General features: G+C 36.9%; 1 protein-coding gene and 1 pseudogene across 1 annotated transcript; one reads left to right on the top strand and one right to left on the bottom strand.

Moving 5' to 3' along the window:
- Nucleotides 1-65,045: 65,045 nt before the first annotated feature.
- On the top strand, nt 65,046-67,907 carry LOC26525966 (annotated as a pseudogene).
- Nucleotides 67,908-68,451: 544 nt separating this feature from the next.
- Nucleotides 68,452-118,029, bottom strand: LOC26526775 (dynein regulatory complex subunit 3; the record flags this gene model as incomplete). The annotated part of the gene is made up of 2 exons (XM_026983573.1): nt 68,452-68,511; nt 117,453-118,029. Coding segments are annotated over 2 exons (637 nt in total), but the record flags the coding sequence as incomplete, so codon positions are not given.
- Nucleotides 118,030-144,179: the final 26,150 nt, after the last annotated feature.

The raw sequence follows: 144,179 nt of genomic DNA, 5'->3' as shown, positions 1-144,179 counted from the left end.
AATTCTGCGAATTACTTTACATTTCATCATTTACATTATGACAAAGGTCCTTAGTAGTAAAGTGTAATGTTTTCTAAAATCATTTTAACAATGTCGATATGTTTTACAATTTTTATTATTGTTATATTAAGTGGGGAGTATAGTGGTGTCAAATCTATTTTTGGTTTTAAAAGATTTTCACTTAAAATAATGTCATCGATTTCTATTTTGCATTGGGTTACTCTTATCGTTTTGTTTCCTTGTATTTTTATATTATTAATTGGATTATGCAATTTTGAGTAAGAATGGTTTGGGTTAAGTTCCTGGTTACAATTGTGTTATGTTCTATGTATTATTTCTTTCGTGTGCACTATCTTAAAATTACAAATTTAAGTGTTTAATAATATTAGTGACACATTCATTGTATATTTTTTTATTTTCGGTATTGTAAACATTATTTGCTCTTTCAAAATATGATTGTGTGTCTGTGTAATCTAGCTGATAGCCGTTGGAGTCTGGATAAGGGATTTTAATTGTGTTTATTAGTGAAAAGTTTATGGGTATGGGTGATATGATTAGTAATTGGTTATCGTATTAGTTAATACAAGTGTATGTTTTAATGTTTAAAATATTCTTGCTGTTCACATTCTCAAGTTTGTCATTGTTTAGTAATTTGGGGTTAAACAGTACGAGTCCGAGCCCTCAATGATAATAAGTGTAATGCGAAAAAAAAAAAGATTTTGTTGAAAGACGTTTAACTATAAAATAAACGATGAATTTGAATTTGAATTTTCGAGAAAAGATAACACAATTTGTAAACGGTTACTATCTCGGTATTCGGAGTTATTATCAGCTGATCAATTCTCAGCAGTGGAGTCTGCGAGAAAAATTATCTTCAAGAAAAACGTGGGTTCTTAAAAATAAAAAAAAAGTCAAGTTAAAGTTCGAATAGTGATGTGTAACATTTTTTAAATATAGGAGACAAATCTAGCTTCCATATTGCCACAGGCAGCGGAGCACCCCGGCTGTTACAGTGCACGTCTCTGCGGATAGAGCTCCACAGTGACTTAGATCGGGGTTCTATGCAGAAAAATAACTGCACAGTGGGCAGATCTGCACACCTTTCCTGTGGAAAATGCAACATCCATAAATCGTATTGCCCCACTTACATATTACAATACACAGTTCCACATTATAAATTAATTAGCATTTAACAAGATGAAAAAAAATCTAATGCAGAAAAAGAAAGGAAAAAAAATCACAGAAGTAGCTTTAACATGAGCAAATAAAAACAACATGTAAGCAAACAAATAATTTATTTAACCAGCCTTTAATTTAAATTTTTAATACTTTTGATTTTCATTTATATTCATTTTTTTTTTTGTTAATTATTTTTATTTTTAGTTCTGAAACTGCTAATTTTAGTGGGGGACTGCCACTCATTATTTTTATTAGTTATTATTTTATTTGGTAATATACCTTACATGGGTATATATAATATTATATGTGCACAAGTGTAAATTTTTTAATCAATTAAATCAGGATAATTAAATCCCAACGACAATTCCTCTGGACCCATAGGATGGATTTGGGTAAGTGAATTTATTATTTTCTTTTTATTTGCACTTGCTTATGTGAACATATATCAACAAATACATACATACTTAATACCCTATAAATTGCACAATCTCTACATAAATAAAATTAAAGAATTGACAGGAGAAAATTAAAAGTGAAAGACAAGAAAATGAATGTTACATTAAATAAAAGTTTAGTGAAATTAAAATAGTGAAACAGAATTAAAAGATAAAATTAAACAAAATTACCGAAATTTAGTAAATAAATAAGAAAATAAAACCATGAATTAAGAAAGAAATCAAATTAAATAAAGTATTAAATAAATGCAATTAAAGTTAGCAACCGAAACCGGAAATATAAATAAAATATTGAATAGTTTAAAAATTAAAGAAACAAATAAAAAAAAAATAAATAACGATAAAAAGAATTTATTGAAATTAGGTTGACTAAAATTATTTTGTTTTGCTCTTTTCAGCTATAAAACATGGCCTTATATACTATATTTTATCTTATTATTAAATGAATAAAATTATTATAATGTTTGAATAAATAAATATAGTTTTCCTTATGTGAAAAGGCGAAAAGTAGGATGAAAGGGTAACACATAACTTAGGGATTTACCATATAGTGCCAATGGTAAATCATGGAGGGTGGGTACAGAGGCGGGTTACTATAGCATCAGTGTAACCTCATTTCCATTAGATATACTGACATAGCGGCAGCATACACCCATGAGCTTTCAGAATTTCGTTCATTCTATTAATTTTTTTTTGTGCATTAATTATAAATCTTAATCATCTACGTAATAGACACGGGACTATAAGTTAAATTCAATGTGGCTTTCTGATCGAGTGAGGGTGCTGCAACCAGGCCAACAATTTAGCGAAGATCTTACCACTCAATATACTATGAAAGTTTATGATTACAGAATATGGCGCCCAACGTGTGGGACCACGCAGAAACTATAAGGTACATTTAACTAGAACGCGAATTCCATCAAGCCTTTATTTATACCGAGTTTGTTAAATCGAAAGTTAACGTCGGATAATAGACTGTTAACAATAACTTGAAAAATTAGACGTTCGCGGCTTCACTTATCCCAAATGCATATGCTGTAGTATCAAACTGATTTAGATTTCGAAGCTGAAGAATAGGAAAAACGGGTTTTGGCATGGACCGGAAAAATTCGTCCACTCTTTAGTTCCGAGATGCTTAAATTAGTTGTCGGGAAATTCCTAAGAACCGTGTCTCAGAAAATATCCGACGGATCTGCAATTGCACAGTGATCGGAAATAATTATTTATTTTAAAGTAAGTTCTAGAAATTATTTCACTAGACCTTCCACAGTGGGATTATAAAATAGAGCAGGAAGCATATTTCTTCTACAATAAATATGGCCCTCTCTTTCACAAAATTTCTAATTAAGGCACTAAACTTACCAATAGACTAACGCATTCACAATAATAAAGAGAAAACTCAATACTGAATCGAACTTTCTAATGAGGATACCGAAGTCACTAGAATGTGATGAGTCGTTGTCTATTGACCATCAAATAAGTTTTCATTGTTAAAGTATTCAGCAGAGAAAATCGGCCTAATATGGAATGTGGTAAGTTCAGCTCGGCTGAACATCACCCTATTTTTTTGCTGAAAAGCTACAGCGTGAAAAGCTTATAAATTAAAGGGTCATCGCGAGTGTATGACCCAAGCGGAGTGCTGTTATTTTAGTAAAAGAAAATTGAAACTACCCTTTCATCAACTTCCCTGAGAAGCTTAACAAATAACTTATGAATTATTAAACATAAATAAAAAAAAAAAAACATCTTATGATAAGCTAACAAAAAAAAAAAATGTAATAATACAATTTTTCTGAACATTAAAGAACAAATATGCCCTTAGCACTTGCAGGTACATGCATCTGCAGGAGAGCCTGAAGGTACTTGCAATCTTTGTTTAGAACATCTGCTGGCAACAGAAAACATAGATAATACTGCATGTGGACATAAATTTCATAATCAGTGTATCGTGACACATCTAGAAAAATATCAAGAGTGTCCTGAGTGCAAAGCACCTGGTGTAATACAGGACTTGCATTACTCAGCACAACTATAGCAAGCACTTGTAAAGGTGCTATTCCAAAAGAATATAACACACGAATTAAAGAAACCCCGATACTGGGGTAACCCTAAATTATCAAGTAGATGAGGAGAGGGGGAACTGACTTAAATGAGTCACAATGCCAAAAAATTCAGGCAACAATTAATTCTCGATCCACCCAAGGCCGCCAGCCTCTAATTCAGCAGTATTACTATACATCTCCATTCATTCGGTAGGTCATCTGCGACAACCGGTCCAGAAACGTGAAATGCTGCTAGAAGATGCGGATTTTAAGCAATCCAGGAAGGTCAATATTCCACCGAGGGTTATTAAAAGAGCCGTTGCTGCTGTGGAGACTGAAGAGTCCTTACAGTCGGCCTCAGAGACGGAGTCTGTATCTGTAGAGGCTTTGCAACTTTCCAAACGACCTATGGTCTGCTGGAACTGTGATCAGCCAGGACACGCATGGGACATGTGCCTCGCAGAACGAAGAATCTTTTGCTATGGCTGCGGAGCAAAATATTTTTATGAACCGCAATGCCCAACATGCCTTAAGAGAGCGGAAAACTCCAAGAAGGGCTCATTCGTAGACTGCAGGCAAATGGCCCAAAACTAGAATCTGCAAATGAATATCAATGTGAAGAATCAGATTGCCCACGGCAGATACCTGTACTTTTAAAACAGGCATCTCCACATCCACGCTTGGACATTCATTTACTACGTCAAATAAAACCATAAGAGATTAGCTCATTATAACCAGATCAGAGCAAATATATTTTCAGAAGTAACTACCCTTGATTGTGTTACACTCTTCGTATGCGAAATTTCTAGCATAGGATTAAATGCGCGCGTAAACTGATTGTATCTTCGGTTGTAGACACCCAGACAGATGGTCGTCTTTATGCTTCTATTTCCTTTTTAGGTCTAAAAGACATTGGCTTTTTAGACACAGGAGCCAATATAAGTTTTTTGGGAGCAGACTTGGCTGCCCAAGATTGGTGATCCTGTCCAAGTTTTAAAAGAATATCATCACGTGTAAAAACAGCTGATGGAAGCAGCCACAAAATAACTAGTTTTTATGTTATTGCATCAATAAACAAGCGTATCATCTTAGGGATAGATTTTTGGAGAATTTTTCAGTTAGCACCAGGTAAATGATACTAAATGATACATGATACTAATCTAAAAAATTTCCACTTTCTTCATCTCAAGAAAAGCTATTAGAGAGCATAATTAATTTATTTCCTAACTATAAACAACAGGGATTGGGAAAAACATCCCTATTAAACCATGATATTGACGTCGGTGACGCCAAGCCAATAAAACAGCGTTTTTATCCCGTTTCTCCCGCTGTAGAGAAACTTACCAACGTAGAGGTGGATTGAATGTTGTCAGAAGGCATCATTGAGCCATCGAAGAGTTCTTGGAGCTCTCCGATGAGGCTCGTAATTAAGCCAGGCAAGGTACGCCTTTGTTTAGATGCACGACGCATAAACGAGTGCACTAAAAAAGACGCTGCCAAATATAGATGGCATTTTTTCTCGGCTTCCCAAAGCCAATATCATAACCAAATTGGATCTGAAGGATGCATTCTGGCAAATACCCCTCACAGATGAGGCTAAAGCCATTACAGCTTTTACAGTCCCAGGGCGGCCACTAAATTAATTTACAGTGATGCCGTTTGGTCTCTGTAATGCTCCACAGACCATGTGCCGGTTAGTCTATGAATTGATCCCTGCAGACTTGAAAACATGTGTGTTTGGTTACCTTGATGATGTGTGTATAGTGTCAGAAGACTTTGACACACACATGACCATTCTTATCAGATTAGCAGAACAATTTCGTAGGGCTAATTTGACTTTGAATGTGGCTAAAAGTCGTTTTTGCGTTACAGAAGTTGAATATCTGGGACACATTAAAGGAAATGGAAATCCTAACAAAGTCGCGGCTATAAAAACATGGCCATCCCCTAGGACAATCAAACAAGTGAGAAGCTTTTTAGGCCTGGTTGGATGGTATCGAAGATTCATCAGTAACATCTCTGAACTACTCTTCCCGATTACCGAAGTCTTATCAACTAAAAAGAAATTTTTATGGACAAACGCAGCGGAGACTGCTTTCCAAATAATGCCCGGATTTCTCTAAGAAATTCTTCGTACATTGCGACGCAAGCGATTGTGGGGTGGGTGCTGTGTTAGTGCAGCCTTCACATGACAATGTTGAATGCCCAGTGGCATTTATGTCCAAAAAATTAAACACGGCACAACGCAGTTATAGCGTTACCGAACGTGAGTGCTTGGCGGCTGTGTTGGCAATTGAAAAGTTTAGGTGTTATTTGGAGCTCCAAGAATTTAAGCATATTATAGAAATAAAGAACTTAAAGAAATCAAGTCAAGTTGCCAAGACGCATATGATATTGTCCCTATCATATTATAGAAATAAATAACTTACAGAAATCAAGTCAAGTTGCCAAGACGCATATGATATTGTCCCTATCATATTAAAGAAATAAAGAACTTAAAGAAATCAAGTCAAGTTTTCAAGACGCATATGATATTATCCCTATCATAATAGGTTGGCAAATATCCCCCTTCCGCTTTTTTGCTCTTTATTCAATGCTTTATAAAAAGTGTTACAGTGATCGGATTTAGTTCAAATATGCGTCGTTTTGTTCGATAATCTGTTTGCATCTAGACGGCAACTTCATAATACCTCCCTCGTAGAAGCCCCCCTCCTTATTTGCGAAGAGCTCGGACAGCCACTTTTCACAAGCCTGGTGGAACACTACACCCTTCCTGTTGGCCATTCCGGTCCAGTTGTTCGCAGTAGCTCATAGTGGATGATTCCCTTCCAATCCCACCAAACGAGCAGCTCATAGTGGATGATTCCCTTCCAATCCCACCAAACACACAGGGCTTCTTTTTTTCAAGCCATTTCCCGGCCTGAACGGCTTGCAAATAGCTTGTGGTGCTATTGTATATGTACAGCCCTTTCAATTGTATTACGACAAAAAAAAAAAATAACGATTTTGTTGAAAGACGTTTTACTCCAAAATAAACGATGAATTTGAATTTGAATTTTCGAGAAAAGATAACACAATTTGAAAACGGTTACTATCTCGGTAATTCGGAGTCATTATCAGCTGATCTAATGCAACTCTAATCACGGCAAAGCTACAATTAGAGCTTTAAGTGCATGGTAGCTTTGCACTGCACTTTCTCTCTCATATAGTTCTTTTCTCTTTTGGCCGTCGCAATGATCAGCAGTGGAGTCTGCGAGAAAAATTATCTTCTATTATCATCCTGAAAAACGTGGGTTTGTAAAAATAAAAAAAAAAAGTAAAGTTAAAGTTCGAATAGTGCTGTGTAACATTTTTTAAATATAGGTAAAAACCAATCTTCCACATTGCCACGGGCAGCGGAGCACCCCGGCTGTTACAGTGCACGTCTCTGCGGATAGGGCTCCACAGTGACCACGCAGGGGTTCTATGGGAGAAAAAAGAGGGAGAAGGAAAAAAGAAATATAACCTCTGCATCTATACTCGACATCTACATCTTACACTTACATCGATACTCTACATAAATATACACCCACGCATATACAACTATATACCAGTAGAACTGCAGAGCAACTATAATTAAAGAATTTATCAAAAATGCAACATCCATAAATCGTATTACCCCACTTACATATTACAATACACAGTTCCATATTATAAATTAATTAGCATTTAACAAGATAAAAAATAATCTAATTCAGAAAAAAAGGAAAAATCGAAACCCAGAAGTAGCTTTAACATGAGCAAATGAAAACAAGAAGGAAGAAAACAAATAATTAATTTAACCGGCCGTTAATTTAAATTTTCATACTTTTGATTTTCATTTCTATTCATTTTTTTTTGTTTATTATTTTTATTTTTAGTTCTGAAACTGCTAATTTTTGTGGTCGACTGCCACTCATTATTTTTATTAGTTATTATTTTTTGGGAGGCCTTAATAATATACCTTACATGGGTATATATAATGTGCACAAGTATAAATTTTTAAATTAATTAAATCAGGATAATTAAATCCCAACGACAATTCCTCTGGACCCATAGGATGGATTTTGGTAAGGGAATTTATTATTTTATTTTTATTTACACTTGCTTATGTGAACATATATCAACAAATACATACATACTTAATACCCTATAAATTGCACAATCCCTACATAAATAAAATTAAAGAATTGACAGGAGAAAATTAAAAGTGAAAGACAAGAAAATGAATGTTACATTAAACAAATGCTTTAGTGAAACAGAATTAAAAGATAAAAATAAGCAAAATTACCGAAATTTAGTAAAGAAATAATAAAATAAAACCATGAATTAGGAGAGAAAACAAATTAAATAAAGTATTAAATAAATGCAATTAAAGTTAGCAACCGAAACCGGAAATAAAATATTGAATTGTTTAAAAATTAAAGAAACAAAAAAAAAATAAAACAAATAACCTATAGTTAACGTAATTACTTAACGATGAAAAGAATTAAATGAAATTAGGTTGACTAAAATTATTTTGTTTTGCTCTTATCAACTATAAAACATGGCCTTATATACTATATTTTATCTTATTATTAAATGAATAAAATTGTTATAATGTTTAAATAAATAAATATAGTTTTCCTTATGTGAAAAGGCGAAAAGTAGGATGAAAGGGTAACACATAACTTAGGGATTTACCATATAGTGCCAATGGAGGGTGGGTACAGGCGGGTTACTATACCATCAGTGTAACCTCATTTCCATCAGATATGCCGCTATGCCACGGCAGCATACATCCATGAGCTTTCAGAATTTCGTTCTTTCTATTAATTTTTATTGTGCATTAATTATAAATCTTACTCATCTACGTATTAGGCACGGGACTATAAGTTAAATTCAATGTGGCTTTCTGATCGAGTGAGGGTTTTATTATTTGGCCAACGAACCCCCCAATGCCGACTGTAAGCTATCTGCAACCAGGGTCCCAATGGTCAACAATTTAGCAAAGATCTTACCACTCAATCTACTATGAAAGTTTATGATTACATAAGTCCCTGTTTGTTTCTATGTTGCAGGGTTATTCCGGCTAGTTCTCTTTTCATTTTATTGCATAGAAATATGACCTGGTATTCGGTTCGTAGCCTTTGATCAAAATAGTCAGCTACGATGTTTATTTCAGTTAAATAGATTCTCAAGCAATGATGTTCAAAGGGGGATGGTATCTGGACTGGCCTATCGGAAAAAAAGCAGATACCCGTGACTGGTGTCAAAATTTTTAATCTGAATTGGCTGTACATGAACCGCAGCACAAGCAATAATGTTATCAGGGGCCAGGTGCCAGTGAAATTGAAAGCTAATTTTTCTTTAGTTTTTGAATTGTATTTTGTAGTAGAGAGTAACTCTATTTCCGTTAGTGATTTTGTAATGATAGGAGTCCGTTTGCTCCACATTTTTGGTTGGTTGGTTTAAATTGGTTTTCTAATTTGCCTTTTCTGTATTTAGTGTCAACTTCATTTTCTACTCTGTTTTTGTTTTGTTTTCTTTTTTTTTGTTGGGTGTCTAATATTGTATATGCCTGTCTTGTGATTGTATATGCTAAGTATTGTTTCTATTTTGCCTAATTTGGTTTCGTCGTCGTCGGATGTTTTGATTATGCAAAAAATCTTTTCATTAATTGTTTTATGTATTCTCTCTATGTCCGCCAAACCAGTTTTTTTTTTGAGTTAAGCTGCAAACTGGAAAATGCGCCATCTCTGTCTGCCTTTAGTAATGTTTGCCTTCAGATGAGTAAATGTCTATCATGAATTCTGGCAATGGTCTGGTTTGGGTATGGTTTTCATTGGCATGTATGTGTTGCGGTGGTCTGTTTTTGCTAGATTCCAAATATTGCATTCATTTATTATATTTTTGATAAGAAGCTGGCTATTAGAGAAATAGTAAGGGCTCCCGAAAAGTTTATTGGTTTTCTGTATGCCTGGGTGTTTTTCATTAGTAGTCAAGATCAATACTTTAAATTCTGCGTAAGTCGTTATGTTTTACAATAAAATCGATCTGCGTAAGGTTTTTATATATTTGGAGTAAATGGTTTTTTTTTTTGGGGCCTGAATGACTTCAAAATCTGCGTCTTTCTTAATATACGACGCACTTTTCTTACCGCAAAAATGGCCTATTAAATATTGTTCAGCTCTTTCTCCAGTCATAGGGTCATAAAATATTTGAGTGATGTGTTTTCTTAAATATTTCCTAACCATAATATTACTTGTCTCTAAATGTATTTATTGGCCTTTTTAATAAAGATTAAGTCACTATTGTCTTCTTCTGGATTATGTTGGGTTTGAGTCTTTCATGTGATACAAGCTGCTAAGTGGCTGGTGGCCACAGGATATTTCAAAAAGTCTTCCAAGTAGGTAGTGTCGAAAAGTTTTTGTCGCCCGCACAATTTCTAAAAGTTTTTTTGCAATTGTGTCGTGTCCCTAACTAAATTAAAATTCTTTATAATACTAGATCATTCTTAATATTTCTGATATTAGATATTTTAAGATTTTCTTAATGTAGTTTTGAACTTTCACAAGGGTTGCACTATAGCTTTTTCGTGATGTTTTGAGGTAACAAATTGGATTTACAACCTCTCACAAATTCAATAGCGTCTTCCTGATATTAGTTTCATTTTTGTTGTCGACACAGCGTTACACGGTTTCCCGTTATTGTCGAGGTTTTTTATTAAAACTTAACACGATATTGACCGTCGCATGGGTGTCTAAAATCCTTGTATTTCTTTCCTTGAAATAATTAAATTAGCCGGTTTGGGTAGCGCAAATACGTAACTATATTTATGACCAAAATTAAAATAAATGCTTGTTTGTTAATGCTAAATATAATGCTTCAGTCGAGTTCCCCGACTATCAAATACCCGTTACTCAGCTAGTAGAAGTGCAAACGAGTAATTTCAAAATGGAATATCGTTAAAAAGTGGGAAAAAAAATAATAAAATGAGAAAAAAAAACAATTTTTTAAAAGTTAAATTTAGAAGATATAGAAATAAGTGAAAAAACATTTTTCAAAAGTGTGTATTCCATGATTTGATCGGTATTTGTCGTCACAGGTCTTCCGCCGGCTGGCTTATCCATGGTATCGTTTTCACCGGCTGAATCGTCGAAACCATTCCTCTGCGGTTCGAAGTGATAGAGTACCATCCCCATACATAGCCGCGAAATTCAAAAGACAAAAAGGCGGAAAGGAGATATTTGCCAAACTAATATTATAGAAATAAAGAACTTAAAGGAATCAAGTCAAGTTGCCGAATGCTTGTCATCATTTTAGTGACGCATATGATATTGTCCCTATCATATAAATATAGGATAAATGTATATAATTATATATTATAATAGGTTGGCAAATATCTCCCTTACGCTTTTTTGTTCTTTATTCAATGCTTTATAAAAAGTGTTACAGTGATCGGATTTAGTTCAAATATGCGTCGTTTTGTTCGATAATCTGTTTCCATCTAGACGGCAACTTCATAATACATCCCTCGTAGAAGCCCCCTTCTCTATTTGCAAAGAACTCGGACAGCCACTTTTCACAAGCCTCTTTTGAGTTCAACTTTACACCACCAAGGGCATTCGCCATGGACAGGAACAGGTGGTAATCACTTGGCGCTATGTCCGGGCTATATGGTGGATGCGATAAAACCTCCCATCCGAGCTCCCGTAGCTTCTGACGTGTCATCAACGAAGTGTGTGGTCTGGCGTTGTCCTGGTGGAACACTACACCCTTCCTGTTGGCCATTCCGGTCCAGTTGTTCGCAGTAGCTCATAGTGGATGATTCCCTTCCAATCCCACCAAACGAGCAGCTCATAGTGGATGATTCCCTTCCAATCCCACCAAACACACAGGGCTTCTTTTTTTCAAGCCATTTCCCGGCCTGAACGGCTTGCAAATAGCTTGTGGTGCTATTGTATATGTACAGCCCTTTCAATTGTATTACGACAAAAAAAAAAAATAACGATTTTGTTGAAAGACGTTTTACTCCAAAATAAACGATGAATTTGAATTTGAATTTTCGAGAAAAGATAACACAATTTGAAAACGGTTACTATCTCGGTAATTCGGAGTCATTATCAGCTGATCTAATGCAACTCTAATCACGGCAAAGCTACAATTAGAGCTTTAAGTGCATGGTAGCTTTGCACTGCACTTTCTCTCTCATATAGTTCTTTTCTCTTTTGGCCGTCGCAATGATCAGCAGTGGAGTCTGCGAGAAAAATTATCTTCTATTATCTTCAAGAAAAACGTGGGTTTGTAAAAATAAAAAAAAAGTCAAGTTAAAGTTCCAATAGTGATGTGTAATATTTTTTAAATATAGGAGACAAATCTAGCTTCCACATTGCCACGGGCAGCGGAGCACCCCGCTGTTACAGTGCACGTCTCTGCGGATAGGGCTCCACAGTGACTACGCAGGGGTTCTATGGGAGAAAAAAGGGGGAGAAGGAAAAAAGAAATATAACCTCTGCATCTATACTCGACATCTACATCTTACACTTACATCGATACTCTACATAAATATACATCCACGCATATACAACTATATACCGGTAGAACTGCAGAGCAACTATAATTAAAGAATTTATCAAAAATGCAACATCCATAAATCGTATTACCCCACTTACATATTACAATACACAGTTCCATATTATAAATTAATTAGCATTTAACAAGATAAAAAATAATCTAATTCAGAAAAAAAGGAAAAATCGAAACCCAGAAGTAGCTTTAACATGAGCAAATGAAAACAAGAAGGAAGAAAACAAATAATTAATTTAACCGGCCGTTAATTTAAATTTTCATACTTTTGATTTTCATTTCTATTCATTTTTTTTTGTTTATTATTTTTATTTTTAGTTCTGAAACTGCTAATTTTTGTGGTCGACTGCCACTCATTATTTTTATTAGTTATTATTTTTTGGGAGGCCTTAATAATATACCTTACATGGGTATATATAATGTGCACAAGTATAAATTTTTAAATTAATTAAATCAGGATAATTAAATCCCAACGACAATTCCTCTGGACCCATAGGATGGATTTTGGTAAGGGAATTTATTATTTTATTTTTATTTACACTTGCTTATGTGAACATATATCAACAAATACATACATACTTAATACCCTATAAATTGCACAATCCCTACATAAATAAAATTAAAGAATTGACAGGAGAAAATTAAAAGTGAAAGACAAGAAAATGAATGTTACATTAAACAAATGCTTTAGTGAAACAGAATTAAAAGATAAAAATAAGCAAAATTACCGAAATTTAGTAAAGAAATAATAAAATAAAACCATGAATTAGGAGAGAAAACAAATTAAATAAAGTATTAAATAAATGCAATTAAAGTTAGCAACCGAAACCGGAAATAAAATATTGAATTGTTTAAAAATTAAAGAAACAAAAAAAAAATAAAACAAATAACCTATAGTTAACGTAATTACTTAACGATGAAAAGAATTAAATGAAATTAGGTTGACTAAAATTATTTTGTTTTGCTCTTATCAACTATAAAACATGGCCTTATATACTATATTTTATCTTATTATTAAATGAATAAAATTGTTATAATGTTTAAATAAATGCCGCTATGCCACGGCAGCATACATCCATGAGCTTTCAGAATTTCGTTCTTTCTATTAATTTTTATTGTGCATTAATTATAAATCTTACTCATCTACGTATTAGGCACGGGACTATAAGTTAAATTCAATGTGGCTTTCTGATCGAGTGAGGGTTTTATTATTTGGCCAACGAACCCCCCAATGCCGACTGTAAGCTATCTGCAACCAGGGTCCCAACGGTCAACAATTTAGCAAAGATCTTACCACTCAATCTACTATGAAAGTTTATAATTACATAAGTCCCTGTTTGTTTCCATGTTGCAGGGTTATTCCGGCTACTTCTCTTTTCATTTTATTGCATAGAAATATGACCTGGTATTCGGTTCGTAGCCTTTGATCAAAATAGTCAGCTACGATGTTTATTTCAGTTAAATAGATTCTCAAGCAATGATGTTCAAAGGGGGATGGTATCTGGACTGGCCTATCGGAAAAAAAGCAGATACCCGTGACTGGTGTCAAAATTTTTAATCTGAATTGGCTGTACATGAACCGCAGCACAAGCAATAATGTTATCAGGGGCCAGGTGCCAGTGAAATTGAAAGTTGCTAATTTTTCTTTAGTTTTTGAATTGTATTTTGTAGTAGAGAGTAACTCTATTTCCGTTAGTGATTTTGTAATGATAGGAGTCCGTTTGCTCCACATTTTTGGTTGGTTTAAATTGGTTTTCTAATTTGCCTTTTCTGTATTTAGTGTCAACTTCATTTTCTACTCTGTTTTTGTTTTGTTTTCTTTTTTTTTTGTTGGGTGTCTAATATTGTATATGCCTGTCTTGTGATTGTATATGCTAAGTATTGTTTCTATTTTGCCTAATTTGGTTTCGTCGTCGTCGGATGTTTTGATTATGCAAAAAATCTTTTCATTAATTGTTTTATGTATTCTCTCTATGTCCGCCAAACCAGTTTTTTTTTGAGTTAAGCTGCAAACTGGAAAATGCGCCATCTCTGTCTGCCTTTAGTAATGTTTGCCTTCAGATGAGTAAATGTCTATCATGAATTCTGGCAATGGTCTGGTTTGGGTGTGGTTTTCATTGGCATGTATGTGTTGCGGTGGTCTGTTTTTGCTAGATTCCAAATATAGCATTCATTTATTATATTTTTGATAAGAAGCTGGCTATTAGAGAAATAGTAAGGGCTCCCGAAAAGTTTATTGGTTTTCTGTATGCCTGGGTGTTTTTCATTAGTAGTCAAGATCAATACTTTAAATTCTGCGTAAGTGGTTATGTTTTACAATAAAATCGATCTGCGTAAGGTTTTTATATATTTGGAGTAATTGGTTTTTTTTTTTGGGGCCTGAATGACTTCAAAATCTGCGTCTTTCTTAATATACGACGCACTTTTCTTACCGTAAAAATGGCCTATTAAATATTGTTCAGCTCTTTCTCCAGTCATAGGGTCATAAAATATTTGAGTGATGTGTTTTCTTAAATATTTCCTAACCATAATATTACTTGTCTCTAAATGTATTTATTGGCCTTTTTAATAAAGATTAAGTCACTATTGTCTTCTTCTGGATTATGTTGGGTTTGAGTCTTTCATGTGATACAAGCTGCTAAGTGGCTGGTGGCCACAGGATATTTCAAAAAGTCTTCCAAGTAGGTAGTGTCGAAAAGTTTTTGTCGCCCGCACAATTTCTAAAAGTTTTTTTGCAATTGTGTCGTGTCCCTCACTAAATTAAAATTCTTTATAATACTAGATCTTTCTTAATATTTCTGATATTAGATATTTTAAGATTTTCTTAATGTAGTTTTGAACTTTCACAAGGGTTGCACTATAGCTTTTTCGTGATGTTTTGAGGTAACAAATTGGATTTACAACCTCTCACAAATTCAATAGCGTCTTCCTGATATTAATTTCATTTTTGTTGTCGACACAGCGTTACACGGTTTCCCGTTATTGTCGAGGTTTTTTATTAAAACTTAACACGATATTGACCGTCGCATGGGTGTCTAAAATCCTTGTATTTCTTTCCTTGAAATAATTAAATTAGCCGGTTTGGGTAGCGCAAATACGTAACTATATTTATGACCAAAATTAAAATAAATGCTTGTTTGTTAATGCTAAATATAATGCTTCAGTCGAGTTCCCCGACTATCAAATACCCGTTACTCAGCTAGTAGAAGTGCAAACGAGTAATTTCAAAATGGAATATCGTTAAAAAGTGGGAAAAAATATAATAAAATGAGAAAAAAGAACAATTTTTTAAAAGTTAAATTTAGAAGATATATAAATAAGTGAAAAAACATTTTTCAAAAGTGTGGGCGTAGCATAAAGTTTTTTGAAAAGTGAACAGAAATTTTCAGGTTATATATATCACAATATTTTTTAACAGTGTGGGCGTAAGAGTTTTGTGCGGTTTGTGTGCGTTGAATTGGGCGTGGCAAAAAGAAATACATTTTTAAAAAGTTTGGGCGTGACAGTTTCGGCCCATATGTGGGCGTTGGAGTGAGCGTAGCAAAACGATTTTCGGCAAATCGATAGAAATTTTCAAGACTAATAAAAAACTGGAAAAATAACAAAACATTTTTCAAAAGTATGACTGTCGCAGCTTTCTGCGGTCGGACGGACTGACGGACGGACAGACTGACATGGCCAGTTCGACTCGGTTATTGAATTTAATAGAATTTATATTAAATTAAAAATTAAAATTTTAATTATTTAAAAAAAAAAAATTAAAAATTTTAAATTTTATTAAAATTTTAAATTAAAATTTATATTAATTTATAGAATTTTAATAAATATATAAGAAAAGAAAACTAAATAAGTAAAGTACACTTAGGAAGAGCACAATTACAAGAGTATGAAATGATTAGATTATAATGCCTATTATAACTATTTAGAACACCTTTAGATGTACAGCGCAATAAATGAAAACACAGAGAAAAAAAGGATTATATATTGATAATTAAAATGGTTTTTAATAAGATGAAAAACCATGGGTTGGGAGCATAATTTAATGATGCATATTTAATTACATTTCGGGTCTTAAGCTCTTTGGGTTACATAAGCTAGAATGTTGAGATTAAGCAAGCAGCTTCCAGAAACATAAACGCAGGACAAGTTTGTTTCCAAATGTTGCCACGCCCACAAACCACCCAAACTGTTACGCCCACACTTTTGAAAAATATTTTGATATTTTTTCACTTCTTTAAATTTTACGCTGTAAATTTTAGAGATTTGCTTGCACTGTGGCATCATACGCGGATGATACAGCTATATTAGCTATCAGCTCATCTAAAGAGGAAGCCTCGCAACTCCTGCAAGCAGAGCTACGCATTATTGAAAGCTGGTTCCTTCAAAGGCAACGGCCTGAAATCTACGCAAATAACTTTTGCATTAGGAGGAGGTGACTGCCCAGAAGTGTCATTTAATGGATCAGCAATCCCACAAAGTAATTGCATAAAGTACCTTGGCTTGCACCTCGATCGCAGACTAACGTGCAAAAACCACATAAAAGCAAAGCGCCAGAAACTAAACTTAAAAAGTTTGAAGATGACTTGGTTACGCCTGCAACCACTCTGGAAAATAAAGTTCGTTTATACAAAGCTATACTAAAGCCCGTGTGAACTTATTGCATACAGCTCTGGGGTACTGTCAGCAACTCAAATATTGAGATTCTACAACGCTACCAATCAAAAATATAATATATTATTAAGACAAATTGTTAATGCTCCATTTTATATCTCAAATGCAAGTATCCATAAAGACTTATGAATCCCTTATGTTTAAGAAGAAATAGCAAAACATAATACAAAATATATAGACAGACTAAGAACCCATGAAAATAACTTAGCCTTAAGTTTGGCAAATAATAACCATAACGACTGAAGACTTAAAAGATTTCGCGTGCTAGATCTGCCTGACAAACATGATATGCATAGAGAACGTAGTAGGGCTTAACGAATAACGAATAACCGCCTCTGTTAATTTAAAATTAATTTTAAAATTTATTTTTTGTCATACTTGCTTAAAAAAAAAAAACAAAAAAAAAAAATTGTATATGTACATTGTTTGAGTATAATCTAAAAACAATTAGGTATTATTATGTTATCTCCTTCTGTTATAATTTCTTAAATACTCATGCGATTTTTATTTAAAACTATTTTAAATAATTTCCAAGTTAACATAATATTTGGCTCTATATAAATTACTTTAAGAATATTATGGATTTTAGAATATCTACATATCTGGATTTAGTACCCTTTTTTAATATTGGATCTCTATAACTTGAATGTAAAATTTATCATGATCATCTTAACATCTGAACATCTCAGAATTTTTTTTCTTTGTCTTGGTATGGTATGAAAATCATTAAAAGTGCTGTTTTAATGATATCTTTAGGAATATGGAATATGGAAATAATAATAATAATAAGTATTAAATGTTTTAAAAATTTTTTTTATTAAAGTTTTAATGTTCAACAATTTTTAAATTTTTTTAATTTGGTGATACAAGTGAATAGTCTTTTAAGTTGCAAACCGAGTACTATCTCATCAATGTATTCCGTAAAATGTTGCAAGTTGCATGTTAAAATTTTTAGCCTTTGATCACCTTCATAAATTGCGCTTAAATGATTCATTTCTTCAATACCTCTATTGACTGCTTTTATTACTTCATTTACGGTAAAATAGTGATATTCATATTTAATGGGTATATTAATTGAACCTGTGTTAAATATTAGATATCCATTCCTAGCTTGTATTGTGCTCACTTCTAGGTTTTGACCACGGAATATTTTGGACAAAAGGTATTATGAATGTTATAGTGAGGTTATTGTTTAATTAGGTTCCATTTGTGATTCGGGTGTATATTGTACTTACTTTTAATAATATTCTTTTGTTTCTTGAATTTAGATTTGCAATGTTCAATTTTCCTCTATTTGTTTTTTGGTAATGTTTGTCATCTGTTTGTTTTATTTGTGTTGTTTTTTTAAAAGGGTTAGATATTTTACTCTTAACTAACGGAGCTTCTCTATATTTTCATTCAGGTTATCTATTCTATTGATTTTTCACATTTTCGGACTTTAGGCATAAATGTAATGCGGCACATATGAATGCTGAATCTTTATCGGCTTTTATTTCGGACGGTTTTTCCATGTCATTAAGATTTTTAGTAAAGCTCGTTTTGCTTCAAGCCAGGTTACAGCTGACTTCAATTAATGTTCTGTATTAACTTTTGGTAATCTGGGTAGTAATATTTATACCCGTTACTTGTCTTTTGAATTTGATTATAATTTTCTTAGGTATATATTTGTAGATATAATAGAATATTATCATGACAACTAAAACTATTAAAATAGTAAATGTAATTATTTGAAATTTATTATTTGCTTTGTTATGGATTTCAAAAATATCTTTAGCTTGTATATAAGAAAGGGCTTTTAATTTAGTGATATTGTTGTTAACATAAATCGTTTGTGTGTAATCTAACATAGTGTTTGATATTGAAATGTCTTCGATTTGTATGGAACAGTTAAAAGCTTTTATTATGTTGTCTCCCTCTATTATTATATCTCTATTTATGCAATTTTGGTTAAGTATGGTTTTTGGTAAGTTCCAAGTTAATATTATATTAGGTTCGACATAATTGATTTCAAATTCTTTATGAGTTTTTACATATCTGCATCCCGTTAAGCATTTGTTTATTATTAAAGTTTTTGAAGATGCCAAATAAGTTTGATTATTTTGAACATAAAATTTATTTTGTACATTTTCTATTAAAATGTTTTGATTACTATCTGGATATGGAATTATTGTTATATTTAGTTTCATTAATTTTCTTTTTCTTTTTATATTTTGATTTATAGTGGGTTTTTTTCCTGCCTCTGTTTTTCTCTTCATAATGTTTTTCGTCAAACTGTGTAATTTCTCCTGTCTTTTTATATGGGTTTGTTGTCTTTGATTTTACTAATGGTGCTTGTCTATATCCCGTATCTACTTCATAACTATGTCTATTTTCGTTTAATTTATTAATTTTATTAATTTTCTCTTGCTGGGTGTCATGTGCAATATATGTAAAAATATCTGCTGGTGTTTTACCTGTTGTATTATGTTTAATTTTATGGTTATAAACATAGAGTAGGGTTTCAAATTTTATTCTCTGGGTCGGACTCAGTGCTTATAATTCTTAACTTTTCGTTGACAGTTTTATGAAATCTCTCAATGTCAGAAATTCCATTTTTACTTGTTGTGACGTTAATGTGAACATTTTCGGACTTTAGCCATAAATGTAATGCAGCACACATAAATGCTGAGTCTTTATCGGCTTTTATTTCGGACGGTTTTCCCATTTCATTAAAAATTTTAAGTAGAGCTCTTTTTGCTTCGAGCCAATCCCTAGATTCAATATCTATTAATTTACTGGTTGCTCTCATAACTTTAGTTATGTTGTTCGGACTGACAATTTCTAAGAAGGCGTTTTGAAATGTAAGGAAATCTATTTCATTATGAAAATAAATTACGCTATTATTTGTACACAAATATTCTTTTATTAATTCTTTTGCATATGCGCTTGTCATTGCTTTATAATGGATTTTTAGTTTTGTTTTATGAAAATATTTTCTTATTTCTGTATTGTTATTGTCGTCTTCGACAAATTCTATTTGTCTATTATAGTAGTAATGTAATTTACTATGTATGGTAGCAGCTGAAGTGGGAGATTCGCCGTAGAAGTTTTCTATTTTTACACGTGAAAGTGTGTCGGAGACATGGTTTTCTTTTCCTGGTACATCAAACTCATTTAGTTTGATTTTCCATCTTTGGAGTTTCATGTTTGGTTCCTTGATATTATCGAGCCAAACTAAAGGTTGATGATCACTAAGGATCTGAAATTTACGACCAAAAAGATAGGACCTGAAGTATTTAGTGGCCCAGACAATAGCTAAAAGTTCTTTTTCTATTGCTGAATAATTAAGTTCATGTTCATTGAGAGTGCGGCTAGCGTAACAAACGGGTTTACGATCCTGTGATAATACTGCACCTAGAGCGGCATTGCTTGCATCTGTGGTTAATGAGAATGTTTTTTCGAAATTTGGGTAAATTAATATTGGTTCGGACATAATTAAAAATTTTAATTTTTCGAAGGCTGATATATACTCGCTATCTTTAGAATTTATAACGGAATCTTTTTTTAGTTTTTGTGTTATGGGTTTAGCAATTTTTGCAAAGTTAGGGATAAATTTACGGTAGAAACCGCAAAGTCCTAAAAATGATTTTATTTCTTTATTAGTTTTAGGTAATGGGGATTTCTGTATGGCTTCTATTTTATTTGGGTTGGGCTTTATGCCTTCAGTAGTTACAATGTGTCCTAAGAACTGTTTCTCTTTTCATAAATTCACATTTGTCAAGTTGTAACTTTAGATGAGCTTCTTGTAATTTAGCAAATACTTTACGTAGAGATAACAAGTGTTCTTCCAATGAAGTGGAAAAAACTATTATATCGTCCATGTAAACTAAACAATCTTTGTAAATTAGGTCTTCTAATAGATTGTTAATACAACGTTGAAATGTTGCAGGTGCGTTCTTCAGTCCAAACGGCATTCGAGTGTACTCGTAATGTCCATTTTTTGTGGAAAAAGCTGTTTTTTGAATCGAGCTTTCATCCATTTGGATCTGATGAAAACCTTTTGCTAAATCTATGGTAGTGAAATATTGAGACCTACCTAGCTTATCTAGTATTTCATCCATGACAGGAATTGGGTATTTATCATCAATAGTAATTTCGTTTAGTTTGCGATAGTCGATTACTATCCTGAACTTTGTTTTACCAGAAGCATCCCTTTTTTTCGGTATTATCCAGATAGGAGAACAGTAGGGTGAGTTCGATTTTCGAACAATGCCTTGTTGAATAATTTCTTTGATTTGTACCTCGACTTCTTTGTCGTAGGCCTCGGGGTATTTGTAAGGTTTCCTATAGATTGGGTCTTCATGTTTAGTTTTGATGACATGCATTACAGTACTTGTGAAGGTCAAATTTTCACCTTCTCTTGTATGTTTCTAAATTCGTGAAAAATTTTAGTAAGGGCATTTGACTCTTCTTTATTTAGATGGTAAAGCCTGAATTCATTTGATTCCCTTATTTCGTTTCCTATTGCATCATTTATGGCTTCAACATCAGTGGATAATGATGGCTGTAAAACATTCAAATAGTCGGGGTTGTCTTCTAGGCTACCTTCTCGTTCTGGTAGGTAGTCCATTAAGAAACTGTTGTTGTTTAAAACTACACTTCTTTTGCCAAGGTTTATTTGGGCGTTGGCGTCTTCTAGGAACCCTGTACCTAATATCATATCGTAATTTTCGGAAAAATTATGAATATAAAAAACTTGTTTAGTAGGGCAAAGCTTACTTGGTTTTAGAATTATGATTTTCTTTAGGGTTATTGTACCGTTAATGGTGTGTGTTTGTAAATTAGTAGTTTTAACTGGGAAATTAAAAATGTTTGCTCTTATGATGTTTATTGTAGACCCAGTGTCTATAACACATCGGAGCGGTATATTGTTTAAAACAATATTTATGAAGGAATTGTGTCTTCTTCTTCGCCCGAGGCATGTAGATGAAAATTTTCGGACGTATCCATTTATGAATTGCCGCTGGTACTAGGTCTTTGCCTTTTTGTTGCCGGATTCGGAGCGGGTGAAGAAACTGGATTTTGTTGATAGTTGTTGGAATAATTTAAAGGATTTTGTGTCTGTGCTTGGTTGAGTTTTTGCTTAAATTCTTGGAATAGGTGTTCAAAAGGCTGGTCATGGCTGTTATTGTTTTTGTTCATATATTGATTTTTATTTTGGCTAATTGATGTTTGATTATAATTTTGATTTCTATTTTGGTTATTTGAAGTGTTGTTATAGTTTGGGCTGTCCTAATTTTATTTTGGGTATTTTGGGATTTTGGGTGATCGGACCATGTACTGTCATAACAACCCTCCTGCTGTACAATTTGCTTTAATTTACTGACTGTTGTTATATCAAATCTGGCTAATTGCATGTAGAGTCTATCTGGGAGTTTTTTAATAATTACACTTTTTACTGTATTGTTCATTGCGTTTGTATAAATGTGATTATGTAGTTCATTATTTTCTAAAGCTAGCGTATTTGTTATTACGAAGCATTTTGCTTCAAGCTCTTCTATGAACTTACGAACTGATCCATTGAATTGGGTGTTATATAGTCGTCTCAAAAGCTCTTCAAATGGTGTCTGGGTCTTGAACTCGGCGATTAGTGCTTCCTTCAATTCCGGCCATGTATTAGCTGCACTGAGCTGGGATACTCGTTGGGCGTCGCCTCCAATTTGCATTTCGATTGCACTGAAGAGGACGTGTAACTGACGGATGTCAGTTGATGGATATAGTTGAAGTATGAACTCTATTCTTCTTATGAACGAGCTCAGTTCCAGTGTCGTACCGGTAAATGTTGGTACCTGTCGAATCTGACCAAGAGCCTGGTTCAGATGATTCTCGGAGAGTAGTTGCACTTGTTGTTGTGGTAGTGCCATTGTTGCTTCACTTGTTTTTGTTGTTGTTGATTTTATTTTATTTATCACTCCTCGTAGCGGTCACGCTTTTTGTTTTGCGGGCTACACACTGTCTTTGTCACTGGCAAAACCTGGGGCTTCAGTTACCCTTTAGTGGTCTTGTCTTTGCAGCACTTATGTAATAATTTTTTTTTTCATCTGGTAGCGGTCACACTATTATAGTGGTCTACCAAGTTGAAGCGGTTTTAATTATTAAGCACATTATTAGCCTCAAAGTTGAAGTTAAATCACACACGAAGGTTCTTTGTTGGTCACTATAAGCTTAGGAACACCGACTGCGCCAATAACGAGTTCGCGGTTGCAAGTTTTGAAAAAAATATAAGTTTTTATTTCAAGATAAAAATACAACTTTGAATCGGAGTCAGTTCACGTCTTAATGGTATAGCGGATGAATTAGAACTAAATCTGGAGTGTGAGTTGAACGCTTAGCAAACCCTTGGTCGACTTTGTTTATATGAGCTTGAAGGCTCTCCTCTTTATTCAAATGGGTTGCGCTCTTTAAGAGAGTTGCGCATGGAAAATTACCAGGACTTGTGCTGCGTAAGCTATTTGGATGCTTGGTGGGAAGAACGAATTTCGGCATCGGCGGATGTTTATGTCTATGAATCAATTGTTTATGTTAACGCAGCCGAAATTGTTATTGTCGCCAAGAGCTTGGGATCTGACTTATGTGTTGGGGTAAATGGATTGGGTGGGTGTGATCAAATGGTACATATGTACTGTGTGTGTGTGGTGTGTGTGTGTGACAAAGTGTTATACTATGGTACATATGCTACTATATATACTTACATATACATTCACACAGTTACACATTATCAATTAATTATAATTTATCAAGATTAAAAATAATGCAGAATGAGAAAGAAACCACAGAAGTAGAATTAACATGAGCAAATGAGAAAAAGAAGGAACCAAACAAAGTATTAGTTCAACCGGCCTTTAATTTAAATTTTCATACTTTTGATTTTTATTTCTATTTATTTTTTTATTTTCTTATTTGTTGATTATTTTTAGTTGTTTTGGCATTGCTATTTTTTTTGGGCGACTGCCAATCATTATTTTTATAGATTATTATTTTTGTGGGAGGCAAGGCATTTTATTTCGGTAAATATAATAATAGGTTGGCAAATATCTCCCTTCCGCTTTTTGCTCTTTATTCAATGCTTTATAATAAGTGTTACAGTGATCGGATTTAGTTCAAATATACGCCGTTTTGTTCGATAATCTAGACGGCAACTTCATAATACCTCCCTCGTAGAAGCCCCCCTCCTTATTTGCGAAGAACTCAAACAGCCACTTTTCACAAGCCTCTTTTGAGTTCAACTTTACACCACCAAGGCCATTCGCCATGGACAGGAACAGGTGGTAATCACTTGCCGCTATGTCCGGGCTATATGGTGGATGCGATAAAACCTCCCATCCGAGCTCCCGTAGCTTCTGACGAGTCATCAACGAAGTGTGTGGTCTGGCGTTGTCCTGGTGGAACACTACACCCTTCCTGTTGGCCAATTCTGGACGCTTCTGGACGATCGCCTGCTTCAAGCGGTCCAGTTGTTCGCAGTAGATGGTAGAATTAAGCGTCTTGCCATATGGGAGCAGCTCATAGTGGATGATTCCCTTCCAATCCCACCAAACACACAGCAAAACCTTCCTGGCCGTCAATCCCGGCTTGGCCACTGTTTGGGACGATTCACCGTCCTTCGACCACTACCGTTTTCGCTTGATATTGTCGCATGTGATCCATTTTTCGTCGCCAGTCACACTCCGATTCAAGAATGGGTCGAGTTCGTTCCGTTTCAGAATTACTGTGTGGGTCAATGCTATATGCTTTTTGAAAAACTTTAAAAGTCTTTATCGTTTTCCAGGTAAATAACACTGTTATTATTTAAGAAGTATTTAATGAGTATATCTGTTGCCTTTGTCATGTCAGGGTATTTGATGGTCAGCTTTGTTTTGGAAAAGTATTTTGTTGTCTGTAGTTGATCTACGATATCGTTAATAAATTAAATTTATCTTGCAAAATAGTTTATTGGTTTTTCTGTAATTTTAATGTAGGTTTTTTTGCTTTCTGATGACCTGTGTATTGTTGCTGCTGTTGAAATATTTTCTCTTCGCCTACCATGCTTTCTTCAATTTTGACGCGAGATAAAGCGTTTGCTACATAGTTACGTTTACCTTCTAAATATTTGATTTTGAAATTATATTCACTAAGTCTAATTCGCCAACGTTGTAGTTTCATGTTAGGTTCTTTAATATTATTTAGCCAAGCAAGTGGTTTGTGATCGCTAAAAAAAATCACATGGGACTCCACATATATATGGGCGGAAATATTTGGTTGCCCAAACGATTGCTAGTAGTCCTTTTTCAATAGTGCTATAATTTTGTTCATGATCATTTAATGTTCTGCATGCAAAGCGCACTGGTTCATTCTCTTGCGATAACACGGTTCCTATGGCGAAATTGCTAGCGTCAATCGTGACTTGAAATGTTTTTGTGAAATCAGGGCAGATCAAAATTGGGTCGTTCATTATGGGTGTTTTCAATTTTTAAAATGGTTTATTGTATTCTTCGTTTCTTATGTCTATTTTAGCTCCCTTTTTTTAGAAATATTGTAAGAGGTTTTGCAATCTTTGCAAAATCTGGAATGAACTTAAGGTAATATCCGCATAAGCCTAAGAAAGATTTAATTTCTTTTGGTGTCTTTGGGAGAGGAAATTTTTCGATTGCTTTAACTTTCTCTTTATTAGGTCGTATACCTTCTGGACTTATAATATGACCTAAGAAATTGGTTTGCTATTTTAAAAATTCGCATTTGACCAATTGGAGTTTAAGATTGGCCTCTTTAAGTTTCTCAAAAACCTTTCTCAGTGAGTCTTGGTGTTCGTTCAGAGATGTTGAATAGATGTTCACATCATCTAAATATTGCATTGCATATTCTAATATTGCATTAATAAGCAACCCATTGCCTTGCTTGTTAATGAGGTCTTTTAGGACGTAATTCATGCACCGTTGGAAGGTTGCAGTAACATTTTTAAGCCAAATGGCATGCGAGTGTACTCATAGTGACCATGTTTGGTCGAAAACGCTGTTTTTCTATTTCTATTCTGTGAAAGCCTTTTGCTAAGTCAACCGTAGTAAAGTACTGGCATTTTCCTAATTTGCCTAGTATTTCGTTCATATTGGGAATCGGAAATTTATCATTAATTGTTCATTTAGATTTCGATAGTAAACGACCAACCTGAATTTCGGTTTGCCAGAGGCATCTATCTTTTTGGGTACAATACATAATGGACTGCAGTAAGGGGAGTCCCTTTCGCGTATAATACCTTGTTTTCTCAATTTGCTTATTTACTATAGTAGCGGTCGCACTATTGATTTTAGTGGGCTACTGTTTTTGTTCACAGACTGCTACAGAATGTCGAGGCTTATGTCTTAGTACTCTGCACTGTGCACATGTAAACAAACTGTTTTTCTTTAGTTTTGAACGCTACGAATTGGAATGGCTAGATCAGAGAGTTTGTGTGTTCGTCCCACCAAATTTATGGTTTGTGTGATTGCCCGACCAAAGAGAAGACAGAGTTTAGATTATAACAGCTTAATTGCAGACTTATTTAATGACAGCTTCCTGGTTATCGCCGTCTCTCTCTCGTTGTCCTTCCCTTTGCTCCACGACCGTGACGGCTCGACTGGAGCTTAGGATGATATGGTGGGAAGGTATAACGCCCGTGAGTCCGGTCCACCTTGACCGACCAATGACTCCACTGACCCTTCTGACCGTGCCCGGTTCCTTTGCGCTGCCGATGCCCTTCATCGTCCTGCGGCGTCCTCGACCGTGGTCCCGTGTTTAGGCTTGGGGCTTAGGATGTTATGGTGGGGAGGTGTATCGGCCGTGAGTCCGAACCACCTTGACCGACCAATGACTCCACTGACCCTTCTGGTCGCGCCTTGTTTCCACTCTAAGGGACCGTCCTCCAGCGCCGCTCGCGTTCTCACTGAAAATTCACTTGACCCGGGGCACAGCTCCTTGCGAACTCTCGCGTATTCTCCGCGACTGATTGGTTATCATATCGTGTAAGCTGACTGTAGGTCCGATTATGCTCTATTATAGCTGACTCGGGGGTACGGCTCCTCGCGTGTTTAGCTGACAGTCTGTCTCACACAACTTTTAATTGTATTACACCTTAGTGGCGGTCTCACTTCACGAAGCAGGCCACAAAATTAGGTCTTTAAATTAACTCCGATCGCACAAGTTCTTGTGCGGAAACCGATTTTAGTCACTTTAAACGAACCGAAATCACTTTGTTGCGGCCAATTCTCGGGTACAATCAGAAAAGGTTATTTGGTCGTACCAGTTTCCTCTTTTCACTAGATTGTCAAAGGATAACGAGCTTACTTGGACTTTTCAGTATCCTACCGTTTGGGCCCATTACCTTTTTTGGTGATTGATATATTTAAAAATATATATTTTTCTTTTTATTTGATAAGTTTTCACCAGAGGTCAGTTATGAACTTTTTTACAAATGTATTCTTTCGGCCCAGAAAACCTTTTACAGAGGATTGACATAAGCCTTTTAAGTTCTGCTTAGCTTTATATGTTAAGCTTACCAGATCATTGTTACTGTTAAGCGGTTGGTGTCTTGGGAGAATGTTATCTATGAGGCTTTTGAAGAGTGAAGCTTTCCAAAAGATCGGCATTAGCTTTTTATATGAAGAGTGAATAGTGTGAATTCTGAATATTATTAATATATTATGATATTCTGGATATAACTGTGACAGTGGATTTTCAATTTCTATTTCTGTTTTTGATTCTGTTTCTTTTTCAAAATTTTTGTTAGCGGTTTTACTTGTTTTTAGGTAAAATATTATAATTTTGTGTGGCGCTGCTTTACATTTCATATAAAAGTAAAATATGAAAGTAAATATTACATTTGTGTATTGTTGAATACTATTAGATATTGTAATTTGTTTTAATTCTGCTGTGCATTTGGATATTTTTATAATTTTATTATTTTCAATATAAATCTCTTGACCGTTACAATTGTGCTAAAGTTTTTCTCTTGTCATATTCCAGATTATAAGTATATTTGGTTTAATGTATGGAATATAGGATTGCTTACGATATTTTGAAAAGTACAAGTTGTTTTATTATGTTAGCTATGCAATGGTCTTTGACAATATTCGTTGTTAGTGTATTTAAAACATACTTTTTATGTGAGTAGAATTTGCCTTCAATATTTTCCTTAATAATTTGGCTATTATTGTCGGGGTAAGGTGCAATTATGAAAGTTGGTTGTTCAATTGTATTCATAGGAATGTGGGACATTAGGAATAGTTCATTAGAAGGTACGTTATACCAAACGGAAGTTTTTAGGTTTATCAGATTTTTGCAATTAACGTTGCTGATATGGTCATGTTTTAGTAGTTTAGGATTAAATATTCCTATTCGTTTTAGTTGTGAACCGATTTCAATGTCCTCGATATATTCGCTAAATGTTCAATGTTAAATATTTAAATATTATTTTGTTTCTTTTTTCAAAGAATTTGACTGTGTGTTAATTATTTCTATGCCATTATAACGTGGTTTAGAGTGCTGACCTGTACTGTGTCCTGTGATAGAGTCGAAATTTGTTGTTCAATATGTTGTCTGTCGTTTTCGTCTAGTGTGCCAAAAAGATATCTTAATGTGGAACCTACAAAGTTAACAAGTCCTCCTTTGTTTCGTTTTGAGATGCGTATGCCATTCATTTCTCTTTCCATTTTATCGGTTAAATATTTAATTTGTGTAAAATTTTGAAATGCTTGACATTGTTTAATTGCACCATTTAATGTTTCGTCAACTTCTGTAATATTTATTGTGAGACAGTGATGCATAAAGGTGATGGGGATTTGTATTTGCAAGTACTTGCTGTCATTAACTTTCTTCTTAAATTTGATTTTATAATGAATAACATTTTGACCTCTATTATTTTCGTTATAATGTTTTTAGTCTAATTGTTTAATTCTGCCTGTTTTTCTAAAGGGATACTTTGATTTTGCGCGCGTTAAGGGTGCTTGTCTAAATGTTGGGTCGATTTCGAAATCCGGTCGTTTTTTGTTAAGTTTTTTCATTTAATCATCTGGGTATCATAAGTAGGTGTGCCTGCGTAAAGGAGGATGTTAGCCGGATTTTTTCATTTATGGTGTTATGAAGGCGTTCTATGTCTGCTATTCCTGTTTTACTTGTGGTAATATCTATTTGTATGTCTTCGTTGTTTAGCCAAATTTTTAAAGAAGTGCTTATAAACGCAGAGTCTTTGTATGCTTTAATTTTCTGTGGTTTTCCCACGTCATTAAAAATTTAGTAAGGTTTTGCCTTTAACCAATCTCGACTGTTTGTTTTAATAAAAATTTAATCTATATTTATAATGATCTATATTTAACCTATATAATCTATATTTAATAATAATTTATCTATACAAGATAAATACTGTTCGTTGTCAATTGCATAAAAGTCAATAACATAAATTTCTCGTGGGTTATTTGTCTCAGGAGTTATTTCGAAAACTAGTTTTGTTGTTCTATGTTCTGTCTTTGCAAACATACAGATTTCGCAATCATTGATAATGTTTTGAATTAGTTTATTATAATCGGAAAAATAGTGAGTTTCTTTAAATAATCGTATCATTTTTTCAATACCAGGGTGTAACAATATAGAATGTTGAGTAATAATGAAATCTTAAAATGTCTTTTAACTTTGTGATATTTTTCAGAATTTTCACGATACTATGTAACTCTTCTCGATATGCTTTTTGAAAAACTAAAAAGTCTTTAAATATAAAAATAAATAACACTGTTATTATTTAAGAAGTATTTAATGAGCATATCTGTTGCCTTTGTCAGGGTCATGTCAGTGTATTTGATGGTCAGTTTTGTTTTGGAAAAGTATTTCTTTGCCTCTACCTGCTCTACGGTACCTGTAATAAATTCAATTTGTCTTGCAAAATAGTTTATTGGTTTTTCTATACTTTCAATGTAGGTTTCGTTGCTTTCTGATGACCTGTGTATTGTTGCTGCTGTTGAAATATATTCTCTTCGCCTACCATGTTTTCTTCAATTTTGACGCGAGATAAAGCGTCTGCTACATGGTTAAGTTTATCTTCTAAATATTTGATTTTGAAATTATATTCACTAAGTCTAATTCGCCAACGTTGTAGTTTCATGTTAGGTTCTTTCATATTAAAGAACCTGAAAGGGGACTCCATATAGCTATGGGCGGAAATATTTGGTTGACCAAATCTTTTCAAAATCTGGAATGAACTTACGGTAATAACCGAATAAGCCTAATAAAGATTTGATTTCTTTTGGGAGAGGAAATTGGCCTTAACTTTCTCTTTATTAGGTCGTATGCCTTCTGGACTTATAATAAGACCTAAAAAATTTGTTTGCTTTTTTAAAAATTCGCATTTGTCCAATTGGATATTAAGAATGGCCTCTTTAAGTTTCTCAAAAACCTTTCTCAGTGAGTCTAGAAGAGAGAGAGTCTCTCTAGGAGAGATGTTGATCACATCATCTAAATAAACAAGGCAATGCTTGTTAAAAGGGTCTTTTAGGACGTAATTCAAGCACCGTTTTAAGGTTGCAGGAGAATTTGTTAAGCCAAATGGCATGCGAGTGTACTCATAGTGACCATGTTTGGTCGAAAACGCCATTTTTGGTATAGACTTAGGGTCCATTTCGATTTGGTGAAAGCCTTTTGCTAAGTCGATCGTAGTAAAATACTGGCATTTTCCTAATTTGCCTAGTATTTCGTCCATATTGGGAATCGGAAGTTTATCATTGATTGTTATTTCATTTAGATTTCGATAGAATTTCGGTTTGCCAGAGGCATCTATCTTTTTGGGTACAATACATAATGGACTGCAGTAAGGGGAGTCACTTTCGCGTATAATACCTTGTTTTCAATTTGCTTATTTAGTTCTGCTTCGTAGGCAAATGGATACGAGTATGGTTTTTTGTAAACTGTAAACTGTGTTTTCGTGAACGGTTTTTATATCATGACGTATGTGAATGTAAGGTTTTCATTTTTGCAATATTGAATGTCACTGAACTCTTTTAATAAATTTGTAAAAAAGGTTTGGTTTTTTTTCTCACTATTTAAATGTTATAGTCTGTATGACTCTGTTGAGTCTACGTTGTTGTTCATGGCATAGTTTATTTCTGATGAAACGGTGTTTTCTTGTAAGAGAGCATTAAAATTTTTTTGAAGAGTCCCCATCACATGGATCTAGTTCTTTGTAAATGATCTTTTTTCGTTAGTTATTGTTTCCTTCCTAAAGTAGTCTATTAAACCGTTATTTTCCATTAGTATTTTTCTTCGTAATAGAATGTCATAATAAGGTGAAAATGAATGAATATAGAATTTTTGTATTTGTTGAAAAAGACCGTTGGCTGGAAGGTTTACATATTTATTTAATTTAAAATATCCTGTCATACCTCGGACAGTTATTTGCTTATCCTTAACTTAAAGGTTGAAAAAGTTTGAGCTCATCATGTTTATTGAAGGCCAGTATTAACTATGCATCTATATCTGTGGTTTTTAAACATGATCTCTATGTATTTTCAGCTTGTTCATATTGCTGATCTGTAAACATTTCTGTCTGAGTATTCTGTATTTGATCTTCGTGGAACCGTTCGTCGTTATTAATGTAGTGTTCAGATTCGTTATCGTAATCTAATCGTAGTGGTGATGACTTTCATCTGTTTGCATACGTGATTGTCAGCTGCCTTCTTTAAATTGCTGTTGTCTGGTCGGAGGAGTTTGTTTAAATGGGTTTAGATTATTTACGTAAGTGTTTTGGGTCTGTGTGGGATTTGTTAATGGAATAAAGTGGCGAATGAATCCTTGGTTGGGGTGATTGTTTTTGATTTGATTAATGTTTGTATATTTAGTTATAGGTGTATGGTGTATAGGGGTTAAGTGAATTTGATTTAAGTCTTCACTGACTATCGGATTGTTTTGAAATTGGGTCTTCGTATAAACCTTCTTGTTGGGCGGTTTGTCTTAATATATGAACGGTTGAAATGTCATGCCTCGCTAAGGTAATGAACAACCTATTGAGGAGTGAGCGTTGAATTGTATTGTGTACAGTGAACTGCACTGTTTATTGTTTTATACAATACTAGGGCTACTGTCTTTATTCACAGACTGCTACAGATTGTCGAGGCTTATGTCTTAGTAAACTGCACTGTGCACCTGTAACGAACTGTTTTTCTACGTTTTGCAGCGGCTAGCTCAGAGAGTTAATGTGTTCCTCCCACCAAATTTATGGTTTGTGTGATTGCCCGACCAAAGAGAAGACAGAGTTTAGGTTATAACAGCTTAATTGCAGACTTCTTTAATGACAGCTTCCTGGTTATCGCCGTCGGCTGCGCGGTGTCGCTCTCTCGTTGTGCTTCATTTGCTCCACGACCGTGACGGCTCGACTGGGGCTTTGGAATTATGGTGGGGAGGTGTATCGTCCGTGAGTCCGGACCACCTTGACCGATCATTGACTCCACTGACCCTTCTGATCGCGCCTTGTTTCCACTCTAAGGGACCGCGGGTATCCCGTTATTTCCCCCTTTTGCGCACGGCCCGCTTGGGTAAAAGGTCCAACCCAGGTCCCGTTAGCTCACGACGCGCCCTCTTTGTGCTTGTCCAAAGTCACCAAAAACCAAAAAAAACCAAAAAACTCTAAAGAAACAAAACCAACTATGGCAAACGAACAAATCCAACTGTACCCAACAACCGAACACAGACAAAAACATGTATTCTTCAGCGCAATTGAGATGCAACTCGCAGGAGATGCTCAACGAGCATCTTAATTATCCGGAGAAACAAGCTGGCCAAGTCTAATGAAAGCACTCATCAGCGAATATAAAACGCAAATACCATGTGAGGAATTATTCCGTCGCTTCTACAATACACCGTTCAACGGAAGAATCCGTAAGTTCGTCGAAGAATTAGAAACTAAATCATTCACAATATCAAATAAGCTTTTGCTAGAAAATAACATTAACAACACCTTATTATACACAAATGCATTAAACAACACAGTTAAATATGTGATCATGAGAAAATTGCCCGACATGACATAACGACAGTATATAATCTCAAACAAATATCACAACAAGAAGGTGTATACGAAATAGCCTTTAATGACCGAACGAAACACCAAAATAACTCAAATTCTAACACAAATCCACCGCAAACTTCTAAGAATAAAGGAAATTATCAAAATTTCGCCAATAATGTATACACAACACAAATAAATCAAATTTCAACAATAATTCAAAACCTATTGTATCAAACCATACGGTTATGCATGAATTTAAGAAAAAACTAAATCAGGGTAGAGCCCAGAATATTTTAAATTACCAACAACATAGTAGTAATGCACCAAACCCTCCCGTCAAACGGAAGAGAGAATGTGCTAGTGACCAATACAATATGGACACAAGCGAAAATTATCTTCAACCAGCATTGGAATCAGAAAGCGATCCATTCTTAAAAATTAAATTAAATAACATTTCTCTCAAATCATCCATCATCTCAGTATCATCCTCTAACTACGCCTTAATCGTATCTAACGTATTCAGATAAGAACATACAGAAGAAAGGGAACCACTTTCACACGTTTTGCTTGAATATAGTGATATTCAGTACACAGAAGGTGAAAATTTGACCTTCACAAGTACGATTAAACACTCTATTCATACAAAAAACGAAGACCCTATCTATAAAAATCCATATAAATACCCCCAAGCATTTGACCAAGAAGTTAATAAACAAATTGATATTATCGTTTACTTCATTGGAGGAACACATAATATCATTGAAAAGGGTATTTGATAAGCTACGATCAGCGAATGTAAAATTGCAGCTTGATAAATTTAAATTTCTGAAGAAAGAAACGCAATATCTCGGTCATATTATCACGACAGACGGTATAAAACCAAACCATAACAAAATAAATGAAATTGTTAATTTTCCTATCCCAAAAACTACAAAAGGAATAAAATCTTTCCTTGGACTCTCCGGATTCAACCGTAAGTTCATTGTCAATTTTGCAAAAATAGCAAACCCATGACACTTAAATTGAAAAAAAGAGCAGTAATTAACACAAAAGATAATGACTACATGTCCGCCTTCGAGAAACTAAAAGTATTCATCACGTCTGATCCAAACCTAATATACCCAAACTTCGAAAAGAAATTCTCGTTAACAACAGACGCCTGTAATATAGCTATAGGCGCTGTATTCTCCCAAGAACATAATCCTATTAGTTATGCAAGCAAAAATTTAAACGAACACGGACTTAACTATTCAGCAATTGAAAAAGGACTATTAGCTATAGTATGGGCAACAAAATATTTTAGATCTTACCTATTCGGTATAAAAGACCCTATCCAGAATTCAAATTCAACAAATCTTCCTATGAGAAGATGATCCAATTTCCCTTCCCACAACAGCTACAATACATAGTACATCAGAAGACAACCAAAATCACATTCCAATAACAGAAAGGCCCCTTAATTATTATAATTCGAATTCGATTAGATTAGATTATATTAGACAATTTGAATTCATAAATATTCCAGATAACAAAATATTTCCATAAAACTAGATAATAATCAGTTATAAAGAAATTACCGACACCCTTGTTAAAGATTTAATTAAAAAATACCTCTGTACTTCCCTAATGAAATTGACTTTCAGATATCTCCAAATGCTTATATTCAAATCATAAGTCCCGACAATTTCTCTAAAAAACCATTAAAACCAGTAACAAACTAACAGACATTCAAACATATGCCCAATTCAAAGAAATCATTCTTAAAATACATAAGGAATATTTACACCCTGGCATAGAAAAACTCACACTTTATGAAATCTGTAATATCGCTAAAACCGAACATAGAAACACAAGATTAACTTTTGAAACAACTCCAGAAACCGTCAATGAAAAATAAATAATAATATCAAGCGAGAACGAACCCGAAAACTAATTCACAAAATTCGAGAAAATACTTTACGTATACAATCACAAAACAAAACACAACACAACTGGTCGAACACCAGCAAATATTTTTTTTTTTTGCAGGAACCCCTTCCTATAACACACAATAAAATAAAGTAAACAAAATTAACAAATTCAATGAAACTAGACAAGACTTCAGTAGAGAATCCCCTCTAGTTAGATCAACACTCTACCACAAATTCAGTATCTAACAGAAAAACTTAACAGAGAAATAAACGGTATAAGAATTGCAAAACGTAGTAAGCGCGGTCTCGCTAATGTTATAGAAACAATGTACTTATTCGGCACTTTTAATCAAGAAGAATTACAACAACAAAAAGGTGACATCTGTAAAAATAATGCACAAGTAAGCGAACTCAATCACGTAATACGAGTCACTAATAAAGGAATCGAATTGACCAATCAATTCACTGAATACATAGAAGACATTGAACTTGGTTTGCAACTGACACGCTTAGGTATCTTTAACCCAAAACTTTTAAAACACGATTCATTAATTCACGTCAATTCTGAAAAAATTCTTAATATCAAAACTTCTGCTTGGCTAATACGAACGAAATTCTGATAGTATCCCACATTCCGAGAGAAATAATTTAAACACCAGTTTTTGAAATAATACCATACCCAGACGAAAATAGTAACATACCAACTGAAACAATACATAGCAAATATTTTTTACACAATAATCAAACTTACACAACTAGTTCCCAAAGCTTGGTTATAAATAAATGGATAACAGACATACTAAACCAGGTCTCAACCCAATGTGGATACAGTAAAACACATCAGACTAATATAATTACAACTTGGAACCTTCCCAAGACTATCTTAAACCAAAATTTTATCAATAGAGAAATTATAATAAATGGTAACAACATTATAAAAACATTTAATTGTTCCGTTCGTTTAGAAGATATATTAATTACCAACACAATGTTAGATTACACTCAAACTATCTATGTAAACAATAACGTAACAAAAGTTGAACCACGCAAATATAATCACACAAAAGAAATAATCGAACAACACAATCAGACGAATAATGCCTTTTAAATAATAACACTTATAGCATTAATCATATTAGTTATAAAAATAGACTCTAGTCGCCTAACCATTTGCAGTTTACAACCTAACTCTCTTAAACTTCGCTCCCTGGCTACTCCAAATTGCCTATAAAACAGCAAGCATGTCTCCAGCAGCAGTTCAGTACTGACTACGTTATCAACCGCGATAACTCCGCTAAGTCAACTTCAATTTCGAAGTCCATTGTCCAACTTAGTGATAATCCTAAGGCTCTGGTTATTCCCTTATTGAAATTAAAAATAAAAATTTTAATAATACATAAAAATTCAATTCTGTTTTTTTATTAAACCCTCAGTCTGAATTCGTAAATTTATATATCTTGTAAATTTGTATAGATTTGCACAAATCTTTTTGCCACGCCCAACCGATCAAAACGCTCACACCCACACTTTTAAAAAATGTGTAAGATTTTTTTTAATTTTATTATTTTTTTCCCAATTTTTAACGATATTCCAGTAAATTTTGAAAGCTGAGTAACGGGTACCTGATAGCCCGGAAACTCGTCTATAGGCTTGTTACAAATTTCCAAAGTCTGCATTATTATTAATGTACAAATCAAAATTATGTCTAAATATAAATTTAATTATTATATTAGAAAAGGATAGCTTAATATTCAGTTATGTAAATAATTTTACTAATAGTTTTATTAAAGTAGTGAGTCGTTCGTTGGAGTCTTGATTTCCTTTTTCAATTTGCTAATTGAATACGTTAATAGGTCCTTCTATAATATGTATGTAATCACCTGAAGAGTAGGTGCACTGTACCACGTTGCGCCAGTTGTATCAATATCATCTTCATTTCGGAGTACTTCCTCAATTTTATCATCTTTAGAATTTTTGTAATTCTTAAAAAAGAATTACCTTTCCTTTTCTTAAAACAAACAAAAAACTATATTTTAAAAAACAAAACCTAAACTCTAAGAAAAAATAATAATATACGTTAGGAAAAATTATTTAAAATAAGATAAAATATGTATTAATGACATGTTAGGAAATAGAAACACGATTTTAATTAGAAATGATAGAATTGATTTTATACCCGATATTGGACTCTTAGAAGTCCACTGACTTTGATTCCACTGCAAACGTCATTAACAGATCAAAAAATCTAGATACAATCTAGGAAATAAATATAAAGAAATTAAATATAAGAAAAAAAAATAAAAAAATTGTAACAAGAAAGTTTTCTGCATTTAATATAAGGTTGTCCAATATCTCCCTTCCTTTTTGTCTTTTGAATTTCGGCTTTGTACAAAGCGCTACAGAGCTCGTATCTGGCAATACTATATATAATTTGAAAGGTCTTGACATAACCTACAAAACGACGCATGATAAGTTTGGATATTGCGTTCAACAGTTATAGACGTGTAAACATGGAGTTCACTAACGCCGAAATTCGCGCTATTTTAAAGTTTTCCTTCGTTAAAGGCAAATCCGCCAGAGAAACGTTCCGTGAGATTAATGGTGTTTTGGGGGATGGTACTGTATCACTTCGAACCGCGGAGAAATGGTTTCGACGATTCAGAGCCGGTGAAAACGACAACATGGATAAGCCAGCCGGCGGAAGACCTGTGACGACAAATACCGATCAAATCATGGAATACATCGAGTTAGACCGGCATGTGGCATCTCGTGACATCGCCCAGGAGATGGGAGTTAGTCACCAAACCATTTTAAACCATCTGCAGAAGGTTGGATACAAAAAAAACTTGATGTTTGGGTGCCGCATGATTTGACGCAAAAAAACCTTCTGGACCGAATCAACGCCTGCGATATGCTGCTGAAACGGAAGGAACTCGACCCATTCTTGATGGATGGTGACTGGCGACGAAAAATGGATCACATACGACAATATCAAGGGAAAATGGTCGTGGTCGAAGGCCGGTGAATCGTCCCAAACAGTGGCCAAGCCGGGATTGACGGCCAGGAAGGTTTTGCTGTGTGTTTGGTGGGATTGGAAGGGACTCATCCACTATGAGCTGCCCCCATATGGCCAGACGCTTAATTCTACCATCTACTGCGAACAACTGGACCGCTTGAAGCAGGCGATCGACCAGAAGCGTCCAGAATTGGTCAACAGGAAGGGTGTAGTGTTCCACCAGGACAACGCCAGACCACACACTTCGTTGATGACACGTCAGAAGCTACGGGAGCTCGGATGGGAGGTTTTATCGCATCCACCATATAGCCCGGACATAGCACCAGTGATTACCACCTGTTCCTGTCCATGGTGAATGCCCTTGGTGGTGTAAAGTTGAACTAAAAAGAGGCTTGTGAAAAGTGGCTGTCCGAGTTCTTCGCAAATAAGGAGGGGGGCTTCTACGAGGGAGGTATTATTAAGTTGCCGTCTAGATGGAAACAGATTATTGAACAAAACGGCGTATATTTGAACTAAATCCGATCACTGTAACACTTTTTATAAAGCATTGAATAAAGAGGAAAAAAGTGGAAGGGAGATATTTGACAACCTATTATATTGGTAGTATGTATTGGAATAGCCTATCCATAGAAATAAGCAAGATAAGGGAAAATTTCCAAAAATCTTAAAAATGCTTGACCAAAAACAGAAATATCCAAGAGGATACATTAAATAGGCATGCCAGGATTTTAGTGGACAGTTTTAATCAACTGACAGAAGAATAGTGATAGTGACCGGGATACAGAGATGAAAACGAAGATCTGCACGATCTGACAATTCCTGCGGTAATAACATTACCCGACTCTGATATACCTGTAGAAGCCAACACAATGACCGATTCTGTTGTAGCGGCATATTTCGTCCACAATACCCGAGTTCGATGGCCAGAAGATCAATTTGAATACATTCCTGACAGCTCTCCGCCTAACAAATCTTACAAAGGGAGACCAGGAACCCAGGAAGTCCTGTGTCATACGAAGTTGAAAATGAGGAGACCATTATAGGGATAATAAATGTATTGAAGGCGTCAGTTAAAGGAGAATCATCTAATTTAATCAAAGCTAAACTTCTAAATACCCAACAAAAAGGTAAAACTGCAACCAAATACAATTAGAACACAATTTAAAGGTGGTAGAGGCCGATAACAATCCGCGTTATCATAACGTCAGAGTAACCCAAAATAATTCTGGAAACTCTTACCACCCTCAGACTTTCTAGAAAAAAAAGTCAAAAGTATTGACTTTCTTGGTTGACACTGATGCAGATATCTCCATTTTAATAGAAAATTCCGATACATTCCGATACCCCTATTTCTCAGAAGACTCTCTTCCAACAGGAAAATAGATGTTTACAACCTAACTCTCTTAAACTTCGCTCCTTGGCTACTCCAAATGGCCTATAAAACAGCAAGCATGTCTCCAGCAGCAGTTCAGTACTGACTACGTTATCAACCGCGATAACTCCGCTAAGCCAACTTCAATTTCGAAGTCCATTGTCCAACTTAGTGATAATCCTAAGGCTCTGGTTATTCCCTTATTTGAATTAAAATTAAAAAGTTTAATTATACATAAAAATTCAATCCTTTTTTTTTTTTAAACCATCGGTCTGAATTCGTATATTTATATATTTTGTAAATTTCTATAGGTTTGAACAAATCTTTTTGCCCAACCGATCAAAACTCTCACACCCACACTTTTAAAAAATGTGTAAGTTTTTTTTTAATTTTATTATTTTTTTCCCAATTTTTAACGATATTCCAGTATATTTTGAAAGCTGAGTAACGGGTATCTGATAGCCCGGGAACTCGTCTATAGGAATCTATCTTCTTTTGAATTAGTTTACTAATTAGCTTTACGTTTCAGTTCCTATTTAGCCTTATTATATTTAAGAACTACTTCATGTGCCCTGCGATTTTAATTTATGTTCTCATTATTTATGCATATATTTGTTTGATTTCTTACTATAAAGAAATATTTGTGCTAGAAATTTACCTGTGGCATATTGGGTTATTAATACAAATATTAAACAAAAGTGGCTTTTTCAATATTCATTAATTTGTCATTAATAGCTGTATGGACCCTTTCTATATCAGCTATTCCATTTTGCTTGTAGCCATTTAAATACGTGTATTTATATTCTCCTTTCCCCTTTTTAGATGGCGGGATCTTGAATTATTTTAATCTTGACATTTGAATGACATTTTGAATAAGTTTTTGTGGGTCCGGGAAAATATAATATTGCATATTTCGTTCCAGTATTTCGTTTAATAAATTTCATATAGGCTCGTTACAAATTTCCAAAGTCTGCATTATTATTAATGTACAAATCAAAATTATGTCTAAATATAAATTTAATTATTATATTAGAAAGAGATAGCTTAATATTCAGTTATGTAAATAATTTTACTAATAGTTTTATTAAAGTAGTGAGTCGTTCGTTGGAGTCTTGATTTCCTTATTCAATTTGGTAATTAAATACGGTAATAGGTCCTTCTGTAATTTGAATGTAATCACCTGAAGAGTAGGTGCACTGTACCACATTGCGCCAGTTGTATCAATATCATCTTCATTTCGGAGTACTTCCTCAATTTTATCATCTTTAGAAATTTTGTAATTCTTAAAAAAGAATTTCCTTTCCTTTTCTTAAAACAAACAAAAAAACAATATTTAAAAAAAAAAACATAAACTCTAAGAAAAAAAAAAATATAGAGGTCGAGGTAAATCCAACAGAGGAGGCCGCGCAAGGTCCAGAAACAATAGCAATCCGCGTTATCATAACGTCAGAGTTACCCAAAATAATTATGGAAACTCTTACCAGCCCTCAGATTTTCTAGAATAAAAAGTCAAAAGGTTTAAGCCATCAATCTCAGTCTAAATGCTTTCATTTCATTCAGCCATGTTGCAACGGGAAAAGTATTGACTTTCTTTAGTGCAGATATCTCCATTTTAATAGAAAATTCCGATACATTTTATAATATTCAAAGAGACAATAGTATAAATATTCAAGGCGTTAGCTAAAATATAATTAAATCAAAAGGATTAACATCAATTGAGATACAGACAGACAAATACATAATTCCACACTATTTTCATATGGTGAATCAAGAAATCCCTATACCATGTGATGGGATATTAGGTATAGACTTCATTAAAAATTTTAAATGTCAATTGCAGTTCAAACCCACAGAAGATTGGTATATAATGAGACCAAATAATCTAAATTGTCCGATTTATGTTCCCACAACATATAGCTCTGGTAATAACAGAACATTATTACCGGCACGAGCTCAAGTTGTCCGAAGGTTACATACATATAACTTCAATTGAAGATAAAAATATATAAATTCCGAATCAGGAAATACAAATAGGTATTTTTGTGGCAAATACAATCTCAACTTAACATAAAGTTTATTTCCGAATTTTAAATACAACAAATAATGACCAATTAATATATTTAAATATTTTAAAATACGAGCCGCTTATAGTTATTTATATAGTTATGAACTATAATATAAAAAATTGTCATGTCTCAATTGTCTAAAAACTTACAGAAATCCTCATAGTCAGAAAGACGAAATTCAAGCCCAAGTACAAAAGTTGATCGACGATAAAATAGCCAAACCATCAGTATCGGAATATAATAGCCCATTTCTCCTAGTACCCAAAAAATATCTTCCAGATTTAGACAAAAAGAAATGGCGACTAGTAATTGACTTTCGTCAAATAAATGTAAAATTATTATCAGATAAATTATTATTACACTATTATTATAATCACTACCCATAATTAATGATATTTTGGATCAATATTTTTCATGCCTTGACTTAATGTCAGGTTTTCATCAAATAGAATTAGAAAAAAGTTCAAGGGATATAACTTCTCAACAAACAGCGGTTCGTATCGCATTACGCGATTACCATTTGGCCTAAAGATCGCGACAAATTCTTTTCAGAAAATGATGACTAGCGCAATCTCTGGTCTTGAACCTTCCCAAGCATTCCTGTATATGGACGATTTAGTAGTCATAGGTTGTTCCGAAAAGCATATGATTAAGAACTCAAAAAAGATGTTTTTGACAAATGCAGGAAATACATTCTGAAACTACACCCTCAAAAATGTTAATTTTTTATGCGTGAAGTCACCTTCTTGGGACATAAATGCACAGATTAAGGAATCTTGCCAGATGAGAAGTATGATATCCTAAAAAATTACCCCGTTCCCCATGATGCAGACAGTGCTAGACGTTTCGTTGCATTTTGCAACTACTATAGAAGATTCATAAAAAATTTCGCCGACTGCTCATGGCACATAACTAGATTATGTAAAAAGACAGTTGTCTTTAAATGGGCGGAAGACTGTCAAAATGCATTTCTACTCTTAAAATCCGAACTAATGAAATCAACTCTTTTACAGTACCCTGACTTGAGCAAAGAATTTTGCATAACAACAGATGCAAGTAAAATGGCATGTGGTGCATTTTTATCGCAAGATCACAATGGCCACCAATTGCCGGTTGCATTCGCGTCAAGATCATTTACAAAGGGTGAGAGTAACAAAGGTACAACTGAGCAGGAGTTGGCAGCGATACATTGGGCAATAACCCACTTTAAACCATTCATTTATGATGAGCATTTCACTGTCAAAACAGATCACAGACCACTCACCTTATTATTTTCAATGACGAACCCCGGCTCAAAATTAACTAGATGAGGCTTGAATTAGAGGAATATGACTTTACGGTTGAGTATTTGAAGGGTAAAGATAACTATATAGCTGATCTATCTAGAATAACCATCAAAGAACTTAAAGAAATCACAGGAAATATAAAGAAAGTCACTACAAGATTTCAAAGTAGACAAAAACCATGCGCAGGAAATGAAAATAAATTCGAATGTCATACGCAATCAAATGAAAAAGCTTCTAAGCCCAACGTTTACCAAGTCATCAAAAATGATGAGGTATGTAATGCTTGGTATGAGGTACGAACTTGCTTGTTAAAAATACACTATGTTTATTTAAAGATGAAAAAAAAATAACAGCAAGATATGAGTTTGGCGATTTATATACTAATGAAGTTCTCGACCTAGGTCAATTTTTATTGACCTATACAAGATAAAAACTGTTCGTTGTCAATTGCATAAAAGTCAATAACATAAATTTCTCGTGGGTTATTTGTCTCTGGAGTTATTTCGAAAACTAGTATTGTTGGTCTATGTTCTGTCTTTGCAAGGTTACAGATTTCGCAATCATTAATGCCCCGAATTTGTTTATTGTAATCGGGAAAATAGTGAGTTTCTTTAAATAATCGTATAATTTTTTAAATACCAGGGTTGAGTATAGAATGTTGAGAAATAATGAAATTTTTAAATTTTATTGGTTTCTGGATATGCTTTTTGAAAAACTAAAAAGTCTTTATCGTTTTCCAGGTAAATAACACTGTTATTATTATGCTCTACGGTATCTTTAATAAATTCAATTTGTCTTGCAAAATAGTTTTTATTGGTTTTTCTGTAATTTCAATGTAGGTTTCGTTGCTTTCTGATGAACTGTGTATTGTTGCTGCTGTTGAAATATTTTCTTCTTCGCCTACCATGTTTTCTTCAATTTTGACGCAGGATTATGCATCTTCTACATGATTGGTTTACCTTCTAAATATTTGATTTTAAAATTATATTCAATAAGTCTAATTCGCCAACGTTGTAGTTTCATGTAGTTTCACAGGGGACTCCATATAGATATGGGCGGAAATATTTGGTTGCCCAAACGATTGCTAGTAGTTGTTTTTCAATAGTGCTATAATTTTGTTCATGATCATTTAATGTTCGGCTTGCAAAGCTTACTGGTTTATTGTCTTGCGATAACACGGCTCATATGGCGAAATTGCTAGCGTCAGTAGTGACTTGAAATGTTTTTGTGAAATTAGGGCAAATCAAAATTTGGTCGTTCATTATAAGTGTTATCAATTTTTCAAAGAATTTATTTTATTCTTCGTTTCTTGTGTCTATTTGAGCTCCTTTTTTTTAGAAATCTTTGCAAAATCTGGAATGAACTTACTGTAATATAGGATAGTACTTACGGCTTATAGGATAGCCTAAGAAAGATTTGATTTCTTTTGGGAGAGTCTGCCTTCTGGTCTTATAATTCGACATAAGAAATTTGTTTTTTAAAAATTCGCATTTGTCCAATTGGAGTTTAAGATTGGCCTCTTTAAGTTTCTCAAAAACCTCTCTGAGTCTAGGTGTTCGTTCAGAGATGTTGAATAGATGATCACATCATCTAAATACAAAAGGCAATGGTTGTTAATGAGGTCTTTTAGGGCGTAATTCATGCACCGTTTTAAGGTTGCAGGAGCATTTGTAAAGCCAAATGGCATGCGATTGTACGCATAGTGACCATGTTTGGTCGAAAACGCCATTTTTGGTATAGACTTAGGGTCCATTTGGTGAAAGCCTTTTGCTGTCTATCGTAGTAAAATACTGCCATTTTCCTAATTTACATAGTATTATAGTATTTCGTCCATATTTGGAATCGGAAATTTATTATTGATTGTTATTTCATTTAGATTTCGATAGTCCACGACCAACTCGAATTCCGGTTTGCCAGAGGCATCTATCTTTTTGGGAACAATTCATAATGGAATGCAGTAAGGGGAGTCGCTTTCGCGTATAATACTTTGTTTTAACATTTCTTCAATTTGCTTATATACTTCTACTTCGCAGGCAAACGGATACGAGTATGGTATTTTGTAAACTGTGTTTTCGTGAATGGTTTTTTAATCATGACGTATACTTGTGAATGTAAGGTTTTCATTTTTGCAATATTGAACTGAACTCTTTTAATATGTATTGGTGGAATCCCAGGCTGGTATTGGAAAATTTTCAGCTTGTTGATATTGCTGATCTATAAACATTTCTGTTTGAATATTCTGTAATTGATCTTCGTGGAACTGTTAGTCGTTATTATTGTATTGTTTAGTTTTGTTATCGTAATCTAATTCGTTGGTGATGACTTTCCCTTGCCTTATTATTATGAAGCTTTTGAAGATTTTTTGAAGCTTTTTATATTAGTTTGGCAAATATCTCCCTTCCGCCTTTTTGTCTTTTGAATTTCGCGGCTATGTACAAAGCGCTACAGAGCTCGTATCTGGCAATACTATACATAATTAGAAAAGGTATTGACATAACCTACAAAACGACGCTATGCATGATTAGTTAGTTGGATATTGCGTTCAACAGTTATAGACGTGTAAACATGGAGTTCACTAACGCCGAAATTCGCACTATTTTAAAGTTTTCCTTCGTTAAAGGCAAATCCGCTAGAGAAACGATCCGTGAGATTAATGGTGTTTTGGGGATGGTACTCTATCACTTCGAACAGCGGAGGAATGGTTTCGACGATTCAGAGCCGGTGAAAACGACACCATGGATAAGCCAGCCGGCGGCAGCTTGATGTTTGGGTGCCGCATGATTTGACGCAAAAAAACCTTCTGGACCGAATCAACGCCTGCGATATGCTGCTGAAACGGAACGAACTCGACCCATTCTTGAAGCGGATGGTGACTGGCGACGAAAAATGGATCACATACGACAATATGCGAAAACGGCCGTGGTCGAAGGCTGGTGAATCGTCCCAAACAGTGGCCAAGCCGGGATTGACGGCCAGGAAGGTTTTGCTGTTTGTTTGGTGGGATTTGAAGGGAATCATCCACTATGAGCTGCTCCCATTTGGCCAGACGCTTAATTCTAACATCTACTGCGAACAACTGGACCGCTTGAAGCAGGCGATCGACCAGAAGCGTCCAGAATTGGCCAACAGGAAGGGTGTAGTGCTCCACCAGGACACCGCCAGACCACACACTTCGTTGATGACACGTCAGAAGCTACGGGAGCTCGGATGGGTGGTTTTATCGCATCCACCATATAGCCCGGACATAGCACCAGTGATTACCACCTGTTCCTGTCCATGGTGAATGCCCTTGGTGGTGTAAAGTTGAACTAAAAAGAGGCTTGTGAAAAGTGGCTGTCCGAGTTCTTCGCAAATAAGGAGGGGGGCTTCTACGAGGGAGGTATTATTAAGTTGCCGTCTAGATGGAAACAGATTATCGAACAAAACGGCGCATATTTGAACTAAATCCGATCACTGTAACACTTTTTATAAAGCATTGAATAAAGAGGAAAAAAGCGGAAGGGAGATATTTGCCAACCTATTATATGTCACTATATAATAAAGTTATTAGGTGATTGATTTAATAAAAAAGTTATGAACTAATTTATTCTGTCGGCCAGCAAACCTTTTACAGAGGATTAACATAAGCCTTTTAAGTTATACTTATCTGTCAAGCTTACCGGATCATTACGCTTGTTACTGTTAAGCGGTTGGTGTCTTGGGAAAATGTTCTTTATGAGGCTTTTGAAGAGTGAAGCTTTCCAAAAGATCGGCTTTAGCTTTTTATATGAAGAGTGAAGAGTGTCAAGCGATTATTTCTGTATATAATTGTTGTACTGGATTTTCAATTTAAACTTTTTCTGTTTTTAATTCTGTTTCTTTTTCGATATTTTTAATAGCGGTTTTACTTGGTTTTAGGTAAGAGATAATAATTGTATGTGGCGCTGTTTTCCATTTCATATGTAAATTAAAGCTAAAACATATATGAAGATTATTAGTATGTTTCTGTAAACTGTGTTATTCTTTAATTTCTATGTGTGACTTGGTTCGTCTTTGGTTACATTGTGTTCCGTAAATATCACATTTGTGTATTGTTGAATACTATTAGATATTGTAATTTGTTTTAATTCATCGAACAGACGGTATACGAGCCCGAAACGGTCGCCATACTGGAGGCTTTACAAAAGGAGTACGGAAAGAGACCGGACGTAGAGGTAAAAGTCACCGGCGTTGACGGCCTGGTGAGTATCCTCGATTTTACCAGCATGAAGGAGGCCAGCAGAGGCAGATCCAAAAAGCAGGAAGAGCCTTAGGTCGGAGACACGGGAAGCACGGTGTTGTTAGGTGGAGCTGGAGGACGATTCCGGAGGAGAGACGATACGTAACTCCCAGTAGACAAGCCGAAGACGGCGTCGAGCGCGGAGCAGAAGCCAAGAAACCGCAACCGCACCACAGGTACGGTCACCGGCCACAAGGTGAGATCATGCACCGGCGGAGGTAAAATCGCTGGCATGGGGAAAAAGCCGACGACGTGTGGTTACTGGCAGCGTGAAAGTAACATGGATGCAGAGTAATCCTTAACAGCAGGACCAAGGATGACACCAGAAGGCTGTGTGTTAAGGAAAACATACCAACTCAGCTGTTGGCATCAAAACATGGTGAAAAAATCGGGATATTAGGCGCTGCGATAGGGGCGGTCGATCGATAGTGAGATCGATAGGGAACAAAAATACTGGATATACATATGGATTTTCGACACGCGGCCACATTATTGGCAACAATCGACACAACATTGCAACCCCAGGAATATTTACATAAACAGGAAGTGGCAACGCTGGTGAGGTTCGGTGGCGTTGCTGGACACGAAAGGGTGTGGAATTCAAAAAGAGGCAGGAAGCTTAAATACAGAGCTGGCGACGAGGGCAGACAGCAGCAGAGGAAGGAAGCTGGAGGAGGGCGCGAGGATCAAGATGCCGAGTCTAGATGCTAAACGACGGGGTCTACTAGGCTGAGACTGCCGGGCTGAGATCAAGGAAGCGCAGGTCGACGAGAGGAGTCAGGAGCTATATCGAGGATCAAAATGCCATGTCGAGACGCTAAACGACAGGGTCTACTAGGCTGAGACGCCAAGGGTGAGATCAGGAAGGCACAGGACAACAGAAGGAGGCTGGAGAAGGGCGCGAGGAGTTTCGAGATGCCAAGTCAAGACGCTAAACGACGGGGTCTACTAGGAAGGAGTCAAGGGCAACCAGGTCAAACGGGAAATAATGGACCTTGGACCCGAGCAAAGCGGAGAGATCGTGAACTAACGGTACCGCGCTGACTCGAAACAGTCAGCTAAACACGTTAGTCATACGTGCAAGAGGATAATCGGGCAGAGTACGGGGGCAGTCCCGCCGCGACCGCGCGACAGACAGTCAGCCGTACCCCGTGACAGAGGATAATCGGGTCTACAGTCAGCTAACACGCGAAGAGCCGTACGTGCGAGATGATAACCAATCAGTCGGGGAGAATACGCGGGAGTTCGCAAGGAGGTGTGCCCCGGAACAAGTGAATTTTCAGTGAGAACGCGAGCGGCGCAGGAGGACGGTCCCTTAGAGTGGAAACAAGGCGCGATCAGAACCGACGGCGATAACCAGGAAGCTGTCATTAAAGAAGTCTGCAATTAAGCTGTTATAACATAAACTCTGTCTTCTCTTTGGTCGGGCAATCACACAAACCATAAATTTGGTGGGACGAACAATTTGCAATTCGTAGCGAGCAAAACTAAAGAAAAACATTTCGTTACAGGTGCACCGGTCTTAGTTTACTAAGACATAAGCCTCGACATTCTGTAACAGTCTGTGAACAAAAACAGTAGCCCACTAAAATCAATAGTGCGACCGATACTATTGTATAAAACAATAAAAACTTAAAACAGTGCAGTTTTCACTGTACACAATACAATTCAACGCTCACTCCCCGATAGGTTGTTCATTACCTTAGCGAGGCATGACATTTCAACCGTTCAAAAATTAAGACAAACCGGCCAACAAGAAGGTCTATACGAAGACCCAATTTCAAAAAAATCCGATAGTCAGCCAACACTTAAATCAAATTCACTTAACACCTATAACTAAATATACAAACATTAATCAAATCAAAAACAATCACCCCAGCCAAGGATTCATTCGCCACTTTATTCCATTAATAAATCCCACACAGACCCAAAACACAAATAATCAAAACCCATTTAAACCAACTCCTCCGACCAGACAACAGCAATTTAAAGAAGGCAGCTGACAATCACGTATGCAGACAGATGAAAGTCATCACCACTTCGAATTAGATTACGATAACGAAACTGAACACTACATTAATAACGACGAACGGTTCCACGAAGATCAAATACAGAATACTCAGACAGAAATGTTTACAGATCAGCAATATGAACAAGCTGAAAATTTTCCAATACCAGCCTGGGAACCCGCCAATACATAGAGATCATGTTTAAAAACCACAGATATAGATGCATAGTTAATACTGGACTTCAATAAACATCATGAGTTCAAACTTTTTCAACCTTCAATTTAAATATAAGCAAATAACTGTCCGAAGTATGACAGGCTATTTTAAATTAAATAAATATGTAGACCTTCCAGCAAACGGACTTTTTCAACAAATACAGAAATTCTATATTCATTATTTTTACCTTATTATGACATTCTATTAGGAAGAAAAATACTAATGGAAGAAAACGGTTTAATAGACTACTTTTGGAACGAAACAATAATTAACAAAAAAAGATTCATTTACAAAGAACTAGATCCACGTGATGGGAACTCTTCAAAAAATTGTAATGCACTCTTACAACTACATAAACACAGAACACACATACAGATTAGTGAGGATACAGATTTACGAATTTATTAAAAGAGTTCAGTGACATTCAATATCGCAAAAATGAAAACTGTGGTTTCACAAGTAAATGAAATAACAATAAATGATAAATTTCCGATTCCTAATATCGACGAAATACTATGCAAATTAGGAAAATGACAGTATATTACTACAAAAGGCTTTCACCAAATCGAAATGGACACTAAATCTATACCAAAAACGTCGTTTTCGACCAAACATGGTCACTATGAGTACACTCGCATGCCATTTGGCTTTACAAATGCTCCTGCAACCTTAAAACGGTGCATGAATTACGTCCTAAAAGACCTCATTAACAACCATAGCCTTTTTATTTAGATGATGTGATCATCTATTCAACATCTCTGAACGAACACGTAGACTCACTGAGAAAGGTTTTTGAGAAACTTAAAGAGGCCAATCTTAAACTCCAATTGGACAAATGCGAATTTTTAAAAAGCAAACAAATTTCTTAGGTCGTATTATAAGTCCAGAATGCATACGACCTAATAAAGATAATTACACTTAGTGAAATATTTCAACAGCAGCAACAATACATAGTTCATCAGAAAGCAACCTACATTGAAATTACAGAAAAACCAATAAACTATTTTGCAAGACAAATTCAATTTATTAAAGATACCGTAGAGCAAGTGGAGACAACGAAACACTTTTCCAAAACAAAACGGACCATCAAAAACACTGACATGACCCTGACAAAGGCAACAGATATGCTCATTAAATACTTCTTAAATAACAACAGTGTTATTTTTTGATGAAGACATTTTAGTTTTTTAAAAAGCATATCGAGAAACCATTAACCCACATAGTAACGTGAAAATTCTGAAAAGTATCACAAAGTTAAAGACATAAAATTTTATCCTGAGTTTCAAGAATTCATTATTACTAAACATTCTAAATTGTTACACCCTGGTATTGAAAAGATGATACGATTATTTAAAGAAACCCGCTATTTTCCCGATTATAATAAACTAATTCAAAACATTATCAATGATTCCAAAATCTGTAACTTTGCAAAAACAGAACATAGACCAACAAAACTAGCTTTTGAAATAACTCCAGAAACAAATAACCCTCGGGAAATTTATGTTATTGACTTTTATGCAATTGACAACGAACAGTATTTATCTTGTATAGACGTATTATTAAAACAAACAGTAGAGATTGGTTAGAGTCAAAACGAGATTACTAGAATTTTTAAGGACATGGGAAAACCACAGAATATAAAGCAGACAGCTCCGCGTTTATAAGCACTTCTTTAAAAATTTGGCTAAACAACGAAGACATACAAATAGATATTAGGCCTTCAAGGAGGGTCGAGAGGAGGTCACCGACGATCCACGTTCCGGACGTCCAACAACAGCACGAATTGATGAAAACGTTCGCCGTGTGCGAGAAACTTTGAGTTCAGGCCGTCGGTTAAGCATCCGGGCAATCGCTGACATCCTAAACTTGTCAACATTTGCGGTACATGGAATAGTGACGGAGGATTTGCAAATGCGAAAGGTCTGTGCGAAGCTTGTGCCGAAGGTGTTGACGGAGGAGGAGAAAAACGTTCGAGTTTTGCGCTGTGAAGAATTGTTGGCCTTGTGCCACCTTCCACACTGAGATCTCGAAGCAGTCCTCCTTAAAGGCCTCTCGAAGCATTTGATAAGTTTCCGATGCATTTTTGCCAAGTCGCACACAAAACTTTATGGCGTACCGCTGTTCCAGCGAACGCTCCATCGCACCGTGACACAACAGAAAAAATGACTTCGCACTACAACACGTCCTACCACTTCTATTGCTTATAGCGAACAGCAGAATTAAAACAAATTACAATATCTAATAGTATTCAACAATACACAAATGTAATATTTACTGTAATATTTACTGTAATATTTACTTACATATTTTACTTTTATATGAAATGTAAAACAGCGTAACACAAAATTATTATCTCTTACCTAAACCAAGTAAAACCGCTAACAAAAATATCGAAAAAAAAAACGGAATCAAAAGCAGAAATAGTTGAAATTGAAAATCCAGTACACAGTCACAGTACACATTACAGTCACAATTATATCCAGAAATAATCGCTTGAGGACAAGCTAATATCTAAAAGGTAGGGGACTGACATATTCACTCTTTATATAAAAAGCTAAAGCCGATCTTTTGGAAAGCTTCAATCTTCAAAAGCCTCATAAAGAACATTCTCCCAAGGCACCAACCGCTTAACAGTAACAAGATTAATGATCAGGTAAGCTTGACATATAAAACTAAGTATGACTTAAAAGGTTTATGTTAATCCTCTGTAAAAGGTATGCTGGGCCGAATGATTACATTTGTAAAATTAGTTCATAACTGACCTCTGGTGAAAACTTATCAAAAAAAGATTATAAAAAGAAAAATATATTTTTTTATTAAATCAATCACCTAATAACTTTATTATATAGTGACATATTCACATAGAAAGCTTTACTCTTCAAAAGCTTCATAAATAATATTCTCCCAAGACACCAACCGCTTAACGTTAATAAGCTTAATAATCCGATAATATAAAGCTAAGTAGAACTTAAAAGGCTTATGGTAATTCTCTGTAAAATGTTTGCTGGGCCGAAAGAATACATTTGTAAAATAGTTCATAACTGACCTCTGGTGAAAACTTATCAAATAAAGATTATAAAAAGGAAAAAAATATATTTTTTTAAATAAATCAATCACCAAAAAAGGTTATTGCCGGTTATTATCGGTAGGATACTGAAAAAGTCCTAGTAAACTCGTTATCCTTTGACAAATAACCTTTTCTGATTGGCCGCGAATTGGCCGCAACAAAGTGATTTCGGTTCGTTTAAAGTGACTAAAATCGGTATCCGCACAAGAACCTGTGCTAACGGAGTTAATTTAAAGAACTATTTTTGTGGCCTGATTCGTGAAATGAGACCGCCACTAAGGTGTAATACAATTAAAAGTTGTGTGAGACAGACTGTCAGCTAAACACGCGAGGAGCCGTACCCCGTGACAGAGAGTCAGCTATAATAGAGCATAATCGGACCTACAGTCAGCTTACACGATATGATAACCAATCAGTCGCGGAGAATACGCGAGAGTTCGCAAGGAGCTGTGCCCCGGGTCAAGTGAATTTTCAGTGAGAACGCGAGCGGCGCAGGAGGACGGTCCCTTAGAGTGGAAACAAGGCGCGACCAGAAGGGTCAGTGGAGTCATTGGTCGGTCAAGGTGGTCCGGACTCACGGCCGATACACCTCGAGGACGCCGCAGGACGATGAAGGGCATCGGCAGCGCAAAGGAACCGGGCACGGTCAGAAGGGTCAGTGGAGTCATTGGTCGGTCAAGGTGGACCGGACTCACGGGCGTTATACCTTCCCACCATATCATCCTAAGCTCCAGTCGAGCCGTCACGGTCGTGGAGCAAAGGGAAGGACAACGAGAGAGAGACGGCGATAACCAGGAAGCTGTCATTAAATAAGTCTGCAATTAAGCTGTTATAATCTAAACTCTGTCTTCTCTTTGGTCGGGCAATCACACAAACCATAAATTTGGTGGGACGAACACACAAACTCTCTGATCTAGCCATTCCAATTCGTAGCGTTCAAAACTAAAGAAAAACAGTTTGTTTACATGTGCACAGTGCAGTTTACTAAGACATAAGCCTCGACATTCTGTAGCAGTCTGTGAACAAAAACAGTAGCCCACTAAAATCAATAGTGCGACCGCTACTATAGTAAATAAGCAAATTGAGAAAACAAGGTATTATACGCGAAAGGGACTCCCCTTACTGCAGTCCATTATGTATTGTACCCAAAAAGATAGATGCCTCTGGCAAACCGAAATTCAGGTTGGTCGTGGACTATCGAAATCTAAATGAACAATTAATGATAAATTTCCGATTCCCAATATGAACGAAATACTAGGCAAATTAGGAAAATGCCAGTACTTTACTACGATTGACTTAGCAAAAGGCTTTCACAAAATAGAAATAGAAAAACAGCGTTTTCGACCAAACATGGTCACTATGAGTACACTCGCATGCCATTTGGCTTAAAAATGTTACTGCAACCTTCCAACGGTGCATGAATTACGTCCTAAAAGACCTCATTAACAAGCAAGGCAATAGGTTGCTTATTAATGCAATATTAGATGATGCAATATTAGAATATGCAATGCAATATTTAGATGATGTGAACATCAATTCAACATCTCTGAACGAACACCAAGACTCACTGAGAAAGGTTTTTGAGAAACTTAAAGAGGCCAATCTTAAACTCCAATTGGTCAAATGCGAATTTTTAAAATAGCAAACCAATTTCTTAGGTCATATTATAAGTCCAGAAGGTATACGACCTAATAAAGAGAAAGTTAAAGCAATCGAAAAATGTCCTCTCCCAAAGACACCAAAAGAAATTTAATCTTTCTTAGGCTTATGCGGATATTACCTTAAGTTCATTCCAGATTTTGCGAAGATTGCAAAACCTCTTACAATATTTCTTTAAAAAAAGGGAGTTAAAATAGACATAAGAAACGAAGAATACAATAAACCATTTTAAAAATTGAAAACACTCATAATGAACGACCCAATTTTGATCTGCCCTGATTTCACAAAAACATTTCAAGTCACGATTGACGCTAGCAATTTCGCCATAGGAACCGTGTTATCGCAAGAGAATGAACCAGTGCGCTTTGCATGCAGAACATTAAATGATCATGAACAAAATTATAGCACTATTGAAAAAGGACTACTAGCAATCGTTTGGGCAACCAAATATTTCCGCCCATATATATGTGGAGTCCCATGTGATTTTTTTTAGCGATCACAAACCACTTGCTTGGCTAAATAATATTAAAGAACCTAACATGAAACTACAACGTTGGCGAATTAGACTTTGTGAATATAATTTCAAAATCAAATATTTAGAAGGTAAACGTAACTATGTAGCAAACGCTTTATCTCGCGTCAAAATTGAAGAAAGCATGGTAGGCGAAGAGAAAATATTTCAACAGCAGCAACAATACACAGGTCATCAGAAAGCAACAAAACCTACATTAAAATTACAGAAAAACCAATAAACTATTTTGCAAGATAAATTTAATTTATTAACGATATCGTAGATCAACTACAGACAACAAAATACTTTTCCAAAACAAAGCTGACCATCAAATACACTGACATGACAAAGGCAACAGATATACTCATTAAATACTTCTTAAATAATAACAGTGTTATTTACCTGGAAAACGATAAAGACTTTTTAGTTTTTCAAAAATAGCATATAGCATTGACCCACACAGTAATTCTGAAACGGAACGGTGCTGTGTTGCACAGGCGTATTTTTAAATTTCCTTCCTTTTTTTTTCATCCGGGGCCTGCTCGAGGCGCTAGGTGCCTCTTTTCTCCAGTTCGGGCAGCTTCTTTGCTTTGGAGTGGAGTTGATTTCTTATTAGTTTGTATTAAAATTTTTATATCTGAGTGAGCGTTTGGATTTTTTGGCGAATTTTTGTAAAATCCAGCAAATGGTCTAGCTCAGCCTGCAATTTTTGCGCTGTCGACCATGTTGGTGGTGGATTTTATTTTGTGTGTACAATAGCCACCTAAGGTGTGCTATTCTTTTTTTCTTTTTTTTCTTTCTACCCATTTTCTCTACTCACTTAGATTTATTTTCTTTTTTTTTTGTGTGTGATTTCCAACGCCGTCGGCTGCTCAAGTGTCACGGTCACCATGTAAGCTCACCATATAGAATAAAAAGTCGAACACATTTTATTTTTGTGTTTTCTCTTATGGAGACTCGCTTCTCTTAATTCTATCGTTTTGAATCGAATGAATCTTATTCTATTTTACAATATATTTTAAGTACCAAAAGTACAAAAATTTCCCACGGCTGCGCCGCTGATGTAGCCAGCAGAGAAGCTTGAGAACGCTGACCATGTAATTATGCAGTATGCAGTAAGATACATTGTATTGGGTACAGGAAGCATTCGCTATGCACGCACACCACCACCACATTAGTGAATATAATTTCAAAATCAAATATTTAGAAGGTAAACTTAATCATGTACCAGACGCTTTTATCGCGTCAAAATTGAAGAAAACATGGTAGGCGAAGAAGAAAATATTTCAACAGCAGCAACAGTTCATCAGAAAGCAACGAAACCAACATTGAAATTACAAAAAAACCAATAAACTATTTTAGAAGACAAATTGAATTTATTAAAGATACCGTAAAGCAAGTAGAGACAACGAAATACTTTTCCAAAACAAAACTGACCATCAAATACACTGACATGACCCTGACAAAGACAACAGATATCCTCGTTAAATACTTCTTAAATAATAACAGTGATAGAATTTTTAACGACATGGGAAAACCACAGAAAATTAAAGCAGGGAAAGACTCCGCGTTCATAAGCACTACTTTAAAAATTTGGCTAAACAACGAAGACATAAAAAATAGATATTACCACAAGTAAAACAGGAATATCAGACATAGAACGCCTTCATAAAACCATAAATGAAAAAATCGGAATTATCAATACTGAGAACAATAGAGAAAATAAAGAAACACGAATGGAGACAATTTTATACCTATACAACCACAAAACTAAACATAACACAACCGGACAAATACCTGATAACATTCTTCTTTACGCAGGCACTTATGATACCCAGATGATTAAAAAAATTAAAATCAAAATCTTAACAAAAAAAGACAGGATTTCGAAATCGACACAAAATTTAGACAAGCAGGCAGAATAGAACAATTAGACGAAAAACATTATAACGAAAATAATAGAGGACAAATATAAATTTCCGTGTGTGATTTGTGTGAAAGTGGAAAAGAGATTCGACCCCAAAGCGTAAGAAGGCCAAGGCCTATATAAGGGCATTTGTTTGCTCTACAGCCAACTTCTCCCCAACTTAGTGATTCCGTCTAATCGCAGCGCAGCGTAGCAGCCAGCGGTCTCCTAAGGTCTTATCGCTGCAGTGCTGCAGTTACATTTCGTTGCTTTGTTTTGATTCTTGATTTTCTTTTGTATTGCAATTAATAATGAATTAAATACTCGCAGATTGACGGAACTTTTGGCATTTGAATAGGAATTTAAATTAGAACCTTTAAAATTTGACCTACAGCTCAACAATGTCAACGTGAACTTGGGCTCAACTTTGCGCACGTCATGGAGTGGATATTTAAGGTCGTGAGTACTACAAAGCAACAATGATAAAAAACATTATTATGAATTACCTATATTAAAATTCTACAAAATGCCACTCGAACGTCTAAATAAAATAAGATCTGCATTTGGTTAAAGATTGTATAACTATATTTGCTAATTTTATATTCAATTACTTATGACTATTTGCTTTATACTTTACTTTATAGACTTTATTTTACTCACTAAATATAAACGAAAATGAAGAGTTAGAGAATGACTAGGATAATTATGCGTAGGTTAACATTTGTTAGTTGTAAAAGAGATTTAATGGAACCGCTTACTAAACTGAATTTAATAAATGGAATTATAATTGAAGATAGATTGAAGAAGAATGAATTGTGAATAAATAGATTTAATGGTTTGTCGAGTACTTATCATGAACACTTTCTTTAATATGTGGTAGAGTTATTTTGAACTTTGCCAAGGGACAATGTAAATATTTTAAGTATCATTGTCATGGTAGAGGGTAAGGACTTAGGGAATTATTAGCATCCAAAATTCCCAATACTTATCAGAATCTGTAGCTTATCTTCACACGTGTCGGCGTGAATCCGTAGTATCAATATAAAGCCTTTTCTTTTATTAATCGATAGTCCAGTTTTGAATATTGTTTTTGGATAAGACGCACTTATTAATGTAGTAGCGTTTCGTACTATCCTAAGCTAAATGAACCCCGACCTACGGCGAGCTAGACCCGAGCATAGCAAGAGTGCGTATCCCTAGCGGAGGAAGTACAAGGTCCTCTTTATTAGTAATTACCACCCACTATTAAAAGACCAGCTAGTTAAAATCTGTCGAACTACGTACACTACACATTTTGGCGCCCAGACGTGAAGCCCGACAAGTCTTTAACTTGTTATAGCACACTAAGCTCTAAAGTAATCCATCCACAGTTAAAAAACACAATATAACTCATTTCAATAGTTTAACATATTGGATTGAGAGCATCGATTTGGAAGGGATAGTAAAATTTAGGAACATGCGATTTAATTTGAAAGAGAATTGATTGACCAAGTGAAACTGTTTCGAATCCACAGAAGCTCATCACCATACGTTTCTTTACTCAACTTTATTTACAATTTGCTTTTTTTGGATTTCATTATACTTACACTTCAATAAGTCCGTATATTGTCCGATTTTCAAGTAAACAAAAGTATGAGGCAATGGACCAGCTACAATCCACTAACAAATAGAGATACAAATAAGATTCTGATAGAAGTGATCGACATAAGGAAAGACAAACCAAATAATTACAACATATCTTAATAACAATAATATGGCAGCCAAGCATAGTGCAGGCATTGCAGTTGAAGTTTCACAAGGCGTTGAAAATAGCTGTGCCATATGTAAAGAAATCTTAGCACCAACCGTTTTGTCAGCAACAACATCGTGCAGGCATACATTTCATAAAAAGTGCATTATAAATCACTTAAAAAGTACACAAAAATGTCCAATTTGCAATGCAGGTTGCAACGAATCGAATTTATCTCTGAATTAGATGCTGCAACAGCTGGCACATCCGGCGTAAGCGAATGTCAGGATAGTAATGATATTTTCCCATTAAGAAGAAATACCAGATCAGGCAGGATCCGAGGTACACCTTCTAGACGAGGAGTGTCTACAAGAACTACTTACAGAGGAAATTTGGATACGATCTTAGCAGAACCTTCAACGAATTCCAGTATGGCTCTTAATACTCAACCAGAGTTAATGATCTTTATGCAGTTTACTGTTAGCCAACAACAGGCTCAACTTATGGATAACCTCACCTTTTATTTAGGGAAGACTATAGAGACATCTACTAAAAGTCATTTGGACAACTTGCAATTACCTCAGTCCACACATACAAATTCCACACCTGACAATATCCAACCAAATACAGATTTGAGCAGGAACGATTCCAATCAAAATCCGTATTCTCAGAATTGAGACAAGAAAGAGGCGGAATATGAGCAAGCTCATATGTTAGCCCGGAAAAAGTATCAGGAATTATTCAAAAATGGGGATTAAATTTCGATGGTAGCAAAACAAGCATCAGGATAGATGAATTCATTTACAGGACATGCTCACTTACCAAAGAAAACCTAGGTAATGATTATGGACTTCTATGTGACCATTTGTACCTTCCGTTTGCAGGAAAAGAAAGCGATTGGTATTGGAAGTTTCATCGAAACAATCCAAATTTCGATTGGAACACATTTTGTGGCGAATTTAGGAAGAGATTCGAAGATATAGAGACAGATTATGATATTTGGGAGGGAATCCGAAAACACAAGCAAGGAGAAAATGAAGCATTTGAAGATTTTCAGGAAACCATGGAACGGTTGATTGACAGACTGCAAAATGGAGTTTCCGAAGCACAATTAGTTGAGTTATTGGTTAGAAATTCGAAGCCTAGCTTACATCATGAGTTGCTGCATCTTCCCAAACAGAGCACAACTCCGATACGAAGTGCGCAGGCATGAACAGTTTTATAACAATCTCAGGACGTTTAGGCCAAAACCCTACCGCTCCTGCGTTGCAGAATTAACCACCGAAGGAGAGGAGACAGGTTTAGTAAGAGTAAATTCAACTCAATTCAAATTCAAATTCAATGTCGAAATACCTCAACTTGTTGGAATTGTGGCAAACAAGGCCACAGATTTGAGAATTGTATGGCTAAAAGAATTATATTTTGTTACGGTTGCGGACTTAAAGAAAAGTGCAAGCCGACTTGTCCAAAATGTAATCCGGGAAACTGCCAAAAAAATGTTTCTCTGAGCAACAAGATACATCCGTAGATTCAGAAGTTGCAAAGTCAAAATCAACCACTGAAGCCCGTGAATTTCAGGAAAAACCTTTTAACGGTTTAAATAAAAAAAAATAAAATTACGAGCAATCCGACCATTGCTGAGTTGGACATCGGTACTTTGGATGATGATGAAGATTCTCCAAAATATAATGAAAAAACCATTGGAAAAAACATGGAAAACATTTCCATCCTTTGCTTCCGAAGGTTTAGGTCGTACTACCTTGTCCACACAAAGCATTGATATGGGAAATGCGAGTCCTGTTAAACAACTACATTGGCCAGTTTCACCTGCCATTGAAAAGCTGTAGTTCGCTGAAGTGGATAACATGCTAGCCTTAGATGTTATCGAAGAGTCAACTAGCGCTTGAAGCAGTAATTGCGTGTTAGTAAAGAAAGGAGACAAGAACCGTCTATTTCTTGATTCTAGAGAGGTAAACATGGTTACTCAGCGGGACGCATATCATCTACCTCATATAGACGGCATCTTAAGCCGGTTACCACCAGCTAAATTCATAAGTGGTATCGACATGAAGCATGCATACTGGCAGATACCGCTCGACGAAAATTCTAAGCAAAACACTGCGTTTACAATACCGAATAGACCGCTATATCAGTATAAAATGTAACGCGGCCCAAACTCTTTGTCGTCTTATGGATCGAGTCATTCCAGCTCATCTTAGGAATAGAGTATTTGTTTATCTTGCGACTTATTAGTTTGTCCGAGGATTTTGAATCCCATATGCTTTTACTAAAAGACATAGCTTTATGCTTACGTAAAGCAAATCTCACTATCAATGTCAGCAAATCTAAATTTTGTATGAAGGGATCATATATCTCGGTTTTATAATTGGGAATGGACAAATAAGAACCAACCCAGATTTTTCCAAGCAATCCATTTTGTTGTGTGACGGTTGCGTACTGGCTCAGGAACGAGATGGAGTAGAACCTCCGATATCGTATAGGTCCGTATATGTCCGAAAAATTATCCAAAGCACAACGTAACTATTCAGTTTCCGAATTTGAATGCCGCTATAAAAGGAATTAAAAAATTTCGCGCGTATATTGAAGGCCAGGATTTCCTAGTCATAACAGACAACGCAGCCCTTCAATGGCTGATGCGGCAGAAGGATTTATAAGGAAGGTTAGCTCGATGGTCAATAAAATATAGAGCGTTTATGCTCACTATAAAACATCGTAGCAGAACGTCGTTGTAGACACCTTATCCAGACAGAACGATCCAGCCATCGATGAATTTTGTCAAAATGGACCCATAGTTGACGTAGATTCCCCATATTTCAAATCCAAGGAATACTTGGACTTAATAAAGACAATTTCTAACAATCAATCAAGATTTCCCGATCTACAAATCAGGGATGGATATATTAACAAAAGAACTACTTTTGTATCAGAAGATATAAAGCAAGAAAATCCATGGAAACTATGGATACCTTCGGCTTTAGTACCCGATATATTGTTTCAGGCTCATGATGCACCAAGCTCATCTCATTGTGGCATGGGTAAAACTGTAGAAAAACTAAAAAGATATTTGTTTTGGCCTTGTATGGTTACGCAAATACGCAACTATATATCCAATTGTGTAATTTGCTGCACCACGAAAAGTCCAAACAAAAGTTCTAAAACCGCCAATGGGTAGACCGTTAACCTCAGACAGGCCATTCCAAATATATTGACCTATATTGACCTCTATTGACCTATATATTGACCAATATATTGACATTATAATATAATATAATATAATATTGACATTATATATATTGACCTCTTAGGCCCATATCCTCGCACAAAAATAGGTCACATAGGTTTGCTGATTGTCGTTGACCATAACACCCGTTTCCACTTTTTGTTACCTCTTAAGAAGTTCACCGCTCCTAAAATTACTTAAAGGGGGCTATATTCTATACGTTTGGTGTTAAAGAAGTAATAAGGGCAGTCAGTTTAAGTCAAGCTATTTCCAAGCTTTCCTTACTAGTTTTGGCGTACAGCAAAAACATACAGCCATATATTCCCCACAGGCTAACGCGACTGAAAGACTTAACAGATCGGTGTAAGCCGCAGTAAGAGCTTATATAGGGAAAGATCACACAAATTGGGATGACAACTTAGACGCTATAAGCGGATCTTTAAGAGCGTCGTTACATAGAAGCACAGGTTCGTCACCTTACTTTCTGACATTTGGACAAAATATGATCCTTAACGGCAAGGACTATAGTCTCCTGAGTACTCTAAATATGTTAGCGGACGACACTCGGTTATCTAAACCGGAGGCTTTAGAACTGCAGAGACGGCAAGCTAAACTGAACCTAAACCGATCCCATGAAGAAAATGCGAATAGATACAACCTACGCACTCGGCAGAAAGAATTTAAAAACGGCGATTTCGTTTACGCTAGAAACTTTACACAAAGTAATACCGTAAAGAAATTCAGTAGTAAATTGGCACCCGTATTTATCCCAGCTAAAGTTTTTAAGAAACATAGCTCGTACTACTACGAATTAAAGGATGAGAGAGGAAAGATATTATGAGTATTCCATTTGAAGAATATACAAGCTAGAAAACAAGGAGTTTCTTCAGAAGGCTTCCTTGAAATAGTCTCATTACCCTTATCTGTAGGTGTAGTGACCAACTTAACTTTACACTGCAATAACTTTTCAAGACACCCTCGCCCTAAATAATAGCAGCTTTTGTATAACCCAAAAAGTGAGAGAATTGTCTTAGACCAATCAGGACAGAATATGATCGTTCGATTGTACAGTTAGGGAAAGGAAAGCCATAGCAGTGACCACCGGCATGCAGCTTCCCATAGCTTAATTCATCATTTATAATACCTCGTGGCGAACGCTCACAATTTTTGACGCTGCCCAATTAAACTTCACATACACGTGAAAATATAATTTAATTATATATATCCAATCCCATAAAAACAACATTGGGATATTTCAATAAATTTCCGTGTGTAATTTGTATGAAAGTGGAAAAGAGATTCGACCCCAAGGCGTAAGGAAGGCCAAGGGCATTTGTTTGCTCTACAGCCAACTTCTCCCCCCCGTCGCGTCGACCCCCGCATCAACTCATGGTTTAAACCCAGTTCGCTCCAAGAAGAGGCTAAGAGGCCGACATAACCTTCAGTCAACAAGTTACGCAACCGACCACTTGCCGAATGATAACTGGCCAAATATATTGAAAGGCTAGAGCTCATCCAGATTATTCAGCTGTGCAGAAATTTAGACGGGCGGATCGGATTTAATTATATTTGGACATCATCAACGTTACGCAGGAGGATCACCTTATATGACCAGCGGAGGTCTAACTTAATGATTCCGTCTTATCGCAGCGCAGCGTAGCAGTCAGCGGTCTCCTAAGGTCTTATCGCTGCAGTGCTGCAGTTACATTTCGTTGCTTTGTTTTGATTCTTGATTTTCTTTTGTATTGCAATTAATAATGAATTAAATACTCGCAGATTGACGGAACTTTTGGCATTTGAATAGGAATTTAAATTAGAACCTTTAAAATTTGACCTACAGCTCGACAATGTCAACGTGAACTTGGGCCCAACTTTGCGCACGTCATGGAGTGGATATTTAAGGTCGTGAGTACTACAAAGCAACAATGATAAAAAACATTATTATGAATTACCTATATTAAAATTCTACAAAATGCCTCTCGAACGTCTAAATAAAATAATATTATTTGGTTAAAGATTGTATAACTATATTTGCTAATTGTATATTCAATTACTTATGACTATTTGCTTTATACTTTTCTTTATATACTTTATTTTACTCACTAAATATAAACGAAAATGAAGAGTTTGAGAATGACTAGGATAATTATGCGTAGGTTAACATTTGTTAGTTGTAAAAGAGATTTAATGGAACCGCTTACTAAAAAAAAAAAGAATGAATTGTGAATAAAAAGATTTAATTTGTCGAGTACTTATGTTGAACACTTTCTTTAATATGTGGTAGAGTTATTTTGAACTTGGCCAAGGGACACTGTAAATATTTTAAGTAGCATTGTCATGGTAGGGAGGGTAAAGACTTAGGGAATTATTAACATCCAAAATTCCCAATACTTATCAGAATCTGTAGCTTATCTTCACACGTGTCGGCGTGTATCCGTAGTATCAATATAAAGCCATTTCTTTTATTAATCGATAGTACAGTTTTGAATAAGACGCACTTATTAAATGTAGTAGGATATCGTACTATCCTAAGCTAAAAGAACACCGACCTACGGCGAGCTAGACCCGAGCATAGCAAGAGTGCGCATCCCTGGCGAAGGAAGTACAAGGTCCTCTTCATTAGTAATTACCACCCACTATTAAAAGACCAGCTAGTTAAAATCTGTCACACTAAGTACACAACAAACGTACCTAGTAATGAAATATTCCTTATGTCTCACATTCCTATGATGAACAACCATTGAACATCCAACTTTCATAATTGCACCTTATATTCAATACACTAAACCAAATATACTTATAATAAATAAAATATACAAGAGAAAAACTTTATCACAATTGTAACGGTCAAGAGATTTATATTGAAAATAATAAAATTATAAAAATATCCAACTGCACAGCAGAATTAAAAGAAATTACAATATCTAATAGTATTCAACAATACACAAATTTAATATTTACTGTAATAATTACTTACATATTTTATTTTTATATGAAATGTAAAACAGCGCCACACAAAATTATTATCTCTTACCTAAGACCAAGTAAAACCGCTAACAAAAATATCGAAAAAGAAACAGAATCAAAAACAGAAATAGTTGAAATTGAAATTCCAATATCACAATTATATCCAGAAATAATCGCTTGAAATCGCTAATATCTAAAAGGGAGGGAGTGAAATATTCACTCTTCATATAAAAAGCTAAAGCAGATCTTTTGGAAAGCTTCACTCTTCAAAAGCCTCATAAATAGCATTCTCCCAAGATACCAACCGCTTAACGGTAACAAACTTAATGATCCGGTAAGCTTGACATATAAAGCTAAGTAAAACTTAAAAGGCTTATGTTAATCCTCTGTAAAAGGTTTGCTCGGCCGAAAGAATACATTTGTAAATTAGTTCATACTGACCTCTGGTGAAAACTTATCAAATAATGATTATGAAAAGAAAAATTTTTTTTTTTTATTGAATCAAATACCTAAAAAGTTTATTATATGTATATTTTTTTTTTAATTTATTTATTTAACATTTTCAACTTTTAAAATTTTGTAAATTTCTTTCTCTTTTTTTTTTATGTGTCCAGATCGTTTGCTCTACTTATATATTTCTTTTTAAGATTCTTGTGTGTCTTGTATATTTCATTCATTTATTTCATTCATTTATTACTATTAAAATAATAATTTTACCTAATAGATTGTAAATAAAAAGTAAAAAAAAACCTAAGAGAAAAAAAATAACTAAGATATTAACTATTTTTAGATAAGGTGATTCCACTTCTACTTTATTAATTATGATTACGATGGAGTCCACCGTCTTGGAATCTATTAAACCCATGGGTATGAATATTCTGTAATGTTTTTAACTGATTGACTTATTCGTAGGTGCCCTACCTAAATTTTTGCGTGACCTTACGGGTCGCTCAATTTTACATTTTCACAATATTGTTTTTGTTTAATGCATCGCAGTGCCTTTTCACATGTATAAAAAAATGTATATATTTTTTGCTTTTGTTGTGCGCTCTAGGTAGCGCTGTCGGTTCCTGCGCTCTTGGTAGTGCTGCCGCAGTATGGCGAGGCAGCGGTCCTTTGCAATCTTTTGGGCACTTCTTTTTTAGTGCCGTTGCAGTTGGTATTGTACGCGGCTTCTTTTTTGTATATACACTCGATATGCATTATATGTACATAATATATACTATCATTTTAAAATGTATACAAAAACAAGAGAAAATGCCATAGTCGAGTTCCACGTCTATCAAATACCCGTTACTTAGCTATTGGAAGTGCGATGTCGAATACGAGTAACGGGCATACAAATTACATGTAGAAATCGGACAAAGATATCGATTAGTAACCCGTGTGTAATAAACTCATAACAGACTGCTTATTCTTACACACTTCATTTCTGTCTTGCTTTAGCATGGAATTCGACAAAATGCGACATCTCCTCACAGTGTCACATCTCCTGTCACTGTGTGAATGCCGTCGCCGAGGCTACTATTACCGAAAAGAGGAATCAACAGTAAAATGTTCAGGAAGACTTTGATATCCACAATAGAGATTGAGACAGCCCCGTAAGTTCTACCTCGGAGCTGGAGAAGTAGTTTGATGATCTTCGGAACTTGCACACCTCCTCTCTAACAAACAGCGTAGTGTTGGGAAAATCGATTGGATCGCTAAATGGCGACTACTCTGTCACATCAGCAAGTTCCAGAACTAAAACACTTGAAAATGTTGTCACGATCGACCCAGCTAGTGGGTCAACGAGCTTAGCCATTGAAAAGCCATTGCTTAGCCGAAAAAAATCAAAGGCACTAAGAATCCAATTCTACCGCAAAGGGGATCGTTTCTATCCGGGTATCACAATTCCTGTCTCTAACAAACGGTACAGATCCTTTAAAAGACTCTATGAAGACCTAGCCCGTCAGCTGGAAGAGAATGTAAAGATATCGGGGGCTGTTCGCACCATCTACAACATTTGTAAAAAAAGGCGGATACTCATCGTTATTTTTACTACACTCATACTATTATTATTTATTTCCTATTTCAGATTACCTCCCTCGATGAGGATGGCCAGAGCTATGTTTTTTCCTGCAATAACGAGAATTTTAGAAGGTTGAGTACAACACTGGTTCACAGCCTTTGTGCAATCTGACGCTGCCCAACAATAGTAGCTCCAACAATCAACGACTGGCTAAGTGTCGACCCGCGTCTCCCCTGAGAAATGGCTTGCTTGCAGGTATCAGTCCTTTGACAGCGTGTGGCGGAGGAACCGACAACGGGAGTCCACTTATCGCTTCCAGATTGAGTTTCCGTGATTCATCCTCGAATTGTGACGCTGATACGTAGTGGAACGAAGCCGCGTCGTTGCTAAACGATTGTTTCTAAACAAGTGTAACAGCTCCGAACACGTGCTGACCGCCATATGTGAGAAAGGTATTTACTCTTTCAGTGGTCCAACTATCTGATTTTTTTTGGGTCGGAAGACTCAATGCGCAGAGCGCATTAACACTGCGGAAGTTAGAGTTTTAAGTTAGAGGCGGAGGAGTATCGAGCTATTAATGTCATACGTAAAACCATGCGTACGGCGGGAACTACCTGCAAGGGACCTAAGATGCCCAAAAAAAGCAAAAAAGTGTATCATCCGTTGTTTGATTCAGAGGTAGTCAAAGCAGCAACCTCACCAGAGGACGATAGGCATGCGACTTTACTTACGAGCACTGGTATAGAAATCAATGAATTGCCATTCAATATTCGCAACACATACACTCTGGGACGAATTATTGGCGACGGCAAACTTTGCCATTAAGATAAAACACCGACAAACTAGTGATTCCTATGCACTAAAAATAATAGACAAAAACAAATGCAAGGGCAAGGAACACTACATTGATGCGGAAGTTCGCGTCATGAAGAAGTTAAATAGTCCGCATATAATTTCGCTTATTTTGAGTGTAGAGAAAAATACAAAAATGTATCTTGTACTGGAATATGTAAGTGGTATATAGTGAATAGATTCACAGCATCTTTCAGCTTAAAAATGCTATTGTAATAGGTGGCGATTTATTAGACGCTATAGTCAGTCGCGCATTATGATTAGACTTTTAGGAGCAGCCATGACTTACCTGCATTCAATGGGCATTGTGCATCGAGATATAAAGGCCAAGAATCTTCTAGTAAGACCTGATTAATGAAAAATGCTGATCTTTAATATGAGCAATTATTGGAACCATAACCATTTTCAGGTGAAACTGGATAAGCATGGGAAAGTTTTTGAACTAAAACTTGCTGAGCATGTGAGGTAAATGATCTTCTCTATGCCGTGTGCGGGATGGTGCTTATGTAGCACCAGAGATATTGTTAAAAGTCGGATATGGGCTAGAGGTAAACAAATAATAGCATTATTAAAAGTAAATATAATCACATATTCTTATTAAAGATTGATGTTTGGGCTGCTGGAATTATTTTGTATATACTTCTATGCGTCTTTCCGCCGTTTCAACCAACAGGAACCGCTATTCGATGCTATTATCTCTGACATTTACGAGTTTCAAGATCCTTACTGGTCTGATATAGGGGACGGAGTGCGCTATCTTAGGGCCAATATGCTTCAGTCGGATCCAGACGTTCGTTTCACAAGCGAAGACATCCTTGATCACTATTGGACGATTGGAAACAAGATTTATAAAAGACTTTAAAAAAAAAATCGACCTCCACCCTTTAGCGACATACTTTTGTATTTCTGATAAAAAAAATGCTTTTAGCCTTAATTTATTTGTACATATACATCATATGTGAATTCTTACATACTGCAATGACAGCAAACAAAGAATTACAATCGAAAATTAATAAGAAATTTAAGCAATACTTAAATTCTTATATTTAACCTGTCTTCAGTTGCTTTCCATCAATGTATATCTTTTTAAACCATTTACAATTATATATGAAAATATACATATTTTTATTTCTTATCGTTTCACTGCATTTAATTCCGTTAACTTCATCGAAGGTTACAACTCCACTCCTACAACTCCAGGTTTTCTCCACTGCTGGGAGCTGTAAGTCCAGACTATGAAAACAGAACCTCGAAGTCTATGCAGAAAGGGGATCGCTATGTAATTCAAGATAGACTTCAAAGTAACACTGTGTAAGTTAAGCTGAATCGAGTCAGCCGGATGTGCGTGCAACAAAGTTGCGACACCCAATGGCGGTGTAACTTGAGGTCGTAAGAACATCACGAGGTCAGCAGATCCGATGCTGCTGCAGCACGGCACGAGGCGCATGGTCAGCGTTCTGACGACGCTGCCGGGTATCCATAGCTTTGGTTAGGCATCTAAATGTAAGCTAAAGTAAGTTTTTAAGAGAACTGTACCACTTGACCACACAGACACATACACACAATATCAAACTGCATAGCAACATATAAGTCAGACCCCAAATTCTTGGTGACAATAACAGCTTCGGCCGCGTTAACATAAACAATTGACTTATAGACATAAACATCCGTCGATACCGAATTCGTTATTCCCGCTAAGCAACCAAATTACTAACGCAGCACACATCCCTGCCTGGTAATTTTCCATGCGCCACGATCTTAAAAGAGCGCAGTCCACTTAAACATAGAAGAAATCCACTTGTGCTTCAAATAATTAAATTCAGCCAAGGGTTTTCAACTCGCAATCCAGCTTTAGATTTATTTCATCCACTGTACCCTGAAAAGGCGTGATTCAAAGTTGTATTTTTGCCATGAAATAAAGATTCTATTTTTTCAAAACTTGCAACCGAGAACTCGTTATAGGCGCAGTCGGTGGTCCTAGACCCGCAAAATAATCTTCGTGTGTGAATTAAAAGCTTCAACTTGCAAAAAAGTCCTACGAGTTTTCCAGTGCTAGAACACCATAAAGGTGTGACCGCTACTAGAAGTGTTAAAATTATAAATAAGTGATGCAAGTTCAAAACCACTAAAGGGCTACTGAAGCCCCAGGTTTTATGTTGTACCTAAGTGTAGCCCGCAAATCAAAATGCGTTACCGCTACGCGGAGTGACAAAACTTAAAACCACAGTGCAAAGTGCACTGACTAAGTTAAACAACACATCCCAACATGCAACAGCCAGGTGAACCAGTGCAACAAGTGCAGTTACTGTCGGAGAATGACTTCAACCAAGCACTCGGTCAAATTAGACAAGGGCCCATATTCTCTGGAGAGACACAAGCATTGAGCTCAATCATTAAAAGGATTGAGTTCATATTGCAGCTGTACCCAACGACGGATGTTCGCCAGACCCTTGTATTCTATAGTGCTAAAGAAATGCAGATCACCGGCGATGCCCAAAGGGTCTCAACCAAGTGCGACAAGGACTTGAATTGAGCTAAATGAAGCATTAATATCCGAATTCAAGACCCAAACGCCGTTAGAGGAGTTACTAAGACGACTCTTCAATACTCGATTCACAGGATAAGTCCGTAAGTTCGTCGAATAAATTGTATATAAATGTTTTGTAATTGTTAACAAATTAGCCTTAGAGAATAATAAACTAAACAATCAAATATACAGGAAAGCCATGAATAATACTGTAATTACTGTAGATATTATTATACGAAAACTCACAGATAGATTATTTATGCAATTGGCTAGGTACAACATAACTACTGTCAGCAGACACAATCTGCTGCAATGGCGACGACTGTGAAAACATGTGCCATCCTAGGTGCGAGACAACAAGGGATGTCTACAAGCAGAATTACATGATGATCGAATCAAGAAAGATCAGCGAAGGTGTATCTTGAAAAGGCCATAATAAAGCCCGTGCAGGCGGTGATCAAGATGAGGTAGAAGCGGATGGAGCAAACGCCTCAACAATGGAACCACTGCGCCTGCAGGCGGAACTTGGGTTGTTAGAAGAAGATAACATTTTACAACTGTGACAGCAAGTGCTACAGAGACGGAAGGAGCTTCTGTCGAGGACTGGAGCACGGCGGGTTGATTTCACTTGGGAAGAAAAAATGCCTGAGGCATGCAGTACACAAGCGGCACAGAAGCCCCTAGCGACTGGTAACACCCCACAGGATATACAAAGAAGCACCGCGCAGAAGTCTTCGCTGTATCCATGGATGTTGAGCACCAGTGGGGTGCGACGGCCAGGTCAGGCCGACCAGCAGGAAGAATATCCGCGGAGCAGCTGGCAGTGCGGAAAACCAATGTGGGTGAACTAGTAAAGTTTTCCGGGAAACCTGAGGACTGGCCCATGTTCTTGGCCACATACGATCAGTCAACCGAGCAGAGAATCTAATGCGCCTACGCCGCGCGCTTGAGGGACCAGGGAAGTTAGGAGCCTTCTGCTGCATGCAGACTGCGTTCCGCAAATATTGTTTTGGAAGGCCTGAAATAATCATTGACTTGCTGTTGAAGCAAATGAAACAATTCCCTCAGATCAGGGAAAATAAGTTGAAGAGCTTAGTCGACTTTGCAATGGAGGTGCAAAATGTGTGCGCCACCATGAAGGCGTTTAAGCTAAAACAATATCTAAACAACCCGGCTCTTACACAAAAGGTGGTATCAAAGCAACCCTGCATATTACAGACCTTTTGGGGAATGCATAAGATGACTCTGAGCGCATGTACCCTAGCAGAATTAGCAACTGCCAAGTGTGCTACGCATACCCATACTACGCAGATTCAGGAAAAAGCGTATAGCGATTGGAGGAGATATTGCAGAAATGTTTCACCAGGTGAGAATAATCGTTGAGGACCAAAATTATCAACGATTTGTATTCATAGATCCTGACATGCAAACTCCGGAGAACTACGTCATGATAGCGTGTATCCCCTCGATATAAACAAGGGGAAATACTCCAAGGAAAGCGTCGCCCTACTAAACGAGAGTTCCGAATAATGATGATGTCAATCTATGATCCGCTAGGACTCGTTTCATTCTAGGTGATGTACGCTAAAATAGTGTTCCAGGACACTTGGCGATCGGGATGCCAGTGGGACAATCCCATTTGTGAGGAAGAATGGATTAAATGTATGCGCTGGCTTACATGGAAAATGTCTATCCCCATCTATGATTGTCCCCAGATGCAATACGCCCAAGACGATGTCGGAGCATCACACACCTCGTAGCGCACCTTCGTAGACGCCGGTGAAAACGGTTTTGCAGCTGTGTGCTACCTACGTTTCAGTTGTGGCCCCGACATACAATGCAGCTTACAGGGCAGCAAAACAGACAAAAGCAGATATCTATTCCACGCCTGGAATTGATGGGAACAACTCTGGAAGCCAGATTAGCGTACTCAATGGAGCTGTCACTGACCACAAAATATAGCAAGTGGACATTCTGGACCGACTCGAGAACGGTGTTAAGCTGGATACGCTCGGACCAGAGGAAATACAACCAACTTGTTGCGTTTCGGGTATCCGAAATCTCCGAGGTCACTAGTCTGGAAGACTGGCGGTGGGTTCCGACGTCCCAAAATGTACGGACGAAGCGACACGCCCACGAAGTGGGCACGCGTACCCGACTTCACCGACTGAAGCCGCTGGCTGCGTGGAAGTTCCAGTGGCAGGAGTTCGAAGGTTGACCGACGGAAACGGTCGCCAAAGACAGCAACGCTGATTCTGAGTTAAAAGCGCAATTTGTTAGAGTCTGCGCTAGCGATGCGATCATGAGTCGTACCCCGCTCATTGACCGAACACGCTCTTCCATCTGGATGAGGCTCCTGCAGAGTATGGCTAGAGTTATCTGGAGCCTACGCCGCTGGAGAAAAAAGGACCTAATCCAGGTGGAAGCCGAAGATTCTATCCCAAGAGGATTGGACACCTTCTGGTAGCAGTCAGACGAAGCTCGGATAAAAAATACGGCGAATTGTTTACGTGTCTTTCTACAAGAAATACACTTCCTTAACCACAGACTCTTGTATTTTAGTAATTCGCAACTTCATAGTCCAGCGAGTTTTCCAGTTGAGCTTTGGAGCGACAACGGAACTAACTTCCAAGGGGCTAATACCGAGATACGAAGACGTCTTGAAGCGCTAGACAAGGACCAACTGACTAGGAAATTCACCGGTCGTGAGATGAAATGGAAGTTCATCCCTCCTGCATCGCATCTCATGGGTGGGTTTTGGGAACTCTTAAAGCGTTCGTTGAAAGCACCCCATGGAGCGCTCATGGAGGTAGATGATTGTCAACTCGCGGCGCCGCTGACCTACATCCCTCTAGAAAACGAGAACGAGGAGGCCCTCACACCAAACCACTACCTGCTTGGTAGCTCGAGTGGTAGTAAGCCGGCCGTGAGACCTACTACTGAAGAAATGCTGCTTTAACGAAGCTGGATGGCATCGCAGCAGCTTGAAGACATGTTCTAGAGGCGGTGGCTCTTGGAATACTTGCCGGTCATTACGAAACGTGGTTAATGGTACCACAACAAACCGCGAGAGGTGTACATCTGCGACCCAGACAACCCGAGATCCAGCTGGCCAAAAGGACGTATACTGCATGTTAAGATTAGCGAGGATGGTCAAGTAAGCAGCGCTGTGAAGACTATCTCTGGAATATACGTGAGACCCGCCACAAATCTTGCAGTTCTATCTATCGAGGCAAGGAGGGTAGAATCCAGCCGGAATATACCAGTGGGGAGTGTTACGATAGATTCTAAGAACTAGTTCGGCCCGGCCAATTTTTTAGGGTGCACTCCCAACAGCCGTTCCTTGAACGCTAGTTGCAAGGTAGGCAACTAAAAATTCGAATTGACACAGGGGCAAAAAACTACATCAAGCCAGTAAAGGAGCTTAAAAATGTGGTGCCGGTCGACTCCCCTTAAACAGTTAGTTCCATTCATGGTTCTAACAGGGTTCGCCAGAAATGTATAACGAACATTTTTGGGAAAACACCTGCGTTCATTCTTTTAGACGCGCTGACACCTTTCGATAGTATTATAGGATTTGACCTTCTAGCTCAAGTGGGAGCGAAACTGGACGCAGAGAAAAGTACAATAAATTATGGTTCTGTTTCTGAAAAGCGGCAGCATCACAATTGCGACAATGTACATTTTACTATCGTAAATGACATCGCCGTATCTGTAAAAGCTGAATTTCAAAACAGTATCACAAACAGATCTATTTATTGTTCAGCCACTAACGAGACACTGCCGGTATACTCCAAACTATACCCGCATCCCATGGGTCTATCCGAGTTTGTTAAGCGAGAAATCGCAGATTTATTGCAGAAAGGCATTATTAGAACTTCAAGGTCGCCATGTTAGCCAACATGGGTTGTGGACAAAAAAGGCCGTGATGATCTGGAGAATAAGAATAAGCGCTTGGTCATACCAAAGACACTAGAATAATAAGATGCGTATCGGCCATACATTGGTTTTGCCAAAGACACTAGAATAATAAGATGCGTAACGGCCATACATTGGGTTTGCACTATGCAGCCACTTTTTTGGTGGCGGCAATAATTGCTCTCTGCCCGCTCGCGTAAAATTGAGAGCATACAAATCTAAAAATAGAATTCACTTGCTTGTGTGAGTGAAAACAGTAAACAAAAAAGTGGGCATGTGTGCGTAGTTGTGCTAGAAGACAATTTTGGGTCCGATATCAATTTTGATCTAGAAAACGAATTTGAATATTGCTTTGGTCAATTTCGTTGTAATCTAATAATTCGTTGTAATCTTGTTGTCTAATAAAATATTATTTAAAAACTGATGCCGTGACTTTTATTTTTTTTTAATAAGTTATTTTAATATTTGTTAGTTAAAATCGGCGCTCAAATTAGCTACCGTTTACATATGAATATTTATATTTTTATTATTACTTATCTGTAATATACGTGTATGTAATTATTGGTACCCAGGGAACACCACCAGGGAACACCATTTATTAAATTTTTATAACATATAACATATCCATTATTACACCCACAACTCCCCATAAGATAATTATAATCAACATACACTAGTATAAGCTCATATACACACATTAATGTACAGGGTGTGTTATGAAAGTAATGCGCATGGTTTCATTGTCACGTAACTACATGTCGTAGCACGCTCGGACCTGTCCAAAAATTTGGGGCGGAGTCTCTCCTTTCCAACGCGCTCGGTCTCAGTTCGCTCTGAGCAATAGAAGTGGTAGGACGTGTCGTAGAGCGAAGTCATTTTTTTCTGTTGTGTGGAACAGCGGTACGCCATAAAGTTTTGTGTGCGACTTGCCAAAGGTGGATTATCAAAATTTCGCGAATAATGTTATGCACAACACAAATAAATCCCAACAATAATTCAAAACCTATTGTATCAAACCAGCAGGTTATGCATGAATTTAAGCAAAAGCTAAATCAGGGTAGAGCCCAGAACCCTTTAAATTACCCACAACAAAATAGTAAGGCACCAAACTCTCCCGTCAAACGGCAGAGAGAAAGTGCTAGTGACCAATACAAAATGGACACAAGCGAAAATTTTCTTCAACCAGCCTCGGAATCAGAAAGCGATCCAGAGGAGTAGGTAATCCATTCCTAAAAATTAAACTAAATAATATTACTCTCAAATGCCTAGTAGACACTGGTTCGTCTATCAATATTATGAACCAAAATTTCTTTAATTTCCCAATAAAATTCTCTAAAATGAAACTCCACACTATAAATGGCACTATAGTATTGAACCAAATCGTTTCATTGCATCCAAGCAAACTTTGTCCGACTAAACAAACATTCTTTATTCACAATTTCTCAGAAAAATATGATCTACTATTAGGCAGAAACTATTTAGAGTCAACCAACACTCAAATTAACTATTCAACACAAACAGTCAACTACCCATTTAAAATGTGGTACGATCACATCCAAACAGATGAGTCAAAGGTTACCAATGAGTACCCCAAGTCATCTAACCCAGAGGAAACCCCTCTACATACCCCAAAATAGGAGAAAACCCTCTGTAAAATTAAACGGAAACCCCACTTAAAACCAGATGAGCCAAAGCCATCTAATCCAAAAGAATCCAAAACTACCAATGAGTGTCCCAAATCTTCTGAATCTGTGGAAAACCCTTATTACCCCTTACATAGAAGAAGCCCTAGTAACATCAAAAGACGAGCTAAGAGAATCCAACGTATTCAGATTAGAACATCTAAATACGGAAGAAAGGGAACAACTTTCACACGTTTTGCTCGAATACAATGATATTCAGTACAAAGAAGGTGAAAATTTGACCTTCACAAGTACGATTAAACACTCTATTCATACAAAGCACGAAGACCCTATCTATAAAAAAACCATATAAATACCCCCAAGCATTTGACCAAGAAGTTAATAAACAAATCAACGAAATGATAGAACAAAAAATAATTAGGAAATCGAAATCCCCCTATTGTTCTCCAATTTGGATTGTCCCAAAGAAAAGCGATGCTTCTGGCAAACCAAAATTTCGATTAGTCATAGACTATTTACGATGAAATAACCATTGACGACAAATTCCCTATTCCCGTAATGGACGAAATATTAGACAAGCTTGGACGCTGTCAATACTTCACAACTATTGATCTACCTAAAGGTTTCCATCAAATTCAAATGGACCAACAGTCAATACCCAAAACCGCATTCTCAACAAAACATGGACATTACGAATATAAGTTAACAACGGACTCCCAGGTTAGCATCAGCAGGCCTATTTTTATTCCTCCTATTGCTATTAATCATTTTATTACCCATAATTTATTAATATTAAGCATTTAATATTATAATTATTACTCCACTCATGTATGGTCGACCCCAAATTGGGTCCACCCTAATTGGGCCGAGAGCTGAGCCAACATATTGCGCCCTTATGGGCCGTGGCTTTGTCCCATTGGCTAGCAGCGATCATATGACTTCTGCAAAATGCGCTTGGTCAGCGGTCTGCCACGGGTATCCGGTCATGCATGAGCTTTTGTTAGTTCTTAAGTTCAGTTCTGATTTTATATTTAATTAATAAAGAGCACAAGCTCATATATCGAAACTCCGGCACCTAGCCGTTAAACTATTTTATTACAAAATATACCGGCTGAGTCTCTAGGCCAGCGGTATTGAAGGACAGTCTCCTTCCAACCTAACCATCCTATTTCATCATATAAACAGGATGGCCAACCGGCCCCTCACTAGACAACTAGCAACAGCCAACCGGCTATCTACACTGGGAGACAGCGGCGAGGGATATACTATTGCCAACCGCCCACACCATCTTATAACTGACGCCCAACTACTCTTCGAACCTACCCTGAAGATCATAAAATGTAAGTGACTGTGAGACTAAGATAGCACCAGGTCATAATACTGTAATAAACGAATAAATAAAGTGTGCCTGTGAGTTCTGCATACCTCGCCAGTAAAAATTCCGTACAGTGAAAAATCCCGATATATATATTTCTTTGCATTTTTGTGTGGCGATTATGCCCCGCACCTTTCCCCTGGAGTACTCTGTGAATTTACTTAATTTGCATGTGTCTAATTTTAAATAAAAAAAAAAACGTAGAAATTTTGTTCCCAGTATATCTGTGTGTTTGCTAAGCCTGTGCTTCGCTCCAACCATTTCCCAACTGGAATTTTTCTTGGGATGTATAACTCAGCATTTTTATTGTGATGTTTTCTCGAATTTTCTGTGACTCCACTCTCTGTGCAGCAACTCCAGCAAACGATTGCTAAGTTTTACACACATAAATTCTGCGGGTTTATTATTATATTTTCTCTCAAATTTGTTATACTTCGCCCACTGTGTTGTGACTCCTCTAAAATATTGTACATCGTCGCCAGACCCTGACTTAGCTACAAGTGTTGGCCAACTAAAAGCGGTGCACGAAACGCAAATTTTACCTTTATTCGCCACCCATATTACTGCCAACTACTTCACTCAGCTTCATTTGCGGCCGATGAATTGGGAATATAGGGAAGTGAAGCAAGAAGTAGTCAGTGACGATAGTGAAGAAATCGGATTTTGCCCCGCAGTCAGACATCCAGACGCATCAGAAATGAATGCAGAAATGGTCCAAGCGCTCATAACAAATGCCGTCAACGCCGCGCTAACCGCACAGGAGCAGCGCTGGCGGGCAGAAATTGAATCAGTTAGAAACCAGGTCAGCTCGTTAACTGTGCAGGCACCCCAAGTAGAAGTTTATGAAAGGGTAACGCCAGACCCCAGCATAAAGTGTGATGTCAAGTTAGATATTGTGAAATCGCTCCCAACCTTTAGCGGCAGCCACGATGAATACGTGTCTTGGAGGCAGGCCGCATCAGATGCGTACGAGGTATTCAAGAGATATAAGGGCAGCGAGGCCCACTATGAAGCAGTGGTAATTATTAAAAACAAAATTTGTGGTAACGCGCGAGCGCTCCTCACGTCACATAATACTGTGCTAAATTTCGATGCAATTCTGGCTAGGCTGGACTGCACATACGCGGACAAAACGTCCCTACGAGTATTACGTCAAAATCTCGAGATGGTTCAACAACGTGATGCCGATCTTATGGCATACTATGACGAAGTCGAGAGGAAACTCACTCTCGTCACGAACAAAATAGTTATGTCACATAATGCGGACACGGCAACTATCTTAAATAAGGAGGTTAGGGACGATGCCCTACACGCATTTATTGCTGGGCTGAAAAGACCGCTCAAAGCACTGGTGCTACCAGCACAACCAAAAGACCTTACGACTGCGTTAGCGCTTGCGCGGGAGGCTGAAAATAGCATTGAAAGAAGTGCATTCGCGGCGTCATACGCGAAGGCCATCGAAGACAAGGCCCTTGTGCACGATGGTAACAGGCGTAATAATAAATTTCAGGGAAAGCAATGGAAAGGAGAGGATAAAAATCCACACTTCATTCCTAAGCAATTCCAAAGCAAGCCCCAAGAGAACAGCCCCTGGCAGAAGCGCGGGGACCCCGAAATTGTAGACCATAACAAAGTACAGCCTATGGAGATCGACCCTTCGACAGCCAAACTTAGACAGGAAACAAATTGGGGAAAGCCTCAGGATAATAGCAACAACAAAAGACGGAATTCATCTCAGCGTTATTCAGGACAAAGACGCCAGCGTGTCAATAATATAACTCAATCCCACGAGCAGGAAGAGGCAGGGTATTTCGTCACAGCTGAAGCGGAAGTCGCCAGCATTGAAGAAGGTAACGACTCCGACGAACTTAGAGATCTGTTACATTTTTTAGGGAACGCTCCCGACTGCCGTTCATCGAACGACAGTTGGCTGGTAGAACACTAAAAATACTTATCGACACGGGGGCGGCAAAGAATTACCTTAGGCCCGTAAAGGAGCTAAGAAATGTAATGCCGGTCGAGACCCCCTTTACTGTGAGCTCTATTCACGGCTCCAGTGACGTCAAGAACAAGTGCATAATTGCGCATTTTTGGGTTAGACGCCCCATTTTTCCTGTTGGACACACTGAGCACGTTCGATGCTATAATAGGCTTCGACTCGCTAACGCGAGCAGGAGTAGCATTGAACTTAGGCGACAGCGTAATAAAATACGCAAACGTCACTGAAAAGCTCAAATTCTTTGACTGTGAAAATGTTAATTTCACTAAAATTGATGACATAGTGGTACCAAATTCGGTGAAAGCCGAATTTAAAAATGTTATTCTGAAAAGAATAAAGGTGTTTTCGACCTCTAACGAGGCGCTAACTTTCAACACCTCGGTCACCGCCACTATTCGAACTAAGAGTGACGAACCCGTCTACTCCAAATTATACCCCTACCCCATGGGGGCAGCAGACTTTGTTAACAACGAGATCAAAGAGCTGCTGAGCAATGGCATAATAAGGCCTTCCAGATCCCCATACAACAGCCCTGCATGGGTAGTTGACAAAAAAGGGACTGACGATAACGGCATCAAAAATAAGCGCTTGGTAATCGACTTTAGGAAACTAAATGAACAAACAATTGCTGACCGCTACCCTATGCCAAGCATTCCCATGATTTTAGCGAACTTGGGAAAAGCCAGATACTTTACTACCCTAGACTTAAGGTCAGGGTATCACCAGATATACTTGGCCGAGAAGGACCGGGAAAAAACCTCTTTCTCAGTTAACGGAGGGAAATACGAGTTTTGCCGATTACCTTTCGGATTAAAAAACGCAGGTAGCATATTCCAAAGAGCCATCGATGATGTGCTGAGGGAAGAAATAGGCAAGATATGTTACGTCTATGTCGATGACGTCATTATATTTTCAGAAAACGAAACCGAACATGTTAAGCACATCGATATAGTGCTTAAGCGACTACTCGAGGCCAACATGAAGGTGGCACGAGAAAAGACCAAATTCTTTAAAGAAAGCGTAGAATTCTTAGGCTTCATAGTCACTAGGGGGGGAACGAAAACAGACCCTGAAAAAGTCAGGGCAATACAAGAGTTCCCCGAACCCAAAAATCTGTTTAGCCTTAGGTCCTTCCTCGGCCTGGCGAGCTATTACAGAAGCTTTGTGAAGAATTTTGCCTCCATTGCCAGGCCTCTCACTCTTATTCTCAAAGGGGAAAACGGTACAGTGAGTAAAAACATGTCGAAAAAAGTTCCTGTTACATTTGATGAAACCCAGCGCAATGCGTTTGATCACCTGCGTAACATCCTAGCATCAGAAGATGTCATTTTGACGTACCCCGATTTCAAATTACCATTTGACCTAACCACCGACGCTTCAGGCAGTGGTATAGGCGCGGTATTGTCCCAGAACAAGAGGCCCATCACCATGATCTCTCGTACACTGAAAGACTGCGAACTGAACTACGCCACCAACGAAAGAGAATTGTTGGCGATAGTCTGGGCAATAGGCAAACTTCAAAATTACCTATACGGTACCAAAGAGGTAAGGATCTTTACAGATCACCAGCCCCTCACATACGCGGTATCCGAGAAAAACACCAACGCTAAGATTAAGCGATGGAAAGCATTTATTGATGAGAACAACGGGAAAATATTTTACACACCGGGAAAACAAAACCTGGTAGCGGACGCGCTATCTCGACAACCCCTGAACAACTTAGAGGCCGAGGCCCAGTCCGATGCAGCCACGGTGCATAGTGAGCTTTCCCTTTCGTACACTATAGAAACCACAGACAAACCTCTGAATTGCTTCAGAAACCAAATCATTTTGGAAGAAGCAAACCAACCGCTTCGGCGAGACTTCATAATCTTCGGAAATAGAACTCGCCATATCATTAACTTTAATGACAAAGACTCGCTTGTAGAATCCGTTAAAGAAATTGTCAACGCCAATGTCGTGAACGCGATTCACTGTGATTTCCCTACCCTGGCGCGTATTCAACATGCCTTGAGGCAGGAGTTTCCTGCGACAAGGTTTTGGCATTGTAAAGCCTTCGTCAGCGATATTACCAACGTCAATGAACAGCTTGAAATCACTAACACTGAGCACAATCGCACCCATCGGGCTGCACAAGAGAACGCTAAACAAATCCTCCGGGATTATTACTTCCCGAATATGTCTAAACTAGCTAGCGAAGTGGTCGCAAATTGCAAAGTCTGCAATAAAGCCAAATACGACCGCCATCCTAAGAAACAGGAATTAGGGAATACCCCAATACCTTCATACGTTGGAGAAATGTTGCATATCGACATATTTTCCACTGACAGAAAAATCTTCTTAACCTGTATTGACAAATTGTCCAAATTCGCCATCGTACAACCCTTAGTTTCTAGGGCAATCATCGATGTACGAGCCCCTATTCTCCAATTGGTAAACTTCTACCCAAATATCAAAACCATATATTGCGACAACGAAGCCTCTTTCAACTCTGAGACAATCACGTCGTTGCTTAAAAACCAATACAGCATCGATGTTGTCAATGCACCACCGCTACACAGTAGCTCCAATGGCCAAATTGAAAGGTTTCACAGTACACTGGCAGAAATCGCCAGATGCCTCAAAATTGATAAAAAAATAGAGGATACTGTGGAATTGATCTCACGGGCTACTATAGAATACAACAGGTCGCTACATTCGGTCACAAAGTTTAGACCAGTGGAGGTTATCCACGCTGGCAATGACGAGATCATGTTGGCAATCAAAGATAGAATTGACAAGGCACAACAAGCTAACCTGGACAGAATTAACCCTTCTAGACAAAACCGAGTCTTTGAAGTTGGTGAAAAAGTACACCTACGTAACAACAAAAGGTTAGGTAACAAATTGACTCCGCTTTATTCAGAAGAGCGTGTGGAAGCAGATCTGGGAACATCTGTTCTCATTAGGGGGAGGGTGGTCCATAAGGACAATATCAAATAGGCATTTCATCTGCCACATTCACCCTTATATTAAACACTCACCAAATGCTATAATTTCCACAGGCTTTCCGTAATATCCATCATACTTCTAACCACCGCAAGCGCGCGAGTCACCGACTTCTCGCATGCAAAATACATCCCGGTGTTAGACGGGAATGTATTAGTATGGGAACAGTATGGCCTGATTAGGCACTCGACAAATCTGTCTGAGCTTTTTAGCATAATTGACTCTACAGTCAAAATGCTTGAACTGTTCCCACAGTCCCACATGAGGAAACTTCTGGAAGTCGACATCAACCATGCCCAGAACATGCTGGATGAAATTACCGTGCACCGTAGAATGGCCAGGAGCCTGGATTTCCTGGGCTCGGCACTCAAGGTCGTGGCGGGCACGCCCGACGCGGAGGACCTCTTTAGAATCAAAACTAACGAAGCAGCCCTAATAGAGGCAAACAATAGGCAGGTAGTAATAAACACAGAAACACAAAAACATATTAACCAACTCACAGACACAGTAAACAGAATCCTCAAAGAGAAAAGGGACGGGTTGGTTGACGCCGGCCACCTTTTCGAGACCCTCTTAACCAGAAATAGAATACTAATTTCAGAAATACAAAATTGCATGCTCACGATCACACTCGCAAAAAACAATATGATAAATCCAGTTATTTTTAATCACAATGACCTTAAATCTATCTTCGACGAACAGCTCACAGAGGTCCCCATAGTTAGTCTTATGGATGTATCTAAGATTAAGATTTTTCAATCTAATATTTTTATCCATGTAATTGTTCAATACCCTAAAGTTAAGTTTATTTGTAAAAAAGTCCTGCTCTTTCCTGTTGCTCACCACCATACCATGTTACAAATTGAAGAAAACGTCTTGGCGGAATGTGATGACGGAGTCTTAGCAGTTTCAGATTGCGCGTCTACCAACTTGGCCACGTTCTGCAAAAAGGCGGCTCACGACACCTGCGCCAGGCAGTTACATGCCGGCGGTGTGGCTACATGCCGGACGCAGCCCAGCAATCTAGGGCCCCTTACAATCGTGGACGATGGAGTAATAATCGTCAATGAGAAAGTTACGAGGATTACTATCGATGACGGGCCTACAACAACCGTAATAGGGACCCACCTTATTACCTTCGAACGGAAGGCAGTCATCAACGGCTCAGTGTATTTGAACCTCAATTACGCTGTGGATAAGAGCCCTGGAATCGCGGCCTCCCCATTGATCAACATCACCGGACATGATCAAATATTGAGTCTGCCGCTACTACAGCGGATGAACGAGCACAACTTGCGGCTGATGCAGGAGCTCAGAGAGGACGTGTCCGCGGGAGGTGCACCAAAAATCTGGTTCGTCGCGGGAGTCGCCGTTAGCTTCACGTTATGCGGCTTAGTCCTGCTGCAACAACACTGCAGGCGCAAACGGGAGGCATCCCAGTTGCAAAAATCCATTGACGAATTGGGTGTCACCGAGGACGGCGTCCAATTTAAGGGGGGAGTAGTTAACAACGGACTCCCAGGTTAGCATCAGCAGGCCTATTTTTATTCCTCCTATTGCTATTAATCATTTTATTACCCATAATTTATTAATATTAAGCATTTAATATCATAATTATTACTCCACTCATGTATGGTCCACCCCAAATTGGGTCCACCCTAATTGGGCCGAGAGCTGAGCCAACATATTGCGCCCTTATGGGCCGTGGCTTTGTCCCATTGGCTAGCAGCGATCATATGACTTCTGCAAAATGCGCTTGGTCAGCGGTCTGCCACGGGTATCCGGTCATGCATGAGCTTTTGTTAGTTCTTAAGTTCAGTTCTGATTTTATATTTAATTAATAAAGAGCACAAGCTCATATATCGAAACTCCGGCACCTAGCCGTTAAACTATTTTATTACAAAATATACCGGCTGAGTCTCTAGGCCAGCGGTATTGAAGGACAGTCTCCTTCCAACCTAACCATCCTATTTCATCATATAAACAGGACGGCCAACCGGCCCCTCACTAGACAACTAGCAACAGCCAACCGGCTATCTACACTGGGAGACAGCGGCGAGGGATATACTATTGCCAACCGCCCACACCATCTTATAACTTATACTCGTATGCCTTTGAAAAATGCACCAGCTACCTTTCAACGTTGAATGAACAACCTTCTAGAATATTTAATCTATAAGGATTATTAAGTCTACTTAGATGATATTATCGTTTACCCCCCTTCACTAGAGGAACACATAATGTCATTGAAAAGGGTATTCGATACTCTACGATCAGCAAATCTTTAATTGCAACTTGATAAATGTGAATTTCTGAAAAAAGAAACAGAATTTCTCGGTCACATTATCACGACAGACGGTATGAAACCAAACCCTAACAAAATAAATGCAATTGTTAACTTTCCTATCCAAAAAACTACAAAGGGAATAAAATCTTTCCTTGGACTCTGCGGATTTTACCGTAAGTTCATTCCCAATTTTGCAAAAATAGCTAAACCCATGACACATAAATTGAAAAAAGGAGCAATAATTAACACAAAAGATAATGACTACATGTCCGTCTTCGAGAAACTTAAAGTATTCAATACGTCCGATCCAATCCTAATATACCTTAACTTTGAAAAGAAATTCTCATTAACGACAGACGCAAGTAATATAGTTATAGGCGCTGTATTATCCAAAGAACACAAACCTATTTGTTATGCAAGCAGAACTCTAAACGAACACGAACTTAACTATTCAGCAATAGAAAAAGAACTATTAGCTATAGTATGGGCAACCAAATATTTTAGATCTTACCTATTCGGTAGAAAATTCGACATATTAAGCGATCATAGGCCACTTGTATGGCTAAACAATATAAAAGACCCTAACATGAAGTGTCTAATTTTAAATAAAAAAAAAAAACGTAGAAATTTTGTTCCCAGTATATCTGTGTGTTTGCTAAGCCTGTGCTTCGCTCCAACCATTTCCCAACTGGAATTTTTCTTGGGATGTATAACTCAGCATTTTTATTGTGATGTTTTCTCGAATTTTCTGTGACTCCACTCTCTGTGCAGCAACTCCAGCAAACGATTGCTAAGTTTTACACACATAAATTCTGCGGGTTTATTATTATATTTTCTCTCAAATTTGTTATACTTCGCCCACTGTGTTGTGACTCCTCTAAAATATTGTACATCGTCGCCAGACCCTGACTTAGCTACAAGTGTTGGCCAACTAAAAGCGGTGCACGAAACGCAAATTTTACCTTTATTCGCCACCCATATTACTGCCAACTACTTCACTCAGCTTCATTTGCGGCCGATGAATTGGGAATATAGGGAAGTGAAGCAAGAAGTAGTCAGTGACGATAGTGAAGAAATCGGATTTTGCCCCGCAGTCAGACATCCAGACGCATCAGAAATGAATGCAGAAATGGTCCAAGCGCTCATAACAAATGCCGTCAACGCCGCGCTAACCGCACAGGAGCAGCGCTGGCGGGCAGAAATTGAATCAGTTAGAAACCAGGTCAGCTCGTTAACTGTGCAGGCACCCCAAGTAGAAGTTTATGAAAGGGTAACGCCAGACCCCAGCATAAAGTGTGATGTCAAGTTAGATATTGTGAAATCGCTCCCAACCTTTAGCGGCAGCCACGATGAATACGTGTCTTGGAGGCAGGCCGCATCAGATGCGTACGAGGTATTCAAGAGATATAAGGGCAGCGAGGCCCACTATGAAGCAGTGGTAATTATTAAAAACAAAATTTGTGGTAACGCGCGAGCGCTCCTCACGTCACATAATACTGTGCTAAATTTCGATGCAATTCTGGCTAGGCTGGACTGCACATACGCGGACAAAACGTCCCTACGAGTATTACGTCAAAATCTCGAGATGGTTCAACAACGTGATGCCGATCTTATGGCATACTATGACGAAGTCGAGAGGAAACTCACTCTCGTCACGAACAAAATAGTTATGTCACATAATGCGGACACGGCAACTATCTTAAATAAGGAGGTTAGGGACGATGCCCTACACGCATTTATTGCTGGGCTGAAAAGACCGCTCAAAGCACTGGTGCTACCAGCACAACCAAAAGACCTTACGACTGCGTTAGCGCTTGCGCGGGAGGCTGAAAATAGCATTGAAAGAAGTGCATTCGCGGCGTCATACGCGAAGGCCATCGAAGACAAGGCCCTTGTGCACGATGGTAACAGGCGTAATAATAAATTTCAGGGAAAGCAATGGAAAGGAGAGGATAAAAATCCACACTTCATTCCTAAGCAATTCCAAAGCAAGCCCCAAGAGAACAGCCCCTGGCAGAAGCGCGGGGACCCCGAAATTGTAGACCATAACAAAGTACAGCCTATGGAGATCGACCCTTCGACAGCCAAACTTAGACAGGAAACAAATTGGGGAAAGCCTCAGGATAATAGCAACAACAAAAGACGGAATTCATCTCAGCGTTATTCAGGACAAAGACGCCAGCGTGTCAATAATATAACTCAATCCCACGAGCAGGAAGAGGCAGGGTATTTCGTCACAGCTGAAGCGGAAGTCGCCAGCATTGAAGAAGGTAACGACTCCGACGAACTTAGAGATCTGTTACATTTTTTAGGGAACGCTCCCGACTGCCGTTCATCGAACGACAGTTGGCTGGTAGAACACTAAAAATACTTATCGACACGGGGGCGGCAAAGAATTACCTTAGGCCCGTAAAGGAGCTAAGAAATGTAATGCCGGTCGAGACCCCCTTTACTGTGAGCTCTATTCACGGCTCCAGTGACGTCAAGAACAAGTGCATAATGCGCATTTTTGGGTTAGACGCCCCATTTTTCCTGTTGGACACACTGAGCACGTTCGATGCTATAATAGGCTTCGACTCGCTAACGCGAGCAGGAGTAGCATTGAACTTAGGCGACAGCGTAATAAAATACGCAAACGTCACTGAAAAGCTCAAATTCTTTGACTGTGAAAATGTTAATTTCACTAAAATTGATGACATAGTGGTACCAAATTCGGTGAAAGCCGAATTTAAAAATGTTATTCTGAAAAGAATAAAGGTGTTTTCGACCTCTAACGAGGCGCTAACTTTCAACACCTCGGTCACCGCCACTATTCGAACTAAGAGTGACGAACCCGTCTACTCCAAATTATACCCCTACCCCATGGGGGCAGCAGACTTTGTTAACAACGAGATCAAAGAGCTGCTGAGCAATGGCATAATAAGGCCTTCCAGATCCCCATACAACAGCCCTGCATGGGTAGTTGACAAAAAAGGGACTGACGATAACGGCATCAAAAATAAGCGCTTGGTAATCGACTTTAGGAAACTAAATGAACAAACAATTGCTGACCGCTACCCTATGCCAAGCATTCCCATGATTTTAGCGAACTTGGGAAAAGCCAGATACTTTACTACCCTAGACTTAAGGTCAGGGTATCACCAGATATACTTGGCCGAGAAGGACCGGGAAAAAACCTCTTTCTCAGTTAACGGAGGGAAATACGAGTTTTGCCGATTACCTTTCGGATTAAAAAACGCAGGTAGCATATTCCAAAGAGCCATCGATGATGTGCTGAGGGAAGAAATAGGCAAGATATGTTACGTCTATGTCGATGACGTCATTATATTTTCAGAAAACGAAACCGAACATGTTAAGCACATCGATATAGTGCTTAAGCGACTACTCGAGGCCAACATGAAGGTGGCACGAGAAAAGACCAAATTATTTAAAGAAAGCGTAGAATTCTTAGGCTTCATAGTCACTAGGGGGGGAACGAAAACAGACCCTGAAAAAGTCAGGGCAATACAAGAGTTCCCCGAACCCAAAAATCTGTTTAGCCTTAGGTCCTTCCTCGGCCTGGCGAGCTATTACAGAAGCTTTGTGAAGAATTTTGCCTCCATTGCCAGGCCTCTCACTCTTATTCTCAAAGGGGAAAACGGTACAGTGAGTAAAAACATGTCGAAAAAAGTTCCTGTTACATTTGATGAAACCCAGCGCAATGCGTTTGATCACCTGCGTAACATCCTAGCATCAGAAGATGTCATTTTGACGTACCCCGATTTCAAATTACCATTTGACCTAACCACCGACGCTTCAGGCAGTGGTATAGGCGCGGTATTGTCCCAGAACAAGAGGCCCATCACCATGATCTCTCGTACACTGAAAGACTGCGAACTGAACTACGCCACCAACGAAAGAGAATTGTTGGCGATAGTCTGGGCAATAGGCAAACTTCAAAATTACCTATACGGTACCAAAGAGGTAAGGATCTTTACAGATCACCAGCCCCTCACATACGCGGTATCCGAGAAAAACACCAACGCTAAGATTAAGCGATGGAAAGCATTTATTGATGAGAACAACGGGAAAATATTTTACACACCGGGAAAACAAAACCTGCTAGCGGACGCGCTATCTCGACAACCCCTGAACAACTTAGAGGCCGAGGCCCAGTCCGATGCAGCCACGGTGCATAGTGAGCTTTCCCTTTCGTACACTATAGAAACCACAGACAAACCTCTGAATTGCTTCAGAAACCAAATCATTTTGGAAGAAGCAAACCAACCGCTTCGGCGAGACTTCATAATCTTCGGAAATAGAACTCGCCATATCATTAACTTTAATGACAAAGACTCGCTTGTAGAATCCGTTAAAGAAATTGTCAACGCCAATGTCGTGAACGCGATTCACTGTGATTTCCCTACCCTGGCGCGTATTCAACATGCCTTGAGGCAGGAGTTTCCTGCGACAAGGTTTTGGCATTGTAAAGCCTTCGTCAGCGATATTACCAACGTCAATGAACAGCTTGAAATCACTAACACTGAGCACAATCGCGCCCATCGGGCTGCACAAGAGAACGCTAAACAAATCCTCCGGGATTATTACTTCCCGAATATGTCTAAACTAGCTAGCGAAGTGGTCGCAAATTGCAAAGTCTGCAATAAAGCCAAATACGACCGCCATCCTAAGAAACAGGAATTAGGGAATACCCCAATACCTTCATACGTTGGAGAAATGTTGCATATCGACATATTTTCCACTGACAGAAAAATCTTCTTAACCTGTATTGACAAATTGTCCAAATTCGCCATCGTACAACCCTTAGTTTCTAGGGCAATCATCGATGTACGAGCCCCTATTCTCCAATTGGTAAACTTCTACCCAAATATCAAAACCATATATTGCGACAACGAAGCCTCTTTCAACTCTGAGACAATCACGTCGTTGCTTAAAAACCAATACAGCATCGATGTTGTCAATGCACCACCGCTACACAGTAGCTCCAATGGCCAAATTGAAAGGTTTCACAGTACACTGGCAGAAATCGCCAGATGCCTCAAAATTGATAAAAAAAATAGAGGATACTGTGGAATTGATCTCACGGGCTACTATAGAATACAACAGGTCGCTACATTCGGTCACAAAGTTTAGACCAGTGGAGGTTATCCACGCTGGCAATGACGAGATCATGTTGGCAATCAAAGATAGAATTGACAAGGCACAACAAGCTAACCTGGACAGAATTAACCCTTCTAGACAAAACCGAGTCTTTGAAGTTGGTGAAAAAGTACACCTACGTAACAACAAAAGGTTAGGTAACAAATTGACTCCGCTTTATTCAGAAGAGCGTGTGGAAGCAGATCTGGGAACATCTGTTCTCATTAGGTGGAGGGTGGTCCATAAGGACAATATCAAATAGGCATTTCATCTGCCACATTCACCCTTATATTAAACACTCACCAAATGCTATAATTTCCACAGGCTTTCCGTAATATCCATCATACTTCTAACCACCGCAAGCGCGCGAGTCACCGACTTCTCGCATGCAAAATACATCCCGGTGTTAGACGGGAATGTATTAGTATGGGAACAGTATGGCCTGATTAGGCACTCGACAAATCTGTCTGAGCTTTTTAGCATAATTGACTCTACAGTCAAAATGCTTGAACTGTTCCCACAGTCCCACATGAGGAAACTTCTGGAAGTCGACATCAACCATGCCCAGAACATGCTGGATGAAATTACCGTGCACCGTAGAATGGCCAGGAGCCTGGATTTCCTGGGCTCGGCACTCAAGGTCGTGGCGGGCACGCCCGACGCGGAGGACCTCTTTAGAATCAAAACTAACGAAGCAGCCCTAATAGAGGCAAACAATAGGCAGGTAGTAATAAACACAGAAACACAAAAACATATTAACCAACTCACAGACACAGTAAACAGAATCCTCAAAGAGAAAAGGGACGGGTTGGTTGACGCCGGCCACCTTTTCGAGACCCTCTTAACCAGAAATAGAATACTAATTTCAGAAATACAAAATTGCATGCTCACGATCACACTCGCAAAAAACAATATGATAAATCCAGTTATTTTTAATCACAATGACCTTAAATCTATCTTCGACGAACAGCTCACAGAGGTCCCCATAGTTAGTCTTATGGATGTATCTAAGATTAAGATTTTTCAATCTAATATTTTTATCCATGTAATTGTTCAATATCCTAAAGTTAAGTTTATTTGTAAAAAAGTCCTGCTCTTTCCTGTTGCTCACCACCATACCATGTTACAAATTGAAGAAAACGTCTTGGCGGAATGTGATGACGGAGTCTTAGCAGTTTCAGATTGCGCGTCTACCAACTTGGCCACGTTCTGCAAAAAGGCGGCTCACGACACCTGCGCCAGGCAGTTACATGCCGGCGGTGTGGCTACATGCCGGACGCAGCCCAGCAATCTAGGGCCCCTTACAATCGTGGACGATGGAGTAATAATCGTCAATGAGAAAGTTACGAGGATTACTATCGATGACGGGCCTACAACAACCGTAATAGGGACCCACCTTATTACCTTCGAACGGAAGGCAGTCATCAACGGCTCAGTGTATTTGAACCTCAATTACGCTGTGGATAAGAGCCCTGGAATCGCGGCCTCCCCATTGATCAACATCACCGGACATGATCAAATATTGAGTCTGCCGCTACTACAGCGGATGAACGAGCACAACTTGCGGCTGATGCAGGAGCTCAGAGAGGACGTGTCCGCGGGAGGTGCACCAAAAATCTGGTTCGTCGCGGGAGTCGCCGTTAGCTTCACGTTATGCGGCTTAGTCCTGCTGCAACAACACTGCAGGCGCAAACGGGAGGCATCCCAGTTGCAAAAATCCATTGACGAATTGGGTGTCACCGAGGACGGCGTCCAATTTAAGGGGGGAGTAGTTAACAACGGACTCCCAGGTTAGCATCAGCAGGCCTATTTTTATTCCTCCTATTGCTATTAATCATTTTATTACCCATAATTTATTAATATTAAGCATTTAATATCATAATTATTACTCCACTCATGTATGGTCCACCCCAAATTGGGTCCACCCTAATTGGGCCGAGAGCTGAGCCAACATATTGCGCCCTTATGGGCCGTGGCTTTGTCCCATTGGCTAGCAGCGATCATATGACTTCTGCAAAATGCGCTTGGTCAGCGGTCTGCCACGGGTATCCGGTCATGCATGAGCTTTTGTTAGTTCTTAAGTTCAGTTCTGATTTTATATTTAATTAATAAAGAGCACAAGCTCATATATCGAAACTCCGGCACCTAGCCGTTAAACTATTTTATTACAAAATATACCGGCTGAGTCTCTAGGCCAGCGGTATTGAAGGACAGTCTCCTTCCAACCTAACCATCCTATTTCATCATATAAACAGGACGGCCAACCGGCCCCTCACTAGACAACTAGCAACAGCCAACCGGCTATCTACACTGGGAGACAGCGGCGAGGGATATACTATTGCCAACCGCCCACACCATCTTATAACTTATACTCGTATGCCTTTGAAAAATGCACCAGCTACCTTTCAACGTTGAATGAACAACCTTCTAGAATATTTAATCTATAAGGATTATTAAGTCTACTTAGATGATATTATCGTTTACCCCCCTTCACTAGAGGAACACATAATGTCATTGAAAAGGGTATTCGATACTCTACGATCAGCAAATCTTTAATTGCAACTTGATAAATGTGAATTTCTGAAAAAAGAAACAGAATTTCTCGGTCACATTATCACGACAGACGGTATGAAACCAAACCCTAACAAAATAAATGCAATTGTTAACTTTCCTATCCAAAAAACTACAAAGGGAATAAAATCTTTCCTTGGACTCTGCGGATTTTACCGTAAGTTCATTCCCAATTTTGCAAAAATAGCTAAACCCATGACACATAAATTGAAAAAAGGAGCAATAATTAACACAAAAGATAATGACTACATGTCCGTCTTCGAGAAACTTAAAGTATTCAATACGTCCGATCCAATCCTAATATACCTTAACTTTGAAAAGAAATTCTCATTAACGACAGACGCAAGTAATATAGTTATAGGCGCTGTATTATCCAAAGAACACAAACCTATTTGTTATGCAAGCAGAACTCTAAACGAACACGAACTTAACTATTCAGCAATAGAAAAAGAACTATTAGCTATAGTATGGGCAACCAAATATTTTAGATCTTACCTATTCGGTAGAAAATTCGACATATTAAGCGATCATAGGCCACTTGTATGGCTAAACAATATAAAAGACCCTAACATGAAGTTATAGAGATGGAAGATAAAACTTAACGAATACGATTATAATATCCAATACCTACCTGGTAAAGAAAATCATGTCGCGGATGCTCTATCCAGAATTCAAATTCAAGAAAACTTCTTAGGAGAAGATGATCCAATCTCCCTTCCCACAGCAGCTACTATACATAGTGCATCAGAAGATAACCAAAATCACATTCCAATAACAGAAAGGCCCCTTAATTATTATAACAGACAATTCGAATTAAGAAAATACAATTTTGAGGACGTCCAGATAATAAAATAATTCCACAAAAGTAGAATAAAAATCACCGACACCCTTGCTGAAGACTTAATTAAAGAATACTTCTGTAATAAGAAAAGTGTTATTTACTTCCCTAATGAAATCGACGTCCAGATATTTCAAAATGCTTATATTAAAATCATAAGTCCCGACAATTTCACTAAAACAATGAAAACCAGTAACAAACTAATAGACATTGAAACACATGCCCAATTCAAAGAAATCATTCTTAAAACACATAAGAATATTTACACCCTGGCATAAAAAATCTAACACTTCAGTTCAAAGAACTTTATTATTACCCCGATTACCAAAAGCTTATCCAAGTGAATGTGAGATCTGTAACATCGCTAAAACCGAACACAGAAACACAAAATTAACTATCGAAGCAACTGCAGAAACCTTTAACCCCAGAGACAAATATGTCATGGATTTCTACTAAAATAAACAATTCCTATCACGTATTGACATTTATTCTAAATACGCTTGAAGCTAAAATAGGTATTTTACGTATATTCAACGATATGGGTAAACCGTAAAAGTATGGGTAAATAAAAGCCGACAAAGACTCCGCTTTTATGTGCATCCCACATAAACTCTGGTTAGATTCAGAAGGAGTAACCTTAAATATAACGACATGTAAAAATGGAATTTCTGACATCGAGAGATTTCATAAAACCGTTAATGGAAAATTAAGAATAATATCAAGCGAAAATGAACCCGAAAACCAATTCACAAAATTCGAGACAATACTTTACAAAAAAAACACAAAACAAAACACAACACAACTGGTCGAACACCGGCAGACATTTTTATTTTTGCAGGAACCCCTTCCTATAACACACAAGAAAATAAAGTGAACAAAATTAACAAACTCAATGAAACTAGACAAGACTTTAGTATAGACACCAATTTCAGAGAATTCCCTCTAGTTAGATCAAAAACGACTAACCCATCCAAAAAGACAGGAAATTTAAGACAAATAGACGAAAAACATTTTGAAGAAACAAATAGAGGTAGAAAAATAATACACTATAAATCTAAGTTTAAAAAGAAAAAGAAAATTAATAAAAGTAAATATAATAACGATAATTCCAGGCCTACTCCCGAGCATGATACTCATGTTATGCCTCCTATCGACAATTAACACACAATACTTAGAAGTAACACCTATCCAGGCCAAAAACGGTTACATAATCTTTCAAACCGGATCATTAGATTTACCAATAAACTATGAATATCACTACTTATCTGTTAATTTAACTAATACCGAAAACACTTATGAAGAACTTATCAAGCAAGCTCAAATCCTTGAAACTCTACCACAAATTCAGTACCTAACAGAAAAACTTAACAGAGAAATGAACGGTATAAGAATTGCAAAACGTAGTAAACGCGGTCTCGCTAATTTTATAGGAACAATGTACAAATACTTATTCGGCACCCTAAATCAAGAAGATAAAGAAGAATTACAACAACAAATAGGTGACATCTCTAAAAATAATGTACAAGTAAGCGAACTCAACCACGTAATACATTATAAAGGAATAAAGGAATATAAAGGAATAAAGGAATTGAATTGACCAATCATCTAAATAGTAACTTTGAAGGAGAACAAATGTTAGCCTTAGTAATTTTCAACCTACAACAATTCACATAGAACTTGGTTTGCAACTGACACGCTTAGGTATCTTTAACCCAAAACTTTTGAAACACGATTCATTAACACACGTCAATTCTGAAAAAATTCTTAATATCAAAACTTCTGCTTGGCTTAAATCTGATACGAACGAAATCCTGATAATATCCCACATTCCGAGAGAAATAATTAAAACACCAGTTTTTGAAATAATACCATACCCAGACGAAAACAGTAACATACTGACTGAAACAATACATGACAAATATTTTTTACACAATAATCAAACTTAAATAATCAAACTTAACCAAACTTATAATTAAAACTTGGAACCTTCCCAAGACTATTTTAAACCAAAATTGTATTAATAGAGAAATTATAATAGAAGGTAACAATATGATAAAAACATTTAATTGTTCCGTTCAATTAGAAGATATATTAATTAGTAACACAATGTTAGATTACACTCAAACTATCTATGTAAACAATAACGTAACAAAACTTGAACCACTAGAATACATTCACACAAAAGAAATAATCGAACAACACAATCAGACGAATAATATCTTTCAAATAATAACACTTACAGCATTAATCATACTAGTTATAATTGTTGCATTGTACTTTATTTATATATATAAAACTATACCCCAAAAATTAATTGTAAAATTCAAAAATCAAACCCCAGAAAACGAAACTATTATATACCCTGAAACAGAAAACATTGTACCCTATTGTACCCTAAAATAAGCGCCTGAGGACAGGCTTTTTCTTAAGGATGGGGAAGTAACATATCCATTATTACACCCACAACTCCCCATAAGATAATTATAAGCAACATACACTAGTATAAGCTCATATACACACATTAATGTATAAACACAAAATATTTAAGTCTAAGCACAAAATGTAATCAAAGAACGAGAGCCCTTCGATTAACCTTGGACACAGCTTCATGTTCCAAAGCCACCTTTTCTCACAGATCGCAAATCATAAACATAGACACTTGTCGCCTTATCATAAACATAGACACTTGCCGCCTTTATAAACACAGACTCTCGTCCCCTAATCATTTGCATTCGACCACTTGGCGAGCCAACTGAAATAATAAACTTTCGCGATCGGCGCCTACGCCTACGCACTTGTCCCAGGATTCCCCAATTACCCCTATTCTTCAGAAGACTCTCTTCCAACAGGAAAATAGAGGTTTACAACCCAACTCTCTTAAACTTCGCTCTTTGGCTTCCCCAAATTGCCTATAAAACAGCAAGCATGCCTCCATGCAGCAGTTCAGTACTGAGTACGTTATCGCTTAAGCCAATTTAACTTTCCAATTTCGTGATAATCAAATGGCTCTAGTTCTTTCCATAAATGGAATTAATAAAAAGGATTAATAAAATATAAAACTCAATCGTGTGTTTTTTTATCAAACCCTCGGTCTGAATTCGTAAATATATATATATAAATATATATTAAAATAAAAGTTAAAATAAAATATATATATAATATATAATATATACAAAAAAAAAAAAAATTATATATATGTGGCTTTAAAATGTAAAAATAAAACTTAGAATATTGGAGATCGAAGATATCATATTCGAAAATGGAAATCGAATTAAAACTTTAAAATAATAGCTATCAAAATAATTTCTTAATATAAAATATTGAACTTTGTGTGTATATGGACCATAATATACACGCGTTGCGAATATGTATTGTTCATCCTAGTTATGGGCATACGTTGGATAATGCAACAACCTAAAATATACAATGTTGTACCCATCAGGGTTAATGTTTTATATAAATTGCAGTATGTATCGCCCAAACATAGTTAAATATAAACCGTTAATAACCAGATTATATGATACATATGATACATTTCCCTCAGGATAGCTGGTGCATTTTAATATTATATAAAATAATCTTATCTGGTGCTAATGATTAGAGGCCTTATGGTCGAAACGATCTTAACCTATTCTCAAACTTTAAATGGGTAAGAGCCTTAACTTTCTTGATATAAAGTTCAAGGTTATGATATAATGTGCCCAGTGGGCCACTTTTGGTAAGCAGAACTGGCGCTGTGGGATGAACCAAACGTAATGTTACGGTGCCCAAATTAACAACTCATACAGATACCATGAAAAGCGTTGGTTGCTTAAAACAGCAGGACGGTGATCATGGAAGTCTAAATCCGCTAACAACTCACCTGCCGAAGAAACAGCAACTAGCTCTTAAATTAGATGGCGCTTAAGTTGTATACCTATACATTACCGCTAAAGTTTAGGGTTTCGTATGAACAGTGGTTGATCACGAGTTAGTCGGTCCTAAGTTCCAGGCGAAAGCCGAAAATTTTCAAGTAAAACAAAAATGCCAAATTATATAGCGAAAATAATACACTTGAATAATTTTGAACGAAAGGTAATACGGTTCCAATTCCGTAACCTGTTATTAAATATGGGCCTCGTGCTCATCCTGGCAACGACCATAAAAATGCCGTCGAGAGATATCGGAAGAGTTTTCTTTTCTGTTTTATAGCCCTACTACCATGGAAGTCTTTCGCAGAGAGATATGGTAGATGGGCTAGAAGAGCATGACATATACTGTTGCGTCGATATTTTCTCCTCGGACCTTGAAAATTGATGGTGGGGACACGCAAACTTCTCAACAGGCCGTACCAATATCCGCAGCTGGTCGCCAAGGTGAAGAGTGACATAGAGTCAATAGAATAATGTAGGTAAGGGAAGTCGGCACCAACATACCGTCCAATGCGAAGGCCAAGTACCTGGGACTAACCCTGGACAAGCGTCACAAAGAACGCCGCATTCTAAGATTTAACTGTCCTTACTACGTGAGGAACACAACAATCAAAAGAGATCTCAAAATGAAAAGTGTCGCCGAGGAATCCAGGAAAGCTAGCAGGAGGCACCTGGAGAAGCAGGAGAACCACCAGAACCAACTTGCAATCAACCTCCTTGACAACAGCCTACAGCGCAGAAGAGTCCGAAGAAACCACCCACTTGACCTACCTTTCCGGATTCCCTAAAGGAATCCTCTGATGACCCTAGCTAACAAATATAAGATTGCCTAGGGAATCTACATAACCGCCAACGTACCACAACATTTAATTGATTGCCCTCCTGGACAGATGTTAATAAAGATACAAAAAAAAAAAAAAAAAAAAAAACAAATGTTTAGTGTTATGTTTTTTCGCCGGTCGACGAGCAGTAATCCGCAGCAGTGAATGTGCCGGTAACTAGAGGTAACCCGCAGGGGTCAATCAGCGGCCCATTTATTTGGGACATGCTGATGGATGTACTGCTTCAGCGCCTCGAGCCGTATTGCCTGCTAAGTGCATACGCGAATGTCCTGCTTCTCCTGATCGATGGAAATTCCCGAGCCGTGTCCATCGTTGAAACGTGGAGAGCGGAATTAGGCGTTGCCGACCAACAAGACGGTAATAATGCTGCTCAAAGGAGCCTTGAAACGTGCGCCTACGTTAAGATTCGATGGAGCGAACCTTCCGTATGTGCGTAGCTGTCGGTACCTTGCCATCACTGTCAGTGAAGGAATGAAATTCCTCACGCACATAGCTTCGCTTCGCCAGTGGATGACTGGAGTCGTTGGAGCATTGGCGCGTATGCTTCGAGTTGACTGGGGTTTCAGTCCTCGAGCCAGGCGGACCATATATGCGGGATTCATGGCACCTTGTCTGCTATTTGGTGCCTCGGTTTGGTATGACACCTCCGTACAGGAAGCTGCCAGGAGGCGACTGTCCTTTTGCCATAGACTGATCCTGCTTGGATGTCTATCGGTATGCCGAACAGTGTCCACCGCGGAACTGCAGTTTCTTGCTGGAGCCACCCCGCTTGACTTGGCCGCTACGAAATTAGGATCGGGAGAGAACCCAACGGCTGGCTGTGTTCGCTGAGGAGGCGTTCCGTAGAAGAAGGGGAACTTAGTGCTTGTCGGAGCCCAAGAGTGAGGCCGACCGAGCCCTAATTTTCGGTACCACGGGTTGAGCAGTTCCAAGACTGCTCATTGAGGTGGGCCCCCTTGTGGGAGTATCGTGATGGCTGTGGTTGGTACCCATATCGCGGGTAGAGCCTTCGAGCTCGACGTTGAGTAACGGCGTGGGTTGCTCAACACTCCGGTGCTTTTGAGCTTGACTCTAATCTGGCAGTGTAAGGAGACATAAGAGGTGTAGAATAAGTGGGAGATATTAGATCTCGTTTTGGAATCGACAATGAAATACCACTTCTCTTATTGTTAACTCTTACTTGATTAAATGGAACTTGTATCATTTCCTAGCCATTATACGGATATATTTAGTATATCTTATGGTATTGGGTTTTGATGCAAGCTTCTTGATCAAAGTATCACGAGTTTGTTATATAATCGCGAACAAATTCTTTAATAAAACGAAGCATTTATGTATTTTTGATTTGAAAATTTGGTATAACTCCAATAACTCAGGTATGATCCAATTCAAGGACATTGCCAGGTAGGGAGTTTGACTGGGGCGGTACATCTCTCAAATAATAACGGAGGTGTCCCAAGGCCAGCTCTGTGCGGACAGAAACCAAACATAGAGCAATAGGGCAAATGCTGACTTGATCGGGGTGTTCAGTACACACAGGGACAGCAAAAGCTCGGCCTATCGATCCTTTTGGTTTAAAGAGTTTTTAACAAGAGGTGTCAGAAAAGTTACCATAGGAATAACTGGCTTGTGGCGGCCAAGCGTTCATAGCGATGTCGGCTCTTCCTATCATTGTGAAGCAGAATTCACCAAGAGTTGGATTGTTCTCCCATGCAAGGGAACGTGAGCTGGTTTAGTTAGTTAGTTAGTTAGTAGACAGGTTAGTTTTACCCTACTAATGACAAAACGTAGTGCAAAGGGTGCCACCTGTTAAAACCGCTGCAGGTATATGGTGCCGGTCAAGCTGGGTTCAGACCATCGTGAGACAGGTTAGTTTTACCCTACTAATGACAAAACGTTGTTGGTCCGCAGCTACGGACCAATGGCACAATACTTGTTTGAGCGAACAGTGGTATGACGCTACGTCTGTTGGATTATGCCTGAACGCCTCTAACGTCGTATCCGTGCTGGTCTGCAATGATAAATAATGGGCAATTTGCATTGTATGGCTTCTAAACCATTTAAAGTTTGTAGTGTATCTACCCTCAATATGTAGAGTAGAGTTAATATGTAAGTAAAGTATATACATTGTGACACTTTGTCACATAAATTATAATAAACACAAATAATATCAAAAGACCACCAACACCTACATGAACACTCCAGCTCTCGAAATACGATCTAACGCTTATACATAAGCCGATCGCGGAGCGTGAGAACGCTGAGCATGCACTTAGCGACTCAAGTGGTCAAGCCATACATAACATGTGCATGCCCTCTGCATACACATGTATATGTATAAAATATAACAAACACATAGTCTTAAGCACACCATGTACGGGTAGCTGTACCCAAGAACAGCAATATGAAATCATTCAAATAAAACGATTCTAACGGAGCAGACGCTCTGCTCTATTCAATATCACTGAGTTAAACAATTGCAATTATTACATGGCGACCGTGACTCGGTCTCGAGTCTGTCTCTGTGTTGTGTGTGTGTGGATAAAAATTATATATACATTGTGAATTAAAATGTGCAAGTTGTTACTTGTTCTATACAAAATGAATACACAACAACAAATGTTATATTAAAACAAAAAAACGCACAAAAACACACAAAACACACAGACACAAGCGGCAATTGATGGCAGACGATCCACAATTGACCGAGGCGCAACCCGAGGTACATAGGGACCAGCCAACGCTGGAGGAAGCGCTGGAATTAAACCCCACCGATGGACCACGCCCACTCACAATAGCTGAGTACCGGGCACGTCAGGAGAAGAAGCAACCCAGGAAACATAAACGCTCCGGACATAGAGCGAAATTACTACAACAACGCCGGCTGGTCAAGGAAATGACCAAGTTGGCCAAGGAGGAATCAGCCCGGCAACGCTACAAAGAGCGTTTGGAAATTATACAAAAAGAACTTCGCCAAAGTGCGAAGACACGCAAACGGGCTGCTTAAACGCAAATGCCCCAATTTGCCATAGATTTAAACTAAACCCAAGCCGATGCGGGAAACCGCTGCTTGAAAAACTAACAACAAAACTGTCAGGCTATATACTAACAAATGTGTTTGGAGATTTTTTTTTAAATTCTAATGAAATGTAAACTTTGACTTGTGAGCCAAACACATTAAAACTATCAAATTTCCATGTCTCTGGCACTTGTATATATTTAATACAAGTTGCAAATATTTAAAGTAAATTCATTAAATTTCAATATTTACTATAAAAACTTTTCAAACTTTATTTCCAATAAATTGAGAGATTAAACAGATTTCATTTTTTCTTTATTGCAAATTATTAACATTTCCAAAATGGGTTCTACTGAATCAAAAGTAGATCACCCAACAGCCAATGTAGTTAACGAAGTAAGAATAGTTGATCACAAAGATGAACTACAAAATATATTCATCTTGTTATTGATTATGACTGTCATATCAATTTTGAATTTGATCCTTAAGATCTATCAGGAACATAATAAACGACTTAAGAAAAGATATCAGAGCCGTGCAGATGGCCTAGACAAGATATAAACTGTACTTACGAAATAAAACAATATAGATATGACTTAGAAGACTATACAGAATATAGACAACAGTATAAAATACCATTTTTATCAAGGAAAAACACAATAGGTAGACATCCTTCTTGTCAAATACATTTATATGATTCCGAATTCCACTTTAGTAGACAAAATTGTTGCGAATATAAAAGAAACACCAAATGAGTGATTCACAGTGGGTACACATGGAATGGCCCAAAATAGCAGCGTCAATAAACCATAATAAAGCAGTATTTGACAAATCATATAAATGTGTAAACAAAGAAGTACCTATTAAAGTAGAGACTCTAGAAACACACATAAAGATAATAATAAAAGAATACAATAACATATGTAGAATAGTCACAGCTATAGAAGATAGATTAACAGAAACACATAAGAAACATTGTCATAAAATACTAAGATCTCTCAATAAAAGATTGATCCATATTAGCATCAGACATAATCTAGATATTCAAATACCTGAAGATTTGCATTCATTGGTTAATATAAATGAAAACCAATTACAAAATCTTGAGGAGTCTAAAGGTAATATCGACATTGAAATCGAAAGCGATATTGAGTCATTACCAGAAGACATTGAAATAAAAAACAACGAAACCAAAATGCCAGACCAAATTGAGAAAGATAGAGAATATGTTCGACAATTGTCGACAACAATACCAGAATTCGATGGCAAAAAGTCATCATTGACACGCTTTATAACAGCGTTAAGAATAACAGATAGAACAAAGGGAACTCAGGAAGATCTAGCAGTAGAGATAATAAAATCAAAAATAATAGGACCAATTTTATACAAAGTAACAAATGAAACAACCATCAGAGGCATCATTGACATACTAAATAGTAATGTAAAAGGTGAATCAGCTGAAGTTGTAAAAGCAAAGTTACTAAATGTTAAACAGAAAGGGAAGACAGCTTCCCAATACACCACTGAAATTGACAATTTGCGTAAGCAATTAGAAGCAATATATATTGACTTAGGCCTTTCAGCCGAAACTGCGGATAATTTCGCAACTAAAGAGTCAATACAAGCAATGACTAAAAATTGTGAATACGAAAAGCTACGAATAATACTCGAAGCTGGTAATTACAATACATTCAGTGATGCAGCTGGAAAATACATACAATGCACCACTGAAATGACAGGCAGTCCCAGTAGCGTCCTATATTTCTACAATGGACAACAAAACTACAGGGGAAATAACAACTACCGAGGCCGAGGCCGAGGTAACCGCGGTAGTTACAATACCAATTACAACAACAGAGGTAATTTCAGAGGAAATTACAGAGGAAACAACCGAGGAAGGAATAATTCCAACCGAGGTAATAGACAAAATCAAAATAACAACAACAATAATAATGTCCGAACAATCGAAGCTGCTAGTACATCACAAAATGCTACAGCTTCGGGAAACTAAATAAGACGGTTCACACAATCAATCTTAATTTCAACATTTTTATACATGTGCATAATAATAATACGAATACAAAATTAACATTTTTAATAGATACAGGAGCAGATATTTCACTTATCAAAAACAGCTCAGATAATTTCCAAGACATTGATCAAAATACCATAACAAACATTTTTGGAGTTGGAGAAGGTTCAACAACCTCTCTAGGTCTAGTAAACATAGAACTAGCAACAAATAATTACATAATTCCACATAATTTCCACATAGTTAATTCTAATTTCCCAATACCCACCGATGGAATCATCGGAATAGACTTTATAAAGAAATACAATTGCAAATTAGATTTTAATACAGAAGACGACTGGTTAATTTTGCGACCAGACAATATCACTTGTCCAATAAACGTACCAATAACACATACAATAGGCAATAACTCAACGTTATTACCAGCCCGATCCGAGGTAGTCCGACAAATTAAATTGGATACATCCGATGAACAGATCCTCATCCCTAATAAAGAAATAGACACAGGCATCTTTATTGCAAATACAATTACGACTAGTAAAAACACAGTAATTCGTATAATAAACACAACCAAAAGAAACCAAATAATAAATATTGATAAGATACAATTTGAAAGTCTTAACAAATATGAAATAGTAAAAACAATAGATAACGAAAGAAATGAACATATTTTACAAAAATTAAACAAAAATTTCCCACCATTGTTTAAAAAGCAACTAAATAAATTATGCACAAAATACACAGATATATTCGGACTTGAAACCGAATCTATAAGTACCAATAATTTTTACAAACAAAAATTAAGATTGAAAGATGATGAACCGATATACATCAAAAATTATAGAATACCAGAATCACAGAAAGAAGAAATACACAGACAAGTTAACAAATTAATTGATGATAAAATAGTAGAACCAGCCGTATCTGAATACAACAGCCCATTGCTACTAGTACCGAAGAAATCATTACCAGGTTCCGCAACAAAACGATGGCGACTGGTAATCGATTATAGACAAATTAATAAAAAGCTCTTATCAGACAAATTTCCACTTCCAAGAATAGACGATATTCTTGATCAATTAGGCCGAGCAAGATACTTCTCGTGCCTAGACTTAATGTCAGGATTCCATCAAATAGAACTAGATGAAAACTCAAGAAACGCAACGTCATTTTCAACGAGCAACGTCTCCTATCGCTTCACACGATTACCCTATGGTTTAAAAATTGCACCCAATTCATTCCAAAGAATGATGACAATGGCATTTTCTGGATTAGAACCTTCACAGGCATTCCTGTATATGGATGACTTAATAGTCATCGGTTGTTCCGAAAATCATATGATCAAAAATTTGACTAACGTCTTTGACCTATGTAGGAAAAATAACCTAAAACTACACCCAGACAAATGTTCATTCTTCATGCATGAAGTGACTTTTCTAGGTCATAAGTGTACTGATCGTGGTATTTTGCCAGATGATAAGAAATACGAAGTCATTGACAAATACCCCGTCCCTACGGACGCTGACAGCGCAAGAAGATTCATTGCATTTTGCAATTATTATAGACGTTTCATCAAAAATTTTTCTGACTACTCTCGTCACATAACAAGGTTATGTAAAAAGAATGTAAAATTCGAGTGGACTTCAGAATGCCAAAATGCATTCACATATCTCAAACAATCATTAATACAACCCACGTTATTACAATACCCAGATTTCAGCAAAGAATTTTGCATAATAACAGATGCAAGTAAACAAGCTTGCGGGGCAGTATTAACACAAACATACGATGAGATACAACTACCAGTAGCATATGCCTCTCGCAGCTTCACTAAGGGAGAAAGTAACAAAAACACTACAGAGCAAGAATTAGCGGCAATACACTGGGCAATTAACTACTTCAGACCATACATATATGGCAAACATTTCGTTGTAAAAACAGATCATAGGCCTTTAACATACCTCTTCTCAATGAGAAATCCTACTTCCAAACTCACTAGAATGAGACTTGATTTAGAAGAGTATGAGTTTACAGTAGAATACCTTAAAGGAAAAGATAATCATGTAGCCGATGCGTTATCAAGAATAACCATCGATGAATTAAAAAATATGCAAAAACAAGTCTTGAAAGTCACTACAAGACAACAGAGTAGACAAAACAACTGCGCAGTAAATGAAAAAGAACAAGAAATTTTGCCAAGGCAAATACTTGAAAATGCTTCTAAGCCCAACGTATATGAAGTCATCAATAATGACGATGTACGAAAAATAGTGACCTTGCATATAACTGACACATTATGTTTCTTTAAACATGGTAAGAAAATTATAGCAAGAATTGAGATTAGCGACCTATATACTAATGGAACTCTCGACTTAGGTCAGTTCTTCCACAGGCTTGAAAAAGAAGCCGGTATACTTGGTATCAGCCAACTCAAAATGGCACCGAGCGGAAAGATCTTTGAATTAATTTCAACTGAAACTTTCAAAAATATGGGCAATAAATTTTTAAAACAAATAAGAGTAGCGCTACTCAAGCCGGTGACCACAATATCTAATGATATTGAAAAAGAAGCAATACTGTCTACATTTCACAATGATCCTATTCAAGGAGGTCATACTGGCATTTCAAGAACGCTAGCAAAAATCAAAAGACATTACTATTGGAAAGGGATGATAAATTTCATATCTCAGTACATACGTAAATGTCCAGAATGTCAGAAAGCAAAAACAACAAAGCACATAAAGAACCCTTTAACAACTACAGACACACCAATTAAAGCATTTGACAAAGTCATTATTGACACAGTTGGACCATTACCCAAATCAGACAATGGTCATGAATACATAATTACTTTAATATGTGATCTGACCAAATACCTTGTTGCTATACCCATAGCAAACAAAAGTGCTAGTACAGTAGCCAAGGCTATATTCGAATCATTCATTCTCAAATACGGTCCGATGAAGACGTTCATCACCGATATGGGAACAGAATATAGAAACACAATCATGAACGAACTTTGTAAGTATTTGAAAATAAACAATCTTACATCAACAGCTCACCACCATCAAACACTTGGTACGGTAGAGAGAAGCCACAGAACACTAAATGAATATCTACGTTCATACATATCAGTCGATAAAACTGATTGGGACGTATGGCTTAACTATTTCGTATATTGTTTCAATACTACACCATCAATGGCACATAACTATTGTCCATATGAATTAGTATACAGTAAAACACCTAATTTACCTAAAGAATTAAGCATTAAAAATAACATAGACCCTATATACAACATAGATAATTACGCAATAGAATCTAGATACAGATTAGAAATGGCATACAAAAGAGCCAGAATAATGTTAGAAAACCATAAACGTAAAAATAAGGAATACTACGATAGGAAAGTACTAGATAAGGAAATAATAATTAACGATAAAGTTCTTTTAAGAAATGAAACAGGACATAAACTAGACAATAGATATTTAGGACCATATATAGTAGTAGGAATAGAAGAACCGAACAATATAATAATAAAAGACGATAAAAACAAAACTCAAAAGGTTCATAAGGATAGATTAAAAACTTTTAACGAATAACGTAATTTTTCATTAAATAACAAATAAATACGAAACATTTAAACTCTCAATTTTATTCAAAAGAAAACACACAAATTATTCTTATCATCATCATGCAACCGATTGGTCTGATCAACCACATCAACAGAATATGGTAATGATGACAATAATATACAAAAATTAAAAAAAAAAAAAATTACATAAATTTAATGAATTTACAAAGAGACACAATATTTTTAAATTTACACAATACATATAAATAAATAACAGATCAAAATACAATTTTATATACACAAAAATAAAAAAAAATAAAAATTTATGTATATTATAATAAAAAAAAAAAAAAAAAACACAACACAAAACAAAAATAGCAAAAATATAAAATAATGAAAAAAAAAAATATATAATAATTTTTTAAAAATGACTACATATATTACGTCATTTCTTTAAAAAGGGAGGTGTAGTGTATCTACCCTCAATATGTAGAGTAGAGTTAATATGTAAGTAAAGTATATACATTGTGACACTTTGTCACATAAATTATAATAAACACAAATAATATCAAAAGACCACCAACACCTACGTGAACACTCCAGCTCTTGAAATACGATCTAACGCTTATACATAAGCCGATCGCGGAGCGTGAGAACGCTGAGCATGCACTTAGCGACTCAAGTGGTCAAGCCATACATAACATGTGCATGCCCTCTGCATACACATGTATATGTATATAATATAACAAACACATAGTCTTAAGCACACCATGTACGGGTAGCTGTACCCAAGAACAGCAATATGAAATCATTCAAATAAAACGATTCAAACGGAGCAGACGCTCTGCTCTATTCAATATCACTGAGTTAAACAATTGCAATTATTACATGGCGACCGTGACTCGGTCTCGAGTCTGTCTCTGTGTTGTGTGTGTGTGGATAAAAATTATATATACATTGTGAATTAAAATGTGCAAGTTGTTACTTGTTCTATACAAAATGAATACACAACAACAAATGTTATATTAAAACAAAAAAACGCACAAAAACACACAAAACACACAGACACAAGCGGCAATTGATGGCAGACGATCCACAATTGACCGAGGCGCAACCCGAGGTACATAGGGACCAGCCAACGCTGGAGGAAGCGCTGGAATTAAACCCCACCGATGGACCACGCCCACTCACAATAGCTGAGTACCGGGCACGTCAGGAGAAGAAGCAACCCAGGAAACATAAACGCTCCGGACATAGAGCGAAATTACTACAACAACGCCGGCTGGTCAAGGAAATGACCAAGTTGGCCAAGGAGGAATCAGCCCGGCAACGCTACAAAGAGCGTTTGGAAATTATACAAAAAGAACTTCGCCAAAGTGCGAAGACACGCAAACGGGCTGCTTAAACGCAAATGCCCCAATTTGCCATAGATTTAAAATAAACCCAAGCCGATGCGGGAAACCGCTGCTTGAAAAAAAAAAAACTAACACCAAAACTGTCAGGCTATATACTAACAAATGTGTTTGGAGATTTTTTTTTAAATTCTAATGAAATGTAAACTTTGACTTGTGAGCCAAACACATTAAAACTATCAAATTTCCATGTCTCTGGCACTTGTATATATTTAATACAAGTTGCAAATATTTAAAGTAAATTCATTAAATTTCAATATTTACTATAAAAACTTTTCAAACTTTATTTCCAATAAATTGAGAGATTAAACAGATTTCATTTTTTCTTTATTGCAAATTATTAACATTTCCAAAATGGGTTCTACTGAATCAAAAGTAGATCACCCAACAGCCAATGTAGTTAACGAAGTAAGAATAGTTGATCACAAAGATGAACTACAAAATATATTCATCTTGTTATTGATTATGACTGTCATATCAATTTTGAATTTGATCCTTAAGATCTATCAGGAACATAATAAACGACTTAAGAAAAGATATCAGAGCCGTGCAGATGGCCTAGACAAGATATAAACTGTACTTACGAAATAAAACAATATAGATATGACTTAGAAGACTATACAGAATATAGACAACAGTATAAAATACCATTTTTATCAAGGAAAAACACAATAGGTAGACATCCTTCTTGTCAAATACATTTATATGATTCCGAATTCCACTTTAGTAGACAAAATTGTTGCGAATATAAAAGAAACACCAAATGAGTGATTCACAGTGGGTACACATGGAATAGGCCCAAAATAGCAGCGTCAATAAACCATAATAAAGCAGTATTTGACAAATCATATAAATGTGTAAACAAAGAAGTACCTATTAAAGTAGAGACTCTAGAAACACACATAAAGATAATAATAAAAGAATACAATAACATATGTAGAATAGTCACAGCTATAGAAGATAGATTAACAGAAACACATAAGAAACATTGTCATAAAATACTAAGATCTCTCAATAAAAGATTGATCCATATTAGCATCAGACATAATCTAGATATTCAAATACCTGAAGATTTGCATTCATTGGTTAATATAAATGAAAACCAATTACAAAATCTTGAGGAGTCTAAAGGTAATATCGACATTGAAATCGAAAGCGATATTGAGTCATTACCAGAAGACATTGAAATAAAAAACAACGAAACCAAAATGCCAGACCAAATTGAGAAAGATAGAGAATATGTTCGACAATTGTCGACAACAATACCAGAATTCGATGGCAAAAAGTCATCATTGACACGCTTTATAACAGCGTTAAGAATAACAGATAGAACAAAGGGAACTCAGGAAGATCTAGCAGTAGAGATAATAAAATCAAAAATAATAGGACCAATTTTATACAAAGTAACAAATGAAACAACCATCAGAGGCATCATTGACATACTAAATAGTAATGTAAAAGGTGAATCAGCTGAAGTTGTAAAAGCAAAGTTACTAAATGTTAAACAGAAAGGGAAGACAGCTTCCCAATACACCACTGAAATTGACAATTTGCGTAAGCAATTAGAAGCAATATATATTGACTTAGGCCTTTCAGCCGAAACTGCGGATAATTTCGCAACTAAAGAGTCAATACAAGCAATGACTAAAAATTGTGAATACGAAAAGCTACGAATAATACTCGAAGCTGGTAATTACAATACATTCAGTGATGCAGCTGGAAAATACATACAATGCACCACTGAAATGACAGGCAGTCCCAGTAGCGTCCTATATTTCTACAATGGACAACAAAACTACAGGGGAAATAACAACTACCGAGGCCGAGGCCGAGGTAACCGCGGTAGTTACAATACCAATTACAACAACAGAGGTAATTTCAGAGGAAATTACAGAGGAAACAACCGAGGAAGGAATAATTCCAACCGAGGTAATAGACAAAATCAAAATAACAACAACAATAATAATGTCCGAACAATCGAAGCTGCTAGTACATCACAAAATGCTACAGCTTCGGGAAACTAAATAAGACGGTTCACACAATCAATCTTAATTTCAACATTTTTATACATGTGCATAATAATAATACGAATACAAAATTAACATTTTTAATAGATACAGGAGCAGATATTTCACTTATCAAAAACAGCTCAGATAATTTCCAAGACATTGATCAAAATACCATAACAAACATTTTTGGAGTTGGAGAAGGTTCAACAACCTCTCTAGGTCTAGTAAACATAGAACTAGCAACAAATAATTACATAATTCCACATAATTTCCACATAGTTAATTCTAATTTCCCAATACCCACCGATGGAATCATCGGAATAGACTTTATAAAGAAATACAATTGCAAATTAGATTTTAATACAGAAGACGACTGGTTAATTTTGCGACCAGACAATATCACTTGTCCAATAAACGTACCAATAACACATACAATAGGCAATAACTCAACGTTATTACCAGCCCGATCCGAGGTAGTCCGACAAATTAAATTGGATACATCCGATGAACAGATCCTCATCCCTAATCAAGAAATAGACACAGGCATCTTTATTGCAAATACAATTACGACTAGTAAAAACACAGTAATTCGTATAATAAACACAACCAAAAGAAACCAAATAATAAATATTGATAAGATACAATTTGAAAGTCTTAACAAATATGAAATAGTAAAAACAATAGATAACGAAAGAAATGAACATATTTTACAAAAATTAAACAAAAATTTCCCACCATTGTTTAAAAAGCAACTAAATAAATTATGCACAAAATACACAGATATATTCGGACTTGAAACCGAATCTATAAGTACCAATAATTTTTACAAACAAAAATTAAGATTGAAAGATGATGAACCGATATACATCAAAAATTATAGAATACCAGAATCACAGAAAGAAGAAATACACAGACAAGTTAACAAATTAATTGATGATAAAATAGTAGAACCAGCCGTATCTGAATACAACAGCCCATTGCTACTAGTACCGAAGAAATCATTACCAGGTTCCGCAACAAAACGATGGCGACTGGTAATCGATTATAGACAAATTAATAAAAAGCTCTTATCAGACAAATTTCCACTTCCAAGAATAGACGATATTCTTGATCAATTAGGCCGAGCAAGATACTTCTCGTGCCTAGACTTAATGTCAGGATTCCATCAAATAGAACTAGATGAAAACTCAAGAAACGCAACGTCATTTTCAACGAGCAACGGCTCCTATCGCTTCACACGATTACCCTATGGTTTAAAAATTGCACCCAATTCATTCCAAAGAATGATGACAATGGCATTTTCTGGATTAGAACCTTCACAGGCATTCCTGTATATGGATGACTTAATAGTCATCGGTTGTTCCGAAAATCATATGATCAAAAATTTGACTAACGTCTTTGACCTATGTAGGAAAAATAACCTAAAACTACACCCAGACAAATGTTCATTCTTCATGCATGAAGTGACTTTTCTAGGTCATAAGTGTACTGATCGTGGTATTTTGCCAGATGATAAGAAATACGAAGTCGTTGACAAATACCCCGTCCCTACGGACGCTGACAGCGCAAGAAGATTCATTGCATTTTGCAATTATTATAGACGTTTCATCAAAAATTTTTCTGACTACTCTCGTCACATAACAAGGTTATGTAAAAAGAATGTAAAATTCGAGTGGACTTCAGAATGCCAAAATGCATTCACATATCTCAAACAATCATTAATACAACCCACGTTATTACAATACCCAGATTTCAGCAAAGAATTTTGCATAATAACAGATGCAAGTAAATAAGCTTGCGGGGCAGTATTAACACAAACATACGATGAGATACAACTACCAGTAGCATATGCCTCTCGCAGCTTCACTAAGGGAGAAAGTAACAAAAACACTACAGAGCAAGAATTAGCGGCAATACACTGGGCAATTAACTACTTCAGACCATACATATATGGCAAACATTTCGTTGTAAAAACAGATCATAGGCCTTTAACATACCTCTTCTCAATGAGAAATCCTACTTCCAAACTCACTAGAATGAGACTTGATTTAGAAGAGTATGAGTTTACAGTAGAATACCTTAAAGGAAAAGATAATCATGTAGCCGATGCGTTATCAAGAATAACCATCGATGAATTAAAAAATATGCAAAAACAAGTCTTGAAAGTCACTACAAGACAACAGAGTAGACAAAACAACTGCGCAGTAAATGAAAAAGAACAAGAAATTTTGCCAAGGCAAATACTTGAATTGCTTCTAAGCCCAACGTATATGAAGTCATCAATAATGACGATGTACGAAAAATAGTGACCTTGCATATAGCTGACACATTATGTTTCTTTAAGCATGGTAAGAAAATTATAGCAAGAATTGAGATTAGCGACCTATATACTAATGGAACTCTCGACTTAGGTCAGTTCTTCCACAGGCTTGAAAAAGAAGCCGGTATACTTGGTATCAGCCAACTCAAAATGGCACCGAGCGGAAAGATCTTTGAATTAATTTCAACTGAAACTTTCAAAAATATGGGCAATAAATTTTTAAAACAAATAAGAGTAGCGCTACTCAAGCCGGTGACCACAATATCTAATGATATTGAAAAAGAAGCAATACTGTCTACATTTCACAATGATCCTATTCAAGGAGGTCATACTGGCATTTCAAGAACGCTAGCAAAAATCAAAAGACATTACTATTGGAAAGGGATGATAAATTTCATATCTCAGTACATACGTAAATGTCCAGAATGTCAGAAAGCAAAAACAACAAAGCACATAAAGAACCCTTTAACAACTACAGACACACCAATTAAAGCATTTGACAAAGTCATTATTGACACAGTTGGACCATTACCCAAATCAGACAATGGTCATGAATACATAATTACTTTAATATGTGATCTGACCAAATACCTTGTTGCTATACCCATAGCAAACAAAAGTGCTAGTACAGTAGCCAAGGCTATATTCGAATCATTCATTCTCAAATACGGTCCGATGAAGACGTTCATCACCGATATGGGAACAGAATATAGAAACACAATCATGAACGAACTTTGTAAGTATTTGAAAATAAACAATCTTACATCAACAGCTCACCACCATCAAACACTTGGTACGGTAGAGAGAAGCCACAGAACACTAAATGAATATCTACGTTCATACATATCAGTCGATAAAACTGATTGGGACGTATGGCTTAACTATTTCGTATATTGTTTCAATACTACACCATCAATGGCACATAACTATTGTCCATATGAATTAGTATACAGTAAAACACCTAATTTACCTAAAGAATTAAGCATTAAAAATAACATAGACCCTATATACAACATAGATAATTACGCAATAGAATCTAGATACAGATTAGAAATGGCATACAAAAGAGCCAGAATAATGTTAGAAAACCATAAACGTAAAAATAAGGAATACTACGATAGGAAAGTACTAGATAAGGAAATAATAATTAACGATAAAGTTCTTTTAAGAAATGAAACAGGACATAAACTAGACAATAGATATTTAGGACCATATATAGTAGTAGGAATAGAAGAACCGAACAATATAATAATAAAAGACGATAAAAACAAAACTCAAAAGGTTCATAAGGATAGATTAAAAACTTTTAACGAATAACGTAATTTTTCATTAAATAACAAATAAATACGAAACATTTAAACTCTCAATTTTATTCAAAAGAAAACACACAAATTATTCTTATCATCATCATGCAACCGATTGGTCTGATCAACCACATCAACAGAATATGGTAATGATGACAATAATATACAAAAATTAAAAAATACAAAAATTTCATGAATTTACGAATTTACAAAGAGACACAATATTTTTAAATTTACACAATACATATAAATAAATAACAGATCAAAATACAATTTTATATACACAAAAATAAAAAAAAAAAAAAATATATGTATATTATAATAAAAAAAAAAAAAAAAAACACAACACAAAACAAAAATAGCAAAAATATAAAATAATGAAAAAAAAAAAAATATAATAATTTTTTAAAAATGACTACATATATTACGTCATTTCTTTAAAAAGGGAGGTGTAGTGTATCTACCCTCAATATGTAGAGTAGAGTTAATATGTAAGTAAAGTATATACATTGTGACACTTTGTCACATAAATTATAATAAACACAAATAATATCAAAAGACCACCAACACCTACGTGAACACTCCAGCTCTTGAAATACGATCTAACGCTTATACATAAGCCGATCGCGGAGCGTGAGAACGCTGAGCATGCACTTAGCGACTCAAGTGGTCAAGCCATACATAACATGTGCATGCCCTCTGCATACACATGTATATGTATAAAATATAACAAACACATAGTCTTAAGCACACCATGTACGGGTAGCTGTACCCAAGAACAGCAATATGAAATCATTCAAATAAAACGATTCAAACGGAGCAGACGCTCTGCTCTATTCAATATCACTGAGTTAAACTATTGCAATTATTACACCACGTTGGGCGCCAAAAATGTGTAGTGTACGTAATTCGATAGATTTTTAACTAGTTGGTCTTTTAATAGTGGGTGGTAATTACTAATAAAGAGGACCTTGTACTTCCTTCGCTAGGGATGCGCACTCTTGCTATGCTCGTGTCTAGCTCGCCGTAGGTCGGGGTTCTTTTAGCTTAGGATAGTACGAAACGCTACTACATTTTAATAAGTGCGTCTTACTCATAAACAATGTTCAAAAGTGAACTACCGATTAATAAAAGAAATGGCTTTATATTGATACTAATGATACACGCCGACACGTGTGAAGATAAGCTACAGATTCTGATAAGTATTGGGAATTTTGGATGTTAATAATTCCCTAAGTCTTTACCCTCCCTACCATGACAATGCTACTTAAAATATTTACATTGTCCCTTGGTCAAGTTCAAAATAACTCTACCACATATTTAAGAAAGTGTTCAACATACATAAGTAATCGACAAACCATTAAATCTATTTATTCACAATTCATTCTTTTTCAATATATCTTCATTCATAATTCCATTTATATAAATTCAGTTTAGTAAACGGTTCCATTAAATCTCTTCAACAAACTAACAAATTTTAATCTACGCATAATTATCCTAGTCATTCTCTAACTCTTCATTTTTTGTTATATTAGTAAGTAAAATAAGGTATATAAAAGTAAAGTATAAAGCAAATATATATAAGTAATGAATATAAAATTAACAATTATAGTTACATAATCTTTAGTCAAATGCAGATATTATTTTAATTAGACGTTCAAGTGGCATGTTGTTAGAATTTTAATATAGGTGATTCATAATAAGATTTTTATCATTGTTGTTTTGTAGTACTCACGACCTTAAATATCCACTCCATGATGTGCGTAAAGTTGGGCCCAAGTTCACGTTGACATTGTCGAGCTGTAGGTCAAACTTTAAAGGTTCTAAGTTAAATTCCTATTCAATTGCCAAAAGTTCCGTCAATCTGCGAGTATTTAATTCATTATAATCGTAATACAAAGAAAATCAAGAATCAAAACAAAACACGAAATATAACTGCAGCACTGCAGCGATAAGACCTTAGGAAACCGCTGGCTGCTGGGGGGTGGTAGTCGGCTGTAGAGCAACCAAATGCTCTTATATAGGCCTGGCCTTCCTTACGCCTTGGGGTCGAATCTCGTTGCCACTTTCACACGAATCGAGCACGGAAATTTATTGAAATATCCCAACTCTTGTTTTATGAGATTGGATATATATATTATATTATATTATATTATATTATATTAATTATATTTCCACGTGTATGCGAAGTTTAAATGGGCAGCGTCAAAAATTGTGAGCGTTCGCCACGAAGTTTAATCCGATAATGATCTAAGCTCTGGGAAGCTGCATGCTGGTGGTCGCTGTTATAGCTTTTCTTTTCCTAACTGTATAATCGTACGATCATATTCTGTTCTGATTGGTCTAAGACAATTCTCTCGCTTTTTGTTTTACACAAAAGCTGCTATAATTTAGGGCGAGGGTGTCTTGAAGAGTTGTTGCAGTGTAAAGTTAAGTTTGTCACTACACTGGTTCGCCCTCTTGTGGTATCTGAGTCTCCGAGGCAATTTGATGAAAATTTACATCCATTCTACTTTGCCCGCTCTGACTCTTTATAGGTTCCAGATTATTTGAAATCGAAGGTTGAGAATTTAAGAGATTATTAAGAGAATTATTCTGTTGACCTTGTGCTAGATCTCTTCTAAATGTATAATAGTTTCCCCTTTGGCTGTTTGGTATCGGAAGGGGGACATACTGATTTTGGTTCATGTTAGGCTGGTTTGGATTAGTGAATCGTGTATTATTCTGGTATGTTCCAGGATAATATGTGTTGAAATTATGAGTTCTGTCATCGTGATAGTTTTGATATCTTTGATTGTTATTATGGCTATGATTTAGACAAATTAGGCAAATATCGACTTATTACAGTTTTAATAGTTCTTCTTAATTTATTTATTTATTTTGTCAATGGGGTTACTTTCTAATTCTAACTTATCATACATAATCCAATATTGTACTTCGAGTTTCTCGATGAACTTACTGATGCTTCCGGGGTATGTTGTATCTTCAAGTTGTCTTATCAGTGATATGTAGGGTCTGTGGTCCTTGAATGCCATTCCTAATGCTGTTTTCATTTCCATCCATGTGTTTGCTCGATCCTGGATGACGACTTCTTGCGCTGTGTCCACCAATAGGCGTTTTATGGCTCCGTAGATGACATGACTTTGTCGGGCATCTTGTGTAGGGTATAAACTGAGTAGCTGCTCGATTTGGTTGACAAACCCAGATAGTTTCCAGGTGTACCGTCGTAGAAATTTAGTTAAATTTAGTTTTTCTATTTGAAGCAATAATTGATTCAAATGAATCTCGGAGAGTTGTGCAGGATTTGCCATTTTTAGTTTGCACTAAATTATAATTGTAATTTTTAGGTTTTGATAAACGTACGGAATTACAAAATTTTAAGTTAAATCTTATTTCCGACCGCACTTGTTTTTGTTTGAATACAGATTGTTTCTGACCACACGGGATTTGGTTTTTAGAATGCTACTTGCACGTAGATTCTTTTGCGGATCACAATTAGTTTTTGAATCACTGTTTTAATTCGCCAGGCTAGGATAGCTAGTTGTATAGTGTATCCTTTCAATTGCCCAGTACCGTATTAAAGGACTCTTTTTAACTATTCGATCCTACCGACTGCACCAATTACACGTTCATAACACCCGTATGTCAAAAAAAATATATATATATTTTTATTTGACCGAAATATTACAAAGGTTTTATTGAAGAACTCCGACCGATTAGTATTAGGTCTCAAACTGAACTCAACTTATTGATCTAGATTGATTGACGTTCAAGCCTCGGGTTCGAGTTTTTCAAATATGGACTTTGGATTCTAGGATTTTAGAGAGCTTTGTAGTTATCTACATTTCTCTTGGAATCAAGTGCATTCGCTCTTGGATACAAGTGCTCTTAGATTCTTTAAGATTTTGTTTATTTGAAACTTAAAACTTTTGTTTTCGAGTTTCGAGTCCGAACTTTGAACGTGGGAACGTGACAATTAGGCAAAGAATGTTTAGTCTACCAGTGGGTGATTTGTCTAAATAACATCCTGTATTCGTATTACTTGGGGTTTTTCCGCTTGGCCTTGGTTCTGGAATTCTGGTGACAGTTTTATTCTTATCTAGGGGCTGAGTAAATAAAGGGTAGTATGGGGTATGCTTATTTACAATTGTGAGGTGTAGGGTAGTATTGGGTATGCTTGTTGTGTGTGTAAATAAGTAGGCATGTACTTAAGTCTAAGGGACTTATGGATATGTCACTATATATATATATCTGTACTAAGAAATTGATATTGGCCATGTTCGGCTGTCCGTCCGTATGAACGCCTCGATCCGAGGAACTACAAAAGACCGAATGTTAAGATTAATAATGCAGCTTCCACAGATATAGACGCAGCCACGTCCACTCTAACGCCAACAAATCAGCAAAAACTGAAAAAATCAGCTTGATGTTTGGGTGCCGCATGATTTGACGCAACCTTCGGGACCGAATCAACGCCTGTGATATGCTGCTGAAACGGAACGAACTCGACCCATTCTTGACCCATTCTCGACGAAAAACGGATCACATACGACAATAAGCGAAAACGGTCGTGGTCGAAGGCCGGTGAATCGTCGATAGCGCTGTGTACATAGCCGCGAAATTCAAAAGACAAAAAGGCGGAAGGGGGATATTTGGCAACCTTACTTTACTATAATTATAATTACTATATTATTATTACCTGAATAGATTCATGCAAATATAACTCCTGGGCCATCAACGCTTGCCACAAATCATTTATTGCATCTTCAAATTGAATATTTAATTTATCCAAAGCATCAGATAATTTAAGGTTTTCCGGAGTGTCTTCGTCTTCCCCGTGCATTGAATTTTGTTCTAGTTTAATCAATCTGATTCGAGCTTCTTCAAAAATAATTTCTTTAAATTGTAAAAACCATTCTATTTGTTTTTGCCCGAGTATTTGAAGTTCCTCTTGGCCATCGAAAAGATTTTCAATGAAATCTCTTATTTCTTCATCGCGCTCAGTAAACCTTTCTAAACCAAGTTTGTAAATTTCTTGCGTAAGCTCAAAAATGTCTTTGTCGTATTCGTCGGCAAGCTCTTGAGCTTGTGTTCCAACAAGCATCAGCACTCGACCATCTTCATCGCCACGCCAAAGTGAGTCAAACAGCTGATGGCCATCCAAATGTTCAACAAAACTTGAAGCTAATCGCTTTTCCTCTGATTGTTCACGTTCGTGAAACTTTCTTGTTTGTATCTCCTTTTCTTGTTTATCTTCGATTTCGCGAAGCTCCCGGCTAAAAAAGAAGAATAAGTTAGTTCTGATACACCATTTTTTAAAAACACATCAAAATAAAAATATGATTTAAAACAGATGTTTACCGTCACAAAATTGGGTCGACATGGGTTTAAAAAGAAGTCGTAAAGAGCTCTCAAGAAGGATATCTTAAAATCCATTTCAAAAGATAAGCTTTTTTAACAGTGTTAAATGATTTATTAAAGCCGATGAAATGTTTTCTAATATTATTTTTGAAACCCTTTATCCCATATGATCTTGGTTTTACAAAACTGTTTAAACACGGAGATACAATTGACCTGCAATGAACAAAGAACCTATTGTTTCCCTTTACAAATAACAAGGGAGTCCTTTCACATTTAGAGATAAGGTAAGCAGTTTCAGAATACTGCTATTTCCACAGATCCTAAGCACAAGGTCAGGAATTCGGTCGGGACCTGGCAAATGGCCGTGTTTTTTTTCTGAGCTTCGAATTAATTAATTCATTAATTTTTGCTTTTGCCGAAATGAACGGGATTATATAATAAATACTTTAATAATGGTTTTTGTATATGATGATTGTCCATCTCGATTAGTCCGTGCTTCTTTTTCTTTTTCCTTTCCGTTCACAGCAAGTCGTCTGCGTGTTGTGCGTTTAACCGTTCTCACTGGACTAACTTCAGTGAGCGTCACTCTCTTACTCCTTTTTCTATTTGTCAACTGCACTCAAAAAAAAACTCTACCAAACAACACAAAGCTCATCTGAGTCTACCTACAAATGATATATAGGTTGTAATATATCTTCTTCCGCCTTTTTGTCTTTTGAATTTCGAGGCTATGTACAAAGCGCTATCTGGCTCGTTTCTATTTCTATTTCTATCAAATATGATATTGGTATTGATATTTCTGTCAAATATAAATTGCACAAAATTATTATATTACCTTATATAACATTTTTACACTTTTTACAGACAAAAAATGGCTTATATTAGTTTGGCAAATATCTCCCTGCCGCCTTTTTGAATTTCGCGGCTATGTACAAAGCGCTACAGAGCTCGTATCTGGCAATACTATACATAATTTGAAAGGTCTTGACATAACCTACAAAACGACGCTATGCATGATTAGTTTGGATATTGCGTTCAACAGTTATAGACGTGTAAACATGGAGTTCACTAACGCCGAAATTCGCGCTATTTTCCTTCGTTAAAGGCAAATCCTCTCGAGAAACGTTCCGTTAGATTAATGGTGTTTTGGGGGATGGTACTCTATCACTTCGAACCGCGGAGGAATGGTTTCGACGATTCAGAGCCGGTGAAAACGACACCATGGATAAGCCAGACGGCGGAAGACCTGTGACGACAAATACCGATCAAATCATGGAATACATCGAGTTAGACCGGCATGTGGCATCTCGTGACATCGCCCAGGAGATGGGAGTTAGTCACCAAACCATTTTAAACCATCTGCAGAAGGCTGGATACAAAAAAAAGCTTGATGTTTGGGTGCCGCATGATTTGACGCAAAAAAACCTTCTGGACCGAATCAACGCCTGCGATATGCTGCTGAAACGGAACGAACTCGACTTTCAGTCGTCAATTAATGATATATTTTTTAACATGTAGGAATTATCACTATTTTTTTTTTATTTATAAGATGCTTTAGATGAGATAATTTATGAGAATGCTGAGTTTGGTTTTTTTCTATCAACTATCACAGTCACTTGCAATGTTTAAAAAGTAACATTTTTATGAGTTTGTTAACAGATCAATTTGATGCACATAACATTCATTATTTGTGCACTTTGCTCTACATTGCTCTACAACACAATTGCTAATCATTATTTTTAAACATTTTTTAACAAACTTTATTGTGAAGATACCTTTATACCTGGTGCCTTTAGTTTTCTAAAGTCCGATTCTCATGTAAGATTGAGCTGTTAAATGCTCGCTTTCTTTTAAAATCAACGATCTGCATTTATATCAACCGGATCCCTTAGTAAAATACCTGCTCGACGTTAATATAATTTATATAATTTAATCGAATTCTATTGGCAACATAACATCATCATCTTATTTAAAAATTTGTAGGGACAATTATTATATTAAATTCGACAATTATTATATTAAATTCGTTAACTGAAAGATTTCTACAGATTCTACCACCTTTTGCTCAAACGCACGCAAATATATAGCTTAAAAAAAAAAGGTTTACATATTTTATGAAAATAATTCATCTTTAAAAATTCATAATTAAAATTTATAAAATAAATACACATATGCAACCTTTTTATTGCAAAATTAAATTCTTGAGGCAGGACCGGCGGACATAAGCATCACTAACTTAAAATTTTTTTCACTTCGCAAGCTAAATACTCTAACGACAATTATTCTAGTATTAAATATGTACATTTATTCCTATGTAATTATTAAATTATAATGTTAAGGCAATGCAAAATTAGAGTCCTTTATATGGTGGCAATCGATCAAACAAAAATATAGATTGGAAGTCCATAAACTTGTATAGCGAAGGGCATATTTTGTCAAATTTACAATACATGAGCATACGTGTGCACACATACGGACACTGCATGTGTACAAGAGTGCTGCTGGCTCTAAAGGGCCCTCTCTCTATGGATCTTGAACAAAAATTCGAGAAAATTCTTTGCCAATACTGTCTGTATACGTTATCCAAGGTCTATTCACATCTCAAGTGAATGGACATGGTTTATAAAGGACCACCTGAATGCTCGCGGTATTACTCGCAGGCACCTATTTCAGTCTTTTCTATGTATCTTTCGAAGAAGAATGCACGACCTTAGTTAAATGTTTTTCCTAGTGCATGTTTTTTTTTTTTACCTTGTTTTTATTTATTGTATCTTCTCAATTTTTAGATTACCAATAAGTGTATTAAATCTTATACTATAACCTAACTAGCAGTCATGTAGACAGGAGCAGTGAATTTTGACTGACAATTTTTGACTGGGTTGGAGAGTCGGTACATTGCAGGCAGGTTCGGTTTGAAACCCGAGTCAAGTCCCTTTCGGGAAAATTTTGGATTGGCACAGACTTTTTCATTTTAGGACGGTTTGTGATTATCTACTTCATATTTTACTGCGAGAATGCCGATATCCCTGATTGATTTCGAATACACCATGGTTCCCCAGTGATAGTTCGCAGGATCTTTGATTAAGGGCGCTGTATGATGTATGTTGATGACACACTCTTCCAAGTCCATACACAAGGGCGATCGGGCGTTTATAATCCAGTTGATGCTGCTGGCTTTTGTTTTAGGTGTAATTTCTTGCATTTGATATCTCTACGCCACGATAGACGTCTGTCGACGTGGATTATTTCAATGACATTGTGTTCTATTCAGGCAGAGCGAAGAGCACGTTTTTCTGTTAATAGTAAACGTTGTGTTTACACTTTTGTTTGTTTATTTTAATACGCCAGTTAGCTAGCCATTTCTCGACAACGGTGAGGTGGTTGGAGAATTTATGCAAGAACTGGGCATCTGGAGCGGCTGAGTATCGCAGTGTCATCAGCGAAGGCGGATGTGTGAATATCTGCTGTTTAAAGGACGAAAAGTGTTGGCCCAAGTGCGCTACCATGTGGGACTACAGCTTCGATAGTGTAGTTGTGTTGCATCTCACTGCGAAAGCACTGTTGTAGGCGCATTCGAATGCTTCAGATACATCGAGGAATATCGCACTGCAATATTCTCTATGATCAAAGGCTGTGCGAATTTTTTATGTTATTCTGTTAGCTTGAACTATCGATCCGTGTTATTCTCAGAACCCAAATTTATAGGCTGGGATAATGTTGTAAGCTTCCATATATGGTACTATGCGCGTTAGAAGGCATTTTTTAAATAATTTAGAAAGGCATGATAATAAATTGGTCTGTAAAATGGCAGAATCATATGATCTTTTCCGGGCTTAGTTATAATTATGATAATGATACATTATTAGTAGACGAGACTTATTACATTTGTGATCTCGTACGGCCGAAATGATTTGGGCGTATGTTCAGTTTCAGAATGGATTTGCGGAAGAGCATAGGCATTTTCAGCAGGGTTTGGAATACGTTCCTGAGATGGAAAGAAAATCTTTCTGCTCTGTCGTTGTCGCTGCGAGATTAGCAACATGAAGAATTTTTTATTGTGGTGAAGGTTTCAATCGGAGAGCTTAGATTTGGGTGGCGAGATTTTGTACTAGTTGGCAAGAGTTTATTTTAGTTGTGCATTTTCGGTCTCTTGTTTCAGAGCCCGGTTTAGACAGCGGTGGGCTTGAGTAAGGCGTTGCTTTGAGCATAGATAACTGTTGGATTACCACGCCCGCCGCAAACGCCTCTTTCCAGAACCAGCTGTCCAATTTGCAAGTTGGTTTTGGACTTCTTAATTTCCACAACCTTCCGTTTTGGTGTTAAGCTTCTGGCTGCTGTGACGAGCACCTCTTCCGGAGCGGCGGTAGACCAGTCGATGTCCTCTTCGATATTAAGCAGGAAAATGTTGGAATTCACCTACTTTCTGTAGGTGAACACCTTTCCTACTTTCACCTTTCAATCCAGTTAACTAACTGGCTATTTATATTTTCCTAAATACCGTCCAATCATCGACCCTCGAAGCAGATTGAATTATCAACAAAAGCCAAATTCTATGATCCACTTGGTCTGATAACCCTAATTGTCACAAATTCTAAGATCTTTCTGCAATCTCTATGGAGTGCTAGCATTCGTTGGGATGACGCTTTGCCAAAGACAATTCTTTCGTCATGAGGGGAGTTGACAGTTATCGGTCGTACAGAACTTAAAATTTCCACGATTCCACGCAATACTAGAATATCAGCTTATGGAGCGTGCTTATAATTGCGACCGAAGACTAATGGAGAATAGAAAGTCCACCTGCACTGTGCAAAGTCAAGAGTTGCTCCACTAAAATCCTGAACAAATCCAAGATTATAACCTTCCGAAGCGCTTTTATTGGCTGAGCTAATCGTAAGCGTCAAGGAATCCATAGTTTGCGCTTTTCATTGCTGATCAGGCTCATCTATTTTGTTGGCTTGGATTCGGCAACCTTAGAGGGGGATTAAAGTATTCCTATCAAACTGAATCGCTAAAATTCAGGAGATGACGAAAGACATGACTTGGCATCACGTTGCGACGAACTTAAACGAAGGAATTGGAGAAGCATTCCCTTTGGACTAGCGGGCCTCCATTCCTTTCGAAAAGCTCGTCGATTTAACCGACCCTGTTAGATACAGTAAAGGATCTGCCAGAGCGCCGTTCCGTGGCTCTAATTGGGACCGCTTGCTTTGACAATTCGTCGAACTTCAAATTCCTCACTGCTTTCGATAAGTTGCAGCGCGTTTTTGCATACATTGGTCTTTTCATTTCAAATTGCAGAGCCACTAAAAGGTCATCTTTCAGTGGAGTAGATTAACTCGGGAACTATACCTCTTCTGGGCGCATTCACTTAACGAAAGAGTATGGATTTCTTAGCCAGAGCAAGCCGTTTGCATAGAAAAGCAAGTGGGTTTCGCTGAGCCCTATACTCGGTTCCGAAGGGTTACTTCAAGTCGTTGGATGATTTCAAACGCAAACGAGACGTGGCATCCGATACTTATTCCAAGGGATCATCCAGTCACCAAGGCTCTCATTGCTTATTATCATGATAAATATTTGCATGCAGGACAGCAGGTATTGCTTGCCACATAACGGCAAATGTTCTGGCCGATTGCAGGCCGCAAGTTCGTTGCTTGTGTCATCAATAAATGCGTCCGATGTTTTAGAATGAAGACTGTGACTTAAGAGCACGTAATGGGAAGCCTGCCAGCAAATCGAATGCAGCCTAATTCAGCATTTCATATTACAGGAGTGAACTATTGTGGGCCATTCTATCAAAAGGCAGACCCCAGAAACAAGGTACCATATGTGCCAATTCGCAGTCTTCGTTTGCTTTTCCACGAGGGCAGCTCATTTGGAAGTTGCCTAGGATTTCACGACGTATTCTTTCCTCGCAGCGCTGAGAAGATTCATCAGCCTCCGCTGAGGGATCGAATGGAAGTTCATTCAACCGGTGCGGGCCGTGCACCTTGGCGGTTTATAGGAGGCTGCTGTTAAGACGCCAGACATTTAGACATTAAGACATTTCTGCCATTCTTAACTCCCGTCCACCCTGTCCAATTTCAAAAAATGCTGAAAGTCTTGAGGTGCTAGTGCCGGCGCAAAAAAAAAAACACAAAAAAACACAAAATTTCCTGAGCCTGCCATCAATCATCTTCGCAATCATCTGCGATTATTTGTCCGTACTGCAAGAAAGGATACGTCTATCATCAAGCTTAGAAACATAGTTTTGCTGAAGGGGGACAACATTCCACCGTTGAGTGACAGCTCGGCCAGGAAGTCATTCCCGGTGGGTATGGCGTCATCAGAGTAGCCGTTCTGCCCATCGACTCCGATATAGTTGGAACCGAACCTCCTTCAACTTAGGGAGTATGTTCAGAGCAGATCGGCAGCGCATTAGCATGCACGTACAAGAGTACCACCTGCACCGCTCTTTTCGCCCTTCTTTCTTCTCTCGCTAAGCTGTCGCGTTATATATTTAGCTAAACTACCTTTGTAAGCAGGCATAAGCTAGGTTTATATTTTGAAGCGAGGGTTTCACTTAGGCAGTCAGCATATCCGAATAAAACAGAGCATACATATACATTAATATAACATAAATGCACAAATGTGCGTTCTTATTAATTATAACCCACAGGCTCACAATGGGTCTGCTCGAAAACAGATTCGAATTAGAATTCGAATTTGAATGGTTTCGAGCCCTATCCGATCACCAATGCGGCTCGATCCAGATCGCCAACTACGATAGTTTGGCAGCACTGGTTTCACAGCTGGGCCGCCCAGCTCGCGCTCTTTCTAATCCTTTCGATCCTTAGTGCGAATACCTGGGCACTACCGCTACGCGGCTCTGCACGAACACCAATTGTTCTGGCCAGGCTGACACTAGAAAAAGCCAGCGATTTCATGTGGCACTTAATTATTTTTATACTTTTTTATTATTTTTATATTTATCGTAGAATAGGGTATACTAGATTCGTTAAAAAGTATGTAACAGGCAGAAGCAATCGTTTCCGAACATATTAAATTTATATATTCTTGATAAGAATCAATAGCCGAGTCGATTTGGCCATGTCCGTCTGCCTGTCCGTATGAACGCCTCGATCACTAAGCCAGGATCACTACCTAGTCACTGCCCCTCATGCTGGACACACAGAGGACTTAGGAGGCCCTGCGGGTCCTAGAAAGAGGGAGGAGAGAGGAGGCGGAATGGACAGCCAGAACATCGCGAAAATTGACTTTAAATTAGACATAAGCATACGTCGATATCGAATTCGTTATTTCCGCTAAGCAACCACGGTGCGTTGCTTGCGCGCTTCCCAAGATATGGAAGCTCCTGCAGGAGCTGGTTCGACCCCCCATTCTGCATCCTGCGTAGAGGTAATCTCCAGTCTTCTTGAAGAGTAACCAAAGTTACCTCGTACCTTTTAAGAATCGTAATATGGACTTCGACGCCTGAGTAGTGGAGTTGAACTGACTCAGAAAATTTACTACAAACGCGATGGACGCCTTGAAACTGCAAGAACCAATTAATCTTTTATAAGGATACCATTTTATCTTCTCATTGTCTAGCTTCTCTGGATCGGTCTGATAGCTTGCTTGCAGTCTTCCATTCCAAATTTTCGAAGAATAACGTCGATGTACTTCCTGACTCTCCCATCCTGTTTGAATTCGATGCCCAAACATGTCTTGACTGGTCCAAAATCTTTCATCTTAAATGATGCACCTAAGTGCGCTTTGGTTTCTTCCAACCATTTAGGAGGATTTGACGCCGAATACAAATCATCTACGTATAAGTTAATGTTTTATTTTGCGAAAGATGACCTTTTATTCCGGATTCAAATTAAGAACTAAACATTGAATTTTAAAGTAAGTCCTGAGCTAGCTGTGGGTGTCTGGCAGCGGTGTCGGCAGAACGTTGGCGTCGACTCTGATGGCGTGATCGGCAGCTAGGCGAAGAATTGGAGTGGTTTGAACTTGATTGAACTGGATCGAATTGCAATCTCTGCAATTTCGGCGTTGCGTGGGTTCGTCGCGGCGGATGCTTACAATATTGTTGTTTTAGGATTTTGAACTCTTGTTTTTCTTAGAATACTTTGTTGCACAATTCTTGCAAGCAAAGTACTAGTAATTTATTGTATCGGTCGAGGGGAGTAACAAGAGTTTCTGTTGTTAACTCTCCCCCCTCAGAATCCTGCTTGTCCTCAAGTGGGTGTTAGAAATATGGAATATTGTTGAACTCGGGTTGTATCGGCGTTGGCTTTAAATTATTTATTTTAAGTTTGTTATTAAGCGTGGGAAGCTCTTGTTGAATTTGAAGGGTTACTTTGTCTCTGGATTGTCTCTGGCCAGTAAGCACAAGATTGCGATGCGGTTTATGGTAGAATGTGTTGTTATGTTGTTTAGGTGCTTTGCGTTCTTGATGTTGAGGGCCTCCAGTGATTCTAATGATAAAATTTTTAATCTTTCCACTTCTATGGGTGACATTTGGATTATTGGTGTTCCGGGTTTTAGTATAGTTTTTCCTTTATTATTAAATTGTTTGTTTTTTATTTGGACGGTATCGTTCCAGAAATGGACCTGATATGTCCCTTTTAGCTTGTAGGTTATGTTGTTGCGTATTAAATTGCCGGTGTAGTTGTTAAGTAATATGAGGCTGCCATCGATCTCCTCTATTTCCTGAATATGTTCTGCAACACTGAAGTCACACAGCGCTTCCTTTCCCTCAACTAACTTAACAATACATTCTGTTTGTTTAAGATTAACAGTGTTTTCTTTTTTACATATTTTTAAGTAATTGAATATTTTACAATTTTTGGGTACATTAATAATTTCGTTTTGTGTTACAAATATTTCGTTCGTTTCTAAGTGTACAATGTATAACGTGTGTTTCTAAGTGTATAACGCGTTTTATTAACATATCTTTGTAAGTAGTGGGGTCTAGTTCTGGTATTTTGATGATATAGATAATTGCTGTTTTATTGTGTAATACTGAAACATCAACAAATTCTAGCATTTCCTCGATTGATAAAGAGGTTATGTTGTTTTTTTGAAAAATTTTATTTACTTCATTTAATTCAAATTCATTTAAAAGGAGTGTGTTAATTACGTTAATTTTAGCCCATTGAATTGCATATTTAATATTTACAATTTCTTCTTTTATCAATCTGACTTGATTTTGCAGACTTGTTGCTATTTCGTTATTAAAATTGTTATCTTTTTTTCTTGAATTCGTGAGCATATTTGAGATTGTTGTTAAATTATTGATTCTATTTTGCAGTTTATTTACTATTACCTGATCGTTATTGTTAGTTATAAGGTTATTTAAATTATTCTCGATCGTAATTAAGTCGTCATGATCTGGGTTTCTTCCACATATTTCCAGGCTGAACCAATCCAATTGATTGATCGAACTTTGCGATATTTTGAGGTCAGAGTACTTAGTGCGGAAAATGTCTGAACTATTTCGTGTGTTAGTGTATGGTAGAGATAGCTTTCCTTTAAGTCATTAATTGTGTGGTTTGAGCGTCGGTGTAATTAGTGATTTCCATATTTGCCAATGCTAATGGCAGAAGCATTAAAATTAAGAAAATCCTGTAGTGGGGAAAGGGAGGAGAGGAAGAAAAAACAATCATTTATTCGGTGAACGAATTAGTTTTTTTGAGGGTATGGGCCGATCCCTCACGATCGGATCGATACCCGCAAGCGGACAACAATTGTGAGTTAGAGGATAGTTTGTATAAAATTTTCATTTTATTTTATGTTTCTTACTTCAGACGAATATGTTCCCTAGGCAGTATCGGACTAGAAAAAAAATGTTATTATTATTACTCTTGTTTTATGTTACTCTTGTGAACAATTCTACCTGTTTCTGTGATAATAGTTGTATGTCTATTTGCTTTTACTGTTTCTTTCTTGTACCGTGGGGACACTTTTAGAACCTAGTCTTGTGTTTTGTTTTATAAACACTATTTGCCCTGGCTCATAATCCTTGATCTTATTGCGTTTTTCGTTATGGTTTCTTAAGTCTATTGCCTGTTTTGATTTCAGTTTTTCGATGTTGTCTTGTCTGCTTTCGTCATATTTTTCTGGGTCAGTGGTTATATTTCTACCAAAAAATATTTCTAATGGTCGTTTTTTTGTTACAGAGTGAATTGTGTAGTTGTATTCGTAGACAGCTGAATCTAATAGTTCTTCAAAAGTTCGGTGTACCTGTTTGGTTTTTAAGCATCTCATAATTTCGGCGAGGGTGGAATGAAATCGTTCTATTTGTCCGTTTACAGAACTTTTATAAGGGGGTGCTTTAAAAATTTGTATGCCCAGCTGGTCTCTCATCATAAAAGCTATTGTAGCGGAATTAAAAGATTTTTCATTATCCTTTACGACGTATTTTGGTACGCCAAAATAGAATAAGATGTCATGTAAAGGTTTTTCTTATGTCTATTGATTTTGAATTTATTAATTTTGCTTGCGCAAGTTTCGAAAATTTGTCAATTGCCGTAAGTACCAGTTTTTTTTTCTGTAGAGAAAATATCTATATGAATTGTGTGTCCCGGAAACTCAGGAATTGGGGTTTCCATTATTTCTGGGTTTGTGGGATGCCTATCATATTTTCCTTCCTTGCACACTTGACATTGTTTTACTAAGCTTACAATTTTAGATTTCATTTTGGGAAAGTAGCATTTTTCGGCTAACTGAATTTTATTCTCTTCAGCATTTCTATGTGCCCTATTGTGAGTTTTTAGAATAAGCTCGTCTTGTTCTGTTTGATTAGTTATATCTTCTACTTGTTTTCGGCTAAATCTGACTTTAAAAGATGTAAAATTGTCTGGGTAAATTCTTTGTATTTGACCCATTATATCTTCTGTTGTATGAATGCCATTAATGACTTTGGGGTAAAGGTGTTTTCTTAAAATTTGTATTATATCGTCGTCCGAATATGTCAGCTGAGTAATTGTATGCCTATGGAATGTGGGAAATGGAAGGGTAAATTTGTAATCAGGTGGTTCTTCTTTAAGTATAAAAATTTGGTTTTTAAAAACATTAATCGGAATTTCGATTAGAGCCGGTGTCAATTAATATTTTTAAGATTTCTCCACTCCTCACCTTACATTCGAAGTATGGTAGTGAGGAGTCAGTTACTCTAAAAAATTGAGATAGGAATAGTCAGGTTGTGGTTCTTGGTCATTGCTGTCAACCGCTTCTGTGTATTCACCGAGTGTTTGTTCATAGTCCGTTTGTTCATCTTCTTCTGACAAAGTCTGTTCGTATTCGGTCATTATCGGTGCTTCTTGTTCTGCCCCAGTTTGTTGTTCGATTTCTGTTTAGATATTAAAATTTCTTTGCCTTTTGGTTGGATCTGTGATAGGTATTAGGGGTCGTTTACCAGAGGCGTTAAGTTGAGGTCTGTTCATGTAGTTAATTTGTCTAGACTGAAGGCTTCTGTCCACGTCCATTGGTTCTGGTCGTGGTTGGGGTTTTGTTGCGATCGGACGAGGTGGTGCCCAAGATTATTCGGTGCTGGTCGGTATTTTGGGTGTCCAAAGTTAGCATTAGACACTCGTAATGGTATGGGTCTGGGGGGTAGCATTGGTCTGGTTTGGTAACCCATATTATTGGGTATAGGTAGTGGTCGTGGAAGCGGCCCTTGAGGTGTGCTTCTAAAGATGTTCTGTTGAAGTTTGGCCGAAGCGTGATGGGTACGGTAAGTCCGGTTTTCTAACTTCAAGCACAGGTGCAAAGCAGATGGCAAGTCGGTGGGTTCTTTTATGCCCAGCAAACGTGGGAGGTCGCCCCGGAGACCCCGGATAAAGGTATCTAAGTCTTTATCCCTGTACAACTTAATCATAAGCAATTCTGATTCCCTGCCCAATTCCATGCATCTTATTTTATTGAGTATCAAAGACAAATGTCTGTAAACGACTTGATGGAATTCTTCAACTGTCTGATTGGGCTTTTAGAATATTGTTGTCATTTGATATTCCAAAGTGGCAAGATCTCGTTTGTCTGCATAATGTAGTGTTTACTTTGAGATTGATGCCCAGCGTTGCCTTTTATCTTATTTCGAATTGTGTGCAAATACCAAAATACTTTGCTGTACCTATGGTGTGAGCATAAGTTTCTAGTATTCTATCTACGCTCTTTTTCCAGGAACCGAATTCAGCTGGGTCACCGGAAAAATCATGCAAAGATTTTACAATATCGGGGACTTTGTATAAATCTTGTAAATTATGTAGGTGTTCTGGGTTAATACCCTGGCTCTCTACATTTGCGAAATCGAAGCTAGAATTTTGACTTTGCTGCAAGAGAGTTGGGAGTTGTTCAGCCAGAATCTGGCGAATGATTTCGGCTAGTTGTTCGTGCTGTGCCATTATGTTTCTATTTTGTTGGTGTGTTTCTTGTCTTGCGACTTGTCTGTGTTGTTGTATTAAATTATGTGTGTTAGGTTCTATTCGGTTTACTGCCTCAGATTCTGTTTCTAAGTTGAGCACTGGTGGTCTAATTAAATTGTTGAAATTGGCCATAAAGGCAGTTATGCGTAATTAAGTATGGTTATAGCAATGGGATCAATTATAAGTTTAAGTGTATAAAATAAATGCGGGAATCAAAATATTTTAGATTGTGTCACTTAAGATATGTTGATAATTCCTTACAATTATTTAGTTAATTTGTGTTTGATTTTACGACTTAATAAGATCTTATTTAATAATCAATAATGTTTAATAGCAGAGTTTATAGCACGTTAAAATTGAAGCTTGAATTTTGATTTAAATATTTAATATTAAAATTTAGTCGCGCATTAAATTCTATTTAATTGAAGTTTACTTTAAATTATGAATTGTAAAACTTATTTAAACTTATTTAGTTTTGCATAAATTGTAGTTGCTTTTAATTTCGAATTTTACTTTATTTAGTTTTAGCAAAAGGAACGTGATCGAAGAACTGTGTTTTGTTTAGAGTGAATTTATTTTATTTTAATTTTGAAAACCAGTGTCCGGTTTTGCTCTTCTACCTTGGAGGGTCCCTTGGGATTCCCAAGATTGAGCTTGTTATACTGCTTTATTTATTTGTAGTGCAGTGATTTTTTTTTTATTTGATCGCTCTACGCTTATTTATTTGTTCACAAACTTTCGTCAATTTCTTTAATCACTTTCACTTTTTTTTACTTTTGAATTATTCGTGCTTTAGTTCTTAATTTCTTATTTCACTTTAGATAATTAGGTTCACTAAACTCTACTTACATTGCTAACTTGAGTAGCCGTATTACTCCTCCTGGTGATCCGGATGTTGTCCTTTTTACTTATTTACTCGGGATCCTGCGATGCACACACGTAGAGGGTGTTCTGCGGTCGGACCTTGACAGAACGCGTAGTCCGCCTATGGGTTGCCTTTAGTAAATCCGCGTACCAAAGAATGCAACAGAGGTTTTGAGACTGATGGAGTCGTACTGATGTACTAATCTGACTTAACAAGATTTCCTACTCATCAGGTCCCTGTTCGGGCGCCAGATAATGTTTTATTTTGCAAAAGATGACCTTTTATTCCGGATTCAAAATAAGAACTAAACATTGAATTTTAAAGTAAGTCCTGAGCTAGCTGTGGGTGTCTGGCAGCGGTGTCGGCAGAACGTTGGCGTCGACTCTGATGGCGTGATCGGCAGCTAGGCGAAGAATTGGAGTGGTTTAAACTTGATTGAACTGGATCGAATTGCAATCTCTGCAATTTCGGCGATGCGTGGGTTCGTCGCGGCGGATGATTACAATATTGTTGTTTTAGGATTTTGAACTCTTGTTTTTCTTAGAATACTTTGTTGCACAATTCTTGCAAGCAAAGTAACAAGGGGAGTAACAAGAGTTTCTGTTGTTAACTTATATAGTGATCAGCCTTGTTTGACGATTTCTTTGGGCTTAGTCCGAGTTCCTTAAGCTCTTCTGTAATACCAATGGATTCCCGATGGACGACGTCCATAAAGTGCATTTCGAGTTTCCAGTTTTGCCATGAAAACGGGAGTTTCCCAGGTATATACATAAATACCTGCTCCTCCAGCTCACTGTTGAGGTAGGCGGTGACGACGTGCATTTTATGAATTTCATCTTTCGTTTGGAATACTACCTTTCCCATAGTTTTTAGCTTTTCCGGGCGTTCTGTAACCCCCCAAGTTTTGTTGAGAAATTAACTGACTCTTTCGATTGCAAGGCTTCTGCTAGAGCTAAGCGATCCGCTTTCACAGCTAAGAATGCCAACTAACATTCCTCGAATTCGTCCTCAAATGATGTGTCATTTTCAGCAGGATCATAGTTATGGATTTCCACCACCTGTATATTCTGGTAAACTTTACGTGGCCTTGTACGCGGTTCTCATCAATTTTGGGCACCCTCTGCCCCGTCTCTCTACAACAGGGGTCTCTTCTTCGACATCGCTGCTCGTTCGACATCAACTCGTTCGTCCGACGTAGAATTTGAATTCTGAATGTTAAATTCTCCATCAGGATCGTAAAATTCTTCGTCATTACTTTTAAATCCTGAAGTACTCAAAAACTTTACATCGTTACTCCCCACGATAGATTAAACCTTAGGGGAATATAGGCGATACACTTTCGATTCATCAGCATATCCTACCATATCCCTTGTTGGTGCCTTTTATTAATGCATACGCATTTGTCCTGTGGGAATTTTACTTGTCCGATAGGTGTAGATCCTTTGTTGGGCATCTGTTTTCGCTGATAGCAAGCCGTGCTCATGTCTTCCGCCTAAAATGATGGCACCCCCGCCTGATTCATCGAACACCTGGCCATTTATACCAGTGTACGGTTCTGACACTCAGCCACGCCGTTTTGTTGTGGAGTATGTAGAGCAGACCGTGTAGAGCAGTTGCCGCAAGAATTCGTTGGATTTATTACTCAGGAACTTCGTCCCGTTATCACTCTGTAACTGTTTAATTTTATTTCCGGTTAGATTTTCATTTATTGCTTTAAATGATTTTAACGCATTTAGCACCTCTGATTTTTGTTTCAGAAAATAGACCGAACTATATAGCGAATAGTCATCTATAAAGGTAACGAAATATGTGCACCCACTTTTTGACTGTGTACGCACACGTCACTATTCGCAATTTCCAAAGTTTTCTGCGTTCTCTTTTCCGTAGCTCTTCTATATGTGCTTGCTGTTTCCTTTTCGCTTATACAAATTTTATTTTCTTTTAGCTTTGTTCCGAAAACTTTTCTGTAAAACGAAATTTTCTTTAAATCTTTTTCATTTATATGGCCCAACCGACGATGCCATGTTTCTATTGCGCTTTTGATCCTTTTTCTCTTTGCAGATTGCCTTTCGGTTTGCGTACAAAGCACTCTGTTCTTCCCGATCACGAATCACGAAACGTACAATACGAATCGGGCAATTTTGCAAAAGTAGAATCGGGAGCTCATCGGACCCTATTGTTACTCCGATCTCTTTTAGCTTCTCGCTAACCGTTGATATGGAGACGCACGGCGTCTCCTTCACTGATTCGCGACAAGTCAACACGTATTAAGGATCTGGATTTTCTCACCGGATGGATTTTATCTGCACTTATTCATATTTGTCTTTTTGATACTACGCGTCCCGGCCAATAACCTGTTGGGATTTTGCCTCCAATGTAGGTACATAGGTATCGAAAATGATAATCCGTTCATGATTAATATACATATATAAGTTAACACCAAAAGAATTTGGAACCACAAACAGCGAAAGGTTGCACGCTCATCCGGCCTTGCACAACAGCACCGAAGCACGCATAGGTAGCGACGGAGTTGGCACCGACGTAGTCAGAGGCAGCGACGGAGATGGGGCAACCAAACTTGTAATTCAGATATAGTTCCAATTTTTGTACAAATAAATCCAGACCTCTGGTCCGAATAACATTCTTTTAAAATAAATAAAATAACCTTTTATTTAACTAGCGCCCATCATTAAAAGGGTCCTGCTGCGGACGACTGGGCGGGAGTGTTACGAAGGTACCCCAGTAGCCCCCAGAAGCAAAAAAGAAGAATATCAGATAATACCAGAATAAGTGAAGAAATAAAAAATAGGAATATACTTATATATATTATATAGTGACATATCCAAAGGTCCCTTAGACTTAAGTACATGCCTACTTATTTACACACACAACAAGCATACCCAATATGACCGAAATATTACAACCGATTTGTATTAGGTCTCAAACTGAACGCAACTTATTGATCTAGATTGATTGACGTTCAAGCCTCGGGTTCGATCTTTTCAAATATGGACTTTGGATTCTAGGATTTTAGAGAGATCTTTGGAGTTATCTGCATTTCTCTTGGATTCAAGTGAATTCGCTCTTGGATACAAGTGCTCATAGATTCTTTAAGATTTTGTTTATTTTAAACTTAAAACTTTTGTTTTCGAGTTGGCGAGTCCGAACTTTGAACGTGGGAACACGTGTCAATTAGGCAAAGAATGTTTAGTCTACCAGTGGGTGATTTGTCTAAATAACATCCTGTATTCGTATTACTTGGGGTTTTTCCGCTTGGCCTTGGTTCTGGAATTCTGGTGACAGTTTTATTCTTATCTAGGGGCTGAGTAAATAAAGGGTAGTATGGGGTATGCTGATTTACAATTGTGAGGTGTAGGGTAGTATTGGGTATGCCAGTTGTGTGTGTGTAAATAAGTAAGCATGTACCTAAGTCTAAGGGACTTATGGATATGTCCCTATATATATATTTACGAATTCAGACCGAGGGTTTGATAAAAAAAACACGATTGAGTTTTATATTTTATTAAACCTTTTTATTAATTCCATTTATGGAAAGAACTAGAGCCATTTGATTATCACGAAATTGGAAAGTTAAATTGGCTTAAGCGGTGTTATCGCGGTTGATAACGTACTCAGTACTGAACTCCTGCATGGAGGCATGCTTGCTGTTTTATAGGCAATTTGGGGAAGCCAAAGAGCGAAGTTTAAGAGAGTTGGGTTGTAAACCTCTATTTTCCTGTTGGAAGAGAGTCTTCTGAAGAATAGGGGTAATTGGAGAATCCTGGGACAAGTGCGTAGGCGTAGGCGCCGATCGCGAAAGTTTATTATATCAGTTGGCTCGCCAAGTGGTCGAATGCAAATGATTAGGGGACGAGAGTCTGTGTTTATAAAGGCGGCAAGTGTCTATGTTTATGATAAGGCGACAAGTGTCTATGTTTATGATTTGCGATCTGTGAGAAAGGGTGGCTTTGGAACATGACGCTGTGTCCAAGGTTAATCGAAGGGCTCTCGTTCTTTGATTACATTTTGTGCTTAGACTTAGATATTTTGTGTTTATACATTAATGTGTGTATATGAGCTTATACTAGTGTATGTTGCTTATAATTATCTTATGGGGAGTTGTGGGTGTAATAATGGATATGTTACTTCCCCATCCTTAAGAAAAAAGCCTGTGCTTATTTTAGGGTACAATACAGGGGTATTTACCTGGGGCACAACGTTTTCTGTTTCAGGGTGTATAATAGTTTCGTTTTCTGGGGTTTGATTTTTGAATATTACAATTAATTTTTGGGGTATAGTTTTATATTTATAAATAAAGTACAATGCAACAATTATAACTAGTATGATTAATGCTGTAAGTGTTATTATTTGAAAGATATTATTCGTCTGATTGTGTTGTTCGATTATTTCTTTTGTGTGAATATATTCTAGTGGTTCAAGTTTTGTTACGTTATTATTTACATAGATAGTTTGAGTGTAATCTAACATTGTGTTGCTAATTAATATATCTTCTAATTGAACGGAACAATTAAATGTTTTTATCATTTTGTTACCTTCTATTATAATTTCTCTATTAATACAATTTTGGTTTAAAATAGTCTTGGGAAGGTTCCAAGTTGTAATTATATTAGGTTCTACATATTTTATTTCAAAATCAGAATGTGTTTTACTGTATCTACATTGTGTTGAGAGTTGGTTTAGTATACCTGTTATACATTTATTTATGACCAAGCTTTGGGAACTTGCTGTGTAAGTTTGATTATTGTGTAAAAAATATTTGTCATGTATTGTTTCAGTCAGTATGTTACTGTTTTCGTCTGGGTATGGTATTATTTCAAAAACTGGTGTTTTAATTATTTCTCTCGGAATGTGGGATATTATCAGAATTTCGTTCGTATCAGATTTAAGCCAAGCAGAAGTTTTGATATTAAGAATTTTTTCAGAATTGACGTGTGTTAATGAATCGTGTTTCAAAAGTTTTGGGTTAAAGATACCTAAGCGTGTCAGTTGCAAACCAAGTTCTATGTCTTCTATGTATTCAGTGAATTGTTGTAGGTTGAAAATTACTAAGGCTAACATTTGTTCTCCTTCAAAGTTACTATTTAGATGATTGGTCAATTCAATTCCTTTATTAATGGCTTCTATTACGTGGTTGAGTTCGCTTACTTGTACATTATTTTTAGAGATGTCACCTATTTGTTGTTGTAATTCTTCTTTATCTTCTTGATTTAAGGTGCCGAATAAGTATTTGTACATTGTTCCTATAAAATTAGCGAGACCGCGTTTTGCAATTCTTATACCGTTCATTTCTCTGTTAAGGTTTTCTTTTAGATACTGAATTTGTGGTAGAGTTTCAAAGATTTGAGCTTGTTTGATAAGTTCTTCATAAGTGTTTTCGGTTTTAGTTAAATTAACAGATAAGTAGTGATATTCATAGTTTATTGGTAAATCTAATGATCCGGTTTGAAAGATTAGGTAACCGTTTTTGGCCTGGATAGGTGTTACTTCTAAGTATTGTGTGTTAATTGTCGATAGGATGCATAACATGCGTATCATGCTCGGGAGTAGGCCTGGAATTATCGTTATTATATTTACTTTTATTAATTTTCTTTTTCTTTTTAACCTTAGATTTATAGTGTATTATTTTTCTACCTCTATTTGTTTCCTCAAAATGTTTTTCGTCTATTTGTCTTAAATTTCCTGTCTTTTTGAATGGGTTAGTCGTTTTTGATCTAACTAGAGGGGATTCTCTGAAATTGGTGTCTATACTATAGTCTTGTCTATTTTCATTGAGTTTGTTAATTTTGTTCACTTTATTTTCTTGTGTGTTATAGCAAGGGGTTCCTGCAAAAATAAAAATGTCTGCTGGTGTTCGACCAGTTGTGTTGTGTTTTGTTTTGTGATTGTATGCGTAAAGTATTTTTTCGAATTTTGTGAATTGGTTTTCGGGTTCATTTTCGCTTGATATTATTCTTAATTTTTCATTAACGGTTTTATGAAATCTCTCGATGTCAGAAATTCCATTTTTACTTGTCGTTATATTTAAGGTTACTCCTTCTGAATCTAACCAGAGTTTAAGTGCGACGCACATGAAAGAGGAGTCTTTGTCGGCTTTTATTTCTATGGGTTTACCCATGTCGTTGAATATACGTAAAATAGCTCTTTTAGCTTCAAGCCAGTCTCTACTATTTACTTCTATCAGGGAGGCGTATTTAGAATAAATGTCAATACATGATAGGAATTGTTTATTGTTTATTTAGTAGAAATCCATGACATATTTGTCTCTGGGGTTAAAGGTTTCTGGGGTTGTTTCGATAGTTAATTTTGTGTTTCTGTGTTCGGTTTTAGCGATGTTACAGATTTCACATTCATTTATGATGTTTTGGATAAGCTTTTGGTAATCGCGGTAATAATAAAGTTCTTTAAACTGAAGTGTTAGTTTTTCTATGCCAGGGTGTAAATATTCTTTATGTGATTTAAGAATGATTTCTTTGAATTGGGCATATGTTTGAATGTCTATTAGTTTGTTACTGGTTTTCATGGTTTTAGTGAAATTGTCGGGACTTATGATTTGAATATAAGCATTTTGAAATATCTGAAAGTCGATTAAATAACACTTTTCTTATTACAGAAGTATTCTTTAATTAAGTCTTTAGCAAGGGTGTCGGTCATTTCTTTATAACTGATTTTTATTCTAGTTTTGTGGAAATATTTTATTATCTGGACGTCGTCAAAATTGTCTTTTATGAATTCGAATTGTCTGTTATAATAATTAAGGGGCCTTTCTGTTATTGGAATGTGATTTTGGTTATCTTCTGATGCACTATGTATAGTAGCTGCTGTGGGAAGGGAGATGGGATCATCTTCTCCTAGGAAGTTTTCTTGAATTTGAATTCTGGATAGAGCATCCGCGACATGATTTTCTTTACCAGGTAGGTATTGGATATTATAATCGTATTCATTAAGTTTTATCTTCCATCTCTGTAACTTCATGTTAGGGTCTTTTATATTGTTTAGCCATACAAGTGGCCTATGATCGCTTAATATGTCGAATTTTCTACCGAATAGGTAAGATCTAAAATATTTTGTTGCCCATACTATAGCGAATAATTCTTTTTCTATTGCTGAATAGTTAAGTTCGTGTTCGTTTAGAGTTCTGCTTGCATAACAAATAGGTTTGTGTTCTTGAGATAATACAGCGCCTATAGCTATATTACTTGCGTCTGTCGTTAATGAGAATTTCTTTTCGAAGTTAGGATATATTAGGATCGGATCGGACGTAATGAGTACTTTAAGTTTCTCGAAGGCGGACATGTAGTCATTATCTTTTGTGTTAATTGTTGCTCCTTTTTTCAATTTAAGTGTCATGGGTTTTGCTGTTTTTGCAAAATTGTGAATGAACTTACGGTAGAGTCCGCAGAGTCCAAGGAAAGATTCCTTTTGTAGTTTTTGGTATAGGAAAGTTAACAATTGCATTTATTTTGTTAGGGTTTGGTTTTATACCGTCTGTCGTGATAATGTGACCGAGAAATTCTGTTTCTTTCTTTAGAAATTCACATTTATCAAGTTGCAAAAAACGATAATATCATCTAAGTAGACTAAACAATCCTTATAGATTAAATCTTCTAGAAGGTTATTCATGCAACGTTGAAAAGTTGCTGGTGTATTTTTCAAACCGAAAGGCATACGAGTATATTCGTAATGTCCATGTTTTGTTGAGAATGCGGTTTTGGGTATTGACTGTTGGTCCATTTGAATTTGATGGAAACCTTTAGCTAGATCAATGGTTGTGAAGTATTGACAGCGTCCAAGCTTGTCTAATATTTCGTCCATTACAGGAATAGGGAATTTGTCGTCAATGGTTATTTCATTGAGGCTACGATAGTCTATGACTAATCGAAATTTTGGTTTGCCAGAAGCATCGCTTTTCTTTGGGACAATCCAAATTGGAGAACAATAGGGGGATTTTGATTTCCTAATTATTTTTTGTTCTATCATTTCGTTGATTTGTTTATTAACTTCTTGGTCAAATGCTTGGGGGTATTTATATGGTTTTTTATAGATAGGGTCTTCGTGCTTTGTATGAATAGAATGTTTAATCGTACTTGTGAAGGTCAAATTTTCACCTTCTTTGTACTGAATATCACTATATTTGAGCAAAACGTGTGAAAGTTGTTCCCTTTCTTCCGTATTTAGATGTTCTAATCTGAATACCTTGGATTCTCTTAACTCGTCGTTTAAGGCGTAGTTAGAGGATGTTACTAGAAGGGCTTCTTCTATGTAAGGGGTAATAAGAGGGTTTTCCTCAGATTCAGAAGATTTGGGACACTCATTGGTAGTCTTGGATTCTTCTGGATTGGATGGCTTTGGCTCATCTGGTTTTAAGTGGGGTTTCCGCTTAATTTTACAGAGTGATTTTTCCTTTTTTGGGGTATGTAGAGGGGTTTCCTCTAGGTTAGATGACTTGGGGTACTCATTGGTAACTTTTGACTCATCTTTTTGGATGTGATCGTACCACATTTTAAATGGGTAGCCATATATGTTGACTTTTTGTGTTGAATAGTTAATTTGAGTGTTGGTTGACTCTAAGTAGTTTCTGCCTAATAGTAGATCATATTTTTCTGAGAAATTGTGAATAAAGAATGTTTGTTTAGTCGGACAAAGTTTGCTTGAATGCAATGAAACGCTTTGGTTCAATACTATAGTGCCATTTATAGTGTGGACTTTCATTTTAGAGAATTTTATTGGGAAATTAAAGAAATTTTGTTTCATAATATTGATAGACGAACCAGTGTCTACTAGGCATTTGAGAGTATTATTATTTAGTTTGATTTTTAGGAATGGATTACCTACTCCTCTGGATCGCTTTCTGATTCCGAGGCTGGTTGAAGAAAATTTTCGCTTGTTTCCATTTTGTATTAGTCACTAGCACTTTCTCTCTGCCGTTTGACGGGAGGGTTTGGTGCCTTACTATTATGTTGTGGGTAATTTAAAGGGTTCTGGGCTCTACCCTGATTTAGCTTTTGCTTAAATTCATGCATAACCTGCTGGTTTGATACAATAGGTTTTGAATTATTGTTGGGATTTGATTTATTTGTGTTGTGCATAACATAATTCGCGAAATTTTGATAATTTCCTTTATTCTTAGAAGTTTGGATTGGAGTTATTTTGGTGTTTCGTTCGGTCATTGAAGGTTATTTCGTATACACCTTCTTGTTGTGCTATTTGTTTGAGTTTAGATACTGTCGTTATGTCATGTCTAGCAAGGGTCATAAATAACCTATCGGGCAATTTTCTCATGATAACATCTTTAACTGTGTTGTTTAATGCATTTGTGTATAATAAGGTGTTGTTAACGTTATTTTCTAACATAAGCTTATTTGATACTGTGAATGATTTGGTTTCTAATTCTTCGACGAACTTACGGATACTTCCATTGAAGGGTGTATTGTAGAGGCGACGGAGTAATTCTTCACATGGTGTTTGTGTTTTATATTCGCTGATGAGTGCGTTCATTAGAGTGGGCCAGGTTGTTGCTCCAGATAATTGTGACACTCGTTGGACATCTCCTGCAAGCTGCATCTCTATTGCGCTGAAGAATACATGTTTTTGCCTGGGGTCCGTTGTTGGATACAGTTGGAGTATGAACTCTATCCTTCGTATAAAGGCACTGAGCTCTTGGGTGTCTCCACTGAATGAAGGTATTTGCCTAATTTGATTTAAGGCTTGATTCAAGTGGGATTCTGATAATAGTTGGATTTGTTCGGTTGCCATGGTTGATTTTTGTTTCTGTAGAGTCTTGGTTTTTTGTTTTTACACTTTTATTAATCGTATGCAGTAGGTTGACTATTGTGTGACAACCACCGATTATACGTAGTTCTTTTGCGGATAAATAGAGTTTTATTGTATTACGATTTACGTTCACTTAGCGCCGATTTGCGTGGTTCAATCATTAAAAGATACGCTAGGTCGTACAAGGATCTTTTGTTACTAGATTGATATTTGTAAACGAGTCGTACAACTTTTTTCTTTTTATCCTACCGACTGCGCCATTTACGAATTCAGACCGAGGGTTTGATAAAAAAAACACACGATTGAGTTTTATATTTTATTAAACCTTTTTATTAATTCCATTTATGGAAAGAACTAGAGCCATTTGATTATCACGAAATTGGAAAGTTAAATTGGCTTAAGCGGTGTTATCGCGGTTGATAACGTACTCAGTACTGAACTCCTGCATGGAGGCATGCTTGCTGTTTTATAGGCAATTTGGGGAAGCCAAAGAGCGAAGTTTAAGAGAGTTGGGTTGTAAACCTCTATTTTCCTGTTGGAAGAGAGTCTTCTGAAGAATAGGGGTAATTGGAGAATCCTGGGAAAAGTGCGTAGGCGTAGGCGCCGATCGCGAAAGTTTATTATTTCAGTTGGCTCGCCAAGTGGTCGAATGCAAATGATTAGGGGACGAGAGTCTGTGTTTATAAAGGCGGCAAGTGTCTATGTTTATCATAAGGCGACAAGTGTCTATGTTTATGTGAGAAAGGGTGGCTTTGGAACATGACGCTGTGTCCAAGGTTAATCGAAGGGCTCTCGTTCTTTGATTACATTTTGTGCTTAGACTTAGATATTTTGTGTTTATACATTAATGTGTGTATATGAGCTTATACTAGTGTATGTTGCTTATAATTATCTTATGGGGAGTTGTGGGTGTAATAATGGATATGTTACTATATATATCTGTACTGAGAAATTGATATTGGCCAGGCCAGGCAGACGGACATAGCTAGATCGACTCGGCTATTGATCCTGATCAAGAATATATCTATACAGTATATGGTCGGAAACGTTTCCTTCTGTGGATAACGCATCCCCACGAAAGTAAGCACGGAGAGTCATGGGGTGAAGTTGAGGAGCTAGTATATTCAAAATTTTAAATTAAATCTTATTTTCGCAAAAAATTCCACACGGGATTTTGTTTTTAGAATGCTACTTGCACGTAGATTCTTTTGCGGATCACAATTAGTTTTTTAATCACTGTTTTAATTCGCCAGGCTAGGATAGCTAGTTGTATAGTGTATCCTTTCAATTTCCCAGTACCGTATTAAAGGACTCTTTTTAGCTATTCGATCCTACCGACTGCACCAATTACACGTTCATAACACCCGTATGTCAAATAAAAATATATTATGAACGTGTAGTTGGCGCAGTCGGTAGGATCCAATAGTTAAGAAGGTCCTTTAATACGGTACTGGGCAATTGAAAGCCTGGCGAATTAAAATATTGATTCAAAAACTAATTGTGATCCGCAAAAGAATCTACGTGCAAGTAGCATTCTAAAAACCAAATCCCGTGTGGTCAGAAACAATCTGTACTCAAACAAAAGCCCGTGCGGTCGGAAATAAGATTTAACTTAAAATTTTGTAATTCCGTACGTTTATCAAAACCTAAAAACTACAATTAAAATTCAGTGCAACAAGAATTCTGTGAAAACCAAAAATGGCAAATCCTGCCCGTTATAACGTTCTAACAAATCAGAAGAAAACAGAGGAACAGGGGCAAATCATTATAACCATTATAACAATCAAAGCTATCATAACTATCACAATGACAGAAATCATAATTTCAACACACATTATCCTGGAAAATACCAGAATAATAAACGACTCACTAATCCAAACCAGCCTAGTATGAACCAAAATCAGTATGTCCCTCTTCCGATACCAAGCAGCCAAAGGGGAAATTATTATACATTTAGAAGAGATCTAACACAAGGTCAACAGAATAATCCTCTTAATAATCTCTTAAGTTCTCAACCTTCGTTTAGGTTGGTAGTCGATTACAGAAATCTCAATGAGATAACTGTTAATGACAAATTTCCCAATTTCACAATTTTATCTCTAAAGAAAGTGTTTTAGAGTTTGAGAAGTTGAGAGACGCCAATTTGAAACTGCAGCTAGACAAATGTGAATTCATGAAAAAAGAAAATGTATTTCTGGGTCAAGCAAATAAAATCTGGGATTATGTGGATTCTATCGCAAATTTATACCTAACTTTGCCAATGTAGTTAAACCCATGACCCTTACGATAAAAAAAGGCGCTGTAATTAACACCAAATGAAAAGACTATGTCGAATCATATGAAAGGCTAAAAGTTTTGGTAACCTCAGATCCGATTTTAATCTACACGGATTTCTCAAAACCCTTTTCTCTGACAACTGACGCGAGTAATATCGGTGCAGTGTTATCTCAGAACCATAAGCCCGTTTGTTATGCCAGCAGAACGCTGAACGAACACGAAATAAACTATGCTACTGTTGAGAAAGAATTGTTAGCCATAGTTTGAGCAACAAAATATTTCAGGTCATACCTATTTGGCAGGCCATTCGAAATAATGAGTGACCACAAACCATTGGTGTGACTCAATAATATCAAAGAGCCGAATATGAAATTACAACGGTGGAAAATTAAATTAAACGAATTCGACTATAAAATAAAATACCTTCCAGGCAAAGAAAACTATGTCGCGGATGCAAAACTATTAACATACGCCGAATTTAAAAACTTAATCCTAAAGAAACATAAGGAATTATTACATCCCGGTATAGAAAAAACCATTAATTGGTTTAAGGAAGAATACTATTACCCGGATAGTCAAAAGCTAATCCAAAATATTATCTACGAATGTGAAATTTGTAACATAGCGAAAACAGAACATAGAAACACAAAAGTGACATATGAAACAACACCGGAAATATTGAACGCAAGGGAAAAATACGTGATAGATTTTTATCTCACAGGGA

Source organism: Drosophila erecta, unplaced genomic scaffold (assembly GCF_003286155.1).
Source record: "Drosophila erecta strain 14021-0224.00,06,07 unplaced genomic scaffold, DereRS2 tig00000365-arrow-arrow-pilon, whole genome shotgun sequence".
Classification (NCBI taxonomy): Eukaryota; Metazoa; Arthropoda; class Insecta; order Diptera; family Drosophilidae; genus Drosophila; species Drosophila erecta.
Note: the sequence above shows the minus strand (reverse complement) of the source record. Positions and strands in the feature narration are given on the sequence as shown.